General features: G+C 39.5%; 1 long non-coding RNA gene across 2 annotated transcripts; it reads left to right on the top strand.

The window, feature by feature from the left end:
• Nucleotides 1-100,756: 100,756 nt before the first annotated feature.
• LOC102552513 (uncharacterized) lies at nt 100,757-138,410 on the top strand. Of its 2 annotated transcripts, none has more exons than XR_015646012.1 (4): nt 100,757-101,435; nt 109,658-109,754; nt 110,528-110,780; nt 122,730-123,227. It is a non-coding gene; the product is annotated as an uncharacterized LOC102552513 (long non-coding RNA). The 2 variants fall into 2 exon arrangements; XR_015646011.1 differs by lacking the exon at nt 122,730-123,227 and adding an exon at nt 136,566-138,410 and having other exon boundaries at nt 100,810-101,435.
• The last annotated feature ends 5,769 nt before the right edge of the window (nt 138,411-144,179 follow it).

Genomic DNA, 144,179 nt, shown 5'->3' with positions numbered 1-144,179 from the left:
TAAGGGGATGTTGGCCCGGAAACCGGTAAAGGGAATAACAATCGAAATGTAAATAAGAAATACTCAAGTTAATAAATATATATATATATATATATATATTCTTAAGATTCACACCAGACATACTCAACCACAGTTGAAGGACATAGGAGATATAATCTTTCACTTTCCTAAGGTCTTTACCTTGTATTAATGTGGCTAGTTTGATAACAATCATCAGTTGAAAACTCTGATGAAAAGATTCATTACTGAAGTAGAAAATTAAAGAAATCTGTCAGGTTGAGGTTTGTCATGTCCAAACAATAACTATGTCCTTTTTGAACATTTAACTTACCGTAAGAACAAATGTTTTTACTATATATGTTATTGAACAGGAGAGAACAATTCTACCTGTGGAAATGTTGCAAGTTGTCTGTAACATCAAAGATGTTACAGATGTAACCACCAGAATGAGATTAAAAATAAGTATAGGCAGTGGAGATGACTCAGCAAATATGAGGACATGAACTGGAGCTTCAGAACCTATATCAAATATCTGGACACAATAACATACATGTTGTCCTAGCACTCAGCCCCTAGATATGGCCCGTGACATTAGGGGATAAGAAGGCTCAGAATCAACAACACTGATTCCAGGAAGTCAGGTGAGAAGCAGAAGCAGACTCATTTATTGCAGAATTGGGGAGTGCCTTTATACACTCCACCCATGGCCCATTGGTCCATGACATCTCACCCCTTGTTGCTGGTACCATCTGATTGGCTGGCCAGTTCATGCTCTCTGTCATCATTTGTCTCCATGTACCTGGCAGATCTTAAGGTTGTAAAATGTATTTGCAGCTGTTGTGCATGTGTGGGCATTATGGGCTGCCAGTCAGAGTATGCTCCTCCTATAATATACACTTGTAATCGCAGTGCTGTAGAAGCAAAACCAGGTAGATTCCTGAAGCATACTGACCAGCCAAGCTGTCCTTGGCAAGCTTCAAATTAGTAAGGGACTCTGTCTCTACAAAAAGTATAGGTAATGCCTATCTTAGTTAGGGTTTTCCTACTGTGAACAGTCACCATGACCAAGGCAACTCTTATAAGGATAACAATAAACTGGTGCTGGCTTACAGGGTCACAGGTTGAGTACATTATTATCAAGGTGGGGCCAAGGCAGCTCCCAAGCAGGCTTGGTGTAGGAGGAGATGAAAGTTAAACATCTTGTTCAGAAGGCAAACAGGAGAAGACTAGCATCTAGGCAGCTAGAACAAGGATCTTAAAGACCATACCCACAGTGACATACTTCCTCCAACGAAGTCACACCTACTTTAACAGGCCACACCCCCAAATAGTGCCATACCCTGGGCCAAGCATGTCCAAACCACCACAATGCCTGAGGAATGATAGCCAGTGTTGCCTATGTACATATACACACATCTGTATCTCTCTCTCTCTCTCTCTCTCTCTCTCTCTCTCTCTCTCTCTCTCTCTCGCACATCACACACAAATCAGTGAAATCCACGTCATATATGATATGATTATTTTCTGTGTTGAAGCCTTTCTTCTACTTCTTAATGTAGTCATTGGGAATAGTATTTAATAAAATAAGATATAAAACATTCTTCAGACTTCTAAACAAACTTCAATAAAAGCCCTATTCAATTATAGAATAAGCATAAGTACTGTTTTCATCAGCCCATTGTTTTACTTCAGGGAGAAAAAGGCATAATTTCTGATTTCGTCAGGCTGAAATAAACATTTATTCTGTCAAAACAGAATTTCAATTTTCCAGAGATGCATTCTTCAATAGTCTACCTTTATCATGTAAAGCAGTTCTTTGATAATTAACAACTTCTTTGGAGATGCCAGCTACCAGAAATTACTGCCTGTAGTCTCTGCTCTTAACTCATTCTTGTGAACCCTTCCACAGTTTTAGCTGTGACATAGAGAAAGGAGAGTGCATTTAAGATGATGTTAAATAAGCCAAGGCTAGGTAGAATCAAAAGAAATTTGTGTGTGACTGCCTCATGTTCTTGAAAAAATGGCATTTCTCATTTCTATAATGACATGAAGTAAATCATCAAAGGACTTCTCTCTCAGGAAGAAAAACTTGAGAGCATTTGAGACAGAAAAAAAGAAGCAACCTGTTGATATATACTTGGACTTAGAGTTATAGTATAGACACACAAATGACAAAAATATATTGCCTTAGTTTTTATAAATAAGCTTAATGTCTCAAATTCCAATTCATCATATAAATTGTTGGGGTATATGTGTATGTGTATGTGCGTATGATGTGTGTGGGTGCACATGACCTTTAACATATGGGTAGATGTAAAAAGATAATTTGGGAAGTAACTTTCTGCTTCTACCATGTGGCTTCTGGGGATCAAACATGTCACTAGTCTTGATTAAGGAGAAGCATGTCTATTCACTGTGTAGCTCACCAGAGCCAACTTCAAGGGTTGTTGTTGTTGTTGTTGTTGTTTGTTTTTGTTGTTTTAGTTGTTTGTTTTTTGTTGTTGTTGGTGGTGGTTTTTACTTTTGCGAGAGCCACAGAAAACTTAATGTTTTATGGGGTACATTTGCTCCGCATTCACTCAGTGCATAGGAGAACTCTGTAAGGGTAGGGTATCAGGTATTGAGAAGATATTTTTCTTAGCAATGAATGTACATGTGTAACCAGATTGCAGATAAAAAGTATTAATCTACACAAATATTGTTGACTTTGGTCCTGTCACTCCATATTAGAAAAACTAGGGTCCTTTACAAGGTTGAGACTTCTGATACTCATGAGACTCTCTCCATTTGACAGAAATAGCCTTCATCTAAGCCAAACTTTATCATATTTCACTCAATATATGATAGCATGAATGCTCTTTTTTATATATTGAAGGAATCTTATTATAAGAAAGAAACACTTTATTACTTAAGACCTTTTTTTTCCAACAGCTTAGAATTGGGGATATAAAAACCTGCAGGTTTTCAAACTATGTTCTGTTTTCAGTACAAACCCTCATCCTGAGAAAATAGAGCAGAAACTTACTTATCTGGGTAAGAAGAAATGAAACAGACACTGCAGAAAGAAATGAGCTTATGAAATCAAATCAAAGACATTTTAAAGATATATATCTATTTTAAATTCCAAATATATGATCAGTGTCATTAGCCATTACAGAATAGAACCATAATTAAAACCATAATAAGTTACTGCAGTTAGGATTACATCTATGGAGAAGTAGACTATGAATGTGTGAGATGTCAGAGTAGCTCGACATCCCCAATTCCATTGGTGAAAATAAGGTAACAAAAAGTTGTGCACTTTTAGAAACAGTTTGGGATTTCTTTATAAAGTGATGCATTCACATGCCCAGTGACAAGGAAATATCTTCATGATATTTACTAAAAACACCCACCTCGGCAGATGTTTAGAGTGACCCTATTCATAATCACCAAAGAGTCAAAGCAGTCCAGTTGTCCCCTAACTTGACAGGGATAAATAAAGAGTGGAAAGCATATACTGAGACACTAAACAGAAAAGAAAAAGACACAGGCAGCAATGTGGACTGACCTCAAAAACAGGGCTCACAAATATAGATTGAAATGCTACAGACTAAATAATCACATCCAAATGTCACTCTGGAAAAAAAGACAGAACTGTAGGACATTGCTTTTAAAGGTTAGTGGTGGACAGGGAGGAGGGAAAAAACAGACTAACACCAAGCTCACATCACTGAGTGCTAATAAAGATGAAACCGAGTGCATGTGAATAATGTTAATGATAGGATATCTTAAATTATTGGGGTATTATAAAAATATAGACTTTAATACGTCTCAAAGAAGTTCTAAATGGGTAAAAATGTGTGTCGTTTCCCAAAAGTTAGGAAAAATTATAAAACACTGATACATCAGTAAAACAGAAGGAAGAGGCCTGGAGAGACAGTTCTAAGGTTGAATGTACTTGTTGCCCTTGACGAGGACCATTGTTCAAATCCCAGGCCTCAAATTCATAGTTCACACGTGTCTTTAACTCCAGCCCCAGAGGATCAAACATCCCCAGCTGGCCAACATGGACACCCATATACATGTGGTACAAACACACAGGCATATAAGATTGTATATATGTAAAACTAAAAATTCTCTAAAAAGAAGAAAAATGCTAATTATTATTGGAAATGAGATGCCAGGAATAAAATGTTGTTTTACTATACTCCTTTTTTTAAAGAAAACTAATCAAGAAGAAATTTTATGTGTTGCATATTTAAGTACATTTAAATATAAATATGTAGTTTTGACAAACAGGTATAAAGTGAAGTGTGACAAAATTCTGAAGAGAATCTGCCATGTGTTCTGTAGATGTTTTAACCTTTTGAAATTTTCAGTTGTATTCACATAGTTTATACCTAATGATAAATTAGGATGATTGAGAAAGGTCATACAGTTTATTAGAAGTAAGAGAGATGAGAGGAACGCAAATATCTTCCTTCGGGTATATCATAGCCTTGCTTAAGTTTTATTTGCTTTAGTTTTTAACATATTTATATTTATATAAATATACATACATATACACATACACACACACACACACACACACACACACACACACACACACACACACACACACTCTTAACTGATGGGCCATCTCTCCAGCCCTGGGAAGATTTTTAAACTACCATGGTCTAACATCATCTCATGTGCTTTCTTTATGTAACTTTCACATAATTTCAGAAATCTGGTAAGAGCAGAGTCCTAGTCTGTTCGTGACTAGAAAAAAATCATTAATGAAAAATAAATGGTGCTGTCCAGAAATTCATAAAATATGAAGTGAGTTGCTTAATTTTCTTTAGTTGTAAAAAAGGAAAGACAAAGTTGTTTCTTTCTTATAGATGAGGTCCTTCTAATGGCATGGAGAATGGGGAGGCAGGTTGGTCTTGAGTTCAAGGCCAGCCTGATTTACAGAGCAAGAGAGTTCTAGGAGGTACAGGCCTGTAATCCTAGCTACTCTATGACTAGAGACCAGAGGATCACAAGCTCAAGACAAGTTAGTGAGACCCTGACTGAGGAGGTGAGGAGGATAGAGGGGTTGCTGACTTCGAGCCTGCCTGCTGAGTTCTGGTTAACTCAGGTCTCCTCGTGGAATTTCTGCACCAGAGCAAACCTGAGGAAAAAAGCCTGAGAGGAGGCAGATGTGGTATGGCTTAGTCTCTAAATCTGGAAGGTTGAAGTGTGTCAGCATGCAATTCTTATAACTCTCTGAAGGCCTGAAGTATTTAAAGACGAACACTGGGGGAAGCCAGGCACGGTGGCTCACACCTGTGATACCAGCACTAAAGAAGCTGAGGCAGGAGGTTTGCTGAGTTTGAGTCCTGCCTGAACTATAGAGTGAGATCCTGTCTGGCACTGCCACCCCAAAACGGGAATGACTATTCACAGCAAGGAAAGGGAGGAAGAAGGAAGGGAGAGGAGGAAGAAGAGGGAGATAAAAGATTTAGAAGTGAAAGACACAGAATTTGAGAGAAGATGGCATGGGGGAAGAAATTAATTTCTGACTAGCACCATTGAAATCCCTCAGATCCTAAAATCATTGAGCTTACAATATAAGATTAGATTCTCTTATTCAGTATTAAAATACATGGAATATACGTTTTACTCTCTCCCCAAACTATTCAAATTCACTGTTATTTGTCGACTTCTAAAGACCAGGTACTATAAAATTAAAATTTAAGTCCTTTTTTTCTAATTAAAAAATAAGAGAGGAAAATAATTATTAAGCAAACATACGAAATTAAACACCTTAAACTGTTCAGCTAAGATTTAAGAGTTGAGAAAATTAAAAGGGCAATTTGAAGAGTAATTAAGGTATAGACACTAAAAAATATCATTATAATTTTGTTCAATTACTCAACCTGTTTTGCTATGAATCAAGTGTACCCTCAAGTGGAAATAGTCATGGGTAACTTATAAATTAGTATATACTTGTAATAATGCTATGCAAGATTCTGAAATATAATTATAGGTGTTTCTTTTCATAAATTTTAATTGCCATTTTGATACAAAGAAAAATATGATAATTGTGCTAGCTTATACTTTTATATGAGCAATGGAATACCCCATATTTCAAATATATATGATTTACAAATCAATTAAGTTCAGATTTTACTATTTGAATACATTTGCATCATTTAAGTTTGTCTCAGCCTGTTTTTTAGAATGGAAAGCTGCAAAAACATTTGTTATGTAGATTTTTCTCTCTACACTGTTGTTCAAGGATGATATCAATAATATTATCAATAATACAATACCCTATTTGTTTTATTTTATTATTCTCTTCTTGTTTGTGAATCTCCTTACTGGGTAGTCAGAATATTTCTTGCTTTTTTATTGGATATTTTATGTATTTGTTATTATTTTTTGATCTTGCTTTGTTTGAATTTCTCACCCTTTGACCAATGACTATCATTGGCAGGTACATAATAAGTTTTGTATTTTTGATTTGCCATATATATGATGCCATATTCAATATGTACCATAAATTCACCCCCTGCAATATCAGCAGACAGTCAAATCAATATTATAAGCCTAGATGGACAGGGATACCATTCACAGCTGGTCCAAAATGCAGAATGCATCAGTCCCAGGAGATGAATTAATCATCAGTAACACCTCCACTACAACTGCTAAATTTCTAAGAAGTTCCAAGGATTCTCTATTTCCTAAAGAGACTTGTGTCTGCACTCAATGTGAACAGCACACTGATGATACAAGCTTGTGATTGGCAGCTGCTCATGTCTATCACCCCATATTCATTACACATCTGCTATATAACATTATATATAATAGACAATCTGCTCATAAAGCAATGATACAAAATGGAATGTCTTTGCTCAATAACATTATTTCAAGGAGTTAGTTTGTTTCTTCTTCTTCCTATGACCTCCACTGGCCGCAATCTCTTCAGTATAAATAGGAAAATAAGAGCGTTTAGTCCATACAGTGTGATGTGTACATCCCATGATGCCTCACAGTGCATATGTGTTGGAAGTCACTATTGTTGATAAATATATCAAAATGACAAATGAATCCATCAGTGCTCTGGAAACCTCCTCCTTTCTCAGAGACTCAAGACATCATTAGCCTGAACAGTGCAAATTGGGTCTTTTTAGGGTGTGTGCTACATTCTGTTCTGGGCCATCCAACCCAGAAGTCTTCACCATGAGAATCAATGGAAATGCATATACAAGAGAGAATGATTTATGGGCCCTGTGAATTACAAGCTGATAAATAGTTGACAGCAAGTACTACATCTGTGCAGACAGGTACCTTGCTGCCTTGTCTGTATTTCATTTAACATTCCACCTTATAAACCTAGATGAAGCTTGGTAGATTGACTGTTTGCTTTCTACTACTTATTATTTCTATTCCTTAGCATTCTTACTTACATTAGAAACCCAAAGGTATATGGTTCACATGCGTCCAATCATAAGACTTATGGATAGGTGATAGATGTTCTTAATGATAAAATTTAAAAATAAAAGCATTTCATTCCTGAAGCAACGGGATAAATTTCCAAACTTCAGAATACATAAATGTGCTTATAGAATTGGAAAAGCTTTCATTATGTCATGTTGTTGTGCAGTTAATTCTACAGTCCAAATAAAATTTATGACAGGAGGTAAAAATATGGAAATTATAACTTTCAACACAATATAAGACATTTTACTCAAAATAGCAGCAAATTATGAAGAGGTGAGCATGGTGTGTGTCCTGTAGACAAAAGCCAAGATATTAAAATTTATAGCATGATTTCTCACACTGAAATTAGCATGCTTTCACCTGAGAGTATTAAGTACATTTTTCAAAAGCATCATCCAAGAGTTTGTATTAAATTATTTATGTATTTGTATAAGTCTCATTATTTCCCTTCTCAAACACACATCTGTACAGTCTATGCTATTTGTGTTATCTATATTTTTCTGGTAAATATAATCACCAAATCTTGTATTCAAAAGAATTCTTGCCACAGTCATTGAAATCAGTATTTTTAAAACATGTCTTAACTTTTATTTTATGTCAATGGGTGCTTTGTATGCACATAATGTTCATGGGCCATGTGTATGCCTTGCAATCCTGTTGTCTGAAGTGGTCAGAAGGTGTTGTGTCCCCTGGAACCAGAGTTAGAAATGGTTGTGAGCCACCACGTGGGTGCTGGCAATCAAATCAGGTCTTTCATACAAGATGCTAGTGGTCTTGGTCACAGAACCATCTTTCATCTTTGTAAGAGCAGAGCTCACATGAAGGGGCTGCTGCCGCCCTTGAATGTCACCTTCTTCTCTCATTGCATGTATAGTGTGAAGGGAAGACCTCTGATCTGTTAGTTATTTTGAGTAGTGAAAAAGTATATGGGTTGAGGTTAACTAACTTCAAATGTTTGAAAAAGAAAAATGAACCTCGTGCAATGTAGAGTGTCTGATTTAAAGTCACCTAAGTCACAATGTGAGCTAGTTGTTTTTATTCTACTAGAACAAGGTCCATCCAATGGTGGGATATGAAACTAAAATTGTCTCCTGGGTGCCCAACATATAACAAGGACCCATGCTCCACTATGCTCATAGAAGCCTTATTTATAATAGCCAGAAGCTGGAAAGAACCCAGATGCCCTTTAACAGAGGAATGGATACAGAAAATGTGGTACATCTACACAATGGAATATTATTCAGCTATCAAAAACAATGACTTTATGAAATTCATAGGCAAATGGATGGAACTAGAAAATATGATCCTGAGTGAGGTAACCCAACACAAAATAACATACATGATATGTATTCACTGATAAGTGGATATTAGCCCATAAGCTGGGAATACCCAAGATACAATTTACAGGCTGCATGAAGCTCAAGAAGAACAAAGACAAATGTGTGGATACTTTAGTATCCTTCTTAGAAGGGAGAACAAAATATGCACAGGAGAAATTATGGAGACAAAAGGTGAAGCATATACTGAAGGAAAGGCCATCCAGAGACTGCCCCTTATGGAGATCCATTACACATGAAGTCACCAAGCCCAGTCACTATTGGGGATGTCAAGAGATGTATGCTTACAGGAGCTTGATATAGCTGTCCCCTGAGAGCCTCTGCCAGAGCCTGACAAATACAGAGGTAGATGCTTGAAGCCAACCATTGGCTGAGGTAAGTGAGGGGGTTGCAACCCCATAGGAAGAACAACAATATCAATCAACCAGACCCCTCAGAGCTCCCCGGGACTAAACCACCAACCAAAGAGTACACATGGAGGAACCCATGACTCCAGCCACATATGTAGCAGAGGATTGCATTGTCTGGCATCAATGGGTCCTGTTAATGTTTGATGCCCCAGTGTAGGGGAATGCCAGAGCAGGGAGCCAGGAGAGAGTTGGTGATTGGGTGGGGGAGCACCTTATAGAGGCAGGAAGTGGTGGGATGGAATAGAGGTTTTCCATAGAGGAAACTGGGGAAGGGGATAACATTTGAAATATAAATAAAGAAAATATCCAATAAAAGAAAACACGCACGCACGCGCGCATGCGCGCGCGCACACACACACACACACACACACACACACACACACACACACACACACACACAAACCACACTTTCATGAATGGGTGTTTGAGAGATGGCTCAGTTGGCAAAGAACTCACTGCATAGGCATCAACTCAAGACGTAGGTTGTGGGGTTGGGGATTTAGCTCAGTGGTAGAGCGCTTGCCTAGCAAGCACAAGGCCCTGGGTCCGGTCCCCAGCTCCGAGAAAAAAAAAAAGACGTGGGTTGTGATTCAACAGCACCCATGTAATCATCCAGTACAGTGGTGAAACAGGTGGATACTAGGCACTTACATGTCAGGCAGATCAGTCAGTTTAGAAAAAAATAGGAACCTCCGTGTGCAACGAAATATCTTGTCCCTTGAAGAAAAATGGAGAGTATCAGAGGAAGAAATGCAAAGTCAACCTCTGGCCTGTAAATGCACCTGGACATACACATGCATACAACCTCACACATACACCAAGATAGACAAATGAAATATGAATGATTAATTAACGATTAATTAATAATCCTTTGGATTATTTATTTTATTATAATTTACTTTCTTACATTGGGCAGCTAGAGCAAGTAAAATTAAATTTTTGCGTAGAATCACCTTGTAAATTTGTCACTAAATATTTCTGAGCCTCATGCTCCAATGGAGGACTACATACCCATGTACATATGAGTAGCATTAATTAGAGACAGTATGTCATTAAAAAAGTAACAATAGGTTCAGAGAGAGGTGGGGGAAATCCAAGAATAGTTGTAGAGTGTGTAGTGTGAGGATAATCAAAATGCAATGGTGTACACGTGATATTATCAAGCAATATATTTTAAAGTATGTTTTAAAATTCTGGTCCATATGTGGCAGCTGCTCTTTAACAGTTGTGATTTTTTAAATACAATCCTGACCCTCATTACTGTGAAACACAATAGACATTATTTTTTATGTGGATTCCTCCTTAGCTTTTGTTTCCAACTTGCATTCTTCTCAACCCTTATATAGAAGAGTTACTCCCAAGTGCATTGGATTCATCTCAAACATGAAAAATTCATGCCTACACAGTTCTTACAGCAAACTGTATAAATTTGGTGGGATATGATATGAAGAAGAAACTCTGTAAAAAATTGTTGCATCTCATTTTTGGATATAATGTAGCCATCTAGTTATTTCATAGATAAGTAAGAAGACAAAAGATAAGTAAAATGAGAATAACTAAAATTTATGGAGCTATTATATTGTCTTTAGTTGTTTATAAAGTGCCCCAACTGATAAAACATTTATATATATATATATATGCACACATTTTAGTGATTTAAACAATATACATCTTTTTTACATGGTGTCAGAATTAACTGCTTTTCTATCTATTTTTCATCTTTTATCTATGCTGGAACCTATGTGATATGCTAATAATTAAATATTAAGAGAATCAGGTATAATCTCCATTTTCATGGACTTTGATGTCAATGGGGAATATAGTCAAATTCAAATAATGAGATGTCTACATGTATAGTGAAGAGGTGCAATAAGACATAGAAAAGAAGGTGCTAGAAATGTATAGATCACGGGCATAAGACCTAAATAAGGAGAATTTATAAAGACTACTTATAATAAATAAATTCTTGAGATTGACATACAAAACATGCAGGAATAATGAATATGCATGATTATGTGAGTTTGTGAAGAGGTCAGAAAATTACTGTACATGATTCCAGACCAAGACCAACTGTGTGGATCCTTTCTATGGTGGGAAACATGAGACTCTAAATAAACAAGATTGGCCAAGATTGAAGGTGGATATTGAGGATGACTTGAGGAAACTATAAAAGGGAGTAATCTATGGGAAGGAAAAATGGTTGCAAGACAGATACCACAGAATGCTGTGAGAGGCATTGGAGTAGCCTCGATGGTATGTTGGAAAAGTTTTAAAAGAACAGGGTGATTTTGGAAGGATGATGAATACATCTGTAATTTCCTAGCACTGTAACCACAATTCCTAATGGAGATGATCTCAGACTATCACCCATGATGGGAAAGGCACGGCCAGAGTTCACAATGGTGGGAGTTTCTAGTGAAGGCTCCTTAGAACTGTGGGTCCAGACTCAGAACCTTCGAATGACTGTTAATTTATGTTTGCCAACATGGCTGCACCTCTCCCTGGTTCTACAGCCTCTCAGTAGAGTGCCATCATTTTCAGAACTATTTTTCTAATGAAGCTGTGAACATTTCAGACTCAAACTATGCATTCTGTCCCAACCCTCAAAGACATGGCAAACTCACAGTACAAAATGCTTTTAGTGCAACTCTCTCTCTCTCTCTCTCTCTCTCTCTCTCTCTCTCTCTCTCTCTCTAATTCCCATATGACTCAATAGTCAGAGTTGAAACTATCTACAGAAACTTAAGAAAAGCTATTATCAGTATAAATATCACAAAGCAAGCTGCGTATTTCCAATACAATGCACAGAATGAACATACACATCCCAGAAGAGATGGGAAGACAACAGTTAAAGGTGGTACGTGACTAAAACCCAGGTCTGGCATGATAAACATTAAATGCTGTCACCTACTGCCCAATATATATGCCATATGGAGTCAGGATGTGTACCCTTGGTAACCCTGCCCCATGGTCTCTTGCCTATAGAACATATGGCCTCATCCAGGACAGTTTTACTTTGCAGCTTTCCCTATGTTGTTTGGTAGATTTCATCCATAATCTTGTACTTACATAGCAAAAACTTTACCAACTGAGCTATCCACCTCTTTACAAAAAAGTCCTTAGGTAACTGCATTTTCAAATCCCTATGACTTTGCATGGATTTAATGGAGCCCCGAAGACACCATTCCTATACATCGTAGAATGTGCAAGGATTCTTTTTAATCATGTTGATTCCATGAGGAGTTGCATCTTTGGACATGCCTTTATGTTCTTGCCGAATGGTTTATCTTTGAATTCTGTCTTGCTTTTTATCTCAAATTTTATTAATAGACATGGTTAAAAAACATCAGCAATATCCACGTCACAGCCTGAATCCATTAACTCACTACTTGTGAAGTAAACCTTATCCAAATCTGATTCATGAGCACAATACAGACGAATGTTTTGCCACGATGGAGCATGAATGCCACACACATTACTCCCAGTGGAGTTCTTGTCTCTGCCTGAACCCTTGGGAGAATGGTCCATGCTGGGTACTTGCCCATTAGAGTCTTAGTGCTCCCACATTAGTCAAACATATCCCCCAACTCTGCTTACAGCAACCAGGCTATCGCTAGATCACATTTCTAAGCTTTTCCAAATCTCTCAAAAGAAAGAAAGGAAGGAAGAAAGGAAGGAAAGAAGGAAGGAAGGGAGGAAGGAAGGAAGGAAGGAAGGAAGGAAGGAAGGAAGGAAGGAAGGAGGAAAGTAGATGGCCTGACAGTATGCGTGGCAATGAGAGCATTGAGTAAAGTCTCCTCACAACATGATAGATTGTGATGTAGATGGCAAGGACATGACCAGAGACATGGATATAACATGTGAAGCCTTTCCCAAGAACCTACTCACTCCACCTAAGTCTCCCTCATAAAGGTGCCAGGACTTCGAAAGGAATGCTACTAGCTGGGAAACAAGGATTTAAAAGCATCTGAGAGATGGGATGACACTGGAAGCCACGGTGATAAGGATTGAGAATAAACAGCCTTGAATCATAGAAATCATAAGTCAATCTTCTAAATTCATAACATTATTTTTATAGAAAACTATTAGATATAGTAAAATAGATAATTATTAAATGTAGTAGATAATTATTAGGGACAGTAAACAATAATTTAATTAAGGAAACTGTTTTATGTCATTGTAAATTTTCCTGTAAAAAAATCTACATGTGAAGGCTTATGCTGGTTAGTTTTTATTGACAAGTTTACATGGGAAGTGGGAACCTTGAGTGAGTCATTTCTAAGATCAGATTGGGCTACGGCCATATCTGTTTCAGATTGCCTTGGTTAACATGGCAGGACCCTGCCTCCTGTGGACAGCACCAAATCTAAGCACATGGATCCAAACTGTATAACAAAGGTAGGTGTGCAAGCCAGTAGCAAGCTAATAATAGGCTTTCTTCTGTGGTCTCTGCTTGAAGTTCCTTCGCTGATTGATAAGTTTTAGCTCCCTCTCTCTGTCCAGCGATGGACTGTGACCTAAAACTGGAAGCTGAAGTGAACTATTTCTACCTCGAGCTTTTGGTCACAGTTTTTATTCCTGTAATATAAAGTAAACTAGAGCAAAGCTTTTTTACGCTCTCCTAAGTCGCTGAGACCAGCCTCATGAAAACAGCAAACGGAATCTCCAAAAGTAGGATGCATAGGTCACGGTGACCACCTGCCTGACTTAGACGAACTTCCTCCAGTATCGTACTCCTGTGAAAGCTTTTTCTTTCTTTTCATCTCGCCTGTTTTTCATCCTTTTGATTTATCCATTTGTTTACATGGAGATGATGAATCCTGCGTGGTTGTCTGTGTCATAAATCTTACTTGGAAGCTATAATGATGCTGGCCAGGTTTATTTCTATGGAAGGGAAGAATAAAGATCAATGTGCAGTGACTGCTGTCCAGTTAGAATTAGAATTACAAAATAGCGTCTTCAGCAAATCAGAGGGGACACATCAGTCTGAGACAAGGTAGCTTCTCAATACTACAGAGCACCAGTTAAAATTTACATTAAGAGTAGATACTGATCACGCCAATGTTTCAGATAGCTCACATAATAGTATACAATTTCAAATAGTTCAATCAAGGTTCAATCTCTTCATCTCGGCTCCCAGTTAACTCGTTAAGGAGAGTAAATAAAAGATAGACTCTGCCATTAAGACTCTATTAATGTAAAAGAGTATTGATTGATTATTGACTTCAAGCTAAGAGAGATTTCTATCAACTAGCTGTCAGAGTGAAGGTGACTATTAATGTCATATAACTGTAGTAATATAAATTGTTTTTGCCAGTTAATCAACATCGATTGTGTGGATTCCAAATCTGAAGTTAATGCTAAGAAATTACTGGATGAGCATAAATTCCATAATTACTTATGACTGGAGACACACACACACAGATGTATGTGTGTTGTATGTTGTGTGTGTGTGTGTGTGTGTGTGTGTGTGAGAGAGAGAGAGAGAGAGAGAGAGAGAGAGAATTTTCATAAAATTCAGTCAAAACCTTTATCTACTGAACCCTAAGCCTAAATAAATCATATCCAAATTTGCTCTGAACTTAAATCCATGTGGCAGCTTGTGGAATCATTTGTTTATTTTACATTTTTTACTTAGGTTCCAAGAATTTTCGACTGTACTGGGTTTCCTCATTGCAACCAAATGCTCCCCTATTCTAGTAGCCTCTTTCTATACTTTCTCCCTCTGTACATTACTTCTCTCCTGTTCCCTTCTGTTCCCACACCTGCCCACCCCCAGTTCACCCCCGGAATGTATTCTGTCTCTGCTTCTAAGGGAGATCTATGTGTACCTCTACCTCTTTGTTACTTAGTCTCTCTGAGTCTCTGGATTGTAGCGTGATTATTCTTTACAGCTAATAACCACATAGAAGTGATTATATATCATGTTTGTCTTTCTATGTCTGGATTGTCTCACGCAGGGTGGTTTTTCCCTAGCTGCATCCATTTGCCAGAAAATTTCATGATATCATTGTTTCTAACAGCTGAATAATGTCCCATTGTGTAAATGCACCACATTATGTTTCGCTAATAGTCATAAACTGGATACATTTCCTTGTGCAGCGCACAAACATTCCACACTACTCATCAAGACCTGTTACTATTATATTATTCAGGGTTCTTGGAAGACACAGGACTGATAAAATGAATCTATATCCATATAGAAAGGGAACTAGTGGCATGTATAGTGGCTTGCAGGCTCTGGTCCAGCCAGTCCAATAATCCCTGTCTACCAATAGTAAATCCAAGAATCTAGTAGTTGTTCAGTGCAGGAAGCTTAATATCTCAGCTGGTCCTCAGTGTTTGTTGGAATCCTAAGGAAGTAAGCTCTAATGCCAGTGGAGGGATGGACCTGCCAGCAAAAGCAAGGACAAGCAGGTGGAGAGCAAAAACATCCTTCTTCTATTTCCTTTATACAGGAAGCCACTAGACAGTGTGGCCCAAATTAAAGGCAGATCTTCCCATCTTAAAAGATCCAAGTTAAATACAGGTCTTCCCACTCCAGATGATACAATTACAACAAATACATCACAGGTGTACCCAGATATTTTGGTAGTTGATTTAAGATGTGGTCAAACTGATAACCAAGAATAGCCATCACATTATTTTTATATAAGGATTTTGAGAGATATAGCATTCTTTCTATGCTTGCTGTCACTACCCTGTTACTGTAAGTGTAAGTGACATTTTTTTCTACCTGTTTACTAGACTCTTCTTCCAAGTGTCTCACATATGATCTTGAGAATCCACTCATTTACTCGGGGTTACACACTCAGACCTTGAAACCAGCCACCTACATCTCAGCAAAAGGGAACCCCCCTTCTTATCAATCTCACCTGTCTAATATTTCTGATCTCCTCTTTTCTCACTGCTGTTTAAGGGGACATGGGTGGTGTTGTTTTCTTGTATAATATTTCTGTGTTATGTTAATTGTGTCACACATTATACTATAGTCACAGGAGTTGCCTTTACTGGATTCACTTGGGATTCTTTGGATGATTTGAAGCATACCCATCAAATATCTTGAAAGTTCTAAGATATATGTAATTTACTCTTCCCAACTATAACAGATGCACTTCTGCATCTGTGTGTGTCACAGGTTCCTTAGCTGATATTTCACACAGTAATCCTGCAATAAATAACTGTTAAATGAGTCGCCTCTCCTCTAATAACTTATGTTCGAACACATTATATTAAATGAATGAAATGGAATTAGTCCAAGCTAAAGGAAGCATGCAGCAATTCTCTCTGAAAGATACAAAGGCAACTGGGAACCCTGTGTGGTGATTTCTCCATCCGGAACACCATCCATCAGCTCCTTGCTGTCAGAAGTCATGAGGAAAAGAAAATAGAAAATAGAAAAGACACTTAATATGAACAAGTTTTCAGTATACTATGACAAATTCTCCAGGCAACATGATATATGACTACTAGTGTTATTATATGAGAAAATATGATATAAGAACCAGAAGAGAAAAATAAGAGAAATCATCTTTCAAATGATAATGGGGTGATTTTTCTGAATTGGATGAACACTGTAAATCTACAAATCCAAGGGGCTTAGTGAATTTCAAAGATTTCTTAATTTAAAAAAGATAAAAGGCACAGTGATGAAATTTCCCATCATGTGTGTAAATAAATTTTTCAACCCATGCAGAAAGCTGACCCATCTGGAGAGAAGTGGAGTTTGTAAAGTGAAAACCTTTCAACAATAAAAACTCAACAATAAATAGATTCTCTGGCAAATTGTAAAGATATTCATATCAACTTATACAAGCAAATGAAAAATGTTAATTTGGAAGCGATATTCCCCTATACATTTTGTAGGGACCACAATTAATCCAAATGTTAAGATTAGACAAAAGTTCTTTTTAAAATACTATATATTTTATGATGTTATTAATAGAGGTAAATTATTTTCAATAAAATACTAACAAGGTAATTCAAATGTTTCAAGGAGTTTGTTGAACTCCTTGAAAATAAACCAACCTAATGATCTGTGTGTATAAGAGAAATCATGTGACCACACATTGGAGGGGACAGTGACAAAATTCAAACTGAATCCTTGATTCAAACTTGAAGTAAACTGTAAATATGAAAACTTCCATGAGTTTAGACAAAAGAATGATGGAAAGTATAGAGCTAACTTATCATTTAATGAAGCATATCTGAATTCCTTCTTAAATAAGAAAGAAACACTGCCATCCCTCACAATTTCTATCCAAGATGGATCAGAAAGTCCTAGCTAATTCGACGAAGTGAGAAATCGAAGTGTTTAATATTTGAGGTAAAGAAATGTTAAATAAATTTATTGTCTTACAAGAATATCTTGTTTAGGAAACTACAGGGCTGAGAACAACATTTCACAGTTTGTCTTTGGGAGCAGTCCATCCATGGTTTTGTATCATGAAATCGTGTCAAGCAGACATTTCCCAAAAAGATAACAGCCAGTGCCTAGGGGACAGTGACGTAGCAACCACTGTGTGCTGGCTAAGCAGTCTCTGGGAGGGGCTATGAGGAAGATAAAGGCGGGATTTACCTTAAGTCATTGAGGCAGTATAATTTTATCTTGGAGATCTATTTATACAAGTGAGGAATATTAATATAATTGTAATAGAAATTCTAAGTTTATTATGCGAATCAATTAATGTATATGGAATAAAGTTTGAGGCTCTTAAAAAATTCTATGCCTCTCCCCAATCCCAAATACAACATACATTTAGCCTTAGGGGAGGACAGAAATTAATGTGTGCATATATTGAACTATTGAACTGTTATATATACATGTATGAATTGCTGAATGTTATCGGTGGAAACAATTATAGCTCATAATAATGTTCCATTATTAAATCTAGTAGCATACAGGGCCTGTACTATGAAAATAATGGAATTTTTAAAGAGCAAATATCTTAAACAAACAAGTTTTATTATTTATTTTTGGACTGTATTGCTCAATATTGTTTCTGTGTTAATTATTTGCATATCTGTAGGTACCGTGATATCATATTCAGTGTTCCAGGAGGAGTTGGGAAACAAGTTTGGTGTGCTCCATGAATACAGAAGCTAGTTATGAAATCACAGAGAGATGGAAAGAAGTTAAAATAGCAAAAACTACTTTGGGAACAAAGAACGCAAAGCTAGAAGGTTATAATGCCAAGTCACTGTGTTACTAATATAAAGACAGAGTAATAGAAGCAGACAAGAATAGGAAGCTCACAGAGAGCCTTATCTATACAATTAAATGGGGAACTCTGATTTTTCAACTACATAGTGCTGGAAAAGCTTAGTATTTATATACAAACAAAATACAACCCAAAAGAACCTTTATTTCACCTGTCACACTAAGTAAAAAAGAAAATCATTATTTAATCCAAGGTTACAAAGTTTAGGTTACTTGTAGTCTAGACTTGGTAATGGATCAAGGATGAGCATGAAGGACAAAATCCTCGAAATGATGGATGTGCTCATAATCCTGAGAGCAGTGGTGGCAACGGTGATGGTTTTACAATCCCAGGTCAAGGCTTTTCAAACTACACACTTTAAGTATGAGCAAAGTGATCTGTCAAATAAGCTTAAAGTTGCAGTTAGAGATGGAACCCTGCACAATGGTCCTGAGATACGTGAAACCTGTGGGCATCCCTCAGTCACAAGGGAACACGAAGAACTCACTAAAGGAGAGCAATGGAACACCATGAAAGGCTTTCTGGGTTTTCAACTTTGAGAAGCTAAAAGCAGATTTGAGATAAAGGAGATTCTGTCTGAAACACCCTGGGTGTTCAGCTGAACATGACGCAGGTCAGGGGAAAGCAACCACGGCAGACCTCCTGATTTTTCGCTCCAGACTCCCTGTCCTGTGAAAAGGGAGGGGTGAGGGGGTAAGGAGAAGTCTGAAGTCTAAATAAAGTTCAAAGAGTTGGGATCATGATGACAGAGTAGAGAGAGCCAGAGAGAACACGAGCTGGAGAGTGAGAGAGAACAAGTGAAAGTGAGGCAGTGAGAAACAAGAGACAGACAGACAGAGAAATAGAGAGACAGAGAAACAGACAGAAACAAAGGCAGACAGAGAAACAGACATACACATACACACAGAGAGAGACAGAGACAGAGATAGACACAGACAGAGACATCACACACACACACAGAAGAGAGAGAGAGAGAGAGAGAGAGAGAGAGAGAGAGAGAGACAGAGAGAGAGAGAGGCTAACAAATGGCAGTTTTAGCAACAGAGTTCCAGTAGACAGGTAGATGATCCTCAGTCCTCAAACTTGGCCAGCAAAAGCAGACACACAACTATGTTTGGGCCACAGTGTCTGTGTAACAGAGAGCGTGTATCCCGTTCTCAATGATTTTGAATACAGGGTACATGTGATGGCTTGGCAGATAAAAAGCACTTGTCCTGAAAAGCCTACGAACCTAGTTCGATTCCTGAACCCATAAAAATGTAGGAGAGAACCAACTCCACAAATTGCCTTTTGACCTACACACGTGAGCGGTGGCACCCCTTCCCCATATAGGGGGAAAGGAAATGGGGGTCAGGTACTCATGGGTTCTCCTTGGGAAGAGTCATCCATGCTGTCCCAGCAGGCAGGCAGATATGTCTTAGTATTTTTCCATATCTTATGTAGGGAACAGTCCACAAAGTCTGAAGTTGGTGTTGAAATAAAATATCTCCAATCCAAAGAAAATCCCATTTAGCTGTAAATTGTGTTCTATCAAACTCTAATCTCACAATCTGACTTATACACAATATTGGCTACTTTTGGAGGTAAATAACATGTATTTTCTTTTCCATCATCATCTGTTTTATTTTCCTGTATCAAATACAAGTGATGTTCTTGTAACTCAAGTTCAAATAATGTAAGATATTTTAGTCCAAATGTCTAAGGGACTTAGCAGTTATGACTCTTTAAGTAAATCATTCTCTCCCACCAAACATAATCAATAACATTAACTCCCCAAATCAGAATCTTGGTCTATGAGTTGAAGCCAATAGAAAGAAATACACAATTGAGTACATCATACTGAAAACATCAGCAGTCGGGGATGGAGATGTGGGAATGTGTTTGAGAAGGCTTGCTACTCTTGATTTATCATATGTAGTTATGAAATATGTCGCAAGCTATGTATTTCCTTTTATGGGACTAATTATCTAAATGTAACAATCATAGGAAGTAACTTGAGATTATTTATGGATCCTGTGGAAAAAATTGACACTGCTCTGAGGAGTATGTTTGCTTTCTTCTAATGAATACAAAGCCAATGTGTAACAAGAATTTCTCTGGCAAGAAGATAAACCAATAATTACAACAAAATAAAGAGGACTTTCTTTTTTTTGTAATTTGGAACATTTAATATTGTACATTCATCCCTTAGTATCTCTCCAAGAAGGCATTTGAATTCTTTTTTTTATTAACTTGAGTATTTCTTATATACATACATTTCGAGTGATATTCCCTTTCCCGGTATCCGGGCAAACATCCCCCTCCCCCCTCCCCTTCCGTATGGGTGTTCCCCTCCCAACCCTCCCCCCATTGCCGCCCTCCCCCCCACAGTCTAGTTCACTGGGGTTCAGTCTTAGCAGGACCCAGGGCTTCCCCTTCAACTGGTGCTCTTACTAGGATATTCATTGCTACCTATGAGGTCAGAGTCCAGGGTCAGTCCATGTATAGTCTTTAGGTAGTGGCTTAGTCCCTGGAAGCTCTGGTTGCTTGGCACTGTTGTACATATGGGTTCTCGAGCCCCTTCAAGCTCTTCCAGTTCTTTCTCTGATTCCTTCAACGGGGGTCCTATTCTCAGTTCAGTGGTTTGCTGCTGGCATTCGCCTCTGTATTTGCTGTATTCTGGCTGTGTCTCTCAGGAACGATCTACATCCGGCTCCTGTCGGCCTGCACTTTGCTTCATCCATCTTGTCAAATTGGGTGGCTGTATATGTATGGGCCACATGTGGGGCAGGCTCTGAATGGGTGTTCCTTCAGTCTCTGTTTTAATCTTTGCCTCTCCCTTCCCTGCCAAGGGTATTCTTTTTCCTCATTTAAAGAAGGAGTGAAGCATTCACATTTTGATCATCCGTCTTAAGTTTCGTTTGTTCTGGGGATCTAGGGTAATTCAAGCATTTGGGCTAATAGCCACTTATCAATGAGTGCATACCATGTATGTCTTTCTGTGATTGGGTTAGCTCACTCAGGATGATATTTTCCAGGTCCAACGATTTGCCTACGAATTTCATAAAGTCATTGTTTTTGATAGCTGAGTAATATTCCATTGTGTAGATGTACCACATTTTCTGTATCCATTCCTCTGTTGAAGGGCATCTGGGTTCTTTCCAGTTTCTGGCTATTATAAATAAGGCTGCGATGAACATAGTGGAGCACGTGTCTCTTTTATATGTTGAGGCATCTTTTGGGTATATGCCCAAGAGAGGTATAGCTGGATCCTCAGACAGTTCAATGTCCAATTTTCTGAGGAACCTCCAGACTGATTTCCAGAATGGTTGTGCCAGTCTGCAATCCCACCAACAATGGAGGAGTGTTCCTCTTTCTCCACATCCTCGCCAGCATTTGCTGTCACCCGAGTTTTTGATCTTAGCCATTCTCACTGGTGTGAGGTGAAATCTCAGGGTTGTTTTGATTTGCATTTCCCTTATGACTAAAGATGTTGAACATTTCTTTAGGTGTTTCTCAGCCATTCGGCATTCCTCAGCTGTGAATTCTTTGTTTAGCTCTGAACCCCATTTTTAATAGGGTTATTTGTTTCCCTGCGGTCTAACTTCTTGAGTTCTTTGTATATTTTGGATATAAGGCCTCTATCTGTTGTAGGATTGGTAAAGATCTTTTCCCAATCTGTTGGTTGCCGTTTTGTCCTAACCACAGTGTCCTTTGCCTTACAGAAGCTTTGCAGTTTTATGAGATCCCATTTGTCGATGCTTGATCTTAGAGCGTAAGCCATTGGTGTTTTGTTCAGGAAATTTTTTCCAGTGCCCATGTCTTCCAGATGCTTCCCTAGTTTTTCTTCTATTAGTTTGAGTGTGTCTGCTTTGATGTGGAGGTCCTTGATTCACTTGGACTTAAGCTTTGTACAGGGTGATAAGCATGGATCGATCTGCATTCTTCTACATGTTGACCTCCAGTTGAACCAGCACCATTTGCTGAAAATGCTATCTTTTTTCCATTGGATGGTTTTGGCTCCTTTGTCAAAAATCAAGTGACCATAGGTGTGTGGGTTCATTTCTGGGTCTTCAATTCTATTCCATTGGTCTATCTGTCTGTCTCTGTACCAATACCATGCAGTTTTTATCACTATTGCTCTGTAATACTGCTTGAGTTCAGGGATAGTGATTCCCCCTGAAGTCCTTTTATTGTTGAGGATAGCTTTAGCTATCCTGGGTTTTTTGTTATTCCAGATGAATTTGCAAATTGTTCTGTCTAACTCTTTGAAGAATTAGTTTGGTATTTTGATGGGGATTGCATTGAATCTGTAGATTGCTCTTGGTAAAATGGCCATTTTTACTATATTAATCCTGCCAATCCATGAGCATGGGAGATCTTTCCATCTTCTGAGGTCTTCTTCAATTTCTTTCCTCAGTGTCTTGAAGTTCTTTTTTTTTGTTTGTTTGTTTTTTTTGTTTTGTTTTTTGTTTTGTTTTTTGTTTTTTTTTTTGTTTGTTTTTTTTTTTATTAACTTGAGTATTTCTTATATACATTTTGAGTGTTATTCCCTTTCCCGGTTTCCGGGCAAATATCCCCCTCCCCCCTCCCCTTCCTTATGGGTGTTCCGCTCCCAACCCTCCCCCCATTGCCGCCCTCCCCCCATAGACTAGTTCACTGGGGGTTCAGTCTTAGCAGGACCCAGGGCTTCCCCTTCCACTGGTGCTCTTACTAGGATATTCATTGCTACCTATGGGGTCAGAGTCCAGGGTCAGTCCATGTATAGTCTTTAGGTAGTGGCTTAGTCCCTGGAAGCTCAGGTTGCTTGGCATTGTTGTACTTTTGGGGTCTCGAGCCCCTTCAAGCTCTTCCAGTTCATTCTCTGATTCCTTCAATAGAGGACCTATTCTCAGTTCAGTGGTTTGCTGCTGGCATTCGCCTCTGTATTTGCTGTATTCTGTCTGTGTCTCTCAGGAGCGATCTACATACGGCTCCTGTCGGTCTGCACTTCTTTGCTTCATCCATCTTGTCTAATTGGGTGGCTGTATATGTATGGGTCACATGTGGGCAGGCTCTGAATGGGTGTTCCTTAAGTCTCTGTTTTAATCTTTGCCTCTCCCTTCCCTGCCAAGGGTATTCTTTTTCCTCATTTAAAGAAGGAGTGAAGCATTCACATTTTGATCATCCGTCTTGAGTTTCGTTTGTTCTAGGGATCTAGGGTAATTCAAGCATTTGGGCTAATAGCCACTTATCAATGAGTGCATACCATGTATGTCTTTCTGTGATTGGGTTAGCTCACTCAGGATGATATTTTCCAGTTCCAACCATTTGCTTACGAATTTCATAAACTCGTTGTTTTTGATAGCTGAGTAATATTCCATTGTGTAGATGTACCACATTTTCTGTATCCATTCCTCTGTTGAAGGGCATCTGGGTTCTTTCCATTTTCTGGCTATTATAAATAAGGCTGCGATGAACATAGTGGAGCACGTGTCTCTTTTATATGTTGAGGCATCTTTTGGGTATATGCCCAAGAGAGGTATAGCTGGATCCTCAGGCAGTTCAATGTCCAATTTTCTGAGGAACCTCCAGACTGATTTCCAGAATGGTTTTACCAGTCTGCAACCCCACCAACAATGGAGGAGTGTTCCTCTTTCTCCACATCCTCGCCAGCATCTGCTGTCACCTGAGTTTTTGATCTTAGCCAATCGCACTGGTGTGAGGTGAAATCTCAGGATTGTTTTGATTTGCATTTCCCTTATGACTAAAGATGTTGAACATTTCTTTAGGTGTTTCTCAGCCATTCGGCATTCCTCAGCTGTGAATTCTTTGTTTAGCTCTGAACCCCATTTTTTAATAGGGTTATTTGTTTCCCTGCGGTCTAACTTCTTGAGTTCTTTGTATATTTTGGATATAAGGCCTCTATCTGTTGTAGGATTGGTAAAGATCTTTTCCCAATCCGTTGGTTGCCGTTTTGTCCTAACCACAGTGTCCTTTGCCTTACAGAAGCTTTGCAGTTTTATGAGATCCCATTTGTCGATTCTTGATCTTAGAGCATAAGCCATTGGTGTTTTGTTCAGGAAATTTTTTCCAGTGCCCATGTGTTCCAGATGCTTCCCTAGTTTTTCTTCTATTAGTTTGAGTGTGTCTGGTTTGATGTGGAGGTCCTTGATCCACTTGGACTTAAGCTTTGTACAGGGTGATAAGCATGGATCGATCTGCATTCTTCTACATGTTGACCTCCAGTTGAACCAGCACCATTTGCTGAAAATGCTATCTTTTTTCCATTGGATGGTTTTGGCTCCTTTGTCAAAAATCAAGTGACCATAGGTGTGTGGGTTCATTTCTGGGTCTTCAATTCTATTCCATTGGTCTATCTGTCTGTCTCTGTACCAATACCATGCAGTTTTTATCACTATTGCTCTGTAATACTGCTTGAGTTCAGGGATAGTGATTCCCCCTGAAGTCCTTTTATTGTTGAGGATAGCTTTAGCTATCCTGGGTTTTTTGTTATTCCAGATGAATTTGCAAATTGTTCTGTCTAACTCTTTGAAGAATTGGATTGGTATTTTGATGGGGATTGCATTGAATCTGTAGATTGCTTTTGGTAAAATGGCCATTTTTACTATATTAATCCTGCCAATCCATGAGCATGGGAGATCTTTCCATCTTCTGAGGTCTTCTTCAATTTCTTTCCTCAGTGTCTTGAAGTTCTTATTGTACAGATCTTTTACTTGCTTGGTTAAAGTCACACCGAGGTACTTTATATTATTTGGGTCTATTATGAAGGGTGTCGTTTCCCTAATTTCTTTCTCGGCTTGTTTCTCTTTTGTATAGAGGAAGGCAACTGATTTATTTGAGTTAATTTTATACCCAGCCACTTTGCTGAAGTTGTTTATCAGCTTTAGTAGTTCTCTGGTGGAACTTTTGGGATCACTTAAATATACTATCATGTGATCTGCAAATAGTGATATTTTGACCTCTTCTTTTCCGATCTGTATCCCTTTGATCTCCTTTTGTTGTCTGATTGCTCTGGCTAGAACTTCAAGAACTATATTGAATAAGTAGGGAGAGAATGGGCAGCCTTGTCTAGTCCCTGATTTTAGTGGGATTGCTTCAAGTTTCTCTCCATTTAGTTTAATGTTAGCAACTGGTTTGCTGTATACGGCTTTTACTATGTTTAGGTATGGGCCTTGAATTCCTATTCTTTCCAGGACTTTTATCATGAAGGGGTGTTGAATTTTGTCAAATGCTTTCTCAGCCTCTAATGAAATGAATATGTGGTTCTGTTCTTTCAGTTTGTTTATATAATGGATCACGTTGATGGTTTTCCGTATATTAAACCATCCCTGCATGCCTGGGATGAAGCCTACTTGATCATGGTGGATGATTTTTTTTGATGTGCTCTTGAATTCGGTTTGCCAGAATTTTATTGAGTATTTTTGCGTCGATATTCATAAGGGAAATTGGTCTGAAGTTCTCTTTCTTTGTTGTGTCTTTGTGTGGTTTAGGTATAAGAGTAATTTTGGCTTCATAGAAGGAATTCGGTAGGGATCCATCTGTTTCAATTTTGTGGAATAGTTTGGATAATATTGGTATGAGGTCTTCTATGAAGGTTTGATAGAATTCTGCACTAAACCCGTCTGGACCTGGGCTCTTTTTGGTTGGGAGACCTTTAATGACTGCTTCTATTTCCTTAGGAGTTATGGGGTTGTTTAACTGGTTTATCTGTTCCTGATTTAACTTCGATACCTGGTATCTGTCTAGGAAATTGTCCATTTCCTGAAGATTTTCAAATTTTGTTGGATATAGGTTTTTATAGTAAGATCTGATGATTTTTTGAATTTCCTCCGAATCTGTAGTTATGTCTCCCTTTTCATTTCTGATTTTGTTAATTTGGACGCACTCTCTGTGTCCTCTCGTTAGTCTGGCTAAGGGTTTATCTATCTTGTTGATTTTCTCAAAGAACCAACTTTTGGTTCTGTTGATTCTTTCTATGGTCCTTTTTGTTTCTACTTGGTTGATTTCAGCTCTGAGTTTGATTATTTCCTGCCTTCTACTCCTCCTGGGTGTATTTGCTTCTTTTTGTTCTAGAGCTTTTAGGTGTGCTGTCAAGCTGCTGACATATGCCCTTTCCTGTTTCTTTCTGCAGGCACTCAGCGCTATGAGTTTTCCTCTTAGCACAGCTTTCATTGTGTCCCATAAGTTTGAGTATGTTGTATCTTCATTTTCATTAAATTCTAAAAAGTTTTTAATTTCTTTCTTTATTTCTTCCTTGACCAGGTTATCATTGAGTAGAGCATTGTTCAATTTCCACGTATATGTTATTGAAGACCAGTTTTAGGCCGTGGTGGTCCGATAGCACGCATGGGATTATTTCTATCTTTCTGTACCTGTTGAGGCCCGTTTTTTGACCAATTATATGGTCAATTTTGGAGAAAGTACCATGAGGAGCTGAGAAGAAGGTATATCCTTTTGCTTTAGGATAGAATGTTCTATAAATATCCGTTAAGTCCATTTGGCTCATGACTTCTCTTAGTCTGTCGACATCACTGTTTAATTTCTGTTTCCATGATCTGTCCATTGATGAGAGTGGGGTGTTGAAATCTCCCACTATTATTGTGTGAGGTGCAATGTGTGTTTTGTGCTTTAGTAAGGTTTCTTTTATGTATGTAGGTGCCCTTGTATTTGGGGCATAGATATTTATGATTGAGAGTTCATCTTGGTTGATTTTTCCTTTGATGAATATGAAGTGTCCTTCCTTAGCTTTTTTGATGACTTTTAATTGAAAATTGATTTTATTTGATATTAGAATGGCTACTCCAGCTTGCTTCTTCTGACCATTTGCTTGGAAAGTTGTTTTCCAGCCTTTCACTCTGAGGTAGTGTCTGTCTTTGTCTCTGAGGTGTGTTTCCTGTAGGCAGCAGAATGCAGGGTCCTCGTTGCGTATCCAGTTTGTTAATCTATGTCTTTTTATTGGGGAGTTGAGGCCATTGATATTGAGAGATATTAAGGAATAGTGATTATTGCTTCCCGTTATATTCATATTTGGATGTGAGGTTATGTTTGTGTGCTTTCATTCTCTTTGTTTTGTTGCCAAGACGATTAGTTTCTTGCTTCTTCTAGGGTATAGCTTGCCTCCTTATGTTGGGCTTTACCATTTATTATCCTTTGTAGTGCTGGATTTGTAGAAAGATATTGTGTAAATTTGGTTTTGTCATGGAATATCTTGGTTTCTCCATCAATGTTAATTGAGTGTTTTGCTGGATACAGTAACCTGGGCTGGCATTTGTGTTCTCTTAGGTTTTTATGACATCAGTCCAGGATCTTCTGGCCTTCATAGTTTCTGGCGAGAAGTCTGGTGTGATTCTGATAGGTCTCCCTTTATATGTTACTTGACCTTTTTCCCTTACTGCTTTTAATATTCTTTCTTTATTTTGTGCGTTTGGTGTTTTGACAATTATGTGACGGGAGGTGTTTCTTTTCTGGTCCAATCTATTTGGAGTTCTGTAGGCTTCTTGTATGTCTATGGGTATCTCTTTTTTTAGGTTAGGGACCCTGTTTTCTTCTATGATTTTGTTGAAGATATTTACTGGTCCTTTGAGCTGGGAGTCTTCACTCTCTTCTATACCTATTATCCTTAGGTTTGATCTTCTCATTGAGTCCTGGATTTCCTGTATGTTTTGGACCAGTAGCTTTTTCCGCTTTACATTATCTTTGACAGTTGAGTCAATGATTTCTATGGAATCTTCTGCTCCTGAGATTCTCTCTTCCATCTCTTGTATTCTGTTGGTGAAGCTTGTATCTACAGCTCCTTGTCTCTTCTTTTGGTTTTCTATATCCAGGGTTGTTTCCATGTGTTCTTTCTTGATTGCTTCTATTTCCATTTTTAATTCCTTCAACTGTTTGATTGTGTTTTCCTGGAATTCTTTCAGGGATTTTTGCGATTCCTCTCTGTAGGCTTCTACTTGTTTATTAATGTTTTCCTGTGTTTCCCTAAGTGTGTTCATGTCTTTCTTGAAGTCCTCCAGCATCATGATCAAATATGATTTTGAAACTAGATCTTGCTTTTCTGGTGTGTTTGGATATTCCATGTTTGTTTTGGTGGGAGAATTGGGCTCTGATGATGGCATGTAGTCTTGGTTTCTGTTGCTTGGGTTCCTACGCTTGCCTCTCGCCATCAGATTATCTCTAGTGTTACTTTGTTCTGCTATTTCTGACAGTGGCTAGACTGTCCTATAAGCCTGTGTGTCAGGAGTGCTGTAGACCTGTTTTCCTCTCTTTCAGTCAGTTATGGGGACAGAGTGTTCTGCTTTCGGGCGTGTAGTTTTTCCTCTCTACAGGTCTTCAGCTGTTCCTGTGGGCCTGTGTCTTGAGTTCACCAGGCAGCTTTCTTGCAGCAGAAAATTTGGTCTTACCTGTGGTCCCGAGGCTCAGGTTCGCTCCTGGGGTGCTGTCCAGGGGCTCTCTGCAGCGGCAGCAACCAGGAAGACCTGTGCCGCCCCTTCCGGGAGCTTCAGTGCACCAGGGTTCCAGATGGTCTTTGGCTTTTTCCTCTGGCGTCCGAGATGTGTGTGCAGGGAGCAGTCCCTTCTGGTTTCCCAGGCTTGTCTGCCTCTCTGAAGGTTTAGCTCTCCCTCCCACGTTATTTGGGTGCAGAGAACTGTTTATCCGGTCTGTTTCCTTCAGGGTCCGGCGGTGTCTCTGGCAGGGGTCCTGCCGCTCCTGGGCCCTCCCCCATGGGAGCCCAGAGGCCTTATACAGTTTCCTTTTGGGCCAGGGATGTGGGCAGGGGTGAGCAGTGTTGGTGGTCTCTTCCGCTCTGCAGCCTCAGGAGTGCCCACCTGACCAGGCGGTTGGGTCTCTCTCTCACCGGGTCTGGGAGCAGAGAGCTGCTGCGGGCCGGGATCCGCGGGTGTGGGACTTCTTGAAGTTCTTATTGTACAGATCTTTTACTTGCTTGGTTAAAGTCACACCGAGGTACTTTATATTATTTGGGTCTATTATGAAGGGTATCGTTTCCCTAATTTCTTTCTCGGCTTGTTTCTCTTTTGCATAGAGGAAGGCATCTGATTTATTTGAGTTAATTTTATACCCAGCCACTTTGCTGAAGTTGTTTATCAGCTTTAGTAGTTCTCTGGTGGAACTTTTGGGATCACTTAAATATACTAGCATATCATCTGCAAATAGTGATATTTTGACCTCTTCTTTTCCGATCTGTATCCCCTTGACCTACTTTTGTTGTCTGATTGCTCTGGCTAGAACTTCAAGAACTATATTGAATAAGTAGGGAGAGAGTGGGCAGCCTTGTCTAGTCCCTGATTTTAGTGGGATTGCTTCAAGTTTCTCTCCATTTAGTTTAATGTTCGCAACTTGTTTGCTGTATATGGCTTTTACTATGTTTAGGTATGGGCCTTGAATTCCTATTCTTTCCAGGACTTTTATCATGAAGGGGTGTTGAATTTTGTCAAATGCTTTCTCAGCATCTAATGAAATGATCATGTGGTTTTGTTCTTTCAGTTTGTTTATATAATGGATCACATTGATGGTTTTCCGTATATTAAACCATCCCTGCATGCCTGGGATGAAGCCTACTTGATCATGGTGGATGATTGTTTTGATGTGTTCTTGGATTCGGTTTGCCAGAATTTTATTGAGTATATTTGCGTCGATATTCATAAGGGAAATTGGTCTGAAGTTCTCTTTCTTTGTTGTGTCTTTGTGTGGTTTTGGTATAAGAGTAATTGTGGCTTCATAGAAGGTATTTGGTAGTGATCCATCTGTTTCAATTTTGTGGAATAGTTTGGATAATATTGGTATGAGGTCTTCTATGAAGGTTTGATAGAATTCTGCACTAAACAAAATAAAGAGGACTTTCTAATAAAATATACCATTTCTAGCTTCTGGGGAGTCCCGGAACTCTGACCTGACCTGGTATTCATGAAATCATTTCTAGAATGCTTTTCTCTCTGTATCCAGAGGCCATAATCCAAGTATGTACTAAAGCACTAAAGAGCAAGATTTTTGGGGGGCACTGTATCTCCTTGCCAACCTGAATTGTGCATGAGAAATTGCATGTTGGCAAGTTAAACAAATCCTGGAGTGCTCAGTATAGCAGTGATTAACTGGGGCGCCTTCCTGGCATTCTTCAATGGGATGAGTAGAAAGAGCAGAGATGAATGCTATGCTGTTACTTACAAACATCATGAGCTTCAACTGATTAAACAGTGATGTCCTCATCCTTCTGCCCCACACAGACCATGCCATGGTGCTGAGCAATGCATATCTGTGTTTAGCTTAAAAGCCTTTGAGTCACCCCTCCGAGAACAAAGAGTCATCAGTGGCCCTTCCTGTAACTCAGCACTGATGTCAGAGGGCTCTCACCTACCCATGACTGCAGGCCCAGAGCCTCTGTCTGTCTCCAAGAGGACCTGTATTCCTGTGCAAAATCAAACATATCCATACACAGTTAAAGACAAGAAGAAAGAGTAGCCAAATCAAGACAGTCTCCTTCTCACAGCATGTACTCATCTCTTAGGTAAATGTTTTTGCCTTTCATATGCATAGTTTAATTCTTCCACTAACTGTGTCTATAAATGTGACTTCAGCCTAGGAAATGATGAGGGGGTTGTGGTTTGTTTGTTTGTTTGTTTGTTTTTTACAAATATACTAAATCTTAACATGGAAATGATCACTTATGAAGCCATCACTTACAAAGAGCCCATTTATCCCTGACATGAGATTAACATTGCCAGGAATAAATTTATCCTGGCATCAGACAAAGTTCCTTTCTATATTTGGTACAGTTGCATGTAGGAAGAAGAAACTTTTTGCAATTCAGCTGTAATAAAATCCACAAGAATGATATGCCCCATGTAATGCATTATTATGAAAGAAAGAGTGACTGGTTAAGTCATTGTGATCTATTATTCTGGCTACCACAAGAACTAAAGTGATTTGATGTCTGCTATCCAATGCAATAAAACTACACCAAGTCATAGCAGCAAGGAAGATCCCACTGAATGCTAATTCTAAAAACAACCTAGTAAGGACAGAGGTGGTAAGTACAAAGTGACAGAAGGAAATGTCCCTGTGCTGCAAACTACTAGAGAAGGGGAAATCACATCAACAGCAAGGAAACAAAATACAGAAGTCCTACAACTTAACCATGCATAGCAAGAGGCAAAGTCCTGACCCAGAAAGCCAAGTTCAAACTCTCAGTCCAGACCTCACTAAGTTTGAAGTCACAGTACTGACATAGTCTCTTAAATGCCTAGATTACGCTCATTTATAAAATGAATATACACCACACACACACACACACACACACACACACACACAGAGAGAGAGAGAGAGAGACAGAGAGACAGAGACAGAGAGAGAGACAGAGACAGAGAGAGACAGAGAGAGAGAGAGACAGACAGACAGACAGAAATGTACAGCTTTGTTTTTCAGAGATTTGTTCCCCAGATCAAATGAAAATGTCAAATTTATGAGAAAATGGTAATTGCCCAATCATTAACAGCAATATGTTTCTTTTAAAATTGATGAAAGCACTATGTATAAAAAAATCCCCTATGAGCTCCAGACCTCCTGGAGCTTCCAATGTACAGTGATGATTTCAAATTTCTGAGGCTCTTTTGTCTACCCTTCTGAGAGTTCTAATATATACTGCACTATGTACTGTGTAGTTTAATCCATTTATAGTATAAAGTTCTCATCCTGAGATTTGTGACCCATTTTTAGATCATGACCCTTTCACAGGAATCACATTAAGACCATTGGAAAACAGAGATATTCACCAGACAAGTAGTAATATAAGTAGTAGTGATGTAAGTAATGATTCACTGAACAATAATACCCCACACTCACACAGTAAGTAAAAGGAAAGAGTGTTTTATTCTACAGAAGTCCAGTATGGGGTCTCCCATTCTGAGATAGAGACAGCAAAGTGAGCTCGCAGGCCCAATTTAAAGCACATTAGGAGAAATCTGGATAGGTGACCTTTATTTTGTTCTATCTCCACACCAGGGAATAGGGGCTGGAAACTGTTACTGGGGATGTCTGGAAACTGTTGCTGCCCGCTGTTCTTGAGGCAGACCAGGTGGCAGGGCAGCTTCTGATGTCAAGAGAGCTTCTGACAAGCTACCTGAAGCCTGGGGTTTTTTCTAGTAACTGACTTGCCTGGGCTTGTGTGTATTTGCCCAGTCCTTAGAGCTAGTCTCCTGAACTGCCAATTTGAAACCTGCTGTAGAATCAAACTAGTCTTCTCATTAACAGCAGCAAAATTACAGTTAAGTAGCAACAAAACTAATTTTATGGTTGCGGTCGTCACAAGAGGGACATGAGGTCCCAGTATTAGGAGGTTAAGAACCAGATGCTTATGGTAACTGGGATCAAGCCCAAAGCTCTATGCATGCTAGGCTAGGCACTCTACAGTCAAGGTACATCTTCAACACACTAATCTTAAAAGTCAATAAGCAGTACAAGTGAAAAATAGTATCTGACCTATGATTTATCAGTGAACAAAGCCATGAATGATACATTTTTCTCACTATCCCAGACCTTGAAACTTGAATCCTCTAACATTTAGCAAACAGGAAGGAGGACAATTGTATTTCTAGAATTGATTTCTCAAGAATTGCCCAGGATGTTTAAGTAGAGGAAATTACAGATACTTAAATACTTTTTAATGTGTGTGAACAATTAAACCCATTTCTCAACTGTCAGATTGTCTATAACTAGCTGTCACGAGTATTATTTATTACCCTTTGTGGTAGAATATATTCCTTTATGCTGATACCTCGCTCCCAATTATGTAAGAGGTTTGTATCCTGGTTCTGGAGCTTCTGGGAGTAACAAAGGCAGAGTTTAACTGTTTGGAAAGAGCCCTCCATACTCTGTGACAGTGAGCTTGGCCAGTCAACCATGTCATTTCCTCGCTTGAGCCAATCTCCTTCAAAACTCCAGCTGTTCCTATACTCTACCATCAAAAATAGACTTTCACAAATGAGTTTCAGATGTGAATAAGGTTCAGCACACATCATATAAGACTTCTGGGAATGAACAGATTAGCTCTTTTAGACATTCTTAAGCCTTTCATCTTCTTTTTTTTTTTTTTTTTTTTGGTTCTTTTTTTCGGAGCTGGGGACCGAACCCAGGGCCTTGCGCTTCCTAGGTAAGCGCTCTACCACTGAGCTAAATCCCCAGCCCCCTTTCATCTTCTTTAAGTAGCTCTCGAGTTCCTAGTGTTCTGTAGCTGGTTTGGGTTGGAGAACACAATGAACTTAGGCTAGAATTTGTGGCAGAGGTCAACCTCGCCGCTCAGCCTTTGTACAGTCAAGATGCTATTTCAAGGCCAGAAGACACACCCGTTTTAAATCTAAACATCAGCTAGTCTGAGCACCTCTCGTCAGAAGGTGCAGAGTGAACTATATAGACTCTGGGAGACAGGCAAGTGGCCAAAGAAGACTCGTTCATTGCAGGAAATGGGCAAACCTTTATATCCGCTCCCAACATCTCATTGGCTCTCAAGTAGCGCTGTCTCTTTCTCATTGGCTCACTCCATTGCCTCATCAAGCATCTGCATTCTCTAGCCATTCTGGCAGATTCTAGGTTGTTTCTGGAAGGAAGTATCAGCAGCATTGAGGCTGGGCCTGCTTGGCTAAGTTCCTCCTACAAACAACAACAACAAAAAAAATCAGAGTCCCATAATTTCTTTGCTAGTTTTGTTGTTTTGTTTTACCTTTTAATTAAATATCTATTTACTTATCTGTTTATCTATCTCTGTCTGTCTGCCTGCCTGCCTATTTATGTTGAGACAGGAGCTGAGATTTCCAGAATTTAGCCACATGTACTGTTCCCCAATTCTCCTTTTGCTTCACTGTTCAATAAATCGATGTGTCTCTTACCTCGTTTTGCTAACCTGTGAATATCACAATAAAGCCATTAAATTGAAAGTATTACTGGATCGTGAACTTAAAATTTTAGGAAATTATCTTAATATTATTATTCTTTCCATGTGGAGTCAGTCAACAGTAAGTGTTAAAATGCCAAGCAGTGAAATACCCCAGTTTGGGCAAAAGAGAGGTAGGCATTGCTTGAATCCTTTGGTTGCCATGTCATGCTCTATAAAACAAAACCCTAATTCAGATGCCATTCCTACTGCCTTCAGTAGTGCTGAAAAATTCTGTTTCAAGTGGAGGTAATTAGTTAGTGATTAAGAGGTAGAGAGTAATTAGCACAAGAGAGAAATGTCTTTGTTGGCATCAGACCTGCCAGTCCAACAGCAAAGAAGCCTTAGGTGAGTGCTTTCCAAAAACAATAGCTAAAGTTTTAAGGTTAATTGATTCCTAAATTGAAAAGTTCAAACTTAGGTGGCCACCTCAGTCTCCATACTCCCAGCTTGTAAGAATCTCAGGTAGGATCACTCTCCCGCCACCCCAGGGCCTCCCTGGAGCCTCCCCTATCCCTGCTCTCTAGATTGTCCCACAGATGCCCTCCCTACTGATTTCTATTCTCACTACCAGACCTCTCCTGCCCTCTTCTCCCCATACCTGTTCCTCATCCCTGTTTCCCTCCTCACCCCATCTCCCACCCAGTCTTCTCTCTCTATCCACCTCCAATGTCTATTTTGTTTCCCCTTCTGGGTGAGAGTCACACACCCTCCTGGGCCCTCTTTATTACTTAGTTTCTTTGGGTCTATGGATTGTATCATGATTATGTGTTTTATGGCTAATGTCTGCTTACAATAAAGACATGTCATCTGTGCCTTTCTAGGTATAGGATAGCTCACTCAGGATGATATTTTCTAGTTCCATTCATTTGCCTGCAAATTTCATGATGTGCTTCTTTTTAATAGCTGAATAGTATTCCATAGCCAGGTAGGACTTCCAGTGGATGGAGGGGACGACAACCCACCCATGAATCCTTCAACCTAAAATTTGTTCTGGGTACAATATACATATAAATAAAGAGGGAATAGCCAACCAATTGCTGCCCGAACTTGAGACCCAACCCATGGGAGAAAGCCAACTCCAGATACTATTAATGATATTCTGTTGTGCTTGCAGACAAGAGCTTAGCATAACTGTCTTCCGAGAGGCTTAATCCAGCAGTTGATAAAAACAGATTCAGAGCCCACAGCCAAACATTAGACAGAGCTCAGGAGTCTTGTGGAAAAGTTCAGGGTCAAGGAGCTGGAGGGAGGTGGAGGGGTCAAGGATACCACAAGAAAACTTAAAGAATCAACTAACCTTTGAGGGCTCACAAAGACTGAACCAACAACCAATGAGCATGCAGCATCTAGATCTAGGCCCCCTACACATTTGTAGCAGATGTGCAGCTTAAACTTTGTGTTGGTCCCTTAACAGTTGGAGTGGCATCTGTCTCTGACTCTGCTGTCTACCTCTGGATTCCCTCCTTCTAACTGGACTACCAGGTTGGGCTTCAGTGCAAGAGAATGTGCTTAGTACTGTTGGAACTGGATATGCCAGGGCAGGGTTCTATCCAAGGAGGGCTTCTTCTCCACAGGAGAATGTGAGGGAGAAATAGTGGAAGGGATTTGTAAGGGTGGGATTAAATGGAGGTTACAGTTAGGATGTAAAGTGAATTATAAATTAATGAAAAATAAGTTCAATAATGCATGAGCTAAGGCAATATGAACCACCTTTACATGGATGCTCACTTTCCCCAGCATCCTGTCCTTACTGTCTCATCATATGTGTATGCCCATATTGGCCTGGCTAGCAGGCTCGAATCTGTCATTCCTAATTGTGTAGTATTTGTAAGAATATAAAACTACATTAGGGTGTATTGGTTTTGGTTATCTGCCTTTTCTGTTATACTATAAGCTTTATGAAGTCAATGGCAGTCCCATTGGGGTCTTCAGTTCTCAAGATAGTGCCTGGCACATAGTAATCAATGGAATTGGTATTAAAGAGAGAATCCTTATCACCCAGAGCTCCAGATTTTTAAAAATATTACTTTCATGGGCTGGTTTTGGAGCTCACATGAGGGAGTACTTCTCCATTGTATATGAGGCCTGAGTTTAATCCCCAATACTAGGCAAATTTGACATGATTGTACAAACTTGTAATCCTAGTACTCAGAAAATACAGACAGGATGCCAGGGTGTATAGCATGTTCAAGTTCAGGCTTGGCTATGTGAGACTATCTCTCTTAAAAAAATCTTTGTTATCATAATAGTAGTTTGATGGGATTTTGAATCACCATGGAAATAAGGCTCTAGGCATGTCTGTCAGGGATTGTCTACATTACATTAATTGAAGTGGAAAGGGCTAGCCTGAAACAGATAACACAATTTCATACTGTTCAATAAGAAGAGAACAAACTGAGCCCCAGGGTTCAGTGCTTTCTGCTTCCTGACTGCGGATAAAAATGAAACCAGCCACCTCGAATTCCCAGAACAATACCTGCCCAGCAAGGATAGACTGTATCCCTTCAAACTGTGAGCCGTGATAATCCCACATTTACTTAAGTTGCTTTTGTAAGGATTTTGTCACAGCAAACATACAAGTATTAGCCACTGAGAAATAAATTCCCTTTTGGTATCAGCTGCCTGTGTTTTCCAGGGATGCCTGTGATCAAAACATTGGTGGTATGTGCATTAATAACAGAGTTGTTATCAGGATGCTTGAATGCTACCACCTCCCTCAGAATAATCCTTGTCTGGAGATTTAATAAACCCTTTTGTTGGACTCTGATCATCTGTACATGTGTTTCTTCAATAGCAAACTGTACTCAATAGTGAATCTGTACCCATTATAGCTTTACAATGACTCAGTTTTTAATATTAAATGTAGCTTTCTCTGTCTAGGAAAATCTCAACAAATGAAAATCTCAAAACATCTTCAGACTCTGACTCTCTTCTCTATTCTGATCGAATGTCTGAAAAAGAAATCTGTCCAACACTACTGCTCCACCAGTCCCAAAGAATCATCCCATTTCTTTTTACAGTCCACTGTGGGCCATTATTATACCTGGATGGTCTAGTCAATGAATGTTACTTTAAAATGCAACAAATAAAGTAACTATTGTCACTTGCTAAGTTTGGTAATTTTCATAGCACCCTTTCTCCTTCTTCAACTCACAGCAATTTATGTAATAAAAATACTGGAACCAATAGAAACCACTGGAAATCCTTTCTCCCTGTCCACCTTTCCATCATAGCAAATAACTTTATTTCCTAGTTGATCCTAAAAGATCCACTTGTCTTAAGGTAAATTAAGATCCACACCTCTCCACATCAAGAAGGCCCATGGAGTACAGGAGGGTACATCCTGTAGTCACTGCTAATTCTTCATGAATAAACTATACTTACAATTTTTAAAGGAACTTAATACCTACCTATCTTAATATTGTCAGAAATGAAGCAAATTTTGATAGATGATTCTTCACCTCATGTTTGTACTTGATAGATGACATTTTATGTATTAAGATGTATATTTTGATCAAGCCATTGCACATGGTAATATATATATGACACAGATGTCGAAGACATGTGAACAATATTGGAGTCCTGTGGCACTGAAAGTGTTGCCTGTAGTTATACATAGCATTTAAAATAAGTTTAGATACAATGTAGAAGAGTGCAATTCAAACCAGGGCATCATTTTAAGTCCAGTTCCACAGTCACTCATCGGGTAACCATGGTCTGGAGTTACCCATCAATTTCACTAAAAAATACTAGGATGCTAATTGGAATGTGTTACCAGGGAAATGTCAGTCATTCTACACCACAGAGAGTCACTGTGGCTAGGATGTCTAGGCTCAGCTCCTCGTGGACAGTTCAGATATAAGGAAAAGGTTCATGTATTCAAGATTAAAAGAGCCTAACTTAGCAGATTGGAACCCATAGGGAGGAGAGTACAGCATTTCCTGGCCACAAGTGGCTTGCACACAGCCAGCGAAGAGGATCATCACACTTTGGGAGATATTAAAAATTCTTCTGTTAGTAACCTACTACCCATTCAGTTTTCCTTGGTACAAACACTGTTTTTTTGACAATCCATGATCATCTAAATCATTAACTATGTTTCTAGAGATACATTCTTTTGTTCTTCATGTACCTATGAATAAACAACAAAACCTTACTGTTGCTATTATTATAGCTGTATTCATATACAGGGAAAAAAGCATTCATTAGACTCTTACCCACAGATGAAATTATTGAGAAACACACACACACACACACACACACATACACACACACACACACACTGCAGTTTTCCCTGTCTCCTTTCAAACTCCAGTTTTCCCTGTTGCCTTTCTTCCCAGCCTCACCCCAGCCTCTACCATACCCGCATCTATTCCTCCTCCATTTGCTTCCCTTTAGAAAATGGCAGACTTCCCATGGACAGCAACCAAACATTACATAAAACTGCAGTAAGAATAGGCACCTCCTCTTTTATTCAGACTTGAAGAGGCAACCAAGTATGAGGACAAAGGGTTCCAGAAGCAGACAAAAGAGTCCCACAAGCCACACAACTGTAACCTATATACAAAGGCCTAAGTCAGTCCCATGTAGATGGTGGATAGCCTAGTTTCTCTATTATTTTACATTTACTCTCAATTACATGAATTTGGGTCAATCACTTTAATCTCTTTTCTATTGTATTTTTCTAAGCCCTGTTCCAGATTAATAAATCTATGGGTTGTATTCTAATTTAAATTATTTTTTTTGATTTTCTAGAAGTTTCACATGGCTCATCATCATGTCCTGTTCTCTAAGAAAATATGTAAGGTATCAGCCATTCTCTTGAACACACTGATTGTATTAAATTTGGTTTCTACACCGTAGTGTAGTACCATGGGTATCTGTGCCTATTATCTGCCTTATATTTTCTTAGCACTTGATGATTCTCTACCAGATCTTGAATATTTCTTCTGAAATATGTTGAGTTTTTCAACAACACAGTACCATATTTCTGTAGAGGTTTCTGATTCGCCTCTAAGAACCGGAAACATGGCAGACTGTTTCAATGCACTTGGTGCCTAAATGGGTTCACACTTGGCATAAATGTCTGTCCAGTACGACTCTTCGTTATCCTTTCTTTCCTTAGTTCTCTGCACACTCATTTGAGGATAGCCTCCAGACCTCAGCATCCCTGTCCTTTCATGTCTGCCATTTAAAATTCCTGTGAGTGTATGAGACCATTCTGCTCCCCTTGCTAGACAGTTGGGGTGTCTCCTGTTTGTCATCTCTCAATCTTGACACATTAAACTGGAGATCTCTCGGTAACCCCGAAGTTTATACACCATGGTATTATGATGTTAGCTGTAATTTCCCAGGCTTCACTGAAGCTCAACTGCTTGTTTGCCCTTGCCCAGGTCCTCGCCTTTTGACTTTTATGCTGAATAGGTATGTGTCCTCAGTGAAAGAGTGCTTTCTGAACAGTGGTTTCTGTGAAACTCAACTCTATGAAAGTTTGGGCTATATTTAGGAATTGTTAATTGTTTATATGAAACTCAAATTTAACTAAGTATCTAGCATTTTGTTTACTGCCTAACAATTCCAACCTCAACGCAGCTCCCTTTTTTCCAGGATGTGGCTCAAAAACATGGGAGTCAGCAGTTCTCTGACCTTCCTCTAACCTTTGAAGTTCTCTGTTTTTCTTATTAGCTTTATATATTACGATTCAAGCTAATTTATGAAATATAAAAATGAAAGTTATTAACACTATCTTAAATGTAATGATTTATGTTGTTTCATATATAAGAAAATAAAAAAGGAACTTTATGTACCCATTAAACATGGTGAACATTACTTTAAATAATATCTTAATTATCTAAATATGAACAATGTTCCCATATCCTTTCTACCATGTACCTTTGAATTCACACACACACATGCATTTGAGCAAATATTTTAAATTTTTTCATTGATATATATTTCCTGATATTTAAATAATTCATTTCTGATATTCATTTAATAAAGCACTTCTGAAAATAAACAGACAAAATATTAGCACTGTATTTTCAGTTTATAGAGCATGTGAAATGATGCTGTTATTCTTTGACATCAAACACCCTCCCAAGTGCCTTTTGCCTTTTCAACATTTATTTACTTAGTGTATATGCATATGCTAACATGCAGAAATCAGTTCTCTTTTCACACCATTTGAATTCCAGGCTTTGAGCTCAGGTCCCCAGTCTTGGCAGCATGCAGCTTAAGCCGCTGAGCCATATTGCTGACCCCTAGAACCTTTTCTTAACCATTCATCTATCACCATCTTTGGATGACACATTTCCAGAGACTAAAACTGCAGCCCCTTTTAGCTAAAAATATAATTTAGTTTGGCTTCATTAAGCATCCAAACTTAGTCTCCCTACCAATTTGTGGGAAATCTCTCAAATGTGTAAGATTAGCTAAGCTGCCATTTTTTCCCCATCTTTATTAACTTGGGTATTCCTTATTTACATTTGGATTGTTATTCCCTTTCCTGGTTTCTGGGCCAACATCCCACAACCCCTCCCCCTCCCCTTCTCTATGGGTGTTCCCCTCCCCATCCTTCCCCCATTACCAACCTCCCCCCAACAATCATGTTCACTGGGGGTTCAGTCTTGGCAGGACCAAGGGCTTCCCCTTCCACTGGTGCTCTTACTAGGCTATTCGTTGCTACCTATGAGGTTGGAGCCCAGGGTCAGTCCATGTATAGTCTTTAGGTAGTGGCTTAGTCCCTGGAAGCTCTGGTTGGTTGGCATTGTTGTTCATATGGGATCTTGAGCCCCTTCAAGCTCTTTCAGTTCTTTCTCTGATTCCTTCAACGGGGGGTCCCGTTCTCAGTTCAGTGGTTTAATGATGGCATTTGCCTATGTATTTGCTGTATTCTGGCTGTGTCTCTCAGGAGAGATATACATCCGGTTCCTGTCAGCCTGCATTTCTTTGCTTCATCCATCTTATCTAGTTTGGTGGCTGTATATGTATGGGCCACATGTGGGGCAGGCTCTGAATGGGTGTTCCCTCTGCCTCTGTTCTAAACTTTGCCTCCCTATTCCCTGCCAAGGGTATTCTTGTTCCCCTTTTAAAGAAGGAGTGAAGCATTCGCATTTTGGTCATCCTTCTTGAGTTTCATGTGTTCTGTGCGCTGCCTTTTTAAATGCAATGCAACCATGTTCACCAATTAATAAAGTTATATTTGCTTGTTGAATGGATAGTATGCATTCATTGTTTAACAAAAATAATCAATAGACTATCATAGTCTTTATTTATAAAAAATCTACATACATTATTTCTCATGTCAGATTATCATACTTATTGCTGGAAGAAGCCAACATATAGATTCCTTCTAAGTACAAGAAAGCATCTGTGTTTAGACTTTTATGTCTTAACAATGCATTCCCAAGGGCAGCCTCATCAAGGCTTATAAGTGATAAAGAGCTTTAAAAGTGCCTGGTCAGAAGACCGTGCAGGTCACATGACAGATGCCTGCACCGACTTTAGTGGGATTATGTCCTCTCTGGGTCTCTTTTCTCTTCTTCCATTTCATTAATTGTTAAGAATCCTCTTTGGGGGAGGGGAACTTTTTCTTCTGTTGGTTTACCATCTCTAACTTCGACGTGAGGGTTTTTTTGTTTGTTTGTTTGTTTTATATTATATTTTATTTTGTTAAAAAAAAATAAAGCCCTACATGTGATACCACAAAAAAGGAAAGAAGAAATAAAGGAGAGAAGGAAAGAAGGAAGGAAGGAAGGAAGGAAGGAAGGAGGAAGGAATGAAGGAAGGAAGGAGAGAAAGGTGGCTGCAGATCCAACTGTATCAGGTCATTTCCTGTATGAAAGAAGAGGCTGAGTAGTGTGAAGCATCCGAGAGAAGACTCTAGTGCCTAACCTAGGAAAACAGTGCCAAGGCAGACGCTTGCAGTCAACCACTGAACTCAGAATGGGGTCCCATTGGAGGAGTTAGGGAAAGGATTGAAGGAGCAGAAGGGACTTGTGATCCCATATGAACAACAATGCCAACCAACCAGAGCTCCCCGGGACTAAACCACTACCCAAAGACTACACATGGACAGACCCATTGCTCCAATTGCATATGTGGCAAAGGATGGCCTTTTGGGTCACCAATAGAAGGGGAAACTCTTGATCCTGCCAAGGCTGGACCCCACCACCACCCAGAATAGGGGAATGTCAGGGCGGGGAGGCTGGAAAGGGTGTGTGGTTGGGTGGGGTAACACCCTTATAGAAGAAGGGGGAGGAGGGAAAGGACAGGGTGTTTGTGGACAGGAAACCAGAAAAAGGGATAATATTTGAAATGTAAATAAATAAAATAAATTCATTAAAAAAGGGTGAAACCAAGCCATCCTGAGATAAGAGCTGGTGTTTTTTTTCAAATAGAATGAATCTTAAAGGCCACCACAGGAGAGAGTGTTGATTTTTTACTATGCGGTGTAGATCATATTTAAATTACTTGTACCTTTTAAAATAAGAATATAAACATCAATTAAAATATATTCATGAAAAGAAAGTGATCTGCCCCTTTACCCCACCCTACTTTCTTACCTCCTGTGAGGTAACCAATCTTTGTGGTATGGAAAATTAGGCTCCAGCTGTATATGTAGCAGAGGATGCTGCATAGCCAATTAGGCTGTCCCAGATACCATTCCCCAGAAGGACTCAAAAGGAAAGATGTTAAAATCACCTGACAAGAAGCTAGCAGAAGGAGCTAAGTTAATACTCATAAGGCAGTACGAATAGGTGACAGGAGTCTGATATAGCTGTCTCCTGAGAAGCTATCCCAGAGCCTGAGAAATACAGTCAGATACTCTCAACCAGCCATTGGACTGAAAACAGGGTCCCTAATGGAGGAGTTAGAGAAAGGACTGAAGGAGCTGAAAGTTTTTAACCCCATAGGTAGAACAACAACACCAACCAAACAGATCCCCTAGAGCTCTTAGAGACTAAACCACCACCCAAAGAGTACACATGGACAGATCCATGGCTTCAGCTTTATATGTAGCAGAGGATGGCCTTGTTGGGCACCAATAGGAGGAGAAGCCCTTGGTCCTGCCAAGACTGGACACCTCCCCCGCCAAAGTGTAGGGAAATGTCAGGGCAGGGAGATGGAAGGCAATGTAGGGGGAGGCACTCATAGAGGTGTGTGGTATTCCATAGGGGAAATTGAGAAAGGGGATAACATTTGAAATGTAAGTGAAGAAAACATCCAATAAAAAAAGAAGAGAAAAAAAAAAAAAGAAAGACGCAAGATTCATGTGTCATTCATAGATTCTCCCAACCTTAGCTGTTATTCTGCCCTGGTGGGTAGGTCTAACACCTCAGAACAAGACTAGTATACAGACAGTAAACAGGTGGAAGCTAGATCTGGTACCTGCTTGCTCTACTGGCACACAGAGAGGCAAATTCCTGGCTAGTGTTGTAGCTCACACAATGGTCTGATGAATAGCTGTGGATCCTATCTCCATTTTTTAAACAGAAAAATGCAGCTTTCGTGCATATTACAAATGGCTTATCATTTTAAGACTTCCTAAATGTTGAAGGTTTCTAAATAGTTACTTATCAAAAAATATTTTGTGCTCATTTGATCTCCTAACTTTTCCTATTATATTCAGCCCATGTAAACACTGCTTTCTACAAACAAAGTTAATTTCTTACATTAAAAAAGAATCCTATCAATTTATTTGGTATATTTACTTTTCTGACCTATGTTATTTTCTCATTTACTCCTTGCAATATAAACTTATTAAATTGGTGTTTTAAAAAAATTACCAGCTACAGCGATGAGACCTTTAAAAGGGAGACACATATTATGACAGTATTGACCCCTTCATATTAATAAATTTTGTAAGTATTTTCAGGCACTGAGGAAATAATGAGAAACAAGAAATACTGTGCTTACAGAAATTGTCTCCTGGAAAGACTTTAATGGTTCATTATAATATTTTTATTGTTGTGTTATACCTATAATTGCAAAATATGGGAAACTTAAACAGAGGAAATCAGTTCAAAGTCAACCTGGAAGAAGTCTGAGGCCAGCCTAGGCTACACAGTGGGACATGGTCACAAAACAAAACATGCTTTTTAATATGAGAAAATTGTAATAATCATACATGTACTTAAGATATGAATAATTAATAGTGTTTATAAAATATAAATATGAATGTCTTGTTTTGTAAATTGCATAATTACTATTAATATTATCTTTTATTAACAGCATGAGGTTGGAAGTCTTAAGTGAAATACAAGCTTTTCAAAACCTGGTTATATAGTTTGAGTTGCATTAAAAAAATCCTTCCCCAAATGGAATCTGCCACAAAACAGACAGAATATTCCTGGCACTGTATGGGACCAGCTGGATAGAACCAAAGGATTAATATTCATGGTTTGTATATACAGTATATCAAAGGCACACCCTTCAATTTCTACTTTTATTTTTTGGAAAGTTTGAGAGCATCTAATATGTACTCACACTCCCTGACATGATTAGGCAATAATTACTTCTGACTCAACTTTTCTTTCCAAAACTGACGAACGTTAGAATCTTGGTGGCTGTCATCAGTTTTACAAGCAGTTAAATAACTTACAAAGAGAAAGAAAGAGAGAATTCAATCACACAGTGATTCCCATCATCTTTCCAGGTCAGAGGATTTCCACAGCCTAAGTTTCCCTGTGGTGTGCATATAAGGAATAAATACGGAGCTCCAACACAAATATCTCTGCAGCCAGATCTCCTGTCCTTAAAATGGATTTTGATAGCTCTAAACAGGGTACTTGAAACAGCGACAGTAAGCATCGGCAGAAAAGTGGTACAAACTCGGAGGAACTGGTGAGAGAGAGGGCCCCCTCCCCCGAAGCACTCAGCTCCCCACATCTGGGTGATTTTAAAATAACTAAGAGATGCCGTTTCTTAAACCGCAGTGGTCATAAAGAACCTCTGGGCACTCACAGATTGCAAAGGCGAAAGGAAATATACATATATTCCACGTGACACAAGTTGACCCTCTCTGCTTTAAAGTAAATGGAGCACGAAGTATGTCTGTGGTAAACTGAACCCTTAATCTTGTTCTATACTCCTGAGAGTTTTTGACTATAGAAGCATTGTAATAATTGCCTGGTTAGTACATCTGACCTAAATTCATATAAACTACTTCACTCAATGCTTCCTCTGAAATTTGACCCGTGTCACCAACAATAGTCAGCTCAAAGAAAGTGACAAAGGAGAATGGTTATTTCAGCGCCTCGGAGATGAATAGGATCATGGGAAGGACAGAGAAACCCTTCCAAGCTTTAAGTAAGAAAACCCTAGCTTAAAATGTGACATTATCATATTGTAATGAGAAAATGTGATACTCGGGGTACACAGCGTATGGAATGTGAAAGTTAGAACTAACAACAGAATCTACTGATGGCCATGGCGTGGCCATCCCTCGGGCTGCTGGGAATCGTTTCGAGAAGCATGGCTCCCACCTACCCTGCTCTTGCCTGTCAGATCAGCATGCGAGTCTCTGCCTTCGGTAACCATGGAGAAACTGCTTGATACTCTAGAATTTTAAAGTGCCCATTTGTTTTCTTCAAATACATTCCCTGGGCTAATTTCACAGAGAGCTGTGAGAACTGTTATTTTCTGGTTCTAATATAAACAGAAGTTGGTGGGCTGTGAAAAGAACAAACGTACCGACTTAGCCAAAGGAAAGAATCCTTCACAAGTCAAGTCGCTTCTGCACTTAGGTTGTGGCCATCTGGGTATTTTGGGGTACAAGTTTGTTTACTATCTTTATTTTTCCCTCCTTTTCACTCTTGCTTCTTATATGTTTCCGTGTGGTGTGCATATGAATTTAAGCATTTTCATATGTGTGTGTGGTGTTCATGTGTGTGGAGGTGCACGTACACATAGGTGCATGTACATGTGGAAGTCAGTGGTCAAAATGTCTATCTTGTTTACTCTCCATCTTCGATACCGAGGCTATGTGCTTCACCTGAACTCAAGAGTTCTTGAGCTTGTCTAGCTTAGTAAGATAGCATGTTCTGGGGCTTCTCTGTCTCTAACTGCTGGAATGCTAGGATTGCAGGTGGACTTCCGCTCATGCCCTGAATTTCTATGGTCTCTAGTGACTTGACTCTGGTCTTCATGCTTGCACAACAAACATGTTATTGCCTGATCCATCTCTCTAGCCCCACTTCACACAGTCGATTCTATATGTGATGAGCAAAGCTTGTACCTTACAGAAGAATCTGATCTAATTCTATTCCTCAAATATCCTTGTTTGTAACCAAAGAATCACTCTGTTAATCTTGAAAATAAAAGAAAAATGAACAAAGACAAAATAGAGGGCAGAGGTTGTATAGATCTTTCAATATAATATCCTCTTGCACGACAGCAGGCTGCCTCTCTGAAGGTGTCTGTAAAACGCTCTACAACACCACCTAAAATCTGACTTCCCTGGTTTGGTTGACAATTTTCTGTACTTTAGAATCTAGTCAAGGGAAAGGGCCAACGGAGGTCCCTATATGGAAACAGGTGATTAGTATCAATTCACTCTGTAAACATTGAAGTATGACGCTGAAGAGATGGCTCAGTCTTTTAAGAATGCTTGCCGCTCCTCTGGAGGAACTGAGTTCAGTTCCCCCGCACATATGTGAAACACCTCAAATCTGCTTACGATTCTAGATCCAAGGGATTTTGACATCTCTGGGCACCCAAACACAAGCTGTAACTCTTTAAAAGATAATAATTTGATTAGACAATATCAAATGAGTGCAAGATAAGAAGATGCTACAACAAGATAGACCTTGTCCACAGTTCTTTATCATAGGGACATCTGTACATTGTTATGTTTCAAAGTAGGGAGTTCAAAGGATAAAAAATATAGCAAGGAAAAAAGTTGGAACATGTGTCATGCCCAGTCCTAATGGATGGGGCTTATTTGAATATCTTAAATGAAAGAAGGCATTTGAGAGGGATGTCAGGAAGCTGGTGGAGTTGGGGACTCCCAGACCTTGAAACTCAATAAGCTTGTCATTCAGTCAACTGCTGTGAAGATACATGCTGGTCCCTAACTCTAATCACAGTGACTATTGTTTTATGCTTTATGGCTGGGTGGTTTAAGGCCTAATGCTTTTGTGAACTGAATTTTATTCCTAACCCTCATATCAGGTGTTTCACAGACATCTGTAACTCTGGCTACAGGGGGTCCTACACACTCCTCCGGTCTTCACTGGCCTCCACATATAACACACACACACACACACACACACACACACACACACACACACATGCGCGTGTGCGCAAATAAATGAAAATAATCATGAAATGTCATAAAAACACATACATACAGAGACCTATCAAAATCCATTAGTGCCCTTTTAAAAGGTTTTTGAAAAAGGTGCACATTAAAACCACATTAGTTGCATAATCAAATTTATTTCTTTTTTTTCTCTCTTACATATATTTCTCTCCTCTACCTGGAAAGAGGTTTCACTAGTAAAATTTCTGAAGGGACATTGTTCTTCTCTCATAGGATATAGGTTCTGAGCACTTACCTTTCTTCGATATTCACTCAGCTTTGCCATGATTCTGACAGCCAATATCTGAGCCCTGGGATATGAATGATGCTATTGCAATTTCATTCTGGAGCATCCAATCTAACAAATTCTGATAGGAGCCTTTTGGTGTTGATGTTGTATCATTTACATAGTACAGAGTATATGCATCAAACATAAGAGAAGTGGCATTATTGCAAAATCTATGCATATTTCAATGATAATATAGAATCATAACTATAGTTTTGTGGATAAACCAAGTGTGAAATGGACAAAGTTTTTTGAAAGCTACAAACTACCAGAGACCATTAAGGAAGAAAAACTCAATCAAATTAGCCCAATACCTATTAATTTCAGACCCCAGAGGGCAAAACACAAGAATCTAGAAACTGCCAGAAGCTGTTCATAGAGGGCTCCATATGTATTCCTGGGCTTGATTTTTGTCCATTCTTCCTAGAGGGTATGCTTCCTGACATAAACATAGAGTTCAATTAACAACTCTACCATATACATATGCTTTTTACTTAGTTCTTGCTAAAATCATCTCCACCTATTTTCTTCTTAGGTGGAGATCTAGAGACATTTAAATTGATCTGAAGTACTGACCCTGATAGGAAGCAGCAAAATACACCAAAGAATGAGCCATTCTGGAATTTTCAGTTCCGTGACTTGAAATAGAAAATTAATTTGCTTAATTCGAGGATAATCTCAGGGCCAAAATGAACCAATAAGTTCCTCTGAGAGGCTCCACCCAACAACCAACTCTGAGGGATACACAGACCAACTACCAAAAAGTGGACGGAGTTCAGGGACTCTTACAGAAGAGTTGGGGAAAAGATTGTGGGCCAGGAAGGAGATAGGAGCTCCACAGGAAGACCAACACAATCAACTGACATGGACTCTTGGCCCCTTCAGAGTCTGAATCACCAACCAAAGAGCAAATACCAGCTGGACCTAAGTCTCCCGCACATATGTAGCAGATCTACATACTGACCTTCATGTGGGTCCAGAACAACTGGAGCAGGAGCTATCCCAAAAGCTAATGCCTATCTGAAGAGTATGTTCTGCCTCGTCTGGACTCAGTGGCAGAGGATGTGCCTAGTCCCACAGGGACTTTATGCGCCAGGATAGGGGAGATACCCAATGAGAGCCTCAACTCCCTCAGAGGAGAAGAGAAGGTGGGAATGGGGAAAAAAGGATTGTGGGAGGGGAAGACCTAGGAAGGAGGCAGTGAGTGGGATATAAAGTGAATGATAAAAAAGAAGAAAAAAGGCAAAGGAAAAATGGAAGAAATTTACCATATTCTTGATTATGTGGCTGTTGATTTTTGTCTTCTCTCATATCCTTTTGTTTTGCTTAATCTGTTTGATTATAATAAGGAGTAAAACCCAAACCTAAAAGTCTCATGCCACAAAGAAATTTTCTTTTAGCATGTGGTTTCCAAAAACCACAGTTGGTCCTACTGCCTCAGGACTTATTTCTGATTTCAAGAAACTTAAGCCCCAGCCCCAATATCCAGTAGGAGAGAAAAATTATACATGTTGGAGTATGTGTATATGTGTATATATATATATATATATATATATATATATATATATACATATATATATGATACAGATTTTAGAAAATATAGTAAGTTTAATATGTATATATTCCATTATTTTTCCATTTTTCATTAAAATACATGAGATGAAAATGATACCTTTTTTATTTCAGAGCTTCAGTTTTTTTTCCAGAAAATATTTTTAAGTTAGCTTAAATGTAAAATGGTTGTCAAGGCAATCATTTTCATATCTTTAACATTATATGTTATAAAATTTTTTGGATTGTACAATTTTAGGTTTATAGGCAGATGCTCAATGTAAACAATAAGTGGTGAAAATTAGCCTCTCTCTGGGGTGCAATTTGACATCATTTGGTTACTAGAAGACAATTTAGATATTTGCCTGTTTCATAATTGAACTCTCTTTTCAAATGTATACTCATTTATTTAATATTTCTTCGTTTTCCCTAATTCATTAAAACTACCTTTATAATGGAAAAAAGATATAGAAAATGATAAAAAGTGAAAAAAGTAATCATATTTGGGTATTTTATGGGCTTCCTGGGTGTGCAAAATGTATGTGTGTGTCTCCATCAGTATGAGTTTCTTAAGCTTTTCCTTTGGGTCTTTTTCTTGTTTGGTTGTTTTGTCATATTTTGAATTTTTTGCTTGTATTTTATTTTATCATTATTCCTTAGATACTTGTTTTTAATTTTTGTTTTTTGTTTTTGTTTTTTTTTTTACAAGTGACAGAAAAGATCTGAATGAGAGGAGTAATGAGAAAGAGTTAGGAGGCACAGCAGGGGGAGGGGAAAGAGCAAACTGTATACTGTCTAAAGAAATCTATTTTCAACGAAAGAAAAATCAATCAGGAATTTTAACCAATAAATTTTTGTGACCTTAGCTAAGTCCCCCAGAAATGGTGGATAAAGAGTCTAAGCCAACCATCACTATAGCCAGGGAAGTCTCCCAGCAGTGAGGCTGGGACATCAAGACAGCCACAAAATCTTCAACTTATAGTATGTCCTGCATGTAAGATGTGCTGGGGTAATGGTGGCTCAGAATTTGTGGGAATGGCCAACCAATCACTGGTCCAAATAGAAGCTCATGTCAAGGGATGGAACCCATTGCTAACACTGCATGGATGGCCAGGAACCAGAGGCTGAATATCCCAGAAACCCAGGATAGACCCAAATATGACTGGCAAAAATGAAAGTCAACAACATTCTTCTATATTCATAAATTGGTGCCCAGCCTAGTTGTCATCAGAAGACACTCTCCAGCAACTGATGGGAGCACACACTGATACCCACAGCCAAGCACTGCGCAAAGCCAGGGATCCTAGAGACTGAAACAAGAACCAAGGACCCTGTTTGAGTCTGAGCCAGGTCCTCAGCAAATACTTTATGATTGTATAGCGTTGAGTCCTTGTGGGACTCCTAACAATGAGAGCTGGAGCTGTCTCTGATGTCGTTGACTAAGCTGAGGATTCTCTTCATCCTACTTCATTGCCTCAATCAGTCCTAATATGAGGATTTGTGCCTAGGCCTTATTGTAATTTGTTATACCGTGTTCAGCTGATGTCCCCGGGAGGCCTGCTCTTTTCTTTAAAGGGAAATGGAAAAGGAATGCATCTGGGGGAGGGAGCATTGGAAAAGTAGAGGTAGAGGAAACTGTGGTCAGGGTGTTATATATGTAAAAAATAAAAATTAAGAATAAAAAAAGAAAGAAAATTTCCTCTCAAGACATAGCTCTGAGCTAATCCCTTGAGTTTGAATACCTTTTAAACATAACACCAAACTTCTAAACAATAATATCTTAATTCATAATTTTATGTAGCCCAAATAAATGAATCAACTTCTCACCATTACAACTGTTTGTGTTTTCCAAGAACTGTTCACTCATGAGTTACCATATGTGTTTATGTTTCACACTATACTTCAGTTTTTCTGACTATAGAGTGTCTGTGAGCTTTCATAGAGCTAATCATAAGAAGATTTTATTTTGTGCTTTTAGGTTTCATAATCTCTATTTGGTGTTATTATTTCAGGATCACAGGAAGTTTGGTCTTGCTGCATATTTTTAAACAAGAAAATATCCTTGGTTTTTCATTAATTCTGTGAAGCCAGAAAGTTTGAGGAGAGAGTCATGGACTCTATGAGATTCTAGAGCAGTTATTCATCTGAAAATTGATGAAGTACATGAACACACAATCCTGCAAACAATTTCAGTTTCTTCTATCTCTCAGCATCCATCCAAACAGTATCCATGCGCCAGTGAAACCCACTATTTAAATGCTTGTCTTAGAGATTATCAAAGGTAGCATAATGAAGGTGATCTAGATGAATTCTCTCATTGTGATGAAACACTCTAGGAAGAGCAATTTGCACATGACAGGGTTTGTTCGGAAGTTTTTACTTTCAGATTGTAGTTGATCACTTCAGACACTCAGAACAGGAAACTGAGGCAGAAACCATGGAGGAATGGTTGCTTGGTTCACCTTCTGACTTGCCAATAGGCTCACACTCAGCTACATCAGACCCAGAGGGGATAGCCCCCCTTCAAAATGGGCTGGGACTTTCTTCCTACATCCATCATCAGTCAAGGAAATTCCCCAAAGACAAGGGCATTGTCCAACCTAATCCAGAAAACCTGTCAACTAGAGACTCCCTCAGATGACTTCTAGCACTGTCTGGTTGACACAGTATGTTCCTCCCCTTAATCATTGATCCTTGCGGTGTTACATTTTGCTGTGGATGGAAAGGACCTGTCTACCTTACAGAGGCCCCATCTTCGGTTTCAAAGTGTTCACTCTAGTTTCTTACTGGGCTGAGGGATAGAAACCTGACCACCTCTTTTCTTCTTTTACATGATATATATTTTATTCTCTCCATAAGCAAATTTACAAGCAAACTCGTTTAACAGAACTCATTTAACAGAAAAGCCCACTAAGTCCTGCAAATCCAGTCATTCAAACCATTATGTTCTCTTTGAAAACAACTGTAAAACATTTGAGGAAACTAAGGGTAGGCATACAGGAGAAACACACACACACACACACACACACACACACACGTGTGTGTGTATACATATATATGTGCATATATGTATATATAAGACCAATGTCCTTTTATAAGCCTGCAATAGGTAATATTGATTGTCAGATTGATGAGATTTACAATCACCTACAAGACAAACCTCTAGGTTTCTCTGTAACGACGTTTCAGTGGATTTTTTATTCAGATGAGAAGATTCACATGACATATAGCAGACTAACCCTCAGGCTACAGTCTCAGACAGAATAAGATAAGAAATACAATCAGAGCACCAGCATATATCATCTCTGTACACACACACACACACAGAGAGAGAGAGAGAGAGAGAGAGAGAGAGAGAGAGAGAGAGAGAGAGAGCAGTAAAATATTTAAAGGCACTTCAAAAAAATAAGTTTTCAGAGATGAACAGGCCCAAGTAAGACATTCACACTAAGACAAATCCAAGGATGCCATGTTTGGAAAATTAATGCCATAGATCATTTACTCAAGTCCATATTATTCTAAATACACATAGGCAGAGACTTCCTTACACTTGGGACTCTTACTCAAAGAGATGGGTGTAACATGTATGCATCTATTTGAACATGGAATAAGGACAGTAAGATCGATAGGATAGCATAGGGTAGGGAAGGGTAGGATAGGATATGATACGATATGATATGATACGATACGATACGATACGATATGATATGATATGATATGATACAATAGAGTAGGGTAGGGTAGGATATGATAAGATACGATATGGTAGGGTAGGGTAGGGTAGGGTAGGGTAGGGTAGGGTAGGGATATGATAGTATACAATAGGATACAATAGGATAGGATAGGATAGGATAGGATAGGATAGGATAGGATAGGATAGGATAGGATACAATATAATACAATACGATAGGATATGATAGGATACAATAGGACACGGTATGATACGGTAGGATACAGTAGGATATGGTAGGGTAGGATAGGACAGGGTAGGGTAGGGTATGGTAGAGTACGGTATAGGATAGAAAGAATAAGATATTACTACTATGGAAATGACCGAGTGTAGCATCTAACATAACAAAACCAATGATCTAAAATCTATAAATTTGCCACTTTACTCAATTCAAACATTTCTATAGAAATATATAAAGATCAGAATGCCCAAATGTATTTTTTTGCCATTATCTCTAGTCTAACATGCTGCAGCTGATAATCTGCTAATCATTGCTTATGTTTTATGTGGGTATCCTAATCTATTTTAAGAGCTTGTAGTCAGCTGTAATTGAGAAGTGACTGCATACATGGAATAATTTGCATGTATACTTTGTTTTCTTGTTTTGAATTCCTGTGATGAGCCAAGAAGGGGAAGGTAGAAAGCTTTTCCCCACACATATAAGGAGTATATTGTCATTAACATTAATTGGGATTGTGGATCTAGTGCTAACCTCACAGTAGAGCATGATGACACTTGACTCTGAAGTGTTGACTCCTTGTAGACAATGCCACACACCTTTCTTGCCTCACCCTGGGTGGATGGTTTCTCTTACACCAGGTGGAGTTTTCAATTATGATTGTTATTTTTACAGTGTTGTCTTTCCTCAGAATATTTCTTCCTATCTTCATTCCTTCATTTGTTACAGTATTCATATACAAATCTTCCCACTGTATCTCTTTCAGGAATAGAGAAACAACACAATGCAATCAAAGTACAAAAAATGTAATGTAGAAGAACCAGGTGGGCACAATACGGAGATGAGTGGTGTCAGAAGAGGAAGAATTGAGGTCAAAGAATATCAATGAAATCATAGCACAGAATGTGAGTTACGGATGGGCCAAAGAACAGTGTAAAAAGATGCCTAAGCCAATCAAGTAAGCCAGTACTGAGTGGGCAGTGGAGAAGTCTACAGCGACTGTAAGAGCCACCCAGACAACTAAAAGTAACAACTCCAGTCTTTTGGTCTCCAAATCTGATGCAATGCTTGTTTGTCACAAGGTGTAAGCCATACAATTTTCAATCCAGTGTTATGTAGGTGACTGTGTTAAGTTACCATTGGCTTGCAGCCAAACATTGAACTGAGAATGGGGTCCCCATTGGAGGAGTTAGAGAAAGGATTGAAAGAGCCGAAGGGGCTTGCAACTCCATAAGAACAATAATACCAACCAGAGCTCCCAGGGACTAAACCACTACCCAAAGAGTACACTTGGACAGACCCATGGCTCCAGCTGCATATGTAGCAGAGGATGGCCTTGTGGAGGCCATCAGTGGGAGGAGAGGTCCTTGTTCCTGCCAAGGTTCAATGCCCCACTGTAGGGGAATGTGAGGGTAAAGAGGCATAAAGGGGTGGGTAGGTGCGTGACGGAACACCCTCATAGAAGAAGGGGGAAAGGGGTGGGATGGGAGGATTTTGGTCAGGAAACCTGGAAAGGGGATAACATTTGAAATGTAAATAAAAATATCCAATTAAAAAAAAGAATAAAAAGACTAAGAAAAGTAAAAGTAAAAGTTATACACTTGGCTATAATCCCACATTTGCTGTTAAGATAGACTCTTTTTTCCTCTCTTCTCCTTTGTTTTTCTAACCTCTCTTAGCCATGCCTTATAGGTACTCCATATACCTTAGGCATTTAATACACAAAACTCTTTATAACATATATATATATATATATATATATATATATAATAAGCATTATTATGAATGGATACTTTTAACAACTGGGTAAATTAAAGTATAATTATTGTATATTCTCCTCCATAGCTTTCATTTATTTGCCGGATTTCAGGATCCAAGCCAGTTTTTTTATCGATGTCTCCTGTTAACTGTCACGATCTCAATATAACTATGATACAAACTCATGGCAAAGCATTCAGATAAGTCTTACTACAAAATCAAAGGGTACTTACACTTTGCTTTGCCACTGTGAATATCAGACAGCATGAGCATCATGCCTTTTAGGATTTCATTATTAATTATAGCTCCTCAAGAATGGATTCAAAGAACATGGGCCTAAAATTTTGTTATAAATCACTGGATCGATGCTAAAGCACCGTAATATTTTTCATTTTCAAAACAGCTTTTACCCATATTCATCCCAGCTAAAAGTCATCAAACTTCATTCACTTTGCCAATCCAAAAAAGGGCGATGTAGATGCAAAGAATATTACAATAGTGCTATTTTATGATTATTATATTAACGATATTGTTCTTATTACAACATTTAGATTTTTGTACATTTAATGGGAATAGAGTTTTTTTGTTTGTTTGGTCATGCAGAAGAATCAAGGAAAGAGGGCCACTCCAGAATGAAATTGGCCTTGCAGCAGTGATCTGAACCTCACCCACCCTGCAGAAGCATATTTATTGTCATACAAAAGTTGTCTGTGGAGTAAAACAAGTTCCTCATACCGAAGCTCCTAATCTTACTATGTGTTTTGTGAAGGAAAACATCAGGTCCCTGCAACTTTAGGTCCTCATTGTCCTCTTTTTGCAGTATTCAATAATGCAAGACTTTCCAGATATCCCAGGATCATCTCCTGACCAAAGTCATGCAAAGGTTGCAAAGATCCTTCAGAAAAAAAGTACATAGCTAGCAAAAACAATCACCATTTTCTACAATGATTTTTTCAGGGTCAAAGTACTTCTAGAAAAACAACTGCCCATTCTGATATTTATCCTAGATACAGTGAATTCAGTAGAATTCCATATAATTTGTTTGTTTGTTTGTTTGTTGATTATTTAGGACTTTTGCTTCATGATCCCTGAGCACATTACTTCCCAGTTTTCCCAAGTTTGCCCTCCCCATACTCTTGCTCCCCCCACCAAAAAAAAAAAGATAAGACCAATTTGTGTTACGTGTATACTTAGTTGAAGCATGGGGAACCTCCTGGTGACCAGCCCCTTAAAGAAAACTGAGATCTTCTGTTTCTACCAGTGTTTGTATCAAAATACTCACATACTCTGTATTTAGCACTTAGCACATTGAAACATACATGTATGCCATTTTGAAGTTCTCTTTCCAAACTTCTCCAAAATTCCTATTTTGCCATTCCAATTCAGCACTTCAGGATGCCAGCCTAGGCAGAAATGTGGTCAGTGCAGGTGTACGTGGTCAAGTGGATATGATATTGCATTTATCTAGGGTCCGTTGCAAACTGCTATGACTGAGGTCTTTGCAGTGTGGTCTGCAGCGAAGAGACAGGTGTGCACGCAGTGAGTGCACAGCACCTGAACATAAAGATACAAATCGGAGTGATAAAAATCAAAATGCCAAGGATGACCAATATGACCTATGGGTCACCGAAGGCTGCAAGGACCTGGAGTTGGCTTTTCTTCATGTCCTGCAGACAAAACTAACCTTTTCAGGCCTCGATTTGGTTTGTTGTTGTCATCGTTGTTGTTGTTGTTGCTGTTGTTTGTGGTGGTGGTGGTGGTGGTGGTGGTGGTGGTGATGATGGTAGGACACTCACTTTGATGACGTACCTAGAGTGTTTCTATGCATTATGTTAATTTAGGCACTGTTTTAACTAAAACATAAATTCATTGCCATTAATATACAGACATGAATTATTTCTGAACACAAGAGTCAATAGCATTTAAGCACTCATAGAAATGTGTCAAAATCATGAAAATCTAGTCCTAATATTTTTTCCTTTTCTTTTTTTTTTCGGAACTGGGGACTGAACCCAGGGCCTTGCGCTTGCTAGGCAAGTGCTCTACCACTGAGCTAAATCCCCAACCCCTAGTCTTAATATTTTACCACATTCTCCAAAGTCCCATTCCCTAAAACACTTAACAGCAGTGTGCTTGCTTACTTTGTCTGTGGGTTTGACTCTCTGGGATGGTTTATATTCTATTTCACAATTGGAATCATGTCACATGTGGCCTTCTGCGCCTGCCTTGTTTCATTAAGTATACTGTTTTCAAGGCCCACTCATTCCTACCCTACCCCCAACTCAGCATTTTGCATCAAAGAAGAATTGATGCCTAAGTGAGCCCCTCTACAGAAGTATCATCACCTAGGAGAAAGAATCTATTTGCTGCATTTTAATCCCACAGATTTAGAGCAATTTTAAGATATCACTCTTGCCTAGCAATTTTAAGATATTGCTCTTGCCTAATCCGAAGTCACAATGTGGTTGCTTGGTTTCTCAAACACAAGATCAGTCTCGATCTAGTCTAGATGAAATTAACATGAATTGCCTTGCTGAGCAAACTGCTCTATCATGTGACTAGACCACGGTTCATCAACTGGAGATCTAAATAGCAGACAGAATTTGCCTTGTCTCAATGGTATCTAAAATATGCTTCCTTACATGTTGTCAACTGAAAGCCAGACCTTCAGATCTTGTGGTTCTCAAGCCTTGTACCTTGAATCTCCTAGGTCTCAAACATGAGGTTTGTGAGTTGAGGAACCATGCCTTCATAATAATGAGAGTAAATTCCTTATAATAATTCTAGATAAATACATGCATATACAAACATACACATACATACATGCATGTCAGTCTGCATACTGGGAACTGTCTGCAGAGAACATGGGGCTCTGACAGGGTCAGAATAGCCAGAGAGTTAGAGCTTTCCAAAGAGGAACTAGGGTAAGGTAGGCTTCTGAGCCCCTGCCATAGACAAAGCACGGTCCTGGAGTCGGTGGCAGAGGGGAGATCAGAGAGCAGCTTGGGATCAAGATTGCACCACTGAGCAGAAAGTGGCTGCTGTGCACCATGTTGGTTGAGCTGGGTCTATATCCAGTGACGAATGCTTCAGGAGAGCAAACTCTTCCCTGGAGTGTTACAGCTCAATGACAAGCACTCTCAGACGATCACTCAGATGGTGAAATAACTCATGCACTTCATTCCTTGTGGATAGGACCTAGAGATCCACAAGGAATGGAGGAGATCTAGAGGCAGATGTTTTCTATTGGCTTGGTCTGAGATGTTAGGGATGCCTCAGCTGCATGTGGAAGCACTTCAGGTGTTGTCTCTACCATGACTGATTGCCACAGTCCTCTCAATGGGCTGTCTTGGTCACATGTTCCAGGATAGGAACCTAGTTGGGAGTAGACTTAAATGCCTACCATTCTCAATTATGAGAATTGCTAAGGTTCCTGAATCTGCTCAGCCTTATCAGGTTTTCTGTCTGGTGGCATGGTTCACTGGCCCATACATATATGGATAGATCAATACATATATTGATAGATTGTTATACACATGAGTATATGTGTGTGTGTGTGTGTGTGTGTGTGTGTGTGTGTGTGTGTGTGTAAATAGCTCTTAATCTCTAAAGTGGCCTAAAATATGCATGCCATATTTTATTTCTTAGCAAGTACATTTTTAATAGGTCAGAATATATATACATCAGCAACAGTATTTACTTAGTTCTCTGTTTCTAGGGAAGACCTTTTCCTAAGGTTGTTCTTTTTTAACTATCTCTATAGTATAAAATGATTTAGAGTCCAGGATTAGGTCCTTGGCACAGTAAGAGACACGATTTTACCCCTTCAATCCAAATTCCTCCAAACATAAAATATTATTAGTGTTGCATTAATTAAAATGTCGGTCTTATTTCTCATTAAACTTGGATACTGTCTCATTACTTCTAGCTGATTGAAGACTGGACTTCTCAGTGTTCAATTTTCACAAGTTATCAAGGAGCCTGCTAAAATAATAACTCACCTCACGAGAAAAGACTGTCAGAAGGCTGAAGTCGATATAGAGTGAAGGTGATTGCTGTCAAAGTTGAGAAGAGATGTTGAAGACTGGAAGCTGAGCCCCTGACTGGACCTTCTGCAGTTCTCCGGCAATGGGCTATGAACCAAGGTCACTGTGCTGCCAGTGGCATCAGCAATCGGAAATATCTTAGCTGTTTTCAGTATGGCTGTTTTCAATATTGAACCCTCAGTCAATACAGTACAATGCTACAACTTGTATTAGGAACCAACAACAAACCACATATCATTGGCCTCTATCAGCCAGCACTCGAGAATCGGTATCATCCCAAGTCAAAATGGGAAAGCTACGGACAGCCTACTGGGTCCCAGGAGTCTGTTGGCAGGTCACATTAGAGATGAGCCACTTTGGTGGACAGCCAAGTTAGAATCTGTTGATCAGTCCCTGTCGAGACAAGGCATTGTATATAACTGGTTAACAGTAACTGAAAGCATCCACAGAAACCCTGGCGTAACCTCTACATCCTCCCTGATGCCTGTTATAAATTTAAATTATTGTTTTCAGGAGTGTCTGCCTCCTGCATGTAATCTTGCTTCCAAATCCTGATGGTTTAAATTACATCCACTGTTTATTCTTTAGAAGAGAGTTATCTGAAACAAATTCAAGCAGGAGCCAGTGTCCAGGAATTTTTTTGAAATATAAATTAATTTTGAATCATGCAGATTCCACTATACTCTTCAAGATGAAGCTTTCCTATTTAAATTCATGAAAGATTAAGGCAGCTGTAGAGGAAATGTGGATGGACTCAAGGTAACTGTTTGCATTTAGATGTTGGGAAATGGCAAGAGAGATGGTTTTGTGTTCTCTGCATTTGCATATATATGTGGATAAAGATGGGAGTGAAGATCAAGGATCTGAACTTCAAATGGAACCTCAATAAATCAATCTAGCAACAAAAATTTTTCATAGATCAACCAATTTCATCTTTCCCGCATTTCTAGAATTTGGAAAGTACCCACATGTAATCAACTCATTGTTAGGGAGAAAATAAAATCGCCATCCTTTTCACATGAGTTTCAATTACGCCTCAATTTCCAACGCAATAAACTATCTGGGCATGAGGATGCATGCCAGTAATCCAGCACTTGGGAAATGGAAATAGAAGGGTAAGGAGTTCAAGGCCAGCCTGAGCTACATGAAACCCCATGTCAGAAAGCCAGAAATAACTAACAGCAGCAGCAGCAACAGCAAAAATGATAGATTCGAAAAATATCGATTACTTTTAAATTAGTCAGGATTCACTATAAGAACAAAACTAATAAACTGAATATAATTATGGGAGGATCAAGCTCTCCTTCCACAGTTAAACGCTATGCAGTCCTATGGTACCTATCTGAAGGGAACAGGGCTGTGAAACTAGTAACTGTCCCATTCAAAAAGCTCTGAGACCCATGATTCCCCACAGTTCCAGGCTCAAGAGCTCCAGGCTGATTGGAGAACGTATTCATTTCAAAACTGGAGAATATGCAATTTGATGAACACAGGTAATGGAGGCTACAAAAACATGTGACTACTTAAAAAGGATCAAGATTATGCCTTTCGTTCCATTGATATCCCCACCCACATTTATGATGTACCTTCCTTCATCACAACGCTGATTCATATACTAAGACCTACAGAAATAAATTTATCGATATAGCTAATAGGATGCATAAAGAAAGTATGAAAAACCTTTTAATCTAATCAAATTGACAACTGGAATTAACCATCACGCTCTCAAACTATCAGCCCACATCAAACCTTCAAGAAGCACAAAATGATAATGTTAAAGACATACACCAATTCGTGCTGCACATATATCTCTGGTTATGTGGCCCTCTGCTGGGGATGGTCAACCAACCAGAGATCATACCCTTAAATAGAATTGATTCTCTCTCTTCCAGGAGCTGTCAGTTACCAGCAGATCCTCAGAGAGGAGGGGGATTTCTTTTCAACCCCTTAATGCTGGTGTATTTGCCTGCTTGCACAGATCTTGTGTGTGCTGTCACAACCACCATGAATTTTTATGTGCAACTACACTGCACGCAAAACACTGTTTCTTCTGTTGCTTGTCATCTTCTAGCTCATCTAGCTCGTACAACCTTCTTCCTCTTCCACAACGGCCCCTGAGCATTGGGAAGAGGAGACAGGATATAGATGCTCCACGCAGGGCTGATCATCCTTCAATCTCCTCTACCATCCATGATGGTTAGTTACAGGTCTCTGGGAGAAGTTCCATCTATTTCATGAAGAAGCTTCACAAAGGAGGGCTGAGAGGTGCATAATCTCTTGGTATAAACCTAACTCATTAGAAGACGAGTTAGCACTGTATCCGGCACAAGTTTCAGTTGATATTTTTTTTAATTACAAAGTTGACTGTGTAGGAAGGAATTTTAAATGGTGTGAATATGATCAAAATACCTTGTGTAAAATTTTCAAGAGTGAATTAGTAATAGTTAGATTTTTTTTAAAGACAAAGATGTGATATCGAGACACACCATGCTGCAACTCCTTTGGGATGGCCGTTGGATCTGGTGCTTTCCACTGATGACAATTTACCCATACTCCTGAGAATAAAACTATTTCCTTACTTTGAAATAAAGAATAAGTAACTTAGAAGCTAAAAATGGGGTGGAAATGAGCAAACACTAAGAGTTTGGCTGTTTCATTTACCATTTTTAGCATGAAAATTGAAAATCATGAGCCAGAAGTGACAAAACCCATGTTTGAATCCCAATGAATATATCCTTTGTTTTGAACTGGATTTTCCAGAATCATAGACTCTTAGAAGTCTGTGATGAGTTTTCAATAATTTTTACTGATATTTTACCTAACATTTCCCCTACATTGCCTCTTCAGCCCTGGTCAAGTAATAATGATGAGACTATGTGATGAGGGAAGAAATTATACAATTATGATGAAATTTTAAAAAAGCTTTACCATAATTTCATATAATAAGGATTATGAAATTAGCAATATCATTGAATGTGAATCAAAACATTTTGCTTTGTAAAATAGTTATTTTCTAATAACTTACATATTCCTTATCTTGGAGATACCTTTTTTTTCAGCAGCATCAGAGAGAGACAATTGGAAAGGCCACAGCTAGTCAAAGTGCAGATATAAACTGAAGATGCCAGGTCTAGCTCCAACTGACATACATCTACCACATGACTCCTGCACTGACTCAGGGCCATGAGAAGATGGTAAAGAAAGATGGTAATGGCGAGAGAACTCAGGAACTCTGAGATTGTGCCATCTAGCTATGACTGAGAATATGTGCCCATGAAATTGCAAAAGTAGGGCTGCCTAAAAGTTCAAACAATTCCAACAAAAGTTGGTAAGATTAGGGTTGGAGAATCCCACAGGGTCCATATCTAGAAAACGAGCTATAAGAAATTAACAACTACTGAGAGAGGGATAGTTAGTCTTCCTTAGAGGTCAGCCCTTTGTTTGGTTATCCAATACCGAATAGTCATCTCTGAAATATATCCATGCAGGCAACACTGAAAAGAGTTGTCAGGCTGTATTTATGTTTATTCATTTCTATGTACATGCAGTAGCAATGGCTAAAGAAAAGGAGGTTGTGAATTTATCGGAAAGTGGAGTCAGGGTATGACCAGGGTACAAGGGAAAAAGGAAAAGAAGAAAATATATAATATTTTATATTAAAATTAAGTATTAAAACTCATTTGAAAAGATAATACAGATGCACACAGACACACACACACACACACACACACACACACACACACACACACACACACACATCACCAAAACCACCACCACCATACTTTTCTTCTTTTAAAGCAATGATTCCATAGATATTTACCGGGCACGTTATGTGAAAGACAGTGTTAAGTATCAAAATGAGCTTTTAATAAAAGAAGAAATGTATAATCAGAGAGGGTATCTAATGTGTCATGTACTACATTTTCTGACGGGCATAATTTTCTGTCCTTTTAAAATGTCAAAACCCCACTAGCTAACATACTGTTTCGTGCAATTATATTTCCTACACAAGGCGTGATTTGAATCAATTTGATCAAATTTGTATGATGTGTGCCTTAAAAAAAAAACTAAGGAAGTGAAACAAACTAAAGAAGTTCAAGATTATTCCTCATATAATATGGAAATTTACTGAGTCATACACAAAGCAATCAGCAGAAGGAATGAGGTAGAATTAGAGAATGATTTTCTTATGAGAGAAATTATAATTCTTTCTTAGTATCCGAATACTCTTGATTATAGATTCCCATACATTTTAATGCTCCAGGCCCCTGGCATGTCCTATCATCTCTCCATACTCTAATTTATGTGAATCTCTCATTTCAAGAACTCATCCTGGAACATCTGCCACATCACCTAGCAACATAACAGAGTTGTTTGTTTCTATCTGAGAAGAAGTTGCTTAGCATCTGTTCTGCACACAGCCTGCGAAAGGATGGGGGATGGCAGAAATAAATCTTAATTATGATCAACTCTTACACACACATGGAGAGGCCCCATCACATCCCACAAGTAAACATTAGAATATTGTTTCTCTTATGTTTTTTCACATATTGTGAATGGCTAAATATACCTTGTGTGCAGAACAATAATGGGGCAATCCTAATGCAGAGTACTTAAATATTTGAGCTCGACATAAAAGCCTATTATGGGGTTCTGTGGTGGTTTGAATGAGAATTCTCCCCACAGGCACATCTATTTGAACATTTGGTCCCCACTAGGTGATGCTGTTTACTGAAGCTATGGGACCTGTAGGAGGAACATCCTTGCTGGAGGAAGTATGGCAGTAAGGACAGGCTTTGAGAGATTATAGCCTCTCCTTATTTCCTGTTTTCTCTCTCCCTGCTTCCTACGTGGATGGAAATGGGATAACCCATCTCCATCATTCTGTCGGCTGCCATGCATTTCCCACCATTTTGAACACTAACCTTCTGGAAGAATAAGCCAAGTAAAACACTCCCCCCTTTTCCTTTTCAATGCTTCTGGTTTTAGTATTTTATCACACAAAGAGAAAAGTAACTAATGCAGACTTGAAAAAATTTTAAAAACTGGGCAAAAGGAGCTACAGGTGACAGAGGAAATCTGGGTAACCCCTCTCCAGGACACTAACTGGTTGTCCAGTGCCAAATGGACAGTCCTAAAAACACACATACTATAACATTTAGGGGCTCAACAGGTTAGACTTAAGAATTTATGTACTTATATAGATGTATGTAATAATGACGAGAAAAAAGAAAGACCATGAATTTGAAGGAGAATGAGGAGGGCTGTATGGAATGCTCCAGAGAGAGGAAAGAGGAGGGAGAATAATTATAATTATATTATAATCTCAAAACTAAAATATAAAAAGGATGTAAAAGAATATATATAGAAGCTTACTATCTAGCAACCCAAGTAGTAGGGAAGAAAATGGTAGGTTATCTGTGAGTTAAAGAGGAACAAATACTCTTTAAAGTTTAAAGAATTTAGCAGGGAGGAGGGTGAGGGACTGGGGAAAAGAAGGGGAGAAAGAGTAATTAACAGAAGGCTCTATTTTTTAAAAAAAAGTCTTGTGGAAATTTAATAGTGAGATAATTTCAAAATGCATTTTAAAAACAAGGAGTTCAAACAAAATTTATCCTACATGGATAGACAATGTCCCTCCTAGAAGACATGTGTTACTAAATAAAAATTACACTAGAGGTATGCAGAGCCTCCCAGTGCATCCAGGGGGCTATAAAGGTCTCCAGAATTACACTGGCTATTACCACTGCCCTTTCTTATCCAGCATCACTATGTGGTAAGACTTCATCACTGAAGACTCCATGCACTAGATTCTGGACATAGAGAATGCATCACAAACCTTCCAGAAAATGGCCTCCATGCTGGCTAGCTTTTATTGTGCCAAAAGGTGTTGTGCAAGCTAATGAGTGAAAAAAAGACATCAATATTCTTACCCAGTTCTGGTCAGGCGTGCTGCAATACCAATTTGTCAGGGAAAGTGGGCTTACTGGTCCAATGCTGTTGTGGAATAACTGATGACTTTCTGATTGGAATTGGACGCCTGATGGTTTGACATGAGGGCATTTCATGCCTGTAACTGTAATCCTCATCAAATCCCCATGGCTGAAGAAGTTATAGGCCCTAGGATAGAACCTGCTGTTATTACATTCCCAAGTGGCCATGTTGTCAAACAGCCTTCTAAGATTTTATGTTTATATCCACAGACCTGTGTTACTGTCAGCCCTGGTCAGAGAAGCTTCATTTTATAGTGGACAGCAATCTATGAATAGATTCATAACTGGTAATAAGAGATTGGGTGCTCAGTCCTAAATGTGACATCTAAACTAATGTCACTACCACCAAGGTTATGGACATAATGTAAGGGTAAATGAGGGATAGATAGGATGATAATGGCATTCTTCACATGCATTAAATTCTCAAAACATATATTACAATAACAGAAGTGCTTCCATGTTCTCTCTCTCTCTCTCTCTCTCTCTCTCTCTCTCTGTGTGTGTGTGTGTGTGTGTGTGTGTGTGTGTGTGTGTGTGTGTGTGCTATTTAGATGTTTGTGTGTTGTGGTATAAGTGGTCAAAGGATAACTTTTGGATGGAATTTGGTCTTTCTATCCATCTTTTGGGAACCAGAGATGAAATTCTAGCCATCAGATATGTGCTTACAAAATCCTCCATTTGTGGAATCAATATGCAGACAACAAAGGGCTTTGAACCTAGTAAAGGAAAATTTGGTTTGTTGACAGAACACAAAGTACTTATGAATGGGCTTATATCCCAGACTGCTAAACAGCCTAAAGTACTTGATTCTATGCATTACACAATACCATGATGACCATTTTCCTAACACAACTCAAATTCATGGATTCCTTTTGCTCAACATCTGTTCAATTAATGATCACTCTGAGGTTCAAGATCAACAACTGAGGTTCTCCCAAGAAGCTGTGCACCAGTTGTATGACCAATGTTGTTACCACTGCTGCTTTCTAGTACAATTTCAAAGACTGTTGAGATTAATGCTTTCCCTCATCCGTGTACCTGCCACAGTGTGAATTCTGAATCTACTGCTCTTCAATCTAGGCCAGCCTTTAATTTGTCTTTTTTTCATAGATATAGGAGGCCTACTGGTTCTACTTTCTCCTTGTGAGGATGGCAATGTCTGTCTATGAAAATGGTTGTCCTGTTCAATGAGGGAACACTTGGTGAAAGAGCTAGACCAGGCTAGGTCATAGAGAGAGAATGAGCTATGAAGCACCTTTCAATAAATCCTCACTAAGCTTTTAGTGTCATCAGTATATAAAAGCGGATGACTGAACAATTTTATCCCCATGGCACAGAGAGATGTCCTGAGTTCAGAAAACAGGGTCTCGAGAATCAGTAAATGGGTTTTGTTGCCAGTAAGGAAATTCAGGAAGGGTTCTTTTTCATAACATTTAATGGTAGGAACATATATGTACAGACCAAGGTGGCAATTGTGATAATGTTATTCCTCACTTTTAATCTCTATTCCTAGAACCCAAGGTTAAGTACAATATTGGCTCATGAAATGGATAAAAACAAGGAATTTAAAGGATATAACCATACAAGGCAAGTCCAGGCCTGCACCAAACACATGCCAAGTCAGTAAAGGTGAAGAACTGTTTTCTCACTCCAGTGCATTCTAGCACAGAGAAGCAGCTCTCCCCTGATTGGATCAATGGCTCATCTTTCTGTGCATTCATACTGAGCCACCAATTTGTACTTAAGTCTAGAAAAAAAGGAAACTATTAAACAAAAACAACAACAACAACAACAACAACAAAAAAAAAACAAAAAAAGCCCTCCTGAATACACCTAGAAATGGAAAAACAGACTTTGACAGTGAACATACAATACACTTTGACAGAGAGAAAGCATCTTCTTGATGCGTTGGTATAAGGGAACGGCCAGTTAAGTCAGGGCCTGCCTGAATTAAAATGCAGCGGGTCAAAATAACATCAAGGACAATATTCCAACACTGAAGGACAGTATCAGACAGTGTAAGGTATATTTCACTGGAGTGACAGAAGGGATGCAGAGAACAGGAGAGGGATGACAAAATGTTTAATCATGATAACTCTGAGTTTAGCCAAATTAACATGGATAGAATGTCACATATGCATGGAGTACAACGGACCTAGACAGAATATACTTGAATAAGACAACATAAAACTCTGGACACCTCATCGTTGAATTTCTGAAAAAAAAAACATTAAGAATAATTTAAAACAACTAGAGGAAAAAATATATACATATGTATACACACACGCAGAAAGGAGAAGAAACAACTATAAACAGCAAGTTCCTATAACACAAGTGCATGGTATCTTTAGCAATAGGGTCTTAGCATCACCCAGAGTGATGACAATGGTCTGTAATATTTGGAGGTCTCGGGAATCCACTGATCAACCACTCAAAAGGAGATAACCTATAGGCAGTAGCTTATGGTAACAGAAACGTTACTGTCCCTATTATAGTGAGCTTTGCTCTTTGTATAAGTGTATTTGTACGTTTGGAGAAGTTTCCACATTGGATATCCATCTTTTCTTCCAAATTCTTTAGTGGTAAGTCTTCCTCCCCCATCCTCCCTCCTCTATCTTGCCTGCCTGTCCTCTAACTCAAGTAACTCTTTCTACTCCACGATTTCATGCTCCAACAGATGACCTTATACCCAGGCACATACTGGAAGCACTAAGGAGAGAAAGGGAGAGGCTGGGGGAGAGGAAACAGAGGGTGTATTTGAACAAAACATGGTTGTTGCTTGTATGAATTTCTCAAACAATAAAAATTAGTTTTTGAAAACAGGCAGGGGTTTATTGTCTTTATTTATATCTGTCTCTCTGTGTGTGTGTTTGTGTGTGTGTGTGTGTGTGTGTATGAATGCATGTATGTGTGGATGATGTTTGCACACTTATGGCTGTGGACATGTATGCTTGTGCAGGTATCAAAAGATGAAATGGGCCTTAGACGTCCTTCTGTATCACACCTGATTTCATTCACTTGATATGGGGCCTCGCCCAATCCTGGAGCTAACCTCATCGCCAGTATGCCCTAGTGATGCCCCTCTCTCGACTCCACAGAACTAGGGCTATAGGTATAAATGCGACTAATGTCAGCTTGTTTTATCCAAACTCACAACCTCACGTTTGCACAACAAACACTCTTACCCACCAAGCCAGCTCCCCATCCCCCAGAAGAACTTTGATCAGAAAATATAAACCACAAGAAAAGATAGGATAATTTTAAATTGTTGGAATGATTTGTTTTCAACCAGTCTCATAAGCTTAATCAAAGAAAAAAAACTATTGAAAAATGAGCAAACGAGATCAGTAAGTGTACTTTCCACATTCCTCCTGAAATAGCAAAACAAACCAAAAACAAACAAAAATAATTTCAAGAAAAAAGAAAAAAGTTCATCCAAATTATCCTCTGACTTGCACATATAAACTGTGGCCTATTTGTGCGTGCACACACACACACACAGAGGCACACAGGCACACACATATACACACACCAGCACATGCACATAAACCTACATGCACACACATATGCACACAGATCTCACAGGCATGCACACCAAAATTTTTCAATTTCCATTTCATCCTATTCTAAGAGAATACCCAGGAATATAACTCCCCAAGTTACAAGTAAATAAAGCACGGTGGGTGCACATGATACGGAAAACCATTGTGTGACCCTAACCATGATACACTGATAAAGAAAACTGTCAGACACGAGTGAGGAAATTTCAGAGTGAATCGTAACATTCTCTACAAAACAAAGTTGTTCTTTAAAGTCCTGCATTGGTCTACTTTCAACTGAGTTCATGAAAAATAACAAGATGAAATAACAATCGTAATCTATAGAATCTTTAATGTATTTGTTTTGAATGATCACCTTTATGCCAACATATGGTGCACAATATGACTTTGATACTTATATGTAATCCAATCTGTGACACCTATATGTAATATCTAAGAACTGTTTCACAGTCGTAAGGTTGTTTTATGTGAGATAAATTATTTCCCTAGAGTATTAAAAATCTTCACGTTTGATTTTATAATTATACAATTTTCACTTTGAGTAGATACACAATGAGGCAGTCATTCTGAAAGGAAAGCTCATAAGTTGTGTGCTTGTTCCTAATGCAAAAATGGAATCAGGAAATAGCCCTGCCACTTGCCTTGCATATATATTGAATTTGCCAGCTTTCAGAACTTCCTCTTTCAGAGCATCCTGTGAAGGGAGACAGAAGTCAAGCGGAGCCTGGCAAGCACAGCCAGAAGGTTTGGAACCTTTTACTGATTTTCCCTCTTGCATGAAAAGTCTTTGGAAATAAGCTCAAATGGGATAAATACTTAAACATATGACCATGAGCAGTGAAATTCTTAGAAGAAAGCAACAAGGAAAATCTTCCTGGACTTGACCTTGGTAGCAGTTCTTAGGTCTGACACTCATAACATGGACAGCACACACGTAAATGAGGTACAGAAAAAAGCAAACTGACCAGCCTCTATTCACAAACACAAACAAACAAACAACAGACAGGCAATAGAATACAAAAACAACATATAACCTGGAAGGAAAGACATTTTCAAACCACATATCTAATAAGGGATTTACATGTATAGTCTCTTTAAAAATTCCTATAAACCAATAGCAAATCATCTAATCAAAGCTTGACAAAAGAATATGAATAGACATTTCTCCAGAAAAACCTGTAAGTGAGCAATGTGTATATAAAAAGATGCCCAACATCACAGAGAAATGCATGGAGATTATGGTGGAGTGTTACATACCTGTTAGGCTTGTCCATTATCAAAATATAAATGGGCCTGAAGTTCTATTATTGAAACCCTTCTGCACTGGCAATAGAGTACAAAAATATGACAATTCCATGTAAAAAACAGATGGGAAGCCCTAAAGACAGGTAGATAGATAGATAGATAGATAGATAGATAGATAGATAGATAGATAGATAGATAGATGGATGGATGGATGGATGGATGGATGGATGGATGGATGGATGGATGGATGGATGGATGGATGGATGGATGGACGGGTGGATGGATGGATAGATAGATAGATAGATAGATAGATAGATAGATAGATAGATAGATAGATAGAACGAACAATGAGTGAAAGGTAAGGTAGGTAGATGATAGACAGACAGACAGAGACAGACAGATAGATGGGCAGAATTACCAATGAGTAAAAAGTATCTCTCCTGACCATAGCTTGTCTGGGTTCAAAATAGGTCAGTTCTAGGGGATACCAGGATCCATGTATATTCACATTACTTAATATAGAATTGCAGAGAAAAACACATAGAAGCCACACATTTCTCTAGATTACTTTCACTATAATATGGTGTAAAAAACTCTATGGATATTATCACATTGTATATGCTACAGAGTAATAGCTACACATTCCATTCAACCCCCTTTCCAAGACTTTGCATCTGCAGTTCATTTGATCTTTGAGGTGGAATCTGTGGTTCGGAGACTTGACCCAAAGAATTGAAACCAAGATTTCGATATTTGTGCTTCTGTTTTCAGTGTGACTCTTTGATTGTAGCTGTGTTATGAAAAGGACAAACTGTGGTGTATATGCAAACTGAACAGTTGTCTAGCCTCAAAAGAAAGTCTTCAATTAATGACAAATAACAAGGATAAGTTTTGCGTGCCTTACATCAATAAAATAGGTCATTTATGAGTTAAGGCTGTCGGGCATATCTGAAGTCAAATTCAGAGGAGAGAATGTAATCCTCAGTACAGAGGGTATTGGGAAGAATTTTGGAAATGGGACAGTTCAGTTTGGCATAAATTTCCAATTATGCAAAATTCCTAGTGTGGAACAATGTTATTTCATACAGTTAAACAGTGGTGAGAGGTTATATCCCATATCATGTTTTCTTAGCACAAAACAAAACAAGAATACAAAAAACTTGTGTCAGAGATACCGTGTCTGATACCATGAATATTGTTATACATTCAGGAATATAGCCGTTTATCAGAGCAGTACCTAATTATACACATCAGGTATTATTGCATATCAATTACGTCAATAAGTGCAGATCTTTTAAAATAAAATTTGCATATAACTTGTATATCCATTTTAGGAAAAGTATAAATATACAGTATTATTTTGACAAACATAAAAGACACAGCCAGCAACCCGTTTCTCTCCCTGTGGCTTTGCTTTTGAAAGAAAGCCCACATCTAACATTTCTACTCAAGTTTCTTTCACTAAGCACAAGTCATTTTTGTTTCATTCATGGAGTTTGATGCCTGCTCGTTTTAATTTCTCAGTAGCAGAGTTCCATTGTTTATATAGAATCAATTGACTTTGTGGTGTATATTTGCCTATTAAGAATAAAATTAGGGCTGGGTGGTGGTGACACATACTTTAACTACAGCACTTGGGGGATCTCTGTAAGTTTGAGGCCAGCCTGGTCTACAGAGCAAGTTCTAGGCCACCCAGGGCTACACAGAGAAGTCCTGTCTCAAAATAAAATAAACTGAAGTGAAACGAAATAAAATAAGGAGTCAAAAGGATACCTTGGTATGTAAAATCAATTGAGGTACAAGAGTGGCAATTTGAGTTTGAGGCCAGGACCCCATGAAAATCTGCATGTGGGTGGTCAAATGAATTTGTAATCCAAAAATATCTACAGCAATATGGTAGAGATAGCAAAACCAGATAAAAGCTCATGGAGGCAGCTAGCCTGGAGTACACAATATAGCAACAGATGTAGAAAGACCCTGCCTCACATAAGGTAGAAGGGGGAAACAGAACGGATTTCAGAATGTTGTTCACATGCCATAGACCACATACACAGCAGAAGGCAGCAGATAGCAGTCATTTGCCCCTTCCACTATGGTAGGTCCCAGGTTCAAACTCAGGCCAGCGTGGGCTAAGCCTCTTCACCTTCTCAGTTGATTAAATCCTAATGATCTAATTCACGTCATGATGGTTACAGTAAATAATATTACACATAGTACTCAAAGCTGTGAAGGTTAATGTATCTTAGTACTGTGACCATCATGTAAGATGATGGATACACGATATGAGCTGACTACATTCATTCTACAGCAATCATTCTACAGCACGTGTGTGTGTGTGTGTGTGTGTGTGTGTGTGTGTGTGTGTGATATTTACTAAAATGAGATCATATACCTTAAGTATACTTGTGTCAGTTATACTTTAATAGAAAAATACAAAAATGAAATATCTGATAATTGTATTTATTCCTCTCTCATCAACTGTTCTTCTGATACATGGAAAGTGGCTTCTATCCTGACTGTTCTGTGGAAACATTCCCTTAACATTCTATTCTGTTTGAGTCTTTGCTGGAAAAGCAGCTTTCTGCACTTGGTCTGCAAAATTCTATTTATTTTTCATTTCTGAAATATGTGGTTGTGGGGGAGAGCTGCCTGGGTTGACTTTTTATTTTCTTTCAGTAACTTAAAGATTTCATTCCATCATCCTGCTATCTGCTATTGTGTAAACTCTATCTTTGTTTCTCTTTGGCTCATCCTGCTCTGGTTGTCGCCAGTGGTTTATGGTTTCCTTGGTCCTCAGAAATTTGAATAGGAGGGAATCGGGCAGCTCTATTAGTCGTAGCAATGGTAGTAGTGGTTGTTACATTTTGTTTATCCTTCATAGTGGTGTTAAAGATCCTTGAATCTATGGTTGGGGTGTACGTATTGGTTTTGTTTCTCTTGTTGTGATAAAATATCTTGACAAACAGAACTTAATGGAGAAAAAGTTTATTCTGCCTCATAAACTATACAGACCATGATATCAAGGAACACATGAGACAAGCTCATCACCTTGAATCAACTGTCAGGAAGAGAGAGAGAGAGAGAGAGAGAGAGAGAGAGAGAGAGAGAGAGAGAGAGAGAGAGAGAGTGAATAGAATCTCAAAGCACATCCCTAGTGACATTCTTCCTCCAGCAATGCCCCACCTTCTAATAGTCCCTATCATCTGTCTACCAGTAGGGGACAAATGTTAGAACACAGGAGTCTATGGGAAACATTTCACATTCAAATCACAACCTTGTATATCATTAATTTTGTATGTTGTTCCTACTATGATAAAATGCTTTCTCTATTCTTCCTAATCGCTGTAAACTTCCATAAGAATCTCACATTAGAGGAAAGACCCATCTTCCCTGGCCTTTACTAACTGTATGAAAGGGAAGGATATTCACCTACCAGCTTGGTCAGAAATTCTTGGAACCCAAGTTGGGATCACAAGCGATAGGCAAGGTCAGTACTGGAGTGTAGGGTCAGGTGGTCCTGATGCTAGCTTCAGAGTAAACAAATTTGCTGCCATGAGCTATGGGCAGGAAACAGTAGTTCTGGGATCGGCACAGCCACCATTGAGATACATTGACATTGAAATATGACATATTCACAAGCCCTGGTCCACGCCTTATCTTTATTATATCTACCATCTAGGAAATCTCTTATAAATAATTCCTTCAGTGTTCTGGGTCTGGGCACAACAAAGTAAGCCTCCTAGGTGGTGCCCTGATATTTTGGATAAATTAAACACTCACCTCATTCTCTCTCCCTCATGGGAGATATTGGTCACTCAATGAATCTCATGGTGGCAGGCTGGGGCGATGTGAAATGCTCGCAGTGAAACGTCTAACATTTTAAACACATCTTCACTTTCTGTGCTCCACCAAGAACCTGTAATACATCACTTGGATTATGGAACTCTTATAAATTAATGTGTCATCAACACAAAATATATATCTCATAAGAGGGCCTGAAACCTTCTATTCTACTATCTTGTTGGTAGCAAGAGTTATCGTGACTGGTGTGCAGCAGGAGTCGCAGCAGTGGTCATTACAGATTTCTACATCCTTAGTGGGAGCTTGAAGTCAAACCTTACACGGTAAAGGATATTACTCAAGTCCACTTCTTTACTACGATCAAAAGGCTGTTGCATCACTTAGAATAAAATGAACCATATCAGCTTCATTTGAACAGAGATTACATCATATCTATAACAGGTCATGTGAAATTGATTATATGTAACTTAACAGTGATTCATTTTGAGCACATCTTAGAGGTTTCAAAATATTCCGAAAGATTCATCTTTATTGATGTTCATGTGCATGTGTCTGTGTGTAGGGATGTGCAAGTGTGCACACAGATGCCCATAGACACCAGAAGAGGATACCAAGTCCCCAAATAAGATGGTTAAGAGAGATTTGAGCCACGTGACATAGTTTCTGGGAACCCAATCAAGTCATCTCTAGGTCAGCAATTGGTCTTAATGTTAAGCCATGAATACATGTCTGTTAAAAAATAATCTATAACCAAGGAAAACTCTGAATCAAGACATAGAGACCTCAGGAAGATGCTTATTCCCTGGAGCTTGCTCAGCCAGCTTTCTTATTGAACCCAGGGTCACCATTCCGGGGTTGGAGCCACTCACAATGGGGTAGGCTCTCCCTCATTTATGACTAGTTAATAAAATGCCTTACAGCTGGAGGACATAGAGGCATTGTCTTCCATTGAGGCCCTCTTCCTTCAGATAATACTAGCAGGTCTCAAGGTGATATAAGAGAACACAGCCAGAATACAGCAAATACAGGGGCGAATGCCAGCAGCAAACCACTGAACTGAGAACGGGACCCCTGTTGAAGGAATCAGAGAAAGAACTCGAAAAGCTTGAAGGAGCTCGATACCCCTTATGAACAACAATGCCAAGCAACCAGAGCTTCCAGGGACTAAGCCACTACCTAAAGACTATACATGGACTGACCCTGGACTCTGACCTCATAGGTAGCAATGGATATCCTAGTAAGAGCACCAGTGGAAGGGGAAGCCCTGGGTCCTGCTAAGACTGAACCCCCAGTGAACGTGATTGTTGGGGGGAGGGCAGTAATGGGGGGAGGGTGGGGAGGGGAACACCCATAAAGAAGGGGAGGGGGGGATTAGGGGGATGTTTGCCTGGAAACCGGGAAAGGGAATAACACTCGAAATGTAAATAAGAAACACTCAAGTTAATAAAAAAAAAAAAGGAAAAAAAAAAAAAAGAGAAGCCAGCACGACTATAAAGCAAAGGTAAGCACATTACTATGCACTCAAGAATACATAATGCTCTTGCATATAATTGAAATTTGGTTCCTAGCACCCATGTTGTGCAACACAACCACCCATAGCTCCAGCTCCAGGGGATTGAACATCTTCTTCTGGCCTCTCCAGCCACCTGCTTTTACATGTACACACTCACATGGACACAAACATATGCATGGCTAGAAGATAAAATAAATCATTAAAAATTTTTAAAAACTATAATACTTGTCAACACAATTCATACAAGAATTAAAAATAGATTATAAATAGTAGATGGATAAGTACACCGGTATGTACATAGATATCAACAAACTGAGAGAAGCTTTGTAATTGTGTTGATTGTTGAACATCTCTTGGCACAGACAGCAAAGGTAAAGTCTAGAGGCCATGTGAGGAAGAACAGATTACACCTCTAGAGAATGAAGTCAAAAATGTGGCTAGATTTGTCTCATGTTTGTAAAATGGATCACCCTTGAAAGGAAGAGAATAAATTAGAAAATATACACACCACATCTACATTGAAAACTTAATTATAAATTCCCTTTGCTCTGGCTCCCTGGAGTAATAGATACACTTTTCTTTGTTACTTTTATTTCATTTTAGAAATACATCACCTTCCTTGAAAGTATTTTTAATTCATTGAAAGCCAACATAACCAGGAAATTGGGTTCTTCACAGAAGGCACATATTGAGCATACTGTTTCAAATTGCTTTGGCTTGGCCAGAGAGAGAGTCACTTTCAGTTAAAATACTATTTAGTTTAAAGGAAATATTGCTTTTCTAATCCTGTCCCAAATTCATTTCTCAGACAGAAAATCTGTCCTTCACACACTGTTGGAATTTCACTGTTGTCAATATTTCACTTCCTTGGGGACATTATTACAAATATGTATACATGCACACACAGAGATAATATATATATATATATATATATATATATATATGCAGAGACTTAAATATGTGCAGATAGATAGATAGACAAACAGAAAGTAGATAGATAGATACATACATACATAGAAAGAAAAAAGAAAGAAAGAAAGAAAGAAAGAAAGAAAGAAAGAAAGAAAGAAAGAAAGGAAAGAAAGAAAGAAAGAAAGAAAGAAAGAAAGAAAGAAAGGAAAGAAAGAAAGATGGATGGATGGATGCAGTACTCAGAAGTGTCTGGTACCACAATTTATCAACAAATAGCTTTCAAGTTGAGCAAGGAGTTTTTGCATGAATATTAATTCAAACACATTTTTCTGATTTGTCTGAAGATAAATCCCAGATAAATACTTGTATAAATTAGACCTGAGAAGTCATCCTCAAAACGTTTCAATTCAACTAAAAGACTTGACAAACCAGTCATTGTTTTATTCATGAAACACGTAGCTCCATTTGAAGAGTAGACAATGGAAGAAGATGAAAGATGGTTCCTTTTTACTAAAGTGCACGTGACTGAATATGGAATTTCCTTCCAATATTTATCTGACAGAAGGAATATTTTCTGTCTTGAAACATCTCTAATACTTCGCAGCATATTGCTTACTTTATTTCTGCTTTACCATTTTACCTGAACTTCACAGCTAGTCCCAAAGGAAGCCTTGGAATAAGTCATTCATCTGCCTAACTCTTTCTGCTGCCTATCTTTTCTCTTGGGTTACTACCAATAACTGAGCTGTCAAGCCTACTTTCAAATGGTATGCCTATCTTGTTCATTGTATTACACACACACACACACACACACACGCGCGCGCGCGCGTGCAAACACACACACAAACACACACGCATACACACACCACACACACAAACACACACACATACACACACAAACACACACACACCACACACACACATATACACACATACCACACACACAAACAGACACACATACACACACACCACACACACATACACACATACCACACACACAAACACACACACATACACACACCACACACACAAACACACACATACACACACAAACACACACATACACACACATACACACAAACACACACACACCACACACACATATACACACACATACACACACACCACACACACAAACACATACACATACACACAAACACACACACATACACACACACCATACATACACACACACCACACATACACACACAACACTCACACACACACACACACACACACACACACACACATTGCAAACAGCCATGCTCAATTTGATCCTATTTGTGTAAAATTAAAGGCACATTAAACCATAGAATGGAATATTGTAAGTACAGGATGTGAAACAAAGTTTTTTTTTAAATATGTGGTTGGGCCAGAAAAGATTGTAAATTAAATGGGATTTTGATAGGCATGTAATAGTGAAGGGAGATGTTTTTATTTTGTTTTGGTTTAAGTTTTATAAAAAAAATAACTGAGATAAAGAGCAGAGCAAATCTCCCAAAACAGCATAGGGAAATCCCGATGATGCACCGAGCACAGATTTTCTGGGTTAACAGAGCAGAAACATCATTCTGAGCACAGTCCTACCATCGCTTTCAGTTAAATTGAGCAGCAGAGTCAATCTGTGAAAGAAAAAGAGACATTGAAGCAAAAGATTGGCTATCTGTGTTCATGCCACTGTGAGAATGGGCCACATGGCCAGTGAATGGAATTTCACCTCTTCCTTAGCCAAGTTCATAAAACGCAGTGTCTCGATAATGTAGACATCTTAGCCTAAGGTTGTTTTGCTAGGTAACAGTAGCCCTGCTCAAACCAGTGTGCAAGGTTTCTTGTTGTCAACCAGAGCTTCAGTTATTATACCTAATAGTGTGAGCTTCAAATAATTATAAAGAATTTTAGGAATAATTATTATTAGATATGTCATTGTTTGCTATAATCTGGATCTTGAATACCTTTGAAAATTTGTTGATGTCTTCTGCTGCAACATTGTCCTGACAGAAGGGATGCAGCCTTTGAAACAAAGATTTGATAAGATATGGGGGTAACTGGATTCCTTAGTGGTAGAACATCTTAAGGAGAGTGAGGGATACTAGATCTTTCTTATTTTTTAGTGCTTCCCAGCAATACAAGACACAAGCTGCTCCTCCATACAGTCTCTGCCACTACCATTCAGGACTCACAATAGAACCCTAAAAGGGGCAAACCTGCTCAATCAAGGGCTGGGAACTTAATGCAAATAAATATATTCTTGCTAGAGGCTAAGCATCTCCGGTATCTTGTTACAGCATTGAAACTGTTTCTAACACCGTTGGAAACATGGAAGAAAGACATTTATAGTCACATCCATTGCATAGCGCTTCTTAAACAGATTCCGTGCAAGCCAAAAAGCTTTGCATGATTTGGCTGCATTGGTGCATATCTGCAGTTAAATTATGGTTCTGTGAATCGTAAGAGTCTTCTGACTTCAAATCAAGGTGGTCTATGACATAGATAATGACACTACAAAGAAACATGAAGTAGAGGGATAGATGGCAATGTCTTGAAGTAACAGACTAAGGAGGAAACTATATTTTTCTCAGGGCTTTAAAAACAAACAGAAAAAAATGTTTATCATATAAAACATGACAGTTTGCCTGAGTCAGCATTTTCCTGTGTCAGGTAGGAGAGAAGATAGAGCTCACCGTCTACATAAGCAAAGAAATAGAGGAATGAAGCAAAATATTAATATAATAATATCTGTTAGATGGGCTATCAATTGGTTGAGTTGAAATCTGAGACCATTCTAGTCAAATTGAAGACTTCCAGGTAAAAGTGACTCTATGGGGGGTAGGGGTGGATTTGGAACAACCCCTAAGGTTGACTTCTGGATTCCATATGCACACCATATGTGCCAGCATGTATGCACACAAGCAGGCTCAAGCATGTGTGCATCTACACACAGGCACATATACACAGAGATAAGAAAATACCTTTCCAACAGAAAATTGAAACGCATGATTGTTGTGATGTTAAACTGTTAAACGTGTACACGATAAGTTATCAACTATAAAGTCACAGAGCAATCACCAATACTGTATTGCATAAGCTGCCACATAGATTGCAATGCTAAAAGTAAGTGGCAAAATCAGAAAGTGGAAACTTGTTCTAGGAAAATGATGGAGGGGTAGTGGCTATTTTGATGTGACTGTAGATCATGTGACAAAAGTTAACTGAAAGTGTCACCTAATTGATACTTGGAGCTGAGAAAATGTTTTTCCCAAATAAAACTAAATGTAGTCTATGCCTTAGTATAAGCAATGAAGACTGTAGCATAAACTGATGCACGTACGAGTTCTCTGATAAATATCTCCTTTAATAAGGCATGTCTTTCAATGTGTTTTTAGTATTGACAGGGTTTTTGTCATTAAAAGGTGAACAGCCATTATCTAACATAATGCAATATGCACACAGAAATCCTCTGACTAATTTTGTTAGCTGTTTCATTGACTTTCCAGGACAGAAAAAAAGAATCAAAAGCAAAACCATTGGATATTATTCCTGCTAGTCTTTGAAGGCTAACTTGCCAATTAATCATTCAAAGGAGAATTTTAAACCCTCATGAGGCTAGTGGCTTCAGGAAGAGCTCAGCTCTTTCCTGCTCCTTGTTTTAATCTTTTTCACCAAGACATTATCAGGATTAAGCTAAAATCTCACTCCCCTTGAGTTACTATTCTCTAGGAAACACAAAGCTTTCCAGCTGGAGCAATAAAGCCCAAGATAACTATGTTAGCATTCTGTCTAAGCTCCACCCCACAGTTACCTGGCAACAGACAGGTATTCCTGACGATATAGAAGGATAAAAGGAGCTGCTTGCCCCTTCCTCACTCTCTTGTTCTCTCTTGCCCTCTTGCTCCTCTCTTGCTCTTGCCTTCCTGCCCTCAATTCTCTCCCCATTCCCTTCCCCCCTCACTCTTCATGTGCTCATGGCTGGCCTCTTCTCTCTTCTCTTTTCTCTCTCCTCTTTTCTCTCTCTTCTCTCTCTTCTCTTGCTTCTCTCTCTCTTCTCTTCTTCTTCCTCTTCTTCTTCCTCTTCTCCTCCTCCTCCTCTTCCTCTCTCTCTCTCTCTCTCTCTCTCTCTCTCTCTCTCTCTCTCTTTCTCTCTTTCTCTCTCTCTTTCTCCCTCTCTCCCAATGCCCTTAGTAAACCCTATTCTATGCTACACTGTCCTGTGGCTGGTGGCTGGTTTCTCAGGGGGAAGGGATGCCTCAAAATGAGCCTGCTGAGATACCTTCCCCATACCTTACCACACCTTCATAGAACATATCCCCCCTCTCCTTATCTTTTTATAAACACATCAATCTATAGTTAGAAGAAAATATACACATGGAGAGAAAAACTATTTATTTTTGAAGTAAAAATAAAAGTACTGCTATTTAGTTTGTAAATTAAAAGAATAATTGACAAACATCCTCTGAAAATAACTAGCAAGATGGGGACCCGAAAAGATGACTCAGGAGTTAAGAACATTTCCTGCACTTGCAGAGGAACCAAGTCCAGCTAACAGTGCTCACATGAAGTAGCTCTCTGCCTATAGCTCCATTTACAGAGGACCTGACTCCCTTTTCCTGGGTTTGTACAAATCTCCTCACATATGCACAAACACATGGATACACAGACACAGACACATGTGCATGCACACATATATGCATGCAATTCACATTAACACATGCCTACACATATGCACATGCAATTCACATAAACACATACCCACACACAAATAAAATGAAAAATTAAACAGAACTGGCACTCTGAACACATATAAATTAGTAGGGAAACTTCATAATAGATATAATTCTGATATGCCAATTAACTAAGCCAAATGTGCTTTTAACTCTCAATTTTTAAAAGAAACTATCATTCCCAATATTTTATATGACTTAAAATGAAAACCTCCAGTTTATTCTGACTTATTATTTCTAAATCCATGTTCTTTTATCCAAGTAGCAAATCTTATGATTATGAACTTATTGCATTGTTACGAACACATTACAATGTGAATGAATAAATGATTGCAATCAAGCAAAGCAAATATCAAACTTTTAGCAAACAAAATCCACACGAGGAAAATGGTGGATTGTTCTAGGGCTCCCTTAGTTTATTCAGATGAGCATTTTAAGTGAATTTTCTCTGGCAGTTGACTTCAAATACTGCTATGCCAGTCTTGTACTTCTGAATACACTACTTCCCTCTATAAAAACTTCCCCCTTTCTTACTAACTCACACTAATCACAAACTTCAAAATGAAATTCAAAACAGAAAAGAAACTAGTTTCGATTTGTTTGATTTTCATTACTCACGCCAACGAGAGGCACAGAACTGATATATTTCTACATATCCATTGCTAATCAAATGCTAAGCAACTCGAATATAAATTGTGTGTGAGACACTGAGAATCAGATTAAACACAGACAAACCCTGGGAAGTTTTATTGTCTAATTCACTTACAATCAGGAACCTAATATTTTTACTTTTCCAACAGTTTGTGAATGGGTTATTTTATGAATTCCACATGTATGTAAAATGCACAGAACACCAGACAAGTAGATATACCATGAAGTACTGTATTAGAATCTGTCAAGAAAAAGAAAAAAACATAGGATGCAGAGAGGGAGGTACCTGGGTAGGAGAGAGGAAAAGGAAGTGGGGAGCCTGTAGAAAGTACCAGAGACCTGCGAGGTGAGAGACTCTCAAGACTCAAAGGGAGAGACCTTAGATAAAATGCCTAACAGTGGGGAGAGGGAACTCATAGAGTCCACCTCCTGTAGCAAGGCATCAAGTAGAGGGATGGGGTTGCCATCCCACAGTCAAAAACTCTGACCCATAATTGCACCCGTCTAAAAGAACTGCAGGGACAAAAATGGAGAAGAGACTGGGGGAAAGGTGGTCCAGTGACAGGCCCAACTTGGGATCCATTTCAAGGGGAAGCCCCAAGGTCTGACACTATTACTGATGCTATGGTGTACTTATAGATAGGAGCCTAGCATGGCTGCCCTCCAAGAGGACCAACAAGCAGCTTAAAGAGTCAGACTCAGATACTTGCACCCAACCATTGGACTGAAGTTGGGGATCCCTGTTGTTGAATTAGGGAAAGACTAAAAGAAGCTGAGGAGGAGGAGGGATACACCATAGGAAGACCAGCAGTCTCAACTAACCTGGACCCCTGAGATCACTCAGATACTGAGCCATCAACAGGAAACATACCCTACTAGCTGGTCCGAGCACTCTCTAACTCTACCCGCCCCCACGCGCACGCACGCACGCACGCACATGCGCGCGCGTGCGCGCGCGCACACACACACACACACACACACACACACACACACAGAGCAAAGGACTGCCTGGTCTGGCCTCAGTGGGAGAAGACAAGCCTAACACTCAGGAAACTTGAGGCACACACACACACACACACACACACACACACACACACACACACACAGAGCAAAGGACTGCCTGGTCTGGCCTCAGTGAGAGAAGACAAGCCTAACACTCAGGAAACCTGAGGCCCCAGAAAGTGAGGAGACCTGGTGGGAGTTGGGAGAGACACATCCTCTTAAAGACGGGGAATGAAGAACTGTGGGAGGAGGGATGGGGGAGGGACGACTGGACTGAAGAACAAAAATATCAATGAATCAGACTCCTTAGAGCTCCCAAGGACTAAACCACCAACCAAAGAATTCCCGTGGCTCCAACTGCATATGTAACAGAGGATGGCCTTATCTGGCATCGGAGGGAAGGAGGCCCTTGGTCTTGTGGAGGCTTAATGCCCCAGTGAAGGGGAATGCTAGGGTGGTGAGGCAGGAGTATGTGGGTAGGTGGAGGAACACATTCATAGAAGCCGGGGGAGGGGGATGGAATGGGGGTTGTGGAGAAAAAACCCGGAAGGGGGACAACATTTGAAATGTAAATAAATAAAATAACCAATTGAGAACTGGATCCCCATTGAAGGAATCAGAGAAAGAACTGAAAGAGCTTGAAGGGGCTTGAGACCCCATGTGAACAACAATGCCAACCAACCAGAGCTTCCAGGGCTCCAGACTAAGCTACTACCCAAAGACTATATACATGGACTGACCCTGGGCTCCAACTGCATAGGTAGCAATGAATAGCCTAGTATGGGCACCAGTGGAAGGAGAAGCCCTTGGTCCTGCCAAGACTGAACCCCCAGTGAACGTGATTGTTGGGGGTAGGGTCGTAATGGGGGGAAGGGGAGCGGGAGGGGCTAGGAGGATGTTGGCCTGGAAAATGGGAAAGGGAATAACAATTGAAATGTAAATAAGAAATACCCAAGTTAATAAAGATGGAGAAAAAAAGAGAGAAAGAAAGAAAAGAAAAGGAGAATTATTTAAACAATCAGCATAAATTGAATAAGAACTGTGGGTTAGTTAAGGTAACTCTATCATTGCTAATAGCATAGGTGAGGTTATTGTATATTAACATCAAGAAAAGAGCTATGAAAAATATGTCTTCTTTGTACATATACATATATATACACATATTTTATATACATACATGATTCAAATTTGATGTTTTTAGAAGAAACATAAAAAAGACCCCACTGGTTGAAAACAAAATAGTTCATGTATGATATAATTGAGAAATATCACTCTTCAGAAAAGGTTTTGATGTCCAGCCATAGGAACTCTGGTCAGAAGACATCTCCTAGCTATCAGTTTATTTGTAAAGCTACCTTAAGCATTTCTCATGGCAGTGATATGATAAAACCAACTAACGGAGAAAAAAACGTCCATTTGGTTTTATAGGTCTGGAAGGATACAGTCCACCATGCCTGGGAAGGAGATCATATTGCATCGGCATTCAGAAAGCAGTGTGAACAGGAAGTGGGTCTAGGTTACTAAGCCTCTTGCCCTGCCCCAGTGACCCACTTTCTGCAATAGAGCTCTTCCACCTAGAGCTTTACCCTTCCTAAACAGTGCTTTCAATTGAGGACCAAGTGTTCAAACCTATGAGCCTACAAGGGGAGATTTCTCATTCAAACCACAGTAGATGTTCTCCAACCACAGATTAAACCTTGCCAACCACAACGTACTTAATGACTAACAGAGCAAAGCTCTAAAGACCTCTCCATTTGTGGTCAACAGAAGACTCCTTGACGAGAAATACTCCATTCTAAATCCCTGCCAAATATGCCATGCTTGGATGTGTTTTTGAGATGCTTATTCAGAACATTTCCTCCCCACGGCAGCAGCGTTAGGGGCTGTGGCTAAGTGAGATTAAATGTGTAGAGTCATAGCACTGTCAGACAAGTGGGTTCATTGACAGGAGCGAGTTACTTATTTTAAGATTAGAAGATTAGTAGACTCCTTGTTACAAAAGCATCTGGGACCATAGAGATGGCTCAGCAATTAAGTTGGAAGAAATTTGTGTTTCGCTAACCAACGTTATAAAAAAGAAATCACTACAAAATAAGTGCTCTTTAGACAGTATTTGATATTTCTCCAATATAAAGTACACGTGGAAAACGATCCAGCTTTTCTGAGGGAGGTAAAGTCAGCCATCTCAGAGGTTGAGACATCAATAAAAATCAGCATACTTAATTTACCAGTGGTAAATTAAAAGGGGGAAGCACAGATATTAAAGTGACTGTTCCCAAAAGAAATATGCAAGAGTTGAGGAAGGTATTATTTACTCCTTTGGGTGACATTAAATAGATTTATTTAGTGTGTACAGAGATAACAGTACTGTTAATATTTGTTGAGTGTTGGATGCAGTGTGGGTTCTTAGACTAGTGGGAAGCAAAAAAAAAAAATTGCACACCTATTCTCCAACAGCACGTGATCACAAGACAAGAAATAAGGAAAGAAATAAACAAATAATTTTCATTTGTGCGAGATAGTGAAAGAGCTATAGAAAAATCATGATTGCAAAGGGTGACGTGGGTCATGCTGATTTCCCAGAAGGCCTTGGGTTAACGGAAAGTGTAACAACTGAGTAACTATTGTTTACAATTGCAAAGTAATACATTAGGGGGGTTAGAAGAACTGTTCATGAGAGCAAGCATGAGAGCCAAAGTTCAGTCCCTGCCCCCCACATGTAGAGAATGTGAAGCAGTGTTTTATCCCAACTGTGACCAGTCAGTCAGTCAGACACAGTGAGATGGTTAAGGTTCACTGGGCAATCATTCTAGCCTCACCAACATGCTTCACAACAAGGAGCGTTACTGTGCCAAAGGAGGTAGATGTTGTTCCTGAAAATGACACCCCAACATACCCCCAGAGGTACACACACACACACACACACACACACACACACACAAAGATAGTACACATAGACATATGTGCACATGCAAATATGCAAGCATGTCTCTCTGTGTGCTTCTGTTTATGTCATCTCTGTATCTCTCTGTGTCTAGTGTCTCTGTCCTCTCTCTTTCTCTCTCTCTAATAAAAAATTACAGTTGCGTAACATGAAGAAATCACTCTTAGTCTAATGAATTCTCAAGTGGTAGAAGCAATTTGACTTCCAACTAAGTGAGGCAAAACATTTGGGCTAAGGACTTTCTTGTTTGGACAGACAACGGGTTGGCACAGCGTACCAGAAACTCTGTACAGGAAGCTCTCACTTTCACTAAAATGAAGGCAGCCAACAACTGGGGCTCAGTCAGTAGGTTGTTATAGTAATAATTCTATAGAACACATGGGTTGGCATATGATCTAACATTGAAGTGTTTGCTTTATATCTGTGTAGGGATGCCTGAATATGTTTATTGTGTGAGTGCTTGTGCATATGTAAATAGTTGTGTTGTGTATGTGTATGAATACATCTGTGTGTATATGTGATATATGAGTTTTCATGTGCCTGTGTGTATATATGCATGTGTAACTGTGTCTCTGCCTACATATATGTGTGTATGTGCCCATGCCTGTGTGTGTGTTTATGTGTCTATGCCTGTGTATATATAAGTATGTGTACATGTGCCTGTGTGTATGTGTGTGTGCCTGTGTGTGTATTTGTGTAAATGTATGTGCCTGTGTGTATTTTAAGTGTGTGTGCATATGCCTATGTGTGCATGTGTATGTGTGTATATGTACATGTGTACCTGTGTCTGTGTGTGTATTTGTGTGTGAGGTTGTCATTGTTTTGCATTTCCATCTTCAAGGTAAAGAAGAATCTGTTTTCTACAAATCCCATGTCTACACCTCTGTCCTTTCAAATTAAAATATAATTATCATAGGAAGACTTGTATTTAAAAAAAACCAAGTCCATCACCTGTATTATAACTAATTTGGCTTAGAATCTGTTTTCTCTGTCTCAGTTTGATGTTCTAATCCCACAATCTGGCCGGTTACCTTACAACTCTTGTCTCCATAATTGCACTTCATTCTTTTAAAAGATTGTCTCCCAACTAGGGTTACATACATGGTAGTCATCAAGTGTATGACTATCACCATGTTGCTTTCATGGAAGAATTTATTACATTTGAAAAGGAGTCATACTTTTGTTTATTCCTAGATATCTGAGAGGCAATCAGAATTCTTTCATTGGACCTTCTGTCTTAAACCAGATGCAAAGTTAAGCCACAGGCTTCAGGGACTGATCTATTTTTTTTTTAAGCCCCATCTTCACATTTGGATCCACTAAGAATTTTACCAAAATCCTGTTATGTTATGAAAGTCTCGCATCAGACAAGTGACATCAGAATCTCTCAGTATGTGGCCTCAGTGGCAGTATTATCTAATTCCCACAAGTGTTACATTGTACAGTCGGGAACATGATTCATGAGGAACATATCCACAATGTCTAGGCCAGGATGTACCTCTGAGATGTACCCCTGGGCAATTCAACCCTGACCGTGCACTGGGAACCACCTCACACGTTTTTAACATACCAGTGCCTAAAGCCCCAGAAATTAGAATTCAGAGCTGGGGTTCAAATAGATTCCTCCTATGTTGGAGTTTGTGGACCACTGTTCTAGAAGCTTCCTAATATAATTTATAATATGAAAAGCTTCAACAGAGCATTTACAGACAAGTAACACCTGTCTATTGACCCTAAATTCTTCATAGTCTCCTGAGTGACAGCGTTTCTTTTATTATGGTTAACTCTTTCTTTCTTTCTTTCTTTCTTTCTTTCTTTCTTTCTTCCTTCCTTCCTTCCTTCCTTCCTTTCTTTCTTTCTGTCCTTCCTTCCTTCCTTCCTTCCTTCCTTTTCTTTTTTGGTTCTATTTCTCTTTTAAGATAGATTTCACCATGTATTCTAGACTGGAATCAGCTCACAGTCCTCCGTGCCTCAGCCTCCCAAATGCTAGCATCACAGGTATTCGCCACCACAGCCAAGTCCTAGCTTCTCCCTAAATACCATACAGAGAGGTATCTGGTAGGAAAGAAAGAGCCCACGAACCAGGATTATTGGTGAACTCTATTCTAGTCTCACAAGTTGTATACAGATCAATTTTTATTTCTGACATAAATCTAAAACTAAGCCACAGGATTGTAAAAATCCAAATGATGCCCAAACAGTATTAGCTGTCAAAGTCCCCTGGGGCATACAACACACAAACACACACACACACACACACACACACACACACACATACATACGCACATACCCACACACGAACACATACATACATACATACACACACGAACACATACATATATACATGCATACATGCATACACATACATACATACATACATACATACACACACACATGAACACACATACAAACACAAGCATACACAGGCACAGGCTTGTGCACACTCATGCATGTGCACACTTAAGTACATTCGAACACACACATACTCACAAACATGCTACACAATACACTCACATATATGCACACACATATGCACATACATTCACTGTATACATACATCATGTACACACATGCGCACACGTGCGCGCGCGCGCGCGCACACACACACACACACACACACACACACACACACACACACACGCTGGTTCTGCTGTACACTTTATATCTGTAGTGTGGTTGGCCATGAGTAATTTGTTTTTTAAGGATTTGTGAGTTCAGTAGTTGGCCAGGTGGTTGATTTAAAGCACACCACAGCGGGCAAGACCCACTATCAGGGTCAGGGAAGCTGAAATTGCATCAGAGCCATGCACCGGACCTCTTGTGACCACTCACACGCAGCAGGTGCTTGTTCTAGAAAAGAAGCTCTCAACTCTCAAACCATTCAATGAGGCAAGTGGAGATTTACAGCATGAACCCCACTGCTGTCTGATGAGTGGCTCGGGTCCATTGTTCATTTACCTGTCATCTGCCTCTTTTCTGTCATCTGGAAAAGACAATAATGGGAGTAGGATTTTCAATGGAAAGATCTAGGTTCTAACAATGGCTATCACCTTGTCTCCGTGTAAATATGGATCTGACCCTTTAACATTTCTGGATCTTAGCTTTCCCTCTGCCAAGCGTAAACACTAACCCCACCTTACATGTCTTAGTGATACTCGATAAGAAAGCCATTTGCCGTTAATGAATATTTCAGTATGTAATTTGTATGAGGTTTCCCAAATACAATGACAGTTCCTAAAAGGTCATATTCCACTCTTGTATGAGATAGGCAAATAGGTACAGGAGAGGTAGATGAGAAAAGTTGACATGATTAGTCTCTCACGATGCCGAGAGTCACATCTTGGCTTTTTAGTGAATAATTCCACAAACAGCCACAAAATTACGCTTGAAACAAGCACTTCACAGGGAAATCTCAGCATGATATGGGGATTTGTACAGAGTGACATTCCACCAGTGACTCCTCATCTCTGGGGGCAGGGTGACATTTAACTTGATATTGTATTGATTTGTAAGGAGACGAGTAGAGTTAAGATACTGTTACTCTGTCCCATGAGAGGAAATGACCTTTTGACCTGAAAATATTTAATCTAAAAATGCAGGAAGCAGATGGGTAGGTGCAACGAAGATGGAGATTCGAGGTACCACAAAGCAAGAGAGATTTAGATGAAGTCTAGTGCTCTTCTGTTCATCTTGGAGCACAATAGATACTGCCAGCTTAAAGGAGAGAGCAGGGGAGTGGAGGCATCAGATCGGTGCTTTGCATACATTAGTGGAGCTGTAGCATGAAGGATGCCCATACAGTGAACGCTTGGAAAGTGTGCAGAAAGCTTGGCTTATGGAGAGTGGAACGTAATTGTGAGTTATGCTGACATCGTGAGAGAAAGGAAGAAGGGGCCTGTGGATTCAGGACAGACGACACTCTGTGGACCGAATTCCTCTTGTACTGTCTTCTCAGAATTCAGCAGTGTCTAGAGCTAATACTAAACAATGCCGGAAAAGCATAGCATCCCATTTCATTACTGAAACAGATTGCTAGATAACCCTCTTCCTCTCTAATAGGAGTTACCTTCTACCCCAGAGAAATACACAGAATAGTAGAATTGCATATACTCATGTACACAATGTATGCGTGTGTGTGTGTGTGTGTGTGTGTGTGTGTGTGTGTGTGTGTGTGTGTGTGTGTGAGTTGCAATATTATATAGGGGTAATGTGTCTTCATTGCTTCTCTGACAATATTTAACATGTGGCTCTCCTATGTGCAGACAACTCTGGCCTTCCGTCCTTCAACAGTATTTCAGTATTTCCAGACTCCTGATATTCCCTCATATATTCCAGTGTCCTCCAGTTATCCATACTTTATCTTAGTCATGGATTTTAGGGACCAAGAAATTCAAGATGTTTCCTTAATGTGTTTTTCTGTTGGTGATGCCACCACACCAAGGAGAGCACATGCCACCAAACCAGGGTGAGTACACCATCATGGGCTGCCAACACGGAATGAACAACCTTCCAGCTGATCCTCCAGAACTGTGCTAACCCAAACGATTGGCTTGCAGGTTAAAGTTGTACACCGACTTGCTGCTTAAAGAATGCACATTTACATAGTAAATATTTCTAGGCATGTTTCCAATAGTGTTTTGGAAATAGACTAGCATTTAGATTAATACACAGAAAAGGCATTTGCTCAAGCCAATTGAGCTGACATCTTCCTCCTTCCTAAAAGGCAAAGAAAGGACAAACTGCTTTTTTGGGCATGAGAAAAGTATTGTCTCCTATCTTCAAACAGTGGGCTCCCAGCTCTTCCAATTAAAGGAAAACTACCACCATGTTGGGAGCGATGCCCTTGAAGCCCTCCATTATTGATGTTATTATTATGGTTAGAGTTCAGTATGACTAGGTTCATGGAAAATCCCCATCCAGCTGCAGAAGACTAATACAAATCTGGTGGTCAGGATGAATCATGATATGATAAAGTTCTGACCTTGCTGAGAAATACATCTGCCGTCAAGATACCCAATGTGATGACCTGTAACCTTTCTGAAAAAACAACATCCTGCTGACTAATAGATATGACAAACCTGTGACCTTTCTAACATCCTGTCAACATCAGCCAATTCCCTGAACACACGAATATTGTGTCGTCGGCCTGTGTAAATGTTTCTTTCTTCCCCCTTCCCTCTGTTACCCCTGTTATGGTATAAATTCAGCCTTGGGAAAAAATAAAATTGTCGTCTTGATCAGACTCTTGTCTTGGCATCCTTCTTCGTGTCTCTTGTCCCCCATTCTCTTCCAGGTACCCTCAGCACCATCGTTGACACCACCAGTAGCCCCTTGTCTTCCCAGCTTTTAGGCCAGCTTTTATTAATTGTCACCAGCTGCCTTGGCTCTTTAGCTTATCAATGGCCAACTGTGGCACTTCTCAGCCTTCATAACCCTGTGAATGACTTAGCAGAACAAATCCCATCCTATTATATGAACATATCGGCAGTGGAGTGGAGTAATAAATACAAGGCTCTCTCAGATACCACAACACTAGAACTATTTAGGCCAACGTGAGACTCTGTTTCACTCAATCTATGAGAGGCAACTCTGCCTGTCTATCTGTCTGTCTGCCTCTTTCTTCTCTCTCTATCTCTCTATCTCTCTCTCTGTGCATTTATATGTATTGCGTATAATGTATGTAGCATATGCATGTGCATAGTATATGTATGTGCATATATGTGAGTGTATTGTGTCTCATGTTTGTGAGTGCCTATATTTATGTATGCACTCATATGTATGTGTGTGCAGTATATGTGTTTGTAGTCTATATGTGTAACATATATGTAGTATATGTTTGCAGCATGTGAAGTATATGTGTATGTGTTGTGTGTGTGTTGTATGTGTGTGTATGTGTGTGTGAATTCATGTACCTGTGTAAATCCACAGACGCTAGAAGGTATCAGCTGTTCTGCTCTATCAACCCTACTTTTCTCACGTGACAGTGTTTCTCACAGAACCTGTGCCTAGGTCAGAAGTCAGAAGATCCCAAGATCCTCCTGTGTCTGCCTTGCAGTCACAGGACTGGGCTAACAGACCTGTTTATGATCATGAGCAGCTTTTTTATGTGAGTACGGGATTTGAACTCAGGTCCTCGTTTTTTGTTCAGCAAGTGCTCTTACCTGCTGAGACATCCCGAGCCCGGCTTTGCTCATTTTTACTGTCAGTGAATACTGTCAGTTAGTAGGATTGTCCAGGGGAACAGAAGCCATTTCATTAATGATGTCTTGGTATCTTGCTACACTGAGGGTTTAGAGTTTAAGGGGAAGACAGACCAGGTGGAGAACAGGGGATGATTGTGAAAAGGAAAGCCAACATTAACAAGACCATGAAGCAATGGTTCTCAACTTGTGGGTCATGATCTCTTTGGGGTCACCCAAACATTGCACAGGGGTTCCATATCAGATATTCTACATATCAGAAATTTATATTATGATCCATGACAGTAGCAAAATTACCATTACAAAGTAGAACCAAAAAATCATTTTAGGGTTAGGGGACACCACAACATGAGGAACTGTATTAAAGAGTCGGAGCATTAGGCAGGTTGAGAGCCACTGCCACAGAGACTCTAACAGGTCAGAGTAACAACTATACAATGCTTATCTGTAAAGGTCTGAGGGAGGGAAGAGGAGAGGGAGAGGCGCGTGGAAGAGAAGGGAAGGGAGAAAAAGGAACAGGACAGGATAGAAGCCTAGCACATCTGTCTCTGTGTCTTCTCTGGGTGTGTCCCTGGCTACTGTATGTGAGGCTGTGCTTTAAACTGAGTCTTCTTTGCATTTTCAGTCTTTTCTATGGTGATTTGCTCTAACAAGGGCTTGCACACAATATGTTGTTTTTATTGCAAACACTTTGTGAAGTATTTTTTCATCTACAATTTTATTTGCTTCTCCAAAATCCTCTGTGAGGTAGGATTTATTACTTAAGTTTTAAAGATGGTGGGGGGAATCAAATACCATTGGGGGTTTGCATGTTCCATTCACATGACCTAGGCAAGGTAAAAGCCACATAGTTCCGTCTTTTTAATCTGTTCAAATACAGTTATACTACAGAGAACACCAAGTATATTCAGATATTAATTTGTGTTATACCTTTTCCTTCTTTCCTTCCAAAATGCAGGTAGGCCTTAGCTCAAGGACACTCTATAAACCAAAGAAGGAGCTAAAGGAAGAAAATTCACCATTCTAAAATTCCACCATCATTTGAATATTGATTTATTCATTTTACCAATACATTTTTGAGATATTCCCAAGATCCACAGAGGCTCTGGAATGGTTGGGAAAGGAGGAAGAGAAAACAAGGCAAGCACATCAATATGAAGAACATGGGGCAAGGCTGGTGCTGTATACCAAGAGTACAGGGAAGCCACCATCAGTGACTGTCATGGTTTAAACAGGCTTGGCCCAGGGAGTGTGACTATTGGGAAGTGTGGCCTTGTTGGAATAGGCGTGTCAATGTAGGCATGGGCTTTACAACCTCATCCTAGTGCCTGGAAGTGAGTCTTCCACTAGCAGCCTTCAGATGAAGATGTAGAACTCTCAGCTCCTCCTGCACCATGCCTGCCTGGATGCTGCCATGTTCCCACCTTAATGATAATGGACTGAACCTCTGAACCTGTAATCCAACCCTAGTTAAAGGTTGTCCTTATAAAAGTTGTCTTAGTCATGGTGTGTGTTCACAGTAGTAAAACCCTGAGTAAGACAGAAATTGGTACCAGGGACTGGGGTATTGCTGTGATAGGCCTGACCATGCTTTTGTTTGGAAGAATGAAGTTTGGGACTTTGGATTTGGAAAGTGGAGGAACGCTTTATATGGGCCTTAGTGAGCCATCATAATAGAAACAAGGAAGACTTTGTTGCTGAATATGATTTGAACTGTGCAGACCCAGTCCCAGAGGTTTCAATAGAGAATAATTTCAGAATGTGACCTGGAGACTATTTTTGTGGTAATTTGGTGAAGAATGTGACTGGCTGCTTTTTTGCCCTTGTTTGAAGAGTCTGCCTGAGGCTAACGTGAAGAGACTCAGATTAATTGCATTGACAAAGGAAGTCTCAAAAAAATAGCCCAGTAGAGACTTTGTTCTCTGGTTAAATCCCATAAGAAGTATTTTGGACAAGTGTAGCAAGCTTAGAAAAGAAAAATATAAAATATATGGTTCGAGTATTAAAGGGACACTAGAAAGTGAAATGGAGCCAAATCTTGTATTCTAGGAGATAGTAAATTAAGGGAGTGGGACTTTGGAAAAAGACCCTACCTAGCTAAATTTAAATCCAGGTATGGTGGTACACACCTTTAATCCGAGGAGATAAAACAAAGCAGATCTATGAGTTCAAGGCCAACCTGGGACAGAGCACGTTCTAGGTGAAGAAAAGATTAAGTTCAGGCATGGTGATACACACCTTTAATCCCAAGAGACAGGCATGAGAAGTCTTGAACTCAAGGTCAATCCACAGAGCAAGATCCAGGTTAGCCAAGCTTAGGCAGTGAAGGAGTTGGAAAACAGAAAGCTAGTGATAATGTAATAGAACAAGGAGGCCATCTTCCAGCTCCTACAAGCAGCAGAACTTGGCAGCTTTAGCCATATGGCTCTGGGTTTAGAGTGAAAAATAGAAGGAACTATTGAGACAATTGATGCTGGTTAGGTGGGGCTAAGAAATTAGTGGTGATTAAAAAGAGACCAGTATCACGGAGGTGAAATCTTCTGAGAGTACAAAGAAGCTGTGTACCAGAAGTAGTGGAGGTTGTACCCCATGCTGCAGCTGTACTTGGTAATGTGTAAGAGTCACCCGGGTGGTACTGGTTTTGAAGACATGAAGAGGTTATGAAGAATGACTGGGGCTTGGCACTGTGAGAGGCCATGGAAGGCCACTGGTGAAGGTACAGCCTCAGTTATAGTTGATGGCCCAGGACTGAGGGGGTCATGCAAAGGAGTTGAGGCTTGGCACCATGAAGAGAGCCTATGAGAGGCTATTAGTGAAGCCTAGTTGCAGTGGAAGACCCCAGAATATTGAAGCTGCCCATCCCATGGGATGACCACTAAGAACAGCAACAGCAGTGGAGTGGATCAACCTGAGCTTAGAGTGCTACAGAGGGCAGAGCTGAAGACATGTAGCAAGCCCTTTGGAGGAGCCCAGAAGATCATGTGTGGATCCCAGACACTGAAACAAGAAGCTTTGACATTGAAGATTCTTTGGAGACCCCAAGATATTTGAGATGCCAGAGCAGTGGTTATCTACTAAGGAAAGCTGCTAACAGGGGATGGAACCAATCCAGGAGAAAGAAGTTTGTTGCAGCCAACAAAGATGAAAAGGGAGTTGAAGATCTGAAGACCACTTTGACGTCAGACATGGAGATGCAGAGTTTGGAGTTTGCCCTGATGGTTTCCTGTCTTGCTTTGGAGATTACAGTTAAGTAGTTTGATGAATCTCAGAAGAGACTTTGAACTTTGGACTTTTAACATTGTTGAGACTACAGTAGACTATGAGGACTTTTGAAGTCAGAGGAAATGTATTTTGCATTATGCTATGTTTAGGTATGGCCCACATAGACTCATATGTTTGGAAAGCCTATGGGAGCCAGGGAGTGGAATGTTATGGTTTGAACATGCTTGGCCCAGGGAATGGCACTACTTGGAGGTGTGCCCTTGTTGGAATAGGTGTGTCACTGTGGGTGTGGGCTTTACAACCTCATCCTAGTGCCAAAAAGTGAGTATTCCACTAGCCTGCAGATGAAGATGTAGAATTCTCAGCTCCTCCTGCACCATGCCTGCTTGAATGCTGCCATGCTCCCACCTTAATGATAATGGTCTGAACCTCTGAACCTGTAAGCTGCCCCAATTAAATGTTGTCCTTTATAAGAGTCACCTTGGTCATGGTGTCTGTTCACAGCAGTAAAATCCTAAGACAGTGACCATGTGCCAGCAGTAGGTTAAATGTTAGAGAAATGTTCTAATTAACAGAGATGTCCATGCTGGTTTCCAGTTGTAAGACTGAAGCGTAAACTCTTAAAGTCAAATGCAGAGAGTCATCTTCCAACAGGATCCAACATCAGAGTAGAGAGTGGATTCTGTGTTCACAAAAGAGAAAAAAAAAAAAGGTTGTTGTTCTGAATCAGAATGGCATAGTGAAGAGACAGAGAGTCTCATAGATGGTTGGATGGGCAAGGGTATCACCTTGGAATAATTTTCCTGTGAGCAATAGGACTAATTTCTTTAAACAAGGACAGCCTCTGATTTATGTCAAAGGAACAAAAATATAGAGGTAGATATTGAGGGAAGGAAGACTAGCCAAGGAATGGAAGTGTAGAAGTGTAGTGGTCGGACTTCCATCACTGTGACCCGGAGGACATCATTTTAAGGAAGGATTATTTAAGCTTAGTGTCTGAGCTGCAGCTCCCTAATACTTGATCCTGTTTGATCTTTGGTTCATGTAGAACATTGTGGTGGTAGGATCCTGTGACAGAATACCTTGCCTCAAAGTAGAGAAGCAGAGGGGAGAAAGGATGGGGAAGGATCTAAGGTAAAGCTTCCATAATCATGACTCCAGCGATCCACTTCCTGAAGCTAATCCCCCACCACCCTGAGTCTCTAGAACTGCCAAAATAACATCTGCAGTTAAGAAGCAACTCTTCAATAATAACAGTAATAAGGCTGTGGAGAAAGTGTTATTCAAAGCACAAGGCCCAGCTTAGAACAGGATGGTTAAGTACTAGTGGAGATAGGAGAGGTGAATTGCTCAAATCTTGAATTTAGAGGCAAAACTGACACTAATTGTTGATAGTCTATATGAGAGCCACAGATGGGTGACAACACAGGAAGGTTAGAGGTCATTTCCTCCTTTCCTTGTGTTTATGTTTCTCATAAGTAATTTTAGGACAGTGCCTAGAGTAAGAGATATTGACTGAGATATCTGGGAACATGTGTGGAATAGATGGGAATCTCGAAAAATTTAATTTTATTTTGTTCTGATATAATTAAGAGGCAAAGAAGGTAAGGGGACATCATGAATTTAGTTACAGAACTTAGTAAAACTGTAGTCAATATTCTGGGTGAGCATTAAAGACACTGGCTGGGTGTATTGGAAAAAATGAGGTTCAGGGATATGTCTGTCCAGTGATAGACACTGAGAAGTCCGGTAGAATAAGGAAAGAGCGAGAATGTGAGACTAATGTGGTGGTTTGCATATGCTTGGCCCAGGGATAGGCATAATTAGAAGGTGTGGCCTTGTTGGAGGAAGTGTGTCACTGTGGGGGTGGGCTTGGAGACCCTCCTCCTCGATGCCTGGGGATGCTCAGTCTGTTCCTGGCTTCCTTCAGGTGCAGATATAGAACTCAGCTCCTCCTGCACCATGTCTGCCTGGATGCTGCAATGCTGCCATGCTCCTGCCTTGATGATAATGGACTGAACCTCTGAACCTGTAAGCCAGCCCCAGTTAAAAACGTTGTCCTTTATAAAACTCATGCTGGTCATGGTGTCTGTTCACAGCAATAAGACCCAGACTGCTACAACTCATAACCATCACTCAGCCACACACCTCTGAAGGGCTTAGCATAAGAAGCAATAGACATTTTCATATATAAGGAGTGTGACCCACATTTTGAAAGAAATCCAAATGCATTCAACAGAATGAAAGCACCAGAGTTTCAGAACTTCAGAGAAGAATGTAGACCTGTAACGGGTTATCCTGAAGACCATTAGTGTGGGTGATTAAAAGAGAGAGAGAGAGGAAAGTCCCAAAAATTCTGGGAAGTCCTGAAATTAATACAAAGAAACCATCACATAGAGCATCATGGGATCACAGGTAAACCTTTAAGAGCATCTTAGTGTTAATGAGAGCCCACATGGTCCACCTAAAACAGATTAACCCAAAATCACATACCTCAGGGCCTCACTCCATCCCCAGGGTCATAAGATTCCAGAGACCACCTCCTTAAACTTACGTTTAAAATGATCTGAGAAAAAACTTTTAAAAACATCAAGAAGCTTTGCAGAGTATTTAATATCACAGAATAATATACTAAAGAGACTGCTAACAGATGTCAGTCAGTCATCTTTTAAGGCAAATATAGCTGAAGTCTAATTTCTCTCCGAGCAGCAGATGGTACCCTAGGGAACTACAAGATCTCTGCACACCAAAGTGCAGCATCGGTGAGCTTTATGACCCTACACTTTGAGAAAGTCCACAGAGTGAGAGGAAAGCTGTGAAAGAAGCCAAGAAACGCAGAGCCTCAGACTGTGGGGAGGGAAAACAGAGTAACAGCTAAGGGCTGATAGCAAAGATGCCTTGTTAATCTCCCACAAAACAAGGACTGGATGAAAAGGAAGCTTCTGACCATTCCAATAGAGAAATGGTATTAAGGATGTGGATTTCTTCCCAGGAAAAGTGTGAGGAGGTCATTAGGGAAACTGCCAAGTCGAACAGTGAGCAGGTTAACCCTGAAAAGGTATAAACTAGGATCCTGTTCTGAGAACATGGAAAATAATCCTAGCTATGATCTTTCCCTTGGAAGAGATGTTGGATGCCTCAGAACTGACTGTGAGCTCTAAATACCTCTCCTTGTGCTTTGTGTGTTTTCTCAGAACAACAGGTATTTATGATGCACCTACCTTGTATGTCTGATCATCGAGTCTCTAATACTGATATTGGTTTAGTCCATAGAAATGTTACCTGAGGGGTTGGGGATTTCGCTCAGTGGTAGAGCGCTTGCCTAGGAAGCGCAAGGCCCTGGGTTTGGTCCCCAGCTCCAGAAAAAAAAAAAAAGAACCAAAAAAAAAAAAAAAAAGAAATGTTACCTGATCACATGTAGGCCCTATGTAACTGAGGAGGTCACAAATTAGGTCTGAGTTGGCCCTTTGGAATCCTGAACTTACTGAGTATGTGAATATGAACTTATTCTTTAAATATTTAAAATACTTTCCTCATAAGATATGTATTTCCCTCCCTCTATACATAGTCTATGTAACATGTATATAAAACATAATTTTTTTCTGCTCATGGATGGGAGCTCTGCCAACTCTGCCATTATTAAAAAGGCACATAGAGATAAAAACATCCCTCAATATCTCTTTTCTTTAAAATTTCAGATAGTCTTCAGCTAGTTTTAGAGTTAGGCTCAATAACTACCTGGTTCCTTTAGTCTCCAGATACAAACTTGACCATGTGCTTCAGTCCAGAATAGTTAGTTACAACATATGATGACAGGGACTGCCAGCAGTACAGATTTTAAGCAAGTACACTCTAAAGACAACAGCAGCATTATAAAGATAGACATTAATTTCCATCAATATTTACACCTATATACCAAATTCCCCTCTCCACAGATCCTAATACAACAGTCAAGTGTTTGGGATGAACATCTGGGATTTAAGTATATCTTTGCTTCTCTAATTGATTACGGTGTAAGGCTAAGACTGAAAACTACTGTCACAGAAGACTTCTTAACTAATTAAGCAATTTCTAATGAAAAGAACCTTCAGTAAATAATGTCACAGAGAAGGAAAAGGAAAAGACAAACTCTATTAATAGGTGAATCTTCAGAGAACATTAATCAACCAGATGGAAGGTTTAAAGACAGGATTGAAACAAAAGAGCAAGCTCTTCATTTTCTGGCCTAGACATGTGGACAAAGTCAACTGCAGCAGAGAAGAAGGGCATTGTGGTAGGAAACATTGGGGTTGGAATTTTGTGATATACATGCTCACTTAGACCTTGAATACACAGCATGAACAGCTCACTACATGAGTCTAAGATTAAGAAAAGTAATATATTTGACATTTCGATCTTAAAATCATCAACCAAGACTCATCTAAAATTATAATAGAAAATATGATATAGCAAAATTTCTAGAAGTGGAATTATTAGCAGAAAAAAATGGGTATGATTGTCCAAAAGATAAGATTAAAAACTATATAGCCAAAGAGAAGAATAGAAAATAAACATCAACTGTCTAAAGATCAATTAAAGAGGAACTCAGTAAAACAGATGTTAACAGATTCTACCATTTTAGAAATTCCAGGACTGAATCACTTTTATTTTAGCATCTAGAGAGTCATCTATGTGGGAGTCAGGCATTATACTGCATAAATAGGCTATGGTACAGATGACAAGGAAGTTCACACTGTTTGTAGATTCCCATGACAGCCCAGAAGGACCAGGGATTGCAAGAGAATGTGGGAGAAGAAAGGAAGCAGATAAACAGAGCAGATGATGACCAGCCCAGAAGATGAATACATACAAAGATAGGTAAGATTTGATTGGCCATTAAGCTTGCGGAAACAAGTACCCTGTATTCAAAAGAGAGGGATCATGTGTAAAGATGTTGCTCCTGAAGAACAATGAGAATACTGATGAAGCTATTACTTCTAAAAGGCTAATGAGGATGTGGCCAAGAACTCAGGTGTGTCATAAGCAGAAGACTTGACATATCTTCTCTGGAGTAGAGGGGGAGAAGACTTTGACAGAGTGACAAAGTTGATGAGTTTGATTGACTTGTAAGATGGAAATGTGTGTACATGTATATAAATATATACATGTATACATGTATATATACATATATGTAACAGCATCTATATGTATATATATTATATATATACAGCAATTAATGAAAAAAAAGACTAATTTGAAAGAGAGAAAGGAGGGTTTGAAGAAAGGAAATGAAAAGGGAAATATTCTGATTATATTATAATCTCAAAGAATAGAAAAAATAATGTTTAAACTCTCACCTTAATTCCTACTTCTCCATGCACACAGGAGAGGAAGTTGGCTTTAGATGAGGAAAATATGTTATGAAGAAATAAATAAAGTTTGTTTAAGAATGGCTGCAGTCAGAAAGGGGGTGAAAAGCGAAGAAAGGTCATGTAGAACTTTTAAGAAGGAGTAAGGCTGATGACTGTGTGGAAACCTGTCACACTTCTTGCTCACACACAGCAAGATGAGCCCTGATCTAGGTGCTATAGATATAAGGACTAGAAATTGCAGACAGAAATCCAAGCCTCAAGAAACTTAAAATGTTGGTAGAGCAGCTAGACATGATGAATCTGAAATATGTTCACATAATACCATGTGGCTATCTCTTAGTCTAGACTCCATGTGTTATTCAAATATCCACCATTTGGACAGAAATCTAAGATAACTTAAAAGGAAAAAAGGCCCATTGTGACTCACAATTTCCAGGGTTCTAGCATAGAATCATTTGGTACTGTTATTGTGTTTTGCTTTCAGGATAGAGACTCATGTAGTAGTCATTTCATAGTGACCAAGTAATGAAAGGAAGAGATAGAGGCCAGAGTTCCAGTACATCGTCCTTCAGGGGCACACCCTCAAAGATATAACTTCTTTCAGTTGGGTGTCACCCCTTCAAAGGTTCAGAACGAGTTCTTAAATGCTGGGGTTTTGACATTCAATCTTGATCTAAGCCATTACACCCCAAGCTTGCAATAGGACAGATAAGAACAAGAAATGTGATTCAACAATGACAGATGAAAGGAGGGAAGAGAATCCTGTGAAGAACAATGCTGGTTCAGTTGAGATGGTAGCACAAAGAAAAGACACACAAAGGATTTCCACAGACACAGAGCAAACCCAGAGGCTATAAACTCCAGAAGAGGAGAGTGCCCAGCATTGATCAAACTATCAAGGGACAGCAGTTATTTATTTTTTAATGGAAGAAGGTAGAGGAGGAAAAGCAGGGAGAAGATAGAAAAGAGGAGGAAGGGGATAAAGAAGGGAGGTCAGAAGGATAAGCATAATAAGTAATCAATGCAAGACTCTAAAAGATTGGTTTTCTGTCATCTCATCATCATGAAGCTGGTGGGGACCTTGTTCCTGAGCTTGGAAAAGAGCTGCAATTCTTAGTAAGAGAAGATTTATGTAAGTGGATGAACTGGGGCCATGTGATAACAATCAGTGTCAGACAGATTGTCATTAAAAATCCAGGGGAATGCCGGCTCTTACCCCTTCCTCCAGAGAGGTAGACACGTGGTCCTAAATTTCTGTCCTGCCTAGAAACCATGCTTGTGCATGGAAACATTGTCTTCACGCTGATGAACTAGCTCAGTTAAACAGGGACAGACGTTGTTTTCACTGCTAGCTAGAATAAAGAGAACGGTATCTACCTCGTAGGAAGGGAAGTCTCTAAGTATTTATTTCCTCGCTGGAATCCCATCACTGCGGTTCTCTGCACAGACTCCTTTCCCTGCCTTTTTAAGTGTAGTTCTTTTTTTTTTTATTTTGTTCTTCTGACCTACTCTTTAGGGGTTTGATTTGTGCTTACGTACATGGGAATTTGCATGTCTGCTGCAAATCCCTGCCGACAATTGGTTTTTTTGTTGTTTGTTTTGACTGATCAGTAAAGAGCCAAGGGCCAATGGCTGGGAAGGGAGATAGAGGTGTGACTTTTGAGGATTTTCGAGAGAAAATGCAGGAGAGAAGGAGCAGAATCGCTAAGATAGGGAAGCAGAGAGATCCGACTTAAGAGCCCATCAACATGTAAGAGTTAAGGAAGGGGTTAGGGATTTAGCTCAGTGGTAGAGCGCTTGCCTAGCAAGCTCAAGGCCCTGGGTTCGGTCCCCAGCTCTGAAAAAAAGAAAAGAAAAAAAAAAGAGTTAGGGAAGCAGCACCAACCCAATTGGGTGCTAACCGAGGAATATTGAGCTATTTAAGGAATATTAAAAATAAAGCTCTCTCTCTCTCTCTCTCTCTCTCTCTCTCTCTCTCTCTCTCTCTCTCTCTCTCTCTCTCTCTCTCCCCACCCCTCTCTCTCATGAATCCAGAATTTTTGGGTGTGTGCAGAGCTGCACACACACACACCCTCTGGGAACTGAGAGTGGACTCAGTACATTACCACTATAATTCTCTTTATATATCTGATTAAACTTGTTATAGTTAAAGTTAGGACTCTTGACTTCCTGCTAACTCCTTGTGCTGTTCTTTAGAAGTGGCTAAAATAGCATCTGAAGCTAAGATATAAACTCCCTCACCTGCCACAATGAAAGTGGAAATGTATTTTCCAGATTGGAAATTCTTTCACTGACATGTATTCTGTGAGACTGCAATAAACAATATTCTATTGGCAAGCCATGCACTGTATTCAGTGTTGTATAATTAAACACTTTCAAAATCCCCGGGAAGATGTCATTTTAAATACCACAAAGAGACACCGAATGTATCACCTGAAATATAGAGAACCTCATTAACATTTGTACAAAGACCAAAATAACAAAATAACACCTCCACACTTTAAAAAAAAAACTTTTTTTATATCCACAATTTGTACAGACACTTTCTCATAAGCACTTTGATTAATCCTGTTTGAAAGCTTCAGTGCAAAGTATGGAAATTACCTGCAAGTCATTTAAGCACGTCTGGCTATGGGTTGTGATGGAGCCTTTCTTTAGGCTCCAGCCTCGCTATGGTGTGACGCCGTTTGCATCATACTGGAGATGAAATTCAAATATTGATGGAAATGCATGGATGAAAACGTTGTGAAAATGTGTTGCCAGAACAAAGACTTTCCTTCTCGACTACTCTGCTTTTTCTGGATTCTTGCCCTGACTGTGCTTGCAAAGACATCTCGGATACTGCTAGGACAGAACTTCTTGAGGTCAGGGGTAGGAATAGAAGAATCCAGCATGCTGGTATTTCAAGGGAAGATTTTCCAGTACAGGCATCTCAGCGTTTTGACCATAGTCACTCAAATTTCTATTCCAATTCATTGCTCATGTCAGTTCTTAGAAACTCTAGTTTTCTCCCATTTTTCCACTTATAATTATTTTCTTATGATTTTTTTGTTATGATTAAGTCAGTAGGTAAGGGAGTCTTTTTTCTTATGAGCAATGGCATTTGAACCCTGTAGAATGTACGAGAAGGTTTTTTCCTTTATTCTGCATTGTATATCTAAACTGTATAGTGGTGCAGGTGATGATGTGCGCTCTGAAGGGCAAGTGACTTCTAGGGATGGCCAGAATTCAGAACGGACTTATTGGGCAATAGAATGCAAATGGCAAGGGAGAAGACAAGGTTGAGGAACAGATGCGGAATGACGAGGAAGATCAGATTTGCCCTAAGGAGCGAGCACGCAAACCAGCGGGGGCATTTCCAAATGTTGAACTGAATAAAAGATTTAAAATTAGGAATGCAAATTAAAATTTTGCAAAAAAGGAAGTCAATGTTGGTGCCAACAGAAACACCTTGGCACGAATGTACTCTTTCTTCTAATCATTAAAGCCAATCTGCTTATGGGGCTGGTTGTCCCTGCATCTTTGAAGTAAAACCTTAACTGAGCTTACCACAGCATACTAATGATCTCTTCTTACTCGACACTATAATCCCTCAGGGATGGACAAAGATCCACAAATTCAGTACATTTAGACGAGTTTAAAAAAAAGTCAGTTCACTGAACAGACTGTCCTGTGTTCTTTGTTTCTACCAGGCATAAATGTGGGTGCTGAGGACATTTTTAGCATGATTAGTTTTCTTCTTAAAAGTAGAAAAATGCTTCTTAATAATGCATATGGTGTAAAATGACCAGACACATAACTATTGAATTTTACATCTATTGAGTTTCTTACAGCCTTCTATTATTCTGCCCCCACAGAAGCAGAGCTGATGAGCGTATATGTGCAATTAATGGTGATTTAACGGTGCAAGTCTTCCTAATCAATGACTGTAGTTTTTCTCTAAAAATATGAATATAGATTCATAACTTTTGTCAAGAAGTAATCTCAGAGGTCACCACTGATGTACCTGAGGTGCTCCAGAGGACATAGTGAGACTGAGGGCAGGACCTACTCAAGAAAATACCTCTGTGTCCTTCCTTATTCACTAGGACAGACATGTAAATGAACCTGTGCAAGGATATGAGATCCAGAGCCCCATGAAGATGCCTCTACTTGACAATGTGGTAATGGAATACCCTCAGACTTCTTGGTACTTTGTTGAGTTTTGAAAATTCAGCAATAATTAAAACTGACTTTCTGCCACCAGGAAACTCAAATCCTAGCAAATTTCAAAAGTAAAGGGAAGATAAAGATATGAGCAGCAGTTTTGCCGACAGGAAAAAAAAATATTTCAGCTTTCTGGTTGCTCTGGACCCAGGAGAAAAGAATACTAAGCTATCTACCCAGCATGGCATCTCCAGAAATAGCCTAAGTTTCCCCTCCCCACTAACTAAGCACCAAAAAATATGAAGATAACGTGCATGATTATAAAATCACACCCCACCACTAGCAATTACTATAACTCCATCATCTACCGACAGCAACACAACCAACCACAGAGGAACATGCCACCAAGTCAGCATTTTCACCATCATGGATGTCAGTCACTAGCAACAACCATACAAACAACACCCCCGCAGCACCGACATTATGAGCCAGTACCAGGGCTGTGTGTGGGAAAACTGAAGAGTTGACACCATAGTGACCAGTATCAGACCCTAGTGTGCCATCCACTTACCCAGTGAGCTAGTTCTGTGAGCTTCACCTGTCTAGACTCAAAAAATAATAAAGAAAACTGGGCTTTTACTGTGAAATGGAATAAAATAAATAACACAAAATAAACATCTGGTTTAAAAAAAACAAAAAAAAATCAGCTACTAAAATGCTATACCTGGGCCGTAATGATGTCTCCATGGGTTAAGACATTTGCTACCATGCCTGACAACTGGATTTCAATCATGAGGGCCCACATGGCGGAGGAAGAGAACTCAATCTAGCAAGTTGTTCTCTGAACTCCAGATATATTCCATGACACACGAGTGCCCATACACACACTCGTAAATAAATAATAATAAAAAAATAAAATTAATTTTCAAAATACTTTAAATGTTATACTCAACAAGAAACCTTCGTATAACGATGGGGTCCAGTGTGCAACACATCATCATCATCATCACCATCATCATCATCACAGCAGAAGCTAAACTAATAGAGGAAAAGTGATTAATAAACTGGGTATTATACCCTATAATCCCAGAACAAGGAAGGTTGAGAGATCCCTGGGTGATGTCACACTCTGTAATACACCACAGTGTATTAGCGATGCCCTGGGAATGGATTAGTCATTTATTGGTTAGCAGATGGTCGCTCTTGGCCACTGAAGCATGTTCTCTGAAGATACCAAGGGTAATGGAGGGGAGCTATGCATCTCCACAACCCCAGTGCAGCACAAGAATAAAACCATCAAATAAAAATCCTGCCTTTGCTTCTCTGGGAATCTACTCCTGGCCTTGCTGTGTGCTACCTGATCGCGAATTTATGGAGTCGACAGATATACCCTGTCTTGTGCAACACAGACGCCAGACAAATAGCAAGGGCATTGATTTTGGTATTTGACCAAACTGATGGTATCATTATGTTGACTGAATATCACTGTCCCTGATAAAAGTGTTTTATGTGGAACCTAAGGGAAGGGGTAGACTGGCTTGGGAAAAAAGAGAGAGGAAGAAATGCCATCAGTAAGGGCTGTTTTCAGGCACACTTGGTCTCCGTGTTTAAGCATTAGGTAGTGACTTTCTGGTGTTTATCTTTGATGCTTAATTTCATTTTCTTTCCCTCGGCATGTTAATGTCACCAAACATTTGGCAAAAGAACTAAGAATTGTAAACATAATTTAGTTCCTCGCTTCAGTACATATTTGCTATAGAGCAGTTAAAATATTTGATTAAAATATATGTAAAATATGCAATCAAGCTTTTAATTAATTCAATTGCCAAAACTAACACCATTAGTCGAAGATATGATATGTATACTCTGAACACAAATGAGCTTTAAGGACAGATACCTCAAGACGTCCACTCGACCTGTTTCTACCTAAAAATTAAATGCAGCTACTTTAATGCAGCATGGAAAAGTAATTATAATAGTGATTTTAAGAGGAATTCTAAGTGTTAGCATATCGACATTTAGTGCTAATGACAGATGCAGATGCGAGCAAGTCATTTGTGACATGCTAATGAATTTTGATACATTAAAGACTATAGAATAAAATAATATTGGCTTAAAGACCCTTGAGTAGCAGCCATCATGAGTAAATAATTCCTTGAGTTTGTTATAATGATAAATTTTATTTCTTTAAGTGTTCATATAAGTTATCATATAAAACGAACTACATTCTCTAATGGTACATAGGGCGTCATGGTCTAGACAACACACACACACTTTTCCATTACAGAGTGGGAATGTAGAAATAAGAACGTGTCCATCAGTTTCAACAGTATTCATTCTTAATTGTTTTTAGGTTACTGTGTTTAGTCTATGAGACTTTGCACTTTATTGAGGCATGATGTGCACAGGGTTTATGTATGTACTTGGATACATGTGGGAAAAGTATATATGGAGGTAAAGTGATCGTGTACAATGCCCTACACTTAACCATTACCTTTCAAAGGTCCCCCTCCCTAGTTTTTCTTGTAAAAAACATCGAGCAAGATTTCCCCTCTTCATTTTTCAAGCACATGGTGCAGTAATAGAACTGCACACATTATGTTACAGATCCAGCCTCTGGGATATACTCTTTGACCAATACCTTCCAACTCTTCTTCCTCCCAGAGCCCACTAGCATCACTAAAGCCTTTGCTCCAATGCTTTAAACTGTTAGCTTTCTGGTGTGAGTGTGAGCATGTACTCCCCCTGCTTGTCCCATATTCCATGTGGTGTAATGCCTTCTAAGATCATTTGTATTGTAGCAAAGGCAGAGAGGGATTTCATTGCCTTTTGAAGCCCAATACTATTTCTATGCTGTGCATAGGCATATGAACTTACCTGCTCATTTGCTGATGGACGTGTGGGATGTGGCTGTGGCTGTTTTAAATGATGCTGCAATTAATAGAAAGGGGCAGCTATCTCTCTCTCTTCGGGACCCATTTTCTAGACCTTTTGGTTTCCTCAACAAGGGAGATTTCTGCGTTATAAAATCATTTCCATCTTTAATATTTTGAAGAGCCTCTGCACTGTGAATACATTTATATTTCTAAAGAATGTGTGCAAAAACCATCTCTTTATTATGCAGCCATCCTAACAGTTGTTTCTGTTTTATTGTATATAATAGCTATTGTGTTGTTTCATAGCTATAAACATTTAGGAAACATATATTAGATCTCTAAAATATAATCAGCCCGTATCTGAAATTGTTTACCTTTTACGACGTTCCCTTCATTTCTCCTCCCTCCTAGCATCTAAAAACAGCCTTTTTGTTCACCTATGAGATTGACATTTCTGTGTTTCTCATTCAAGTGGGAGCATGTAGTATTCTCTTTTTGTGTCTGGTTTATTTGGATCATTTGGATTTAACTTTCACTCTGAGTATCTGTGCATGCCATGTTTCCTTCATCCATTCATTTGCAGACAGAGCAAATCCTTTCTACACCTTGGGAATTTAGTGCGAAACTGTGGCACACGGGGGAGTAAAGATATCTCCTTGAAATTCTTATCCCATATCATGGTTGATTACAAAATCACTGATTATTATGAGTACAAAATCATGTAGGGGGTTTCTATTTTCGTAAGGGTTGTCATATTTCTTTGCCACCAACATGATTTATTGCTTACAGATATGAACATATTTTTAGATTGTCAAAATTGTGCTAACTGAAATGGAAACATTGAAAATATGAAGATATAGTGATGAAAACCTAAGTCAAATGCCCTTGAGATAACAAAGAGATACATTGGCTGATGGGGACTGGTTAGCTGGATAGCCTTTAGAACCTTCCATCGAAGCTCTGGGTATGTCTTCTTCACCAGGTTCTCATGGAGGTAGAAGTAGCATTGTGTTAAATGGTGTCTCCCAGTAATTGTGGCCATCTGGAACCTTACAGCATCACTTTAACTAAAAGCATGATTTGAGGATACAATTCACTAAAATGAGGTTGTATTAAATAAGAGTAGTCTAATTGTAGTTAGCTTAACTGGCAACTTGACAGGCTAGGATCATCAGAAATGAAAGACTATTTGCCTAGATGGGACCTGGGAACATGTCTGGGCAGGATTGGCTTGACCCAGCCCACTGCAGCCAGTAAAATTCTTGGGTAGTTGATCCTGGGCTGTCCCTAGTTAAATAAGAAATCTAGCTAAACACGTACTTATGAGAGAGCAAGCCAGTAAGCGGCCTTCCTTCATGGGTTTTGCTTAAGATTCCTGACTTGAGTTCCTTCACTGATGAATAACCTGTAGTGTGTGTATTGGTGAAGACCTTTCTCCCCCAAGTTGCATTTGGTTAGAGTGTTTTATCATGACGCAGAAGGAAACTAGAATAAGTCCCTAAATCCAAGTAAGGATCACTAAAAGAAGAGATACAGGGAGAGTTAGAGAAGACCACCTGAAGACCAGTTAAAGTAATGTGGCAAAAACAAAAACAAAAACAAAAACAAAACAAGGACCAGAGAAGGCTGGGGATGACTATCAGCCAGGAAGAGGGAGTAGGAATCTTAAAGAACCTTCATAGGAAGGTCATCAATGTTGACTTTCTATCTCCTCATGTTTAAAAATTAAGTTGGGATATTGTTTTCAATGTCACATGATGACACTTATTGGCAGCTTTAGGGGATACCTCTTCAACTCTAATGACCACAGTGAGCTCTCCTGACAGCAGTGGACTATGTTTCTAGGTGGTCTCCTATCAGCACACTCTATTACACATCTATCTTTACCTGATTAGTGTGGCCAAGAGCTGGGCTGATTCTGGCAAGAACTGACTCCATGTGTATGTTTCTGGCTTTCCCTTTCTGCAAGGTTTGTTACAGGCCCTTGCCTAAATTGCCTTGGTGAACCGTATCTTTCTTAGTGAGAACTGAAAGATGTCCTAGAGTGGTTTTGTCCCCTACGCTTGACCTAAATCTATCATACCATGAGAAGCCCACGCCTGGCAGAGAAAACACTAAATTTTTCTTCCCTGCACTCGACACTGAGTAGTGCCTGGGGAGATCTATACAAAGACATCTGTGGAGCAGTAACTGTAACCTTCAGCAGAGGAACACAGCCAAATCCAAGTCTCCGTCTAGAGGATAAGGAGACAAAAGTAATACATACTTCGACTCTCCTCTCCTCTCACCCCCACACTCATTCCAATGCTTTCTGCTGTCTGCTTGGATACAGGATCAAGAACACACTGACAAAACCCACAAAAGCCAGGCTTCTCCAGAGCACATAGAATCGAGGTGATCAGCCTGGGGGACATATGGAAGCCATCCAGGTAAGTAGCAAAATAATATGGAGAATGGAGAGAGATACGGCAAGAAACACACAGACATCTATAGAGGACTCTTCACTCACTAATCAGGTCTATGTCTTTAAGCTAAGGAAGCAAACTGATAAACTATAGGGGATTTTAGACCAATCAATCAAAATACATTGAAAACATCAATAATATTTCAACTAACCAGCCATGAAAGAAATAAGGTTGACAACAGACTCAATTCCCAGAGACTAAGCCACCAACCAAAGAACATACAGGGGCTGCTCTGAGGCACCCACTACATATGCAGCAGAGCATTGCCTTATTTGGCCTCACTTGCAAAGAATGCGCCTAATCCTGTAGAAACTTGATGCCCCAGGGAGGGGGGACTAGGGAGGGTCACCCTCTGAGAGGCAAATGGGATGAAGAATTCTAGGAGGGGACAAGGGGGGAAGAAACATCTAGAATATAAGTAAACAACGTAATTAATAATGAAAAAAAGAAAGAAGGTTGAACCCTGCCCATATAATATCTACCCTCTTCTGGAACTCTCAAAACCTGGCCTGTGGAGCAGTTCCTCAGTTCACTGTGTTTCTCTCCCTTAAGAAGTCTCTATATTAGTCAGGTGCTGATAGAGCCTCTCAGAGGATGTCTATACCAGGCTCCTGTCAGTAAGCATTTCTTGGCATCAGCAATAGTGTCAGGCTTTGGTGTCTACAGATGGGATAGATCCCAAGGTAGGGCAGTCTCTGGATGGTTTTCCTTTAGTCTCTGCTCCATTTTTTCTGCAGACTGAGCCCGGGACCCCCGTGGAAGAATTAGGGGACTGAATGAAGGAGCTGAATGGAATTGCAACCCCATAGGAAGAACAACATCAACCGTTCCCTTCCCACCCACAGAGCTCCCAGAGACTAAACCACCAAACAAAGAGTATGTGTGGATGGGTCCATGGCTCCAGCTACACATGCAGCAGAGGATTGCCTTATCTGGCATCAGTGAGTGGGGAGGCACTTCATCCTGTGCAGGCGTGATGTTCCAGCGAAGGTAAATGCTAGGGCAGTGAGGCGGGAGTGGATGGGTGGGTGGGTGAGCACCCTCTTAAAGGCAAAGAGGAGGAGGGATGGGGTGGTGGGTGTAAGAAAGGGAGACCAGGAAGCAGGGACATCTGAAAAGTAAGTAAAATAACCAATAAAAAATAAAACAGAAATTTCTAAAACCTACACTGTATGGAACCAGAGGCAAAGAATGGGTGGATGGTACAAGAGAACAGAAATCAACCACCAGCCGGACTGGTGTGATTGATGGTGCTGGTGTGCCCATCTACAAGATCAATCTACTCTCCTTGAAAAAGAATGTTTTCTAAGTTCACACGACTCTGAAGCAAATCCAATATACTCCAGCCCCTGGTTGAGAACAACGGGGATGAGTAATAGACCACACTACACCTGCTTCTGTGAGGAAAAAATAAAAGTCATCTTTCATAAGGGCACCGTTAGCCATTAAAATGACAAGGAACTCTCTGAAGCAACTGACAAGTGTGACAAAAGACGCCAAAGCATCCTGGAGCAGGGCAGCCTGGTCAGGTGAATTCAACTTCCCCTTTGGGGAACAGAAATAGTCTTTGCCCTCTGGGCTGCTTTCCCATCACTGCCCTGAGGAAAGGCAGCAAGCTTCAGGAGCGGCATCACATCAGTGATCTTGGATTTTGCCTTAGATCTTAAGACCACAATGAAAAAACGAACAAAAACAAACAAAAACCAGGTGCCTTTACGTTCAAGGGTTTTCCGCTGGGTGTCAAGGGGGCTGTAATCTAAAGTGACCTACAATCTGAAGGAGGAAGCAGGAAGGTCACCTGGGCTACAGAGGAAAGTTCTGAGCCAACCTAGGCACCTTATGGAGATGATATCGCCAAAGGAAAATTAAAACAAGTAAAGTCAAATGACACAGGCTTCCCTAGAGTATCAGCATCCAGAAGCCCTAACTTTGTTTACTGAGAGGGGTGATGGTGGGAGGTGTTTAGTATTCTAAGCTCCACCTCCACAGTTACCTGGCAACAGCCCAGTATGCTCTGCCTCACTGTTACCTGACAATAGCCAGGTATGCCTTATACTAGAAATGGCTGCTTGCCCCCTCCTCACTCTCTCTCTCTTGCTCCCTTGCTCTTCCCCTCTTCTCCCTTTGTCCCTTCTCTCCCCATTCCTGTCCCCTTCTCTCATGCTCATGGCTGGCCTCTACTCCTCTTCCTTTTCTACTCTTCTTCTATCTCTCACCCCTCTCCGTTGTCTCATCCTTTCATTAATCCTTTCCACGTAGAACCATGTTGGCCTGGTGTGGTTTGTCCAGACAGGAGCTGAGATTTCTACCCCAACAGGAGAGACATTGTGGGAGGGAGTACTGGAAGGGGGTCAGTGATTGGGATGTAAAAACAGACAAACAAATAAATAAAACATGAGAGAAATCAACCACCCTTATTGTTACTCAGGCTTTGGGATTCATGGTTCACTGAATGTTGAGTAGACCTACTAGCTCAGGTTGTACTGATGGGAACTTGCCATTACACTTTAAAATGGAAAAGAAGCTGAATCTTCAAAACCTATTTAATCACAAAATAGTGAATTTTAAGGAATCGGGGGGGTTTGTAAAATGAAGTACATGAGAATCTGGATAAGAAATAAAAGGTAAGTAAATAGATCTTCCAGGATTAGTTCACTTTTCTCATTCAAATTTTGATCCTTAGTCTTTAAAATGTTGTTTATTTTACCTTCCAAGGGTGGTTATTCAAATGCCATGCAAGTTATAAAATTATACCTATTCTCATACAGAAGTGCATCTTTGCAAAAATCCTGAAATTTTTTTCCTGCACAAATATTCTCATCTCTTAAAAGTGTCCCCACAGCTACATCTACAGATGTGATCAGGTATTTAAAACTTGAAAAATCAAAAGCTAGACTTCTTGTCAATCAACCCAATGCAGATTTATCTAACACTGTCTTGAGCTTAGTTGTACAAGAGGACAGTATCAAATTCGAAACCCTTTCAATTCCAGATTGCTGTCCCTTTTACAGTTTTGGAAAAAGAAAAAACAAAAACAAAAACAACAAAAAACAGTTTTAATAGCATTATGGCTGAGGTTTAGTTGAAGTGTTTTAATAAGAATGAGCTGCTTAATGAATATCCTAGTAAGAGCACCAGTGGAAGGGGAAGCCCTGGGTCCTGCTAAGACTGAACCCCCAGTGAACTAGACTATGGGGGGAGGGCGGCAATGGGGGGAGGGTTGGGAGGGGAACACCCATAAGGAAGGGGAGGGGGAGGGGGATGTTTGCCCGGAAACCGGGAAAGGGAATAACACTCGAAATGTATATAAGAAATACTCAAGTTAAGAAAAAAAAAAAAAAAAAAGAATGAGCTGCTTAAGAATTCACATCCTGTCTTGTTATTTTTCTGTACATGTGCACTTGGGCATAAATGGAAATCAAAGTAAAGACAATGTTTCCATTCAATGACATATAATGTAGCGTGTCAATCAGGCCAATGAAGAGGGACTCATATCAGAACAGTGCCATGAACACCTCAAGATCTGTGTGGCTAATAAGTACTGATGGAGATCCGGGTTCTCATCTTCATGTTTAGACATAGTCAGAAAGAAAGACTGGATGTCTGTAAATTTGGTCAAAAAATGTAAAAGCTAGTGACATTCTAATGTGTCACATATACAATAAAGCATTTACAGACACAGTAAAGCAAAGGAAGCCACATGTCTTCATAGTCCAAATAAGAAAAGCAGGTCAGCCTCTCAGCTCTCAAAGCCGTAGGTTTTAACTTCCCCTGGGTCTTTGATACTGGAATGAAGCCTTTGCTATTCCTCTCAAGCAGTGTGGACCTGGCTTAACGGCCAACCTTCAGCCTCCTAAAGGAAGGAATTTCCTCTCTCTGCACTTCAGTGTCTACCTGTGTGTTCACAGTGACAACTGAAAACAATGTCAGCAAAGCCCCTCAGAAGAACATCTTCCAGGAAGTTAACAAAGATAAAAGGGCCCATGGTCAATAGCGACAGTCGGGGCACCAGCTTTGATTTTAAAGTACAGGAGAGCAAACTTCTGTCAGCACAATAGCGAGTAGCCATGAGGCAATGTGCCTGAGAGAAGGACAGCCATCAACTTTCACATCACGCCCTTAAATCTGTCTCATTCTCCTCCCACAGTATGGCACTTCTCCATTTACCTAAATAGACTATGGCTCCAGAACGGCATTCGAGGACAGTACCCCTCTTATTAAGCAGCTTAAATCACTATATACCCGAAACAGTCAGGCTGGCATGGGAACAAAGACCAGGCAAAGTCTCATCTGCAAGCAATTGATCTATTATTTATAAATAAACAGCACCAAGGATCATTAATAGAATAAACCTAGGCCTAGCAAGGCGGCCATGATAAAAAAACGATAAGAAAGACCAAGAAAGCTGCAGTAGGTCACTCTGAATTACTGAAGGAGGCCATGCAGAGCGTTCTCCAGGATAATGGGAGCTCAGCCGTGTTAAAGGGATATGGATCTGCTTTAGTGGGGTCATGTTACATTTATTGGCTTTAGCAGCACTTGCTAGAAAATGGCCAGTGATAGCCAAACTAAGCACCACTGCCCAATGCATTTCATTTGCATTGAGTGAAGAACAAACAGCAAATGCCTAGACCTTCTCTAAAGCCAACTCTGCTCCCTTCCTTCCCTCAGCTCTCACCCTGGACCTCAGCCCTTGCTATCTTGCAGTTCACTATTCAGATAACCTGCTCTCTCTGCCAAGGCTTCCTCCTTGAGTCTTCCTTTATGGCCTATGGCTACACCATCCTTGCAGGGGAGTTGTCCTTAGGGCTGCTGTGAGGATGTCTTAGAGCTACGCACAGACTGTAGCCTCCTTCCCTTCGCCCCATCTCCACATTTTGGCATCACCTTCAAGGGTCACTGCATCCATACCCACCTAAATGACTTACATAAGCAATGGTCACCCACACAGACCCACAGACCTGTTAGCTTTGTCTTGAGTATGCACAGAATATCCTCATTTCCACAGTTTTCATATAGACACCTTTATCTTTCTTTCCCCTCTAGAGCTGTTTGTAAAATGATAGTTCCCACACCACACATTCGTGTTTATGCCCAGAAAGAAAGGTAAGCATCCAATAGACACATCATCAAACCAGTTACAGGACACTGATTTAGCAGATCATTGTTCCACTTTGCAGATAATCTATAGTATTTTGATGATAAATAAAATGCTAACACTAGATGGATTTCAAATAATTTTGCATGTATGTGCAATGCAATCCACCATTGTACTAAGATGTATCCTCTATTTGCCTGTTCTGTTCTATTTGAACAGAAGTGGAAGAAAGCTTTATCTGAATTATAGAGAATTTTTGTTACATATGGTATATAAGTTTTATATCCTTTTGTTTTCTCAAATTCTCCACATGAATCACAAGGCAGTTGGCTCTTCTCTGGAGAAGATGTGAGGAGGACAGACACATGGTAGCTTAGCACAGATAACCTGCCACGTGACAGAATGTAGACTAGTGCAAATGGGTTATTTTACATTATTAGCTAGTCAGGGAACGAGCCTAGCCATATGGCCTAGATATTTGTAAGTATAGTTTGAGAGTCCGAGTCCTTATTCTTGGAGCTTGGGGCCAGCAGGAAAACAGCTAGCTATACCTTAATTATTTAATAATACCATTATTTAAACTAAGTTCAGTTCCCTATTCCTACCTGTGTATTTTGCCTTTATAAAGTCACTGACCATGGCCTAGATAAGTTACATATGCAAATTGTCAGCATAACAGGATCTCTCTTATCAGATCCTCCACATATTTTACAATGTTTTAGTAGTTGTAGTAGTTGTAGTAGTAGTAGCAGTAGTAGCAGTAGTAGTAGCAGTAGCAGTTGTAGTAGTAGTAATTATTAAGTTATATTGTATCTGTGTCTTTATGTGGGTTGGTAAGCATTGGTTGAGTACCTGAGGATGCCAGAAGAAGGTGTCAGATCTCCAGGACCTGGAGTGTCTGGTAGTTATGAGCTATCTCACATGGGTTCTAACTATCGTAGTTGGCTCCTCTGAAAGAATAATATGTGACCTTAACCACTGAGCCACCTCTCTTCCCCCTCATGCATATTCTGACAAACACCAAAATGTCATTTCATAAGCCTGTACTTATGAGACCAAATTTCTACTTAATTACCCAGTACTCACCTGGCCAACAAGCCCCATACCAATGTGTCCTTTGAAAATCAACTTTTAATCCTTATCCCATCAGTGCATATACTTTGTAAATAAGTAAATGTCCTTCCTTTTATCCAGCTACTTCAAGCATGATACAGGAACTTATTTTTCTTCACACTCTCCAAGAATGAGAGCTTTTAATGACTGCACAAAATGATATCATGACCTCGAGATGAACATCAGAACATGTAAAGAAAGCTTTATCTGAATTACAGAGAAACCATTCTGAATGGTCCTCTTCAGTACCGTCTAGCATCAATACATTGCTCACCATAATATAATACAATAGCTGGTGTTCACAGTCATGTGGTACACTTGGAAATAAGAACAAAGAAAATTTGGTTTATTTATTGTAACTCTAGTATCTTTTTTCCAAGTAAATACTTGAAGCAGAACCACAAATCGGTGTATTTGGTGGATCATTGGTTATTAAGTCTGGTTAGACAGTGAATGTGAAATGTTACTGTAGGACACATATGGGGAGTCCTTTGCATCCATGCCTTTTTTGAAAGAAAGTGCTAGCTTTATGATAAAATTACATTTCTTGGATGTAATAGTGGTGGCCATAAAAATCCCCCCAAAGCTCTATTATAACTTTTTTCTCAGATACTCTCAGTGAATTACTAAGTGAATGCAAATTCATAAGCTATATATACATCTTTTTAATGTCTTTGAAGAGTTCTTAAGTTTTGTTAGAAGCATAATCTTTTGAAAAGTCAGTTAATGTGCTGGTGGTGGGACTACTGAAGAGATGGCTCGGCAGTCGAGAGCACAGCACATGCCCAGCAATCATGATGATCAAAGTTAAGACCCCAGCATCCGTGTTCCTGAACTGCTAGTAACTCCAAATCTGAGAGTTTGATGCTCTTTCTGGCCCCTACTCATACACAGCTTATACCCTGTATATGTACAACATGTATGCATTCTCTCTCTCTCTTTCTCTGTCACTGTCTCTCTGTCTCTTCTTCACTCCCTCTTTCCACTGTCACCTCTCTCTCTCTCTCTCTCTCTCTCTCTCTCTCTCTCTCTCTCTCTCTCTCACACACACACACACACACACACACACACACAAATAGATAAATAAATAATAAATACTTACCACCCACCTTTCTCTCCATCTCTCTCTCTCTTTCTCTCTCTTTCTCTCTCTCTCTCTCTCTCTCTCTCTCTCTCTCTCTCTCTCTCTGTCACACACACACACACACACAAAAATAATTAAATATTTTTAAAGATTGTGTTATATTATGTAATAGTACCCAAATTTTTAAATGAGTAACTATGATGGTCAGTCTCAGTTTTCGACTTGACAAGATGTAGAATCAACTAATCTATCTCTGGGTAATTCAGTGAGAAAATTTCTAAGAATGGTTAACTGAGAAGGCAAGAAATGTCCCTCTTCCGCCACAGCCCCCAGATAGTGTCCTGTTACTGGTAGAAAGAAGTCCAAGGAACGAGCAGTGTTACCTGTCCTCTTGCCCTCACTTATTAATGTTTCTATCCCCCTTCCTTTTCCTTTTCCTTTCCTCTTCCTCTCCGGCTGCCATTTTCAGCTGACAGAAGACTTCAATTTCTTTAGCCTTTCCACATGGATAAAGATTAGCAGCTTCTGTGGAATCTTCCAGACCTTCAGCACCAGATTGGAATCACTGAGGTGTCTGGCTTTGTGACTTGAGCAGCTAGAAACCTGTCAGCCTGTCTGGTATTAGACTACCTAATCCCCATCACAGAAGTCAAGAGAGTGAATCTACTTTTAAATGCACATACACTCAGGTCTATTCCTCCATAATCCCTGCCTAATGCCTCAAGTGCCATCTCACAAAAACAAGACCGCTCTGTGTGCTATTTGCTCTCCGAAGTCTATTGACTAAGCCTGAGGTCCCATACAACTCGAATCTCACCTGACACAAATGACCAAGCGGTCAAACTCCCTTGTGTCTTCAAAAAGGGCCCGCTTTTGCTTCCTGTGCTGAGGTAGGAGATTGTTTTAGGAGAGATGCCCAGAGGCTATCCTGAACCTAATGATCTAGAAAGTCCAGCAAAGACCCTCAGAAGGCATCCAAAAGGAAAAGGGCATGGAATAAGGAAAAAACAAACAAACAAACAAACAAAAACAAGCAAACAAACAAAAAACCAAAAAAAAAGTGTGAGGACTTTGCTTGTAGTAGCTACACAGACCAAAAGAAGAGTTGATGATGTACAATCAGCAAAATTGGCAGGAGCATTCTGGATTAGACATCTTCAATCAACACAGGACCATCCAACGAGATCCCTGGGGGAACAAGGTCACTAACATTCCTTCATGGAAGGAGGAACAGTATGGAAAAAGGATGGAGGCCTCACAGGGCTTTCCAAGGCTCAAGAGACTCAAGCCTTTAGAAGATTCCTACCAGGCATGTATGGGGTAACAATAGACAGGATTCATTCTTTGGTAGCTTAGTTGTCTGTAAATTACCATTTGGAGAGGTATGGTATCCTTTAAATCTCATGTCTTGTTAACCATAACAGTAAACTCACTGGTTCTTCCAGGAGGCATAGAATTTTTTCTTTGGTCTTTGGTGTCCTCTAAATCTGGGGGAAAAACATTTCTTCCTCCAGAGAAACAGCCTGTGACAAACGGGTGCAAGTTTTAAATGGGTATTAGTGCTGTGGTTTATTGACTTGTCATTTAGCTTTTTTACAATCTTTGTTTCTAATCATGTACACGCTGGGAGACAGAGTCTGTGCATCTGAGTGCAGTTGCAAGCAGAGGTGATGGATCCTCCAGAGCTGGAATTATAGGTAGATAGGAGATACCCAACTAGGATAATGGGAACAGAACTGAAGTCCTCTGCAAGAACAGTATCTGCTCTTAACTGCTAAGCCATCTCTTCAGTCTGAGCGTTTATATTCTTAAAGAATCCCGATACAACAGTAAAAAATGGATTCAGCCACGAAGTGTGTGTGTCTTATGCAAATGAAATATACAGGTTTAAAGATGAAATTTCACTATATATTATTAGATTATTCAATTATTATGTATTTTCATTACACACACATATATACATATATATATATATATATATATATTCTGTATTTTGGAGCTGTCATCATAGACTGTGAAATTAAGCAACCCATTTTCTTTCATCCTTTAAAAGCTTTGAAATTGTGGCCTCTAAGTTCATCTCCCAGGTCCCTGGATGTGTGCTTCAATTTCTCAGCCGTCCCTTGGAGCAGTTACCCTGCCATAGTATAACAGCTCACCACTGTAGGCTCTGTGTTTGAGGGGAAGGATTTGATCTATGGCAACTGGGAAAAAATGATTTTCCATAATAAACAATGAACAAACCATGAATAAAAGATAGAATGAGTAAATTTTGCATTTGGGGATTAAGCAATCACACATCTAGAGGTAGTGAGAGAGGTAAGTTCAGAATCATTTCTAGGGTGCTGATCTTTTGTGACCACTGAAGGGTTCCCATATTTCTGTTCAATCTCTAGATTCCTGGGAGAGAATTGCAGCCTCTAATCTTTCCACCTCAGTACCCACTCAGCCACAGCCCAGCACAGGGCACGGCACAGGTTCAGTAGAATGGGTGTTATTGTTCTAAGCCAAGGTGCCTCCTAATTTTGTGTTTGTCACAGTTGTTTACTCTCCTCAGGACTGATGTTACCTTTTGCTTGCTGAAAAGCATTTTATTGTGCACATTAGAGTCAGTGAGATGGCTGCATAGGTAGAAAGCATTTTCTATACACACCTGAGGACCTGGGATCAATTCTCAGATTATATAGTGGAGAGAGAGAACTGATCCCTGAGAGTTGTCCTCTGAGTTCCACATGTATGGTGTGACAAACAGGCCTTCTCTCTCTCTCTCTCTCTCTCTCTCTCTCACACACACACACACACACACACACACATTTTTTATCGCCATCATCACTACAACCATTATAATGACCATCATCATCACACCAAGACCATCACTATCACCACCACCACCACCACCATCATCATTTAGTTACATACAAGTTTTATTTGGAAGTTTTGCCATACAATCTTGACATAATGCAAATTCTGATGACTCATTATTGACTCAGACTTAGAAAGAATGAGAGAGCAGGTTCCAGTCAACAATACCCTGTCTGTAAAACACCGGGTGATTTAAACCCAGCATTAATGAAATGTGAGGATAATTCCGAACACGAAGTAGAAATGCAGTGACTGGACTGCACAATGACAGGCTCGGGAAGACAGGAAGACATAATGAGATGAGAATTTACATGAACAGCGCAAGATAATTTACCTAGGGAAAATCATCAGCCGCCGAGTTTTGAAATGAAAACCTCTTTCTTCTTTTGGAAATAAATAATGCTTAAAAAGAGCCTGGTTATGGTGGATAATAACTCTATATACGCACGCTTGGTAATGCTGTTGTGGAACAGACAATTGCTTTCCCGGGAGGATGAGCATAAAGGATCATTTCAAGCAGACATAGATGCACAGAGGAGAGAATGTGTCTTTAGCAGCCGTAGGAATACCTGATTCTGCTAGCTGTAACCAGAGCTGTCTCTATACAGAAAGAACACCTTAAGGTTTAAAAAAAAAGAGGTAATAAATATCCTAAAATGAATCAAAGCCCATTTAATTTGGAAAACCTTGAAAGCATTCAGAAAGAAGGTCATCCTGCCTGCTCCAGCACCATCAGCCTCTGGCAACCAGACAGAAACAGGAAAGATTATTGCTGGCACAGACACTGGCTACTGCTTACTGTGGGATCTGGCTTACACGGATCCATCAGCCCCTAAATCCCACAGCCCATCACAGGCATCGCTATTTTAATTGTGCCTATTTTACAGATAAATACACTGAGGCTTAGAAAAACCGAGAAAAATACAGCATTAAAGCGTTGAAGTAGCTACACGCTTGGTGTCAGGACCAGGTCTGATGTTTCATTCTTCATTGTTTTTAGTATGCCATTCTGCTGGGGATACTGTAAGTCCATTTGTTTCTCCTTGACTTCGAGATCCTCTATTAACTAGGTAGGAGGTCATCTGTTTTCGCTTTCATCTGATAGCTTTCAGAAATCCATTCATTACTGTCCTTCGAATTCTGAACTTTATACATCATGTCTGAGGACCCTGACTTTGATGTAAGCTAACCTTGACATTTTTTTCTCTCTCAGTCAGCTATCCCAATCCTCTCTGCAGCTACTCATGATTCTCAGTGGACCTTAAATATTATATTTCTAGAATAATTTTCAATTGATTCAAATGCATATTTACATCGCCATCCTCCCTTCAATACAATACTCCTCTATCTTTCTCCAACCCCGAGTCCAGTATCCTTCTGAGCACTGTGCTTAAGTTCTATGTGGCAGGATGAAGACAGAGCAAGTTAGGAAGTTAGTGGAGATTTTAAGAGCCAAAGATTGACATTCAAAAAGAACGATGCTAATCATAGAAAAAAAGTTAAAGTTTCAGTTTAATGTTAGAACCCATAGAATAAAAATCAGAAGGAAAAAAATATGTCAGTGTGAAGAGTTTGATTCACTGAGATCAGCTCTAAGATGCATTGACATTTGATGATCTAAAATTACCTATGTAAGCCTCTGCCATAGGGTGAAGAGCTACTACTGCTCTGACAGAGGAACACCCTGTGGTATCGGGATTGTCCATCTGGAGCTGGTTCTAGGTGTAAATTTTATTATAACTTCCGCATAAGGGATACGAGATATGAGGTCACCAAGGTGCATAGAGATGGAATACACCAGAATCTAATGACCTCGGCTCTATAGGAATGGCTACCTAAAGGAAGCCTACCCCAGGGAACAATATGAAAGCTGGGCTAGCTGAATGTTCGTGTCTTTTTCCAAGGCAATCCCATAGAAAGAAAAGCAATGATGAAGCCATCAGCTATCCTATAGCACACATGTTCCAGTGCCATTGAAAAATGTCCCACATCTGTGTCTTAATGCTGGCATCTGCTTCAAATTATCCTCAGATGAGCTCTACGGCTCTTGCCTAATTGGACACTATCAAAATGGCATGGCTGTTATTGCCTAGCTTCAAGCTGCCCTTTGTACAGGAGCCCTTGCTTTGAATAACTCTTCATTTTTACCTAGAGTTAATCTTACTATTGTAAGAAATTCTGCAGGTAGCCTATTCTAGTCTCTTGCGCAAAATAGCTTTTCCATAAAATTATTAGTTCTCATCTAAATTCTCATTGCCTACTAACTGGGGGATTTTTAAACCCGCAACTCCAAAAGCAGTTGGAAACAGTGTAATCAAACCTCCATGCATTCAGATCAGGGAATTGGAAATTTTTACCTAGCAAAGACCATTGCTATATGGTAAAACTGAAGTTCAGTCAAGTAAAACTGTTTTTTAAGGTCAAAGGCTGAACCAAAAGCAGAATACAATAGGGACATTCCTTTTTCGAGCACGGCCCCTCCATCAGCTATGGTGACCATTGGTTAATACCATCCAGGATCAGTAGAGCTGTGTGAAAGTCAAGCTGAGAGCTGAGTCTGCACTCTCCCTGATCATTCTTCATGATGAAACCTGACACAATGTCAAGACACAAGACACCAATGAATAATGTGGCCACAGACCACAAGCCAATGGCCTTGAGAAAACTCTTAGAGAATTTAAAGTTGACAGCCCAAAACAAGGTCTGTTTGTGATTTAATATACAGACAGTTCAAGAGATAGTTGGCACGGCTGATTTTTTTTTTTTTTTTTTTGTAAGACAGAGTTCATCAAGGCGATGAAGCAGACCAACCTTCAGGAGAGTGGTTCAATGTTAATGTGTCGTCATGGAGAGAAAGTCAAGACTGTGCAGCCCAAGTGCAATTAAATCAAATCACTTATATTATGAAAAGTACAAAAGTCTGAAGAATGGATGACACATCAGTTATGTTTCTAAATTTGAAAAAAAAAAAAGGAAAAGAATCAACTCTCTGCAGCTATTTCTTGAACCATGTAGCATAGAGGTGATAGGTGATAAGAATGCACTTCATGGTGAACTATCATGTGAAATAACTTTTGTATTGATGTCCATATTTTGGTGAGTGTGTTATCACTGGTCCTGAGCTGCAGGCAAGGTTCCACACTACTTCCAGACTTCCCCCTGCTGCGTTCCTAGGCTTTGCTTCGCTGACTCATTTTGAGTCTCACTTGTCTGTCCCCTAACCCTTTTCTAATTCAATCTCACTTCATCGAGTGATTAAACAATTAATCATAACTGCCCTAATTGGTTTGCCAGCCTCCAATTTACTCTCGAAACTCTCAGCTCACACTCTGCCTGGCGTCTCCGATATACTTTCGAAGTAAAACTCTCTCACACCATAATGTTGGGGGCGACCTTCAATTACCTTAATGCAAAACAAGCAAATGAAAAATTGCATCAAAGCGGTTTTTTTTTAATGTCTTAATCTTATTTATGTGACTCTGTGTGTACCACGCATGTGCAGGTATTCAGAGAGACCAGAAGAGGGCCGCTAATCCTCAAGGGCTGGAGTTAGCAGCAATTATGAAGTTAATATGGATGATGGGAACTGAGCTTGCGTCCTGGGGAGCAGCAGCGGCAGGTACTGCTGACTGCTAAGCCATCTCTCTAGCCGGAACCTGACAACTGTTGTAAGACTTCGTACCCTGGGCAAGCCAGACCCTGATGAAGCCACACTCCCAGCCTCATATCCAGGTTCTGCCTCGCGCACAATCCTTTATGCCATCCTGAGCTGCGTGCTGAGCAAACTAATCTCTCCTAATTATTTTTCTGCTAATTAAATTTACTAACTCATCCACCTGATGAACTTTACTCGTCCTTAATGAGCCAGCTTAAATATCAGCCCTTCTGAGCCACATTCTCTGACTCTCCAAGGCCCCATAATGCACTAGGAATTTTCCCACCCTTTTTACCTGCTGTGACTGCTCTTGCGATCAGTGTATCGCCACTCTCATTTGTTGAGCAAGTTCCTAGGAAGTAGAACCTAGACCTACTTGTCTTTTACCCCTGTGCCTTATTAAGTTATTCAATCCCAATGCTAATTTAATAATGAATTTAGCGGGTCAATATTTTATGCCCTTTCCAATAATCTCAGTGATTGAAAGAATTGTTAACAAATATCAGGATTTTTTTTTTTTTTGCTGTTGTTTTTTGGAGTTTGGTTATGATGATTCTCTGGTGAGTTCCTCACAGAAATAACAAAGAAAAAATGAAAATTTCAGAATAAAATCATAGTCACATTGCACTCAAAAATGACCACTAATACCATCACTTAAAAAAAAACTGCCAGAAACAGAAGATAAACCATGGCAGGTTTTGATTGATATATTGACATATTGATGTAGTCATGTATTCCAGTACCGATATATTGATATGTTGATATATTGATATATCTGAAAATTAGCAAAGCATGGCTTCGAATATGAGTAGTTAATCATATATCTATTGAATCTTACAGATGCCAACGAGAAAATGACCCTGTGAAAAATTTGCTGGGGTTGTCTTCATTTTACAGACAGAATTGAGACACAAAGAAATTAGGACATTAGGCAAATCCACAGTGGATCAGCTGCAAGCACACATGAACGCAACAGCCTCACCTCTTAATACCTTGAGGGTCTGTCTGCTGTAAGAGGAAAGTCTCCTCTACTCTGTAAGTCCCACCAGGCAAGAGGAAGATGTTGTTTGGGGGGGGGGAGAACCCATTTAGTAAAACTTGTCCAAGACAAGTTAAGGTATTTTTCTTCTTTCAGTAAAGTTTATTCCTATTGGAGATGAGAAAAAGGATGGAGAAGTTCTAGAATAAAAATCTATAAAATAAAACTTTACTTTCAATCAAGATATTACTTAATATAAAATCGCCCAATTGTAACTTTAAATCATGCTACTGTAATCCTGTACATAAAACTCCATTCTCACTCCTCAGGCATCAAGGCTCCTGGGTCAGATGTGGAGAAGGGTAGAGAGGAAACCCAGATTAGGAAAGCACAGAATAATTGATAGTGTGCCTGGCTCCACATCCTGAGGTCAAGAACTGGGCTGTGCCTGCCTGCCACAGCCTCTGCCTTCTAATGCAGAGGTATAGCCTAGATTGAAGGGTGAGAAATGTTTTCTTTGAGCTTGCCTACAGAGTCTGAGTGTGGGTGAAGACGGATGGCCCTTGGATCCTCACTTTGTAAGAGAAGTGTCCAAACAATGTGTAAGGCTTCATCAGGGCATAACATGCAGTTGCTCTCTCAAAACCACTTCACCATATGTGAAGGCACACTGGGGGTTGTTTTATGAATCTGATAATTGGCCATGTTAACCCTTTGGGTGATGGGATGTAACCCTCTCACTTGCTAGGTAAGTTCTCTGACACAGAAACCCCCATTTCCTCACTTATTTTGTTTATGAGATTTCTGAATACAAATTTGGGATGGAAATGAAAGAAAGTCTGAGCATTTACATTTTCTCCTAGTTACCAGAAGCAGGGCACTAAAGGGAGACAGTGAAAAATCTTGTTAAAAACTCTCCCTGCTTGCCCAAAGCGTTTGTTCCTCTCACTTTTCCATTTTAAGGCTGTATGGCATTAGCACCCACAGTTTCTTGAGTTATGAGATGTGCATGAGCCTAAGCTCTCTTGCTATGAGAATCTTGTGCATCAGGAGTAGCTTGTAGCATAGTAAAATGCATAGGGCATCAAATAAATGCATTTGGGATTAACACAGACTCTGTAGAAAGTGTAAGTTAATGCCTCTGCTTCAAGTAGCTTCATGGAAGACTGAAGTTATAAATCACAGAACACATGAGACAGAGCATGTCTTTCTTATTTGTAAAGCCTCGAGACATCACCTCAATATTTATGAGCTCAAGATCAGTAGATATTGCAATCTTCCACTCTTTTTCCCTGCAGAGTAATTGCTGGCACAAATCGCTACTACAAAGCGAATGTAATTATACTTTAATTTTTCTACTGTATGTATGTATGTATGCCTATTTAAAAAATAATAACAAACTAACCACATATTCTACTTTTAGCAATAGGACAAAATTTATTCTCTGCAAAATAGTAAAGAAGTAAAGTATCATATAGATAGATTTATTAACAGGACCTATATTCTTCCATTTGTGCACATCTAATTATTATTAAGCCTCATGAGGCTGCCGAACAATTTTGCAAGGAGAATAATTTTGATATTTTCTTTCTTCACATTTATTACTATATATAAGTCAAAGTGGCCATATTAATAACTGTGCTCCAATAAGGTTATGATTAAGTATTTTAAATGTATATGTTATTAAGGAAAATTACTTTCTCTGATGGTATTTCTAGGTGACCTCATAATACTATAGTCTACATTATTACTCAGAATGGAGACTAGTTAAATTAACCACTGTAATTTTTAACATTGGAATTTGTGGATCATTTATCATAAGGATAAATGTGGATCATGATTGAGTGGATCCTTGTAAAATATATATTTAAGTGAGTTCCCAATGCAATTGGTAATGGTCAAACTAGCAGTTTTTTGACCCCCCTCAGTTTAGTGTATAATGATGTTTCTTTTTTATGGAATTATTCACCAAAACATTCTCGGCTATTTTATAGAAGTTATCATATTCCAGGATCATTCACATGGATTCAGCAATAATTAGTTTCCTTGGGAGGAAAGTCTGATTGATTCACATCCAAGATGACTCTCAGATGCAATTTTTGTTGTATTTTAGGGTATTTGGGATAGTCTGGCAGCAACCTTATAAGATAGATAGTGGGAACAGGCTGGCAGTATGAACCAGGCAAAATAAGCAGTTAGATGACCCTCTGCCTACCTCACTAGGGGGATCTCCATCTGGAGACCATCCTCAGAGTGCATATATGTCTTGTTGATTTTTCTTCCTGTATACAAGGAGGTGGTTTTGTTATGGTAAATTCACACCAAAGACGGAAAAACTACGCCTGTGCTATAGCATCATTGTCTCCCAAAACGTCTCTGGACCAGAGTGAATGAGACTGTAGTGTTAACCCTATGAGATGCTCAGTATGTCATATGTCTATTCTTAATTCCATAGCTACATCTGTCCCTTGCAATATACTACAAAGATTGTGGCCACTTCTTACTCATTAGAGTTGGGATGGAGAAGGTAGGAAGAACATAACATACCTACTTAATATGTCATCTCTTGCTCCAAACATCGTCCTCCAGGCCCCTCAATGTTCTTCCTGTGGTGGAATTTTGGGCATCTAAAATCTCCCTGTCCCTCACACCATCACTGACTCTCAACCTCACTTACACAACTCTCTAATCATTGTGAGTCGCATTGTAAATGCTTCACTCTATCCCTCTGGCCTCTTTCTCTCCTTACTCTGTCTGTCCTACCCTAGGACTCTAAGGAATTCTCTGTCCTGTATCCCTCAAATATCAGTCTCCCTGTAGTATCAACCTTGAGAATATGCAGTTTGAAATATCTCTCTTAAAAATGTGGTTAACATTTCAATCGCCTGGCAGATTTCATAAATCAAAGATTGGTAGCCACAGAACATGGTTTTATCTTGGGGAGCAAAGCATAATCAAATAGCGCTTTATATTTTTAATGAAAACATATCATTCTGGGTGAGGTAACTCAGTCCCAAATGGATATGCATGATATGTGCTCACTAATAAGTGGATATTAGCCAACAAAAGGTACAGAATACCTAGGACACCATCCACAGAACTCAAGAGGGTTAACAATCTAAAGGGCCCAAGTGAGGATGTCTCAATCCCACTTGCGTGGGAGAAAAAAGTAATCACCGGGGGTGGGGGTAATCTGGGTAGGAGAGGGGTCAGGGATGGGAAAGGGGAACATGATTAGGTATTAGTGGGGGAAACAGGAGGGAAGCCCTGAGGCCCACAGAAAGAATGGAAAGAGGTAACCTTGGGAAATAGGAGGTGGGGGGAACCCTCCAAAATGTAGTAGAGGCCTGGGATGTGAGAGACTCTCAGGACTCAGAGGAAGGGGCCTCAGATGAAATGCCCAACAGTGGGGAGAGGGAACTTGTAGAGCTCACCTCCAGTAGAAATATAGGGCATTAAATGGAGAAATGGGGTTGCCATCTCATAAGCAAAAACTCTGACACATAATTGTTCCTGTCTAAAAGAACTGCAGGGATGAAAGTAGAGAAGAGAGTAAGGGGAAAGGTGTTCCAGTTACCAGACCAACTTGTGATCTAGTTCAAAAGGAAACTGCAAGACCTGACACTATTACTGATGCTATGGTGTGCTTACAAACAGGAGCCTAGAATGGCTTCCCTCTGAGAGGCCCAACAAGCAGATGAAGTCAGATGCAGATATTTACACGCAACCAATGGACAGAAGCTGGGGAACCCTGTGGTTGAACTAGGGAAAGGCTGGAAGAAGCTGAAGAGGAGGTCAACCCCATAGGAAGACCAGCAGTCTGAACGAACCTGGACCTAGAGATCTCTCAGACACTGAGCCACCAACCAGGCAGCATGCACTAGCTGATTCAAGGTCCCTGACACATATACAGCAGAGGCTGCCTGGTCTGGCTTCAGTGAGAGAAGAGGCACCTAACCCTGGAGAAACTTGAAGGCCCGGGGAGTGGGGAGGTCTGGTTGGATGGGTAGGGCTGTGGGAGGTATCCCCTTGGAGACAGGGGAGGGAGGAAAATGGGATGAGGAACTGTCGGAGGGTAGACTGGATGGGAATAATGACTGGGCTGTAAAAAAAAAGATGAACAAAAATTTTTTTTGTATTTTATTAATCTTTTATTTGTGTAGTTCACAGACATTAAAAAAAACTTGATTTAATGTTTATTCTTTCATTAACTTCCTTTTAGATCAGACCATTCTGGTTTTTTGAATGTATACACACTTCTTGTATTGATTGTTATTATTTTTTTTTATTAACTTGAGTATTTCTTATATACATTTCGAATGTTATTCCCTTTCCCGGTTTCCGGGCAAACATCCCCCACCCTCCTCCCCTTCCTTATGGGTGTTCCCCTCCCAACCCTCTCCCCATTGCCGCCCTCCCCCCATAGACTAGTTCACTGGGGGTTCAGTCTTAGCAGGACCCAGGGCTTCCCCTTCCACTGGTGCTCTTACTAGGATATTCATTGCTACCTATGGGGTCAGAGTCCAGGGTCAGTCCATGTATAGTCTTTAGGTAGTGGCTTAGTCCCTGGAAGCTCTGGTTGCTTGGCATTGTTGTACTTTTGGGGTCTCGAGCCCCTTCCAGCTCTTCCAGTTCTTTCTCTGATTCCTTCAACAGGGGACCTATTCTCAGTTCAGTGGTTTGCTGCTGGCATTCGCCTCTGTATTTGCTGTATTCTGGCTGTGTCTCTCAGGAGCGATCTACATCCGGCTCCTGTCGGTCTGCACTTCTTTGCTTCATCCATCTTGTCTAATTGGGTGGCTGTATATGTATGGGCCACATGTGGGGCAGGCTCTGAATGGGTGTTCCTTCAGTCTCTGTTTTAATCTTTGCCTCTCCCTTCCCTGCCAAGGGTATTCTTTTTCCTCATTTAAAGAAGGAGTGAAGCATTCACATTTTGATCATCCGTCTTGAGTTTCCTTTGTTCTAGGGATCTAGGGTAATTCAAGCATTTGGGCTAATAGCCACTTATCAATGAGTGCATACCATGTATGTCTTTCTGTGATTGGGTTAGCTCACTCAGGATGATATTTTCCAGTTCCAACCATTTGCCTACGAATTTCATAAACTCGTTGTTTTTGATAGCTGAGTAATATTCCATTGTGTAGATGTACCACATTTTCTGTATCCATTCCTCTGTTGAAGGGCATCTGGGTTCTTTCCAGCTTCTGGCTATTATAAATAAGGCTGCGATGAACATAGTGGAGCACGTGTCTCTTTTATATGTTGAGGCATCTTTTGGGTATATGCCCAAGAGAGGTATAGCTGGGTCCTCAGGCAGTTCAATGTCTAATTTTCTGAGGAACCTCCAGACTGATTTCCAGAATGGTTTTACCAGTCTGCAATCCCACCAACAATGGAGGAGTGTTCCTCTTTCTCCACATCCTCGCCAGCATCTGCTGTCACCTGAGTTTTTGATCTTAGCCATTCTCACTGGTGTGAGGTGAAATCTCAGGGTTGTTTTGATTTGCATTTCCCTTATGACTAAAGATGTTGAACATTTCTTTAGGTGTTTCTCAGCCATTCGGCATTCCTCAGCTGTGAATTCTTTGTTTAGCTCTGAACCCCATTTTTTAATAGGGTTATTTGTTTCCCTGCGGTCTAACTTCTTGAGTTCTTTGTATATTTTGGATATAAGGCCTCTATCTGTTGTAGGATTGGTAAAGATCTTTTCCCAATCTGTTGGTTGCCGTTTTGTCCTAACCACAGTGTCCTTTGCCTTACAGAAGCTTTGCAGTTTTATGAGATCCCATTTGTCGATTCTTGATCTTAGAGCATAAGCCATTGGTGTTTTGTTCAGGAAATTTTTTCCAGTGCCTATGTGTTCCAGATGCTTCCCTAGTTTTTCTTCTATTAGTTTGAGTGTGTCCGGTTTGATGTGGAGGTCCTTGATCCACTTGGACTTAAGCTTTGTACAGGGTGATAAGCATGGGTCGATCTGCATTCTTCTACATGTTGACCTCCAGTTGAACCAGCACCATTTGCTGTAAATGCTATCTTTTTCCCATTGGATGGTTTTGGCTCCTTTGTCAAAAATCAAGTGACCATAGGCGTGTGGGTTCATTTCTGGGTCTTCAATTCTATTCCATTGGTCTATCTGTCTGTCTCTGTACCAATACCATGCAGTTTTTATCACTATTGCTCTGTAATACTGCTTGAGTTCAGGGATAGTGATTCCCCCTGAAGTCCTTTTATTGTTGAGGATAGCTTTAGCTATCCTGGGTTTTTTGTTATTCCAGATGAATTTGCAAATTGTTCTGTCTAACTCTTTGAAGAATTGGATTGGTATTTTGATGGGGATTGCATTGAATCTGTAGATTGCTTTTGGTAAAATGGCCATTTTTACTATATTAATCCTGCCAATCCATGAGCATGGGAGATCTTTCCATCTTCTGAGGTCTTCTTCAATTTCTTTCCTCAGTGTCTTGAAGTTCTTATTGTACAGATCTTTTACTTGCTTGGTTAAAGTCACACCGAGGTACTTTATATTATTTGGGTCTATTATGAAGGGTGTCGTTTCCCTAATTTCTTTCTCGGCTTGTTTCTCTTTTGTATAGAGGAAGGCAACTGATTTATTTGAGTTAATTTTATACCCAGCCACTTTGCTGAAGTTGTTTATCAGCTTTAGTAGTTCTCTGGTGGAACTTTTGGGATCACTTAAATATACTATCATGTCATCTGCAAATAGTGATATTTTGACCTCTTCTTTTCCAATCTGTATCCCCTTGATCTCCTTTTGTTGTCTGATTGCTCTGGCTAGAACTTCAAGAACTATATTGAATAAGTAGGGAGAGAGTGGGCAGCCTTGTCTAGTCCCTGATTTTAGTGGGATTGCTTCAAGTTTCTCTCCATTTAGTTTAATGTTAGCAACTGGTTTGCTGTATATGGCTTTTACTATGTTTAGGTATGGGCCTTGAATTCCTATTCTTTCCAGGACTTTTATCATGAAGGGGTGTTGAATTTTGTCAAATGATTTCTCAGCATCTAATGAAATGATCATGTGGTTCTGTTCTTTCAGTTTGTTTATATAATGGATCACGTTGATGGTTTTCCGTATATTAAACCATCCCTGCATGCCTGGGATGAAGCCTACTTGATCATGGTGGATGATTGTTTTGATGTGCTCTTGAATTCGGTTTGCCAGAATTTTATTGAGTATTTTTGCGTCGATATTCATAAGGGAAATTGGTCTGAAGTTCTCTTTCTTTGTTGTGTCTTTGTGTGGTTTAGGTATAAGAGTAATTGTGGCTTCGTAGAAGGAATTCGGTAGGGCTCCATCTGTTTCAATTTTGTGGAATAGTTTGGATAATATTGGTATGAGGTCTTCTATGAAGGTTTGATAGAATTCTGCACTAAACCCGTCTGGACCTGGGCTCTTTTTGGTTGGGAGCCCTTTAATGACTGCTTCTATTTCCTTAGGAGTTATGGGGTTGTTTAACTGGTTTATCTGTTCCTGATTTAAATTCGATACCTGGTATCTGTCTAGGAAATTGTCCATTTCCTTCAGATTTTCAAATTTTGTTGAATATAGATTTTTATAGTAAGATCTGATGATTTTTTGAATTTCCTCTGAATCTGTAGTTATGTCTCCCTTTTCATTTCTGATATTGTTAATTTGGACACACTCTCTGTGTCCTCTCGTTAGTCTGGCTAAGGGTTTATCTATCTTGTTGATTTTCTCAAAGAACCAACTTTTGGTTCTGTTGATTCTTTCTATGGTCCTTTTTGTTTCTACTTGGTTGATTTCAGCTCTGAGTTTGATTATTTCCTGCCTTCTACTCCTCCTGGGTGTATTTGCTTCTTTTTGTTCTAGAGCTTTTAGGTGTGCTGTCAAGCTGCTGACATATGCTCTTTCCTGTTCCTTTCTGCAGGCACTCAGCGCTATGAGTTTTCCTCTTAGCACAGCTTTCATTGTGTCCCATAAGTTTGGGTATGTTGTACCTTCATTTTCATTAAAATATAAAAAGTTTTTAATTTCTTTCTTTATTTCTTCCTTGACCAGGTTATCATTGAGTAGAGCATTGTTCAATTTCCACGTATATGTGGGCATTCTTCCCTTACTGTTATTAAAGACCAGTTTTAGGCCGTGGTGGTCCGATAGCACGCATGGGATTATTTCTATCTTTCTGTACCTGTTGAGGCCCGTTTTTTGACCAATTATATGGTCAATTTTGGAGAAAGTACCATGAGGAGCTGAGAAGAAGGTATATCCTTTTGCTTTAGGATAGAATGTTCTATAAATATCCGTTAAGTCCATTTGGCTCATGACTTCTCTTAGTCTGTCGACATCACTGTTTAGTTTCTGTTTCCATGATCTGTCCATTGATGAGAGTGGGGTGTTGAAATCTCCCACTATTATTGTGTGAGGTGCAATGTGTGTTTTGAGCTTCAGTAAGGTTTCTTTTACGTATGTAGGTGCCCTTGTATTTGGGGCATAGATATTTAGGATTGAGAGTTCATCTTGGTAGATTTTTCCTTTGATGAATATGAAGTGTCCTTCCTTATCTTTTTTGATGACTTTTAGTTGGAAATTAATTTTATTTGATATTAGAATGGCTACTCCAGCTTGCTTCTTCTGACCATTTGCTTAAAAGTAGTTCATAGCCCCAGCTCCGAAAAAAAGAAAAAAAAGTAGTTCATAGAAACATATACATGTACTTCAAAATTTGAGTATTTTTGTTTCATTTCACTTTACCTTGCCTCAAAATTAATTCTATTATTTAATTACGTGTTAAAGGAGCATATCAACTTTTATTCATCAATTTTCCATATTGGTCAATTCAAGCTACTACTCAAATACAGAGTAATAACTGAATATGTTATTTAAAGTCCTCTAGAATGAATCTGATAGAATGAATATGTACTGAAGTTGGTTTGGTTTTGTTTTTTGTTTTTGTTTTTTTTTTTTTTAGATTAGCTTAAAGAGGCGGTTGGAATAGTCTAACAATGTCACACATAACAGGAAAGAATTTGTGGCACATACACCAACTAGATGAATCAATTTGAATAAATATTTATTTTAAAAAAGAAAACATAGACGGTAAAGTTTTGCGTGTGTGTATGCAACTGTGTGTGTGTCTATGTGGGTATCTGTGTATATGAGAACATGTGTGTGTGTGTTTGCATGTGTCAGTTTGTGCATGTGTTAAAAAACACACTTAAAGTTTGCTGATAATGTTTGACTTTTAGTGAGAGGGCACCCCTGAGCTTTCGCTTTCCATTCGTTGTACACGGCTGTGTCTCACTAGCCAGCTTCATGTTAATGTACTGAAATGTCTGAGGAAAGTTCCTGAGTTTTGCCTCATGGTTGAAGAAACAAAGGCTTGGCATCTGCATCAGTTCAGTTCTGAGGAGGGCAAAAGATGGTGGTAGTAGGAAATACATGTCCAAGAGAGTTACTTACTTTCCAAACCAGACCAGAAAGAGAGGAAGGGACTAGGAGCCCACAGTCTCTGTGGAGATCTTGTCTCCACTGGGCAGACTTCCTACTCATCTCTTAAAGGGCTACAGGATCCCTCACTGCCATCACTGTGGGAGCCAAAGTGTTACACAAGGAACTTACTGTGGGGCTTTATCCATAGCGTAGCACTTATATTTCCATGTGCTATATTTTGCTTCAATTATATAAAATATTAATTGTATATTGAAGTTTCAATATAAACTTATATTGAAGTTTTAGAAATTTAAAATCTATAATGTGTAATCAAAAACTGCTACAATATAATATTTAGAAAATAAATGGACTGCATTACTAGCTGAGAGAAAATCTGGAAACAAACAATACTCAGAAAAAAGTTTATATATCTATTTAAAAACATTTTTATTTTTTAAAGATTTACTTATTTTATTTTGTATATGGCTATTTTGCATATATGCATATGCATATCTCCTGGAGCTAGAGTTACAGACAGTTTAAAAGATGCTGGGTGCTGGGATCTGAACCCAGGTCCTTTGGGGGAGCAGCTAGTGCTTCCAGACAGAGTCATCTCTCCAGCCCCTTTAAATTAATATCACTCCAAAGACAGACCAGTTCTGGACAACTGGCATGAAGATGACCTTTGCAGTAGATGACTAGGATGCCATAGAACAATGAACAGAAGGAAGAAATGGTGGTACTGACTCAGGACCAACAAGCCTTTGGGGAAGAAGAGCCAAGATCCGTGAAGGAAGTGCTGACTGATGTCAGTGTTGTGTGGTCCACAGTCATGGTTTGGAAGCTCTACAATGAGACTGGGTCTACAGCCAGTGTCTTGGCACCCCTTTGGTCTTTGGCACAAGGGTCATACAGTTCTGGGTCATCAAAAAAAACCAAATAAACAACAACAAAATAACTCAAGAAAAAGAAAGAAAGAGAGAGAGGAGAGGGAGGGAGGGAGAGAGAGGGAGGGAGGGAGAGAGAGAGAGAGAGAGAAGGAAAGAAGGAAGGAAGGAAGGAAGGAAGGAAGGAAGGAAGGAAGGAAGGAAGGAAAGAAGAGAAGTGAGATATACAAGTTGGAAAGATATCGGACAGGGTATTCGGGTTAGAAAATTAGTATTACAGAGGAGCCCTGCTCTGCAAAGAAAAAGCAAAGTGAATACTACCAGTGTTTCTTGAGATTGGAGATAAAGGAGACTTGGTGAGGAAGGTGTGATGGGCAAGAGGGATATCTGTGCAACTCCAAATGAAAGTTTCAAGTGCAAAATACCATCTGTGTGTCTAGGAAAGAGATGGAATACCAGAAATGTCTGGAACATCGTATTAAGATGGTATTTAAAATTGGGGTGGGGTGGGGTGGAGGGAGGGGTTCATATTAAGATCTGGTAGAGAAGACAGGCAGAAAGGAAAATCTAGTAAATGGGAAGAAATTAGTATATCTCAGAAATAAAGACAGTAGGTGACTTTGATATTGCCATTCTTTAAGTAGGACATCAAGAGTTTCCATCATTGGTAAGCAGGGGATAAACTAACAGTGATAAAGTTTTGACGGAGAGTCCCATCCCTCACAGCATGAGGGATGACCCAGAGAATCCTTCCCCAGTAACCTGGACGTTTGAGGTGCCAGGGGAGGCTTGGGAGTTGAGATGAAAAACCTGGAAGGGTGTGAGCTCTGCTGATTTACACTTAAACTATGCCTGAAGACATAGGGGAAAGGGAGGTTTCATGGAAGGCTGTCTCTGCTAGGCTGCAGGGAAAGAAAGGTGCGGTCCTCTGATCAGAGGTGGACTGCCCAAAGAACGGGACTCATTTTATGTTGACTCGCATTCAGAATGCTCTCTCAAAGTTTCAAGCCAAATTATTAACTTTAACAGTTGACTTGCCACCCGTAGAAAGTTACTGGTTCCCTGGGTTTTTTTTCTCAATTGTTTTATATTTTATCAGAAACTAAATGGCACTCTTTAGAAATCACTCAACCCCAAATGAGAACTTTCCCTCTTCTCCTGTTACCATCGTGCCCACTCAACTTCTGTTCCTACATACAGTTTTGTCTCCCGTGAGACCAGAATGTACCCCAAACTATTTCATCCTTCCTTTTTAAATAGTAAACAAACCCATCTCCAATGTCAATGATAACAATTATTTTATTATTATTACTAGCATATTATTATTATCATTATTATTATTATTATTATTAGCAGCAGCAACACTAGCAGTAGTAGCTGTAGTAGTAATAGGATAATTTCTTAATTCATTACGTACACTGTAGTATCTACTGAGTTATACCTGCTCAAAATGTGAAATGAATGGATCTTACATTTTTTGAGGTTAGGATGAAATGAACGTGAGAAATGCATGAGGAAAAAGAAATACACGAAATAATTAAAACAGAGACACAACTGTGTTAAACATACAGAGACACCAGTATAAAAGAGATCTGACTCCATGTAGCAGAAGTTAGGGAACAGACATTAAACTGAAGTCCATGCGACAGTACGTAGCTTATTCTTCATCCTTTTCTACTTCCCAGGTACCAGGGAGCTGTGCTGCATACTGCTTCTTTGTTGGCAAACTCCGCTGAAACAGATATACAAAAAGAAGTGATTTCATGCGTGCATAAAATACAGAGGACACACTAACCACCTGGAAAGACTCATCTGGAATGCGGCTGATGTGCAATTCGAGACCCAAGTTTACCTTTGGTGATAATAGAGAGACCCAATGGAAGAACATGATCTCATCTACTAGGCATTGACATTTATCGGAATGCACAGATCCATAGGTCACTTGGTACAATCCAATTCTCTCCCAATTTTTATAAGAAAAGCAGACACTTTGGTTAAAGACGGCAAAGGCCCTATTTTGCGTTTACTCTCATATCGATGGCTTTGGTGATGCGTTTCAGTTGTTCCTTTAAACACACCAAGCATTATTCCTGCGCTTAGTTATGCGAAGCTACAAAGGTAAGTAGATGTCAGCACTACTTCGACTCAATAGTTAATTTGATAGGGAAGAACAAGAGAAGCTAAATCAATTTAATGGCAGCTAATAGGATCAGGCACCTACTGAGAACCTTATGGCCCAAGGATCTTTTAAAACATATGCAGGCAAGGAACTTCACAGTTAGATAAAATGTCAAAGTAATAAAGTTAAAAGAAAAAAAAAGGAAACACTCCAAAACTCATATACAGGCTGGCGAGATGACTGAGTTGGAAATAAAGGTTGCCGCCAAGTCAGATGACCTGAGGCCAATCTGCAGGACCCACGTGGCAAATAGAGAGACCTGAATCCTGAAAGCTGTCCTCTAACTTCCATTCATGCAAGGGGCCACATGCACATGATGAGCACATCTGTGAACATGCACACATATACACAACACACACAGCCAATAATAATATTTTAAAAGATACAAACTCTGACATCAATGCTTTTTATAGCAATGCAAATGAATTGTCTCTACAGAGAATTTAGGTTTATGCAAATCCAATTTTTTAATTTGGATTTAATTTGATGGTTCCCATATTAATCATTGAGTTCTTTAAAACTTTAACTCCTGTTTGTTTCCTACTTGTCTGGGAGTCATATTCTTTGCTTCTTGAAAAGATCATATGTTATAAGGATCAACCTTCTCCTCAGAGGACAGACATGGCAGCCCCCACAGATGAGGTTCTATGGGAAACTCAGCATCAAGTCTTTTGAATCGTTGATTTAGAGCAAGAATGTTTGAACCTCTCTAGCAATTAGGCCACAATCCAGAGAATGCAGGTGGCTACTAGAGAGGAAGAAGAAATTAAATCAATTATGTCATAGAGCCTCCAACAGGAACACAGACCAGCCTGCACCAGCCAAATGGGGGTCCTTTTCAGAAGCCTGACCTCCAGAACTATAAAGTAACAAACGCATGTTGTCTTCAGAAACCAGACTTTGCAGTAACTTGTTACAACTAATTAGTTACCTACTGTTCTACTAGTCTATTGGGAAACTAACCCCTGAGCCCATGGCAGACATAAATAGCTAATGACATAATATAATATATGAGATGATACAACAACCCAAGGTATAAATCGCCCACATTCAATCTGCTTGTTATTTCCTGTGAAAGTCTAAGGAAATGTCATTCACAGATCTTCGACACTTCAGCTACAGTTGTAACCTGAATTTAAAAACACCTCCTTGGTCTCCTATACACTGATCTCACAGTTTGGCCCTGGAGCTATGATAGAATCAGATCTCCCATTTTGATTCTAGCTTACTCCCAGGTAATGGAGCTTCTAGGGACCCTTTATTTAGCCACTCCTACCTGGTGTCCTATCTTTTGTCTGTGTTCCAGGCTCCCATTTTTGTAGCACATAAAGATAAAAGTTCCTTTTGAGTGATAAGGACTACTGCTGCTTATTTCTATTGGTTTCATGATCTGACCATGTGAGGATTTCTATAATGACCTCATGGGTCATAGAGATCATATTTCCACTGGGTACAAGATGGCAGAGACCACTCTTAGTTGGCCAGTTTTCCTGCCTATCTAATTAGGTATTTTGAACTCAAATCAACTGGGCATTTATAGCTACTAAAATAAAAATATTTGGGAATTGGGGAGATGACTCAATTAGTAAAATGCTTGCTAAGAAAGCAGGAGACTCTGAGTTCAATGCACAGGACCCACAGAGGAAAAAGAGCCAGGTGTGACTGCCTTTGTAATCCTAGCACTGGAAAAGTAGAGACCAGCAGATCCCTGAAGCATCTGAGGAACTACAGCAGGTCTTGCTCTCTGACCTTCATGCATACGCACATACATGTACCCATGCATAGCCACATGAACACACACAAGGGAATAGATTGGTATTAACTAGCCAATTTTGTTCTTCTATTTATGCTTGATATAAGACTAAATTTTAATAATTGAATCTATATAATATACACACACATATATGTTGATATATATTAACAATGCATGATACATTGAGGTATATATGTATATACATAAATACGTATATATGTATATGTGTATATATGTATATATATGTGTGTGTGTTGTATATATATATATATATATATATATACATATATATATACCAGTATCAGTTTATCTATATATCTACCAGTATCAGTACACATACATTTAATGTGTCTGTGAGTGTGAGTATGGGTGTTTTCTACCTCTTCATAGTACTAAGGAATCTCTTCCATTAAATAAACTCTGACCTAATTTAGTTAAGATGTGTAAAGATGAAACTCTAAAATAAATGTCATCTTCTGGAAAGGCTGTGACTGCTGCGTTTGTGAACTCACAGTGGCAGTGTTACCTAAACAAGACCCTTGAAAGATTGGATTCACCAACATTCAGTCATAGAGAGAGGAGGGTCTCACCAGGTCCCACCCCTCCCCAAGAAGTGGTCAGCAATGAGTAGTTCCTGGAAGAGCAATGGTCTTTAGTGGCATAGCCTCTGATAAGGTGCCTGTCTCGTGTTCTTGTAGTTGACTCTAATGGAATACAGCAGGGATCTCACACAGAAAGAGGTGGAACAGGAGGAGGAGGTCATAGTAGTATGAAGAAGAGATGAGGCAGGGAGGGCTAGGAGATAAAAGAGGATAAGGAGACGAATGGGATCAAAGTGAATCATCTATGCATGTATGTGCCCCAGAGTGTGAAAGAATAAATATTTATTTAATGGTAAGTGCTTCTGTAAGTTAGACATTCTTGGAATTTCCAAACACTAAGGCTACGAACATCCCAGCCTGCCGGAGTGCTAACTATATTGAATCTGGTGGTTTTACATATTCAACAGGCTCATGTAATGTAGGAAATTTTTAAAGAAACTGGCTAATTTAACATTGATTTAATTTAAAAAAAAAACAGCCATGTATTCAGCAACAGATACAACATAAGCTTGTGCTTTTATTCGGTTTTGTTGGATCTTTCGAAAGTACACAACTTTACTGGCCAAACAAGCTAGTACCTCTTAATACCTAGGGGATTAAAAAAAAATAATGTGTACTTGTACTTAATGAAATAGGATGATTATTGTAATAGCATTACTAGGAAAGAGGTGACATATTGCAGTTTATGGAAGTATACAGGCACTTTTTAAGAGTTTTAAGTAATTTAAAAATATCAGATTGGTGATTAATGTATAGTCATTATCTAACTAGATTACTTCTGAAAAAAATCTTGAAACACTAATTGCTAAGCATAACTTTAATTCATTATTTTGCCTCTCCCTCCGATATGCCACAGAGAGACCATGTGGATCTGGAAGTCTGGAACTCAGCTCCCTTTGCCATTTTCTTCAACTATAAGTGTTGCCTGTGGCTGTATAAAATTGTGAGCTGGGTTTCCTTGAACTCTGTCAGGCCCCTGACAAAGCTGGGACTTGGTAGATAGTGTGCAATTAATTATACCCATCTCTAACTAGAAAATGAAAGTTGCTTGGGGTTAAAGCTGAAGTCTATACCTGATTTGTACCAAGAAGAATGACAGAAGGATTCAACTCTGTGTGCAAGGAACGGAGGCTGCACCTTTGTTAGGGGAACAAAAACTGGTCAGTCCTAAAGTATAATGACTAATCACCAGAGGATAGGAAAGGAGGCACAGACAAAACCTGAGTGAGGAGAGAAACTCACAGAAGGTTCTTACAGAGGGATTTTTATTTACTGGGTACAAACTAGGCTACCTACAGTTCAACGAGTTTATAAAGTTATGGGGAAAAATCTTTAAAAGGTTTTCTTTAGTCGTACTCTCCAACATAGCCTTTTAAATACTGCTAGAAGTCAAGGGTCTCCAAACCTCCTCCCTGCTGTTTGTCTTAGACTTGACTGTCTACAGAAAACCCTTTCCATTTGGAAAAGCTCTAAGATTTTCTGTCACGTTACCTCCAGTTTTTACGCTTGAAAATCTTTCAGTCTCACTGATTGAACAGCCAATTACTCTTTCCTGGTAACTCATGATTCAATCCTAATCAAGGGTTCAACTCTCCAGAGAACTCCTCCAAACTGAATTCTAACTGATTTATCTTTTGCACCTAAAATGCCCTTTCATATTTTCCCCAGGCGATGAGGAGGGTGGGTGGGTTAAACCTTCTTAGGATTTGCCCTTTGCTTTGTAACTTGATTTTATCTTTTCTTTTTATTGGACCTTTTATTTATTTACATTTCAAATGTTATCCCCTTCCCGGTTTCCTCTCCAGAAACCCCCATCCCATCCTCCCTCACCCTGCTTCTATGAGGGTGCTCCCCTACCTACCCACTCACCCACTCCCACCTCCCTGCCCTGGCTTTCCCCTACACTGGGGCACCATGCCTTCCCAGGACCAAGTGATGCCCAACAAGGCCCATCCTCTGCTACATATGTAGCTGGAGCCATGGATCGCAACATGCGTACTCTTTGGTTGGTGGTTTAGTCCTAGGAGCTCTGGGGGCGGGGGGGGGGGGTTCTGGTTGATATTGTTGTTCCTCCTGTGTGGTTGCAAACCCCTTCAGCTGCTTTAGTGTTTTCTCAAACATTCTTGGCATCCGCAATATTGTCTGGGTTTGGTGAGTGTATGTGAGATGGATCCCTAGGTGGGACAGTCTCTGGATGGCCATTTCTTCAGGCTCTGCTCCACACTTTGTCTCCACATTTCCTCCTTTGAGTATTTTGTTCTTCAGCCATAATCACCGTGTATTCCCACACCCCTCTATGTAACTCCTAGTCATCCAATACCTTCCTAAATGGAAATAAAATGTTCAATTTCATCTCCCAGATTGGCCACTCCAATAGCTCCCATAAATAGTCTTATTTTTTGTGGCAACATAGTCATTCTCATCCATTCAGTAGGCAGCCATGTTTCTCATAACAGCTCATATTGGGAACATTGGTTATATCACTAAGTTGTGACCTAGGTTGTTCATTGAATTAGATATAATCACTTTGAAAGATCTGGGCATGACCTTACAGAGTCAAGAATTAAAAGAAAACTGCTACTGTCTGTCTCCAATAGTTTTCAGATTTATTGATGAAGGAGGAAGGTTGTTTCCTGAAAGGTCCAGGAAATTGATGATATTAATTTATCCAAATGCATGGGTGGGAAATCTGAAATAGATTGGTGAGTTCTTAGCTTTGTTTCCTGTTACAGTATGGATATGAAATGCATCCCTCACAGGCTTGTGTGTTTGAACATTTGGTATCAAGTTGGTGGTACTGGTTTGGAAACCTTAAAAGGCAGAGCGTCACTAGAAGAAATAAATGACATCATACCAGACACATTTTACCCCTCATCCCAGCCAGAGTTGCCCTATTGTGTTAATGTAAACAGAAGTCACCAGCCATCTCATGCTCCTGCTACCCCACACTGCTCCCATCCCTTGCCTTCTTCACTGCTCAGGTGTGAGGCAGGATAAATCTTCCTTCCTCTAAGCCTCTTCTGTCAGATAATTTATCACAGTGACTAGAAAACTAACTACAGCACATCTTACACAGAGAAGGCTTTTAAAGTTTCATCGGAGATTCGATACAAAAGTGCTAACAAAGCAAACTTAAGAAGGCTCACATTAGCCCAATGACTGGCAGGTTGCCTTTGCTCAGTATTTATTTCTTGGGTGAGTGAATAAATCCCTATCTGCCACTAGCAATTTTACTCTTTCCCAGTTCAGTAAATATTTAAAGAGTTAGTGCTAGTTGTTCTCATAGGTCCCAGAGCCACTGTGACAAGAAAGAGAAGCATCACAGAAACCACAGTCTTAATTAACATTTTGATACATACCTACCCACTAGCCTGTCACTCTCTTTAAGCGAGTTTCACATAAACATATTCTTAGGAAAACATTTTTCCTTGGGAACAACATACCAATCCAAAATGTAAATTTGTTTCTAAATCTAGGTGTGTCAGAAGCAGAAAATTCTGTCTATAGAAATGGATTGAGATGGAAAAACATTAATAAGTAAAAATATCCTCACAAAGATAGAAAAAAACCTCCTGGGTTTAATTGTCTTTAGTACAACTCATAATTATTTTACATATTATTTCTTTATAACATGAAGTTTAAACTGGTGATACAATGAGTATAGAAAATGCCTGTTTAATAGACCTGCCAAAAGGAATTTATGTGTGCTATAATAACTCACAGCATATTTCTTTCAGCTTAAAATAAAAACTTAGAAGCCAGAAATACATCAAACTTCCCAACAAGTACTGACAGAAAGGATTTGCTTGCTTGTTGCAAATAAATCATTCAAAACAAAATGTTCTTTTCAGTTTAACCTCTGTGTTCTTTTCGAGGTTCAGCACTCTTGAAGCTTGAACTATAATTATACAAAATATAATTAAGTAAAAGTGTCACGATGAAATAATGAGCTAAAATTAAATAAGAGATTGCTTCTTATAAATCATATGACATTGATCATATTCAATTTAAACATCTCCATATGCTTACTACCCAAAGTGTTTAGACAGTCACATTATATATGTATTATTTCTATTCGTGATTGGCTGGGAACAATTTTATTTTCCTTACTGCATGGAGGAAATATATTTTTAATTATAAAAATGAATGATCTTTATGTATTAGCTTCTTGGAAAATTATCATTTGCCACTATTTTTTGTTTATGGAAAGACACACAACTTTACTATCTTTTATATTTTTCTAATTATAATGGAGAATAAAATTCAGAGAATAAGCAGTAAAAAGTATAGAAGTGATTTCCGTACATACATACCTCATTTTAGTGTACTCAGTGAGTATAATCATTTTAGACGTCCATAACTTTGTCATCTTATTCTCGACTTAGCTTTCATCTAATATTTCTCTTCATTTGCATAAAATTGTTGATATCCATATGTTACAAAGTATCTTCTGCTTACCCTGCATTCTTGGTGTGCCTCTTACATTTGCTGATTAAACATCTTTAATATGAAATAATGCCAAATGTAACACACATTATGTTGAGTCAAGGTTTCTAATGTTTTATCACATATTTAAATTAAATTTCCACCCTCCTCGGCTTTCACTGCAACTCTATCCTCTTTGTTAGGGTGGAGAGGAAAGATTATATTTCATGGCACAGGTTACAGTACATCAGTGAAGGGAGCCAGGGAAGGAAATCAGGGTAAGAATAGGAATCTGGAGTCAGGAACTGAAGTAGAAACTAAAGGGAAAAGCTGTTACTGG

The sequence above is a fragment of the Rattus norvegicus genome, chromosome 20 (assembly GCF_021556685.1).
Source record: "Rattus norvegicus strain SHRSP/BbbUtx chromosome 20, alternate assembly SHRSP_T2T, whole genome shotgun sequence".
Taxonomy (NCBI): domain Eukaryota; kingdom Metazoa; phylum Chordata; class Mammalia; order Rodentia; family Muridae; genus Rattus; species Rattus norvegicus.
This window is presented reverse-complemented; position numbering and strand designations above follow the sequence as displayed.